The 139,466-nt window shown below is 38.9% G+C and overlaps 19 protein-coding genes across 27 annotated transcripts in view; 10 read left to right on the top strand and 9 right to left on the bottom strand.

The window, feature by feature from the left end:
* The window catches only part of LOC135666473 (mediator of RNA polymerase II transcription subunit 14-like), a 4,317-nt gene extending 1,988 nt beyond the window's left edge, over window positions 1-2,329 (bottom strand). Inside the window, exon 1 of the mRNA XM_065178044.1 lies at window positions 1,626-2,329. Within this exon, the coding sequence (XP_065034116.1) occupies window positions 1,626-2,174 (549 nt within the window). The 5' untranslated portion in view covers window positions 2,175-2,329. The remainder of the gene's footprint in view (window positions 1-1,625) is intronic.
* Window positions 2,330-9,842: 7,513 nt separating this feature from the next.
* LOC135666476 (probable nucleoredoxin 1-1) lies at window positions 9,843-11,310 on the bottom strand. Its single transcript, XM_065178046.1, has 3 exons — window positions 11,134-11,310; window positions 10,600-11,058; window positions 9,843-10,523 (listed from the first exon to the last, which is right to left on the bottom strand). The coding sequence occupies exons 1-3, from the start codon at window positions 11,308-11,310 to the stop codon at window positions 9,843-9,845; spliced, it is 1,317 nt and encodes a 438-aa protein (XP_065034118.1).
* Window positions 11,311-19,201: 7,891 nt separating this feature from the next.
* On the top strand, window positions 19,202-36,425 carry LOC103986729 (mediator of RNA polymerase II transcription subunit 14). Of its 2 annotated transcripts, none has more exons than XM_009404824.3 (8): window positions 19,202-19,619; window positions 22,114-23,190; window positions 25,847-25,944; window positions 29,143-29,317; window positions 30,870-31,836; window positions 31,940-32,949; window positions 33,599-34,665; window positions 34,974-36,425. In XM_009404824.3, the coding sequence occupies exons 1-8, from the start codon at window positions 19,401-19,403 to the stop codon at window positions 35,773-35,775; spliced, it is 5,415 nt and encodes a 1,804-aa protein (XP_009403099.2). In that variant the 5' UTR covers window positions 19,202-19,400; the 3' UTR covers window positions 35,776-36,425. The 2 variants fall into 2 exon arrangements, with proteins under 2 accessions (XP_009403099.2, XP_065034165.1); XM_065178093.1 differs by having other exon boundaries at window positions 19,256-19,619; window positions 22,114-22,425; window positions 34,974-35,924.
* Window positions 36,426-37,145: 720 nt separating this feature from the next.
* Window positions 37,146-40,627, bottom strand: LOC135666474 (probable sulfate transporter 3.3). Its single transcript, XM_065178045.1, has 13 exons — window positions 40,319-40,627; window positions 40,180-40,228; window positions 39,887-40,094; window positions 39,641-39,812; window positions 39,502-39,567; window positions 39,199-39,312; window positions 39,007-39,123; window positions 38,813-38,939; window positions 38,447-38,733; window positions 38,180-38,370; window positions 38,005-38,093; window positions 37,378-37,454; window positions 37,146-37,292 (listed from the first exon to the last, which is right to left on the bottom strand). The coding sequence occupies exons 1-13, from the start codon at window positions 40,625-40,627 to the stop codon at window positions 37,146-37,148; spliced, it is 1,953 nt and encodes a 650-aa protein (XP_065034117.1).
* Window positions 40,628-45,186: 4,559 nt separating this feature from the next.
* Window positions 45,187-46,672, bottom strand: LOC103986771 (probable WRKY transcription factor 9). Its single transcript, XM_065178089.1, has 3 exons — window positions 45,884-46,672; window positions 45,691-45,804; window positions 45,187-45,612 (listed from the first exon to the last, which is right to left on the bottom strand). Exons 1-3 carry the CDS (start codon window positions 46,115-46,117, stop codon window positions 45,268-45,270), a joined length of 693 nt encoding a protein of 230 aa, XP_065034161.1. The 5' UTR covers window positions 46,118-46,672; the 3' UTR covers window positions 45,187-45,267.
* Window positions 46,673-48,517: 1,845 nt separating this feature from the next.
* On the top strand, window positions 48,518-52,289 carry LOC135666505 (transmembrane emp24 domain-containing protein p24delta4-like). The gene is made up of 4 exons (XM_065178079.1): window positions 48,518-48,785; window positions 51,547-51,756; window positions 51,859-51,935; window positions 52,028-52,289. Exons 1-4 carry the CDS (start codon window positions 48,567-48,569, stop codon window positions 52,170-52,172), a joined length of 651 nt encoding a protein of 216 aa, XP_065034151.1. The 5' UTR covers window positions 48,518-48,566; the 3' UTR covers window positions 52,173-52,289.
* Window positions 52,290-53,294: 1,005 nt separating this feature from the next.
* LOC135666460 (ethylene-responsive transcription factor ERF071-like) lies at window positions 53,295-54,329 on the top strand. Its single transcript, XM_065178030.1, has one exon. It carries the CDS (start codon window positions 53,370-53,372, stop codon window positions 54,033-54,035), a length of 666 nt encoding a protein of 221 aa, XP_065034102.1. The 5' UTR covers window positions 53,295-53,369; the 3' UTR covers window positions 54,036-54,329.
* A 1,621-nt stretch (window positions 54,330-55,950) lies between these two features.
* LOC135584874 (uncharacterized) lies at window positions 55,951-60,789 on the bottom strand. 2 transcript variants are annotated; one of them, XM_065178077.1, is made up of 5 exons: window positions 60,630-60,789; window positions 60,415-60,512; window positions 59,307-59,406; window positions 56,762-56,944; window positions 55,951-56,270 (listed from the first exon to the last, which is right to left on the bottom strand). In XM_065178077.1, exons 1-5 carry the CDS (start codon window positions 60,684-60,686, stop codon window positions 56,148-56,150), a joined length of 561 nt encoding a protein of 186 aa, XP_065034149.1. In that variant the 5' UTR covers window positions 60,687-60,789; the 3' UTR covers window positions 55,951-56,147. The 2 variants fall into 2 exon arrangements, with proteins under 2 accessions (XP_065034149.1, XP_065034150.1); XM_065178078.1 differs by having other exon boundaries at window positions 60,625-60,759.
* Window positions 60,790-61,299: 510 nt separating this feature from the next.
* LOC103986725 (cell number regulator 1) lies at window positions 61,300-62,576 on the bottom strand. The gene is made up of 4 exons (XM_009404818.3): window positions 62,060-62,576; window positions 61,897-61,968; window positions 61,579-61,788; window positions 61,300-61,491 (listed from the first exon to the last, which is right to left on the bottom strand). The coding sequence occupies exons 1-4, from the start codon at window positions 62,235-62,237 to the stop codon at window positions 61,403-61,405; spliced, it is 549 nt and encodes a 182-aa protein (XP_009403093.2). The 5' UTR covers window positions 62,238-62,576; the 3' UTR covers window positions 61,300-61,402.
* Window positions 62,577-63,892: 1,316 nt separating this feature from the next.
* Window positions 63,893-70,194, top strand: LOC103986723 (uncharacterized). The gene is made up of 7 exons (XM_009404817.3): window positions 63,893-64,372; window positions 64,473-64,546; window positions 64,636-64,774; window positions 66,518-66,610; window positions 66,682-66,804; window positions 67,019-67,278; window positions 69,683-70,194. The coding sequence occupies exons 1-7, from the start codon at window positions 64,195-64,197 to the stop codon at window positions 69,791-69,793; spliced, it is 978 nt and encodes a 325-aa protein (XP_009403092.2). The 5' UTR covers window positions 63,893-64,194; the 3' UTR covers window positions 69,794-70,194.
* On the top strand, window positions 69,812-73,495 carry LOC103986720 (uncharacterized). The gene is made up of 3 exons (XM_065178082.1): window positions 69,812-69,950; window positions 70,546-71,254; window positions 72,413-73,495. Exon 3 carries the CDS (start codon window positions 72,467-72,469, stop codon window positions 73,367-73,369), a length of 903 nt encoding a protein of 300 aa, XP_065034154.1. The 5' UTR covers window positions 69,812-69,950; window positions 70,546-71,254; window positions 72,413-72,466; the 3' UTR covers window positions 73,370-73,495.
* Window positions 73,496-73,615: 120 nt separating this feature from the next.
* On the bottom strand, window positions 73,616-83,498 carry LOC103986722 (pentatricopeptide repeat-containing protein At1g52620). Of its 4 annotated transcripts, none has more exons than XM_009404814.3 (7): window positions 80,939-83,498; window positions 80,645-80,846; window positions 80,424-80,556; window positions 78,318-78,470; window positions 77,602-77,695; window positions 77,204-77,424; window positions 73,616-73,777 (listed from the first exon to the last, which is right to left on the bottom strand). In XM_009404814.3, the coding sequence occupies exons 1-2, from the start codon at window positions 83,398-83,400 to the stop codon at window positions 80,834-80,836; spliced, it is 2,475 nt and encodes an 824-aa protein (XP_009403089.2). In that variant the 5' UTR covers window positions 83,401-83,498; the 3' UTR covers window positions 73,616-73,777; window positions 77,204-77,424; window positions 77,602-77,695; window positions 78,318-78,470; window positions 80,424-80,556; window positions 80,645-80,833. The 4 variants fall into 4 exon arrangements, with proteins under 4 accessions (XP_009403089.2, XP_018683555.2, XP_065034152.1 ...); XM_018828010.2 differs by lacking the exon at window positions 73,616-73,777 and adding an exon at window positions 73,819-74,423; XM_065178080.1 differs by lacking the exon at window positions 73,616-73,777 and having other exon boundaries at window positions 77,160-77,424.
* A 1,775-nt stretch (window positions 83,499-85,273) lies between these two features.
* Window positions 85,274-87,218, bottom strand: LOC135666517 (patatin-like protein 2). The gene is made up of 6 exons (XM_065178102.1): window positions 86,906-87,218; window positions 86,650-86,828; window positions 86,371-86,560; window positions 86,127-86,288; window positions 85,730-86,032; window positions 85,274-85,648 (listed from the first exon to the last, which is right to left on the bottom strand). The coding sequence occupies exons 1-6, from the start codon at window positions 87,074-87,076 to the stop codon at window positions 85,412-85,414; spliced, it is 1,242 nt and encodes a 413-aa protein (XP_065034174.1). The 5' UTR covers window positions 87,077-87,218; the 3' UTR covers window positions 85,274-85,411.
* Window positions 87,219-91,943: 4,725 nt separating this feature from the next.
* On the top strand, window positions 91,944-95,670 carry LOC103986718 (universal stress protein PHOS34). Its single transcript, XM_009404808.3, has 4 exons — window positions 91,944-92,263; window positions 92,364-92,467; window positions 92,577-92,695; window positions 95,327-95,670. Exons 1-4 carry the CDS (start codon window positions 92,041-92,043, stop codon window positions 95,403-95,405), a joined length of 525 nt encoding a protein of 174 aa, XP_009403083.2. The 5' UTR covers window positions 91,944-92,040; the 3' UTR covers window positions 95,406-95,670.
* Window positions 95,671-100,089: 4,419 nt separating this feature from the next.
* LOC103986717 (cyclin-D4-1-like) lies at window positions 100,090-103,105 on the top strand. The gene is made up of 6 exons (XM_009404807.3): window positions 100,090-100,726; window positions 100,901-100,987; window positions 101,116-101,214; window positions 101,301-101,502; window positions 101,586-101,707; window positions 101,894-103,105. The coding sequence occupies exons 1-6, from the start codon at window positions 100,436-100,438 to the stop codon at window positions 102,092-102,094; spliced, it is 1,002 nt and encodes a 333-aa protein (XP_009403082.2). The 5' UTR covers window positions 100,090-100,435; the 3' UTR covers window positions 102,095-103,105.
* A 699-nt stretch (window positions 103,106-103,804) lies between these two features.
* Window positions 103,805-106,375, top strand: LOC103986716 (SNW/SKI-interacting protein A). Its single transcript, XM_009404806.3, has 2 exons — window positions 103,805-103,924; window positions 104,352-106,375. The coding sequence occupies exon 2, from the start codon at window positions 104,369-104,371 to the stop codon at window positions 106,151-106,153; it is 1,785 nt and encodes a 594-aa protein (XP_009403081.1). The 5' UTR covers window positions 103,805-103,924; window positions 104,352-104,368; the 3' UTR covers window positions 106,154-106,375.
* A 5,382-nt stretch (window positions 106,376-111,757) lies between these two features.
* Window positions 111,758-116,170, top strand: LOC135666509 (GEM-like protein 1). The gene is made up of 4 exons (XM_065178090.1): window positions 111,758-112,145; window positions 112,218-112,319; window positions 113,891-114,162; window positions 115,777-116,170. The coding sequence occupies exons 1-4, from the start codon at window positions 111,866-111,868 to the stop codon at window positions 115,963-115,965; spliced, it is 843 nt and encodes a 280-aa protein (XP_065034162.1). The 5' UTR covers window positions 111,758-111,865; the 3' UTR covers window positions 115,966-116,170.
* A 1,315-nt stretch (window positions 116,171-117,485) lies between these two features.
* Window positions 117,486-118,598, bottom strand: LOC135666510 (zinc-finger homeodomain protein 1-like). The gene has a single exon (XM_065178091.1). It carries the CDS (start codon window positions 118,467-118,469, stop codon window positions 117,660-117,662), a length of 810 nt encoding a protein of 269 aa, XP_065034163.1. The 5' UTR covers window positions 118,470-118,598; the 3' UTR covers window positions 117,486-117,659.
* A 4,326-nt stretch (window positions 118,599-122,924) lies between these two features.
* On the top strand, window positions 122,925-137,534 carry LOC135666518 (chaperone protein dnaJ 1, mitochondrial-like). Of its 4 annotated transcripts, none has more exons than XM_065178105.1 (19): window positions 122,925-123,306; window positions 123,389-123,500; window positions 127,224-127,313; window positions 127,420-127,511; window positions 129,299-129,382; window positions 129,473-129,511; window positions 130,835-130,978; window positions 131,053-131,094; window positions 131,183-131,270; window positions 132,323-132,387; window positions 132,473-132,535; window positions 132,617-132,689; window positions 132,880-132,971; window positions 133,883-133,954; window positions 134,177-134,233; window positions 134,591-134,639; window positions 134,714-134,753; window positions 136,106-136,195; window positions 137,052-137,534. In XM_065178105.1, the coding sequence occupies exons 1-19, from the start codon at window positions 123,244-123,246 to the stop codon at window positions 137,149-137,151; spliced, it is 1,455 nt and encodes a 484-aa protein (XP_065034177.1). In that variant the 5' UTR covers window positions 122,925-123,243; the 3' UTR covers window positions 137,152-137,534. The 4 variants fall into 4 exon arrangements, with proteins under 4 accessions (XP_065034177.1, XP_065034179.1, XP_065034176.1 ...); XM_065178107.1 differs by having other exon boundaries at window positions 137,016-137,534; XM_065178104.1 differs by having other exon boundaries at window positions 134,714-134,783.
* The last annotated feature ends 1,932 nt before the right edge of the window (window positions 137,535-139,466 follow it).

Genomic DNA, 139,466 nt, shown 5'->3' with positions numbered 1-139,466 from the left:
TTTGAGTATATCAACAATCATGTGCATAAGTTGACATTTCAGTAATATGAGAATGGAAACTAGGACACAGACCAAACTATAATTAGGAACACTATCTTGTATCAGACAAAACAAATGGCATTCATAAAGCTCATGAGTTGTAATGACTGTTACAGAACAATCATTTTGCTAATTCAAGACTCTTTATGCTTTCACTTGAATGTTTGTCCAGGCTTAAGATTATAGTTCTCTGGCAAGGTGTTATAAATGCCATACGTGAACTTCGCCTAAACCATGCCAGTTCAAGATCAAATCAGTCATCTAATGTGATACACAACGTGAGCCAACAATTTAATTATATAAATAAGGCATCTCAAAAGTTTACAAGACTACTTTGACATTGATCATCAAACAAATGAATAAATGCACAGACCACCATCCTCAAGTCAGATTCTGAGCTTAATTTAAAGAAAATGCTGGATGTAAAACAAGTGACAAAGTGAATAAAAAAGACTCCAAAAAATCAAGAAGCATAATGTCACAAAGGATTTTATAATAAGGTTACCAGCGAAGACTCCAAAAAAAATCATTCAAACATAAAAAGTTTGCAACCTTTCTGGAAAGTTGTACATTTAGATAATGACAATTAAAAGCACAACATGCTTTGTCAATCAACATTTACAAATTGAATGCAGTGGCCTACTTCTTTTTCTGACATAAATACCTTGAGAATCAATTTGATTCCACCTCGAATTAGGTACATGTTTATCATGCTAGTTCAGAAATTACATTGGGTTCATCATGCGGTGAGGGTGTTCACCTTTGGTCAATAAAGTTTTACCTCTAATAAACCCAAACTGCCCAACTTACATCCTTAATCTGTGCTTTATGGAATATTTCTCCTAACATGTCTAGACAACAAAGATTTAATATGTTGTGAATCATGATAAATATTTTCTGCACCATATAAAAACGACTCACTTGGTTCCTAAAGTTGTAGAGCATCTTACTAAATTAGGATACAATCAGTCTCAAATAAAAAATGTCAAAGATTGAGAATAGTATATAGAACACCAATGAGAAAATTCTCAAAATAATGGTTCCAATAAATTTCTCTAATTTTACAATTCACCTTCAAGGATTTAGCTACATCTTAAATTGCATCAAAACATAATCTGTTATTTTTTAACTATTAATACATACAAATAGACTAAAGATTTAATGATGTTTTAGCATTTGGGGTTAGTAGAAAAAAATTGTTAGAGCACAAAGCGTGTTGTACTGCATCACAAACTAATAAATTTCATATTGTCGCTCAAATGCATTAAAAGGGAGGGGGGGAAAACACTCCAGAAAACTGAAATAAGCTGCACTTATTGCAACCTAAAGCATATCCAAAACGCCAAATTCACCAAGACTGACTACCAGTTTGGAACTAGGTTTCCAGGATCATCCCCAGATAAACTACTAATCCCGACACTAGACTAAATCCGTACCATGGATTAAGAAATGAAGCGGCTTTCCATCTACCGGAGCCTAGAGGCACTCAAGAAGGAACACATTCAGAAACCCTAGGCAAAAAACCAGTTCACAGCGAGCAATAAAGAAGCCAAAAAAAAAAAAAAATAGACGAGGACGAGAATCACCTGTCGGCACCACTTGGCGAGCACATGGAGGCGGAGCATCCGCTGCCGAGTCTTGGCGATGAACTTGAGGAGGTCTATCTTCTTCTCGGAGTCGGATCGCTGGTCCTCCGGCGCCCGGGACCGCTCCACCAGCTCTTTGAGGGCGAGGTAGGAATCCTCCGCGGCTCGTCGCACAAGGGCGGAGAACTCCACCGTCTGCTGCCCCAGTTCCGCCGCCATCGCCCTCCGCTCCGGCGCCCAAAGTGTGGGGCGGAGGGGGGGCGCGCTAGGGTTTCGACGGCCGGGCTCGAATCCGGGCGCCGCGGATGCAAAGCGAAGGAAGGCGAGATCGAATTCGCAGCTCCAATTGATGTTTTCTGGCGTTCGAGGGCGGAGGAAGCGACCAAATACAGTGTGCAAAGACCGGAGAGAGAGAGAGAGAGGATCCGCGACCCGCACGGAGAGAAAGGCAGGGTATTTGGAGCGTGCGGGTTTGGGCTTACGACAAACAGGAATGGGGGAAAGGGTTGGTTGGTCCACATGTGATCTATGTGGCCGCAACTTCATCATAAAAATATTTTTCTTACATCTGATTTAATACTCGCAAATCATACCTGCTATGCAATTGGAGGAAAACAGTGGGTCCGTAAGAAGCTCAGTATAATCTCAAACGATAACGAGGGCAGACTTCTTGTCTCAAATTAACCGGTGGGGAAATCATTTCTTTTGTTTTGCCCCCAGATAAATATTTCTTGTCTACTACACGTCGCACTACGTGACTCACCTTCGCACCCCATCTCTCTCATGGGCTCCACGTGTCATCTCCAGTTACGTTCGGCCAAGCGGGGCTCCGAAAGAGCTGGGTGCGTGAAATATTTGGACTCTGCCTGGTTGATTTGTGGACACGTGTACGTGGATCTCACCATCGGGCATGAGGTGGTATCTTGTGGAGTACGTTTCACCCTTAAACATTTGAGGCGTAATTTATCGATTTGGAAATGAATATAAAAATACCCATTTTCAATATAAATTATCTAAAATAAAAGAAAAGAACGTGTCGTATTGTCACGGACTTAGCTGGTTTTGCTTAAGTCGTGTGGCACCCTTGCGTATCAATTCGCAAAGGTCAACCTCCTATAGTCTCTTAGGACTCATAAAAGAGAAACCGGGTTAGGGAAAACACCTCACTCGGGATCCACAAGCAAACATTTCCGAAAACACTTCATAGACAATGCAAATTACAAATAGACTTTACAAGCTCTGAACAGTTGCACAACAAAGGGGTAAAATGGTCCATTACAGACCGAAAATCTCTCACACGTGTCCACACGACACAACCTATATTTACAAGCCTAAAGAGGCTACCAAACCCAACTAAAATGGGACTATCAAGCCTTTGGCCGTCCCTCTATGCTATTCAAAGCATAAACAAATAGAAAGACACGGACATATACAAGTATTACATCAAACATCATGTTTAGAACTTTGTCTGTGACATTCTACCCCACTTATGCCTTTGACGTCCTCGTCGAAGCCTTTGCCGACACTGCAACTCCTCGCCTTTGATGAGTCTTCAATCTTCTGCTCCAGCTGCAATGCGCCTCTTGGCTCCCATCTACTCTCTGCTGTTGTTCTTTTTTTTTAGTAGTCGAACCTTTGATCTGCCATGCTGCTTCAACTCACCAATGACTCTAACTATAGTGTGGGGTTGGTTGAGTTGTGTTGATCTCTGTTGGTTCCTACTGATCCTCCAGATAAAGGAAAAGACCATCCTTACAATGCGCCAGTCTTTCAAATGCCTCATGCTACTTGAACTGGGTGGATGCTTGTTGGAGCTTTAATGAGCATCGCCCCGTAAACTTCTAAAGTTTTGGATCCTTCCTCCATGATATTTGCCCATTGACTCTTCCTTCACTTAGTTGTCACCTCCAAGTAGGTTCGCATCACTTCCGCTTTCGATTGACATTTTGTTGGGAAATTAAGCGGACAATCTACTCTCTAGGACAGAATGAAATTATAGAGAAAGTGAGAGCACTAATAGAGATAAATAAAAAAGGATAAAAAAAAACAAAGCCTAGGCTTTTCGTATAAATTTGTCCAAAATTCTGTCCTACTTGACTACTCTTTCTTACATGTCTACATGTAAAAAAGTTCAACTTTCAATGCATTTGTCGATATCCGTGATGAGTATTCACGAAAATTTTGAAGAGTGTATCTATAATTCGAGGGAAAAAAGAATCTAAGTCAAATCATGTCTTCTTTAATAGCCTTAGAGAAAAGAATGATAGATGAAGAAGAAGAAGACAATGAACTAATGAAGACTTTGTATATGTCATCGTTAAAAATATATCTACGTGAAATATTCGCTCGCTAATTTAAGAACGTCTAACATAATTACATGATAAATTTATACAACACAATAACACTTGCATATATATATATATATATATATATATATATATATATATATATATATATATATATATATATATATATATATATATATATATATCCATGCATGCATTCGGACGAGATGAAGTGTCCAATTATTACGGAACCGAGTCCACTCCTGCAGAGTCAATCGCAAACGATCATCAATTGTCCATGTCCACATTCCGATCGTGCGGACACTATGAGTGATCTGACACGTGAACTGTTTCTGATAACCATCTTCGTTTGACTAACCAAAACATCATTCCCATTACTTAATACTTCCACCCCACTTGATTTGCGTAGCATGTAGAGTCGGAATCACAAAACACGTCAACAAAATATTAACTCAACGGAATCATTACTTTATCGAACCCGACCATAAAGCACAAAAGACTGAGTCAACAAATCGTTATTTCGTTTCCCTAATTCAACATATATATATATATATATATATATATATCAGCCATACTATAAAGTTCGGATGATGTTACATATATCTCAAAGCGTTTCAACAGAAACAAAGATAGCTTAGCATGTCGTTGACGTTCGCCGCGACGTGGCTGACTTGCCGTTGGACCCGTGTCATCCTGTAGTAGTACTGAGCTGATGTCATGTTTGATGACGGTGAGGTACTCACTTAGCAGTTCGTCTTGTACGAAAGATGAAAGCTGTGACAGTCAGGCGATACGATGCTTTGGAACCTCTTGACAAATATAAAATTTAAAAAAAGATTGTCACTTGTAGTGAAATTAAGATACAAATAGGTTAACCGTTGCTAGTCATCCGGTCAATTATTATAAATCTAAGATAGGTACATCTCGATTATCGTGTGAATTTTTTTTGGTTTACATCTATTCGCCTGTGGTGTGGTGAATGGCAAATCCAAGGAATTTGTCTTGAATGGGTTGAGATACATATCGAATTTTTTCAAGACGTAAAACTTCTCGATTAGGTCATCAAGTATGTGCCAGTCATTCTATTTTTTATTATCATATCGTCTACATATACCTCGACATTCCTCCCAATCTAATACTTAAATATTTTTTAACCCGAAAGGTATGACTTTGTAACAGTATACGCCTCGATCGATAACGAATGAAGTATGTTTCTAATCCAAAAATGTCATTATGATCTAGCTATAGCCTGAAAATGCATCTATAAGGGTAAGAAATCATTTTTGATAAGTCAATATTTTATCGATATTGGTGTGAGGAATTATTCACTTTCGGTGAGCCCATAAGATTTTGCCTCTTTGGGGTGAACTCCAAAAGGCACCTCTAAAGGTAAGAGTTGTTGGGTCCAGCCCATATGTGGGCTTAGACAATTGGGTCTATTGAGCCCAAATCATTAATCAAAAGGAAATTAAAAGGTGAAATAGGGCAGCGTTTGTGCAGCGTGAGGGTAGCGATCGGCGACGCAAAAAGAGAGAGAAGGAGAGAGAAAGATTAGGATCTTGAGTTTTCTGCTTGACGATCAGTGGCCAAACATTATCAATTTTAACCCAAATTTTATGTGGAGAATCCTTGCAACAAACTCTACAATTCTAATAGCGTTGATCTATAGTTTTCCTCTCTAAGGTACTTTCCTGCTATACCTACTTTGTGAGACCTAGAATTCTCTTTTGAGGAGATCCATCCGTGATGATGATATGTTATTCTTGATGTTGTTGTGATCCTCTAGTTATTCTAGAGAAGATTTACTGTAAACCTGTTATCATTACTATTGATAGTGGAAGTTTGAGGTGGACTACGGTCCCGTGGTTTTTTCCACATTATAAGATTTGGTTTCACTGTATGATTGATCGACCAAGCATACCATGCCCTCAGGTCACCGGTGACATCTCTATGTCGTAAGCAAGATAGTGAATCGCGATATAGGTGAGTCTCAAGGGACTCGACCAACTCAACCTACACCGGGAATCGGTTCCTACTTATAACGATCGAAGGCCACGTGGGTCAATCTAATTGCCTCACGTTTACCGACTTAATATTATCGAGAGATGTTTATATGATTTGGTCTCCTAATATGACATGTCATACATATACATATTTAATATATATCTACATCGCATGCAAATATATATACATATCTAGTATGTGTATAACCAATCACACCAGATGATCATGGACCACAACCTAATATGATTAGGCCCGAGCTAGTAGGCCTAATCACTCACATCAGGATCTATGTGTGCAACGGTGCATCTCCATGCCCTGTGATCGTCCATCTCGTCCTCGTCGGTTCCGTCGACATCTTGATACATCTTAATGCATCATAGTCGTCCGTCTCGTGGGTCCCGCTATCACATCCACGCTCCCGCTGCGCCTCCTCATTTGATTACAACTTAATCATAGGCATGCAGGCCCGACAATAAACGAGAAATATAATGGAGGCTCGCAGACCTCAATAATAATAATCACAAGTACACACATCACACGGTCCATGATCATCCGTCCACACATCATACATCACATGTATAAATAATCATCATCATGTAGGACTACTAGATAATAATAAAAATAATAATTAACTAAACATTTTAATTAATTAATATTTTCTGAAATCAGGGACATGTAGGGAATTTCTCAATTCCTAAGGGTATTTTCGTAATTTGGACAAAAAGACATAAACTAGAAATTCTCAGATTCCAAGGGGGCAAAACTATCTTTTGCCCAGAAAACCCTAATGCCCTACTCCCCTTTGCTGCTGCCGCCGCCGCCATTGGCGGCGGCCTGTGCGGCGAGGCGGGGGCGCCGCCCTTGCAGGTGGGCGCCACCGTGGGTTGGCACCCCTGTGGGTGGCGCTGCCCCCGCAGCTGGGCGCCCCCGTGGGCGCTGCCGCCTCCGCGGGCGGTTCTGCCCGCGAGGCAGCGCCCGCAGGTCGTGCTGCCTCGCCGGGCGGCCGCCCACGCGGGAGCAGCGGCGGCATGCGCCGCTGCCCTACGGCGCCTCACCCCGCGGGCTGCCAGCCCCGCCGGACGCAAGCCCGCTGCAAGCAGGCCGCCGGCCGGCTGCTGCAGACGCAGCTCCTATGCTGCCTGCCTTCGGCTGCGTAGCACGCACGCAGATCGAGGGCAACAACTGTTGCTGCCCTTCCTTGTTTTTGCGTCAACGATTTTGACGTCAAAATTCTTCCTAAACACAACACACGCAGTTCAAAACCAATCATTCGCACGAACAACCTGGCTCTGATACCACTGTTGGGAAATCATGGGGGCGACATCATATGCGCAGCGGAAGAACAAGAAAACAAAATCCCCGATTCCCAAAGAGATGTTTGTCGTCGTGCGAAGATTGGTGCGCAAAATCTGCGAAACTTAAAACTGCGTATAGAGTAGATTGTGTTACCTAGGGAGATCATATATCTATGTTTCCTTGCAGATCCTTAGGAGAGGGTGAAGGAGGTCAAGCGTCCTCCTCTCTAGCGGTGATCCACACAGCAGGGTTGCGACGACGCTCCTCAAAACTCCAGGCCTACTCTGAGGTGAAGAGGGGGAGGAGAATAGGAGAGGCAAGCAAAGGCTCTAGCCTATGAGGCTCTGAATCCCTCCTATTTTTATATAGGTCCCCTATCAAACCCTAATGGGTCCTCCCCTAGTGGGTATTGGATCTGCATCCAATAAGACAAGGGCTCCGTCGGATATCTCATATCTGAACCTCTACTCATCGCAATACCTATCATATGTGTGTGACCCTCTAGGCCCAATATCGAGCTGGCCGTGAGTCATACATGTCAGAACTCCTTCTAACTCAGTGAATTATTATCTCTATAATAATTCAGTCGACTCATCGACTACGGACGTACTAGGCCACTACGCCATAGTCCCCAGACGATACAGGGGAATTCAATCCATTGGACCTGTCTATCCTCAGTTACCGTGTACCTATAGTCCCTCATCCATCTAATATCCCAAAGACCGTATATCGAGCATGGTGCTGTCAGACCCATACGGTTTCTACTCGAGTCTCGCTCTAATCGGATTCTCCCGGAGAACTCTTTCTCTCTCAACCCGAATGACCCTGGCCAGGGATTTGTTTGAGCAAGAACACATGGGATATTCCTCTCATGACGCCGAGAGTGGATGATCCTCTATCGACACTCAATAGCCCTCGTAAGGTCGACTACCACTCCCAATGACCAGCTGTACTAGATCTGGGACAGCCAAACCTATAAGTCTGGTATCAAAGAGTGGAGTACTCATACAGGACATCCTTGGTGTCTCAAGTCTAAGGACCAGATATACCACTAGGACTACGGAATCGCTGTCTGACAATAAGGCATCATCAACCATCCAGCATTCCGTAAGCGGATCAATCAGTGAACTCATTCTCTAATGAGCACTTGCACTGTATCCCTAGTGTCCCTACACGAGCAGCTATGAGACCAGCTGCATCCATCATATGGACGGGTATACAGCACACCAGTCTGTCCGGTTATCACGATGTCCCTCTCGAGTGGATTATTTAGGATATGTGTTTAAAGGTGAATCGATCTCATTATCGTGATCTCATCACGATCCGATTCTCATTGCACAAATCCAAGGACATCACAATATATATATGCATTTATGCAATAGTTATAAAGTGATATACGCCAAAATATAATAAGCAAAAAGATTTTGTATCAAGTCACACGTGCCATCACTCACGTGATTGGCTTGCTGGGCACCAATGACTAGCAGTTCCATAGTATCAGGTTTGAGAAAACAGTTCCTAAAACTCCTCAATAGAACGGTGTGGCAAAAAGGATGAACAAAACCATTGAAGAAAAAATTAGGTGTATGCTTTCCCACACCAAGTTGCTGAAGTCATTTTGGGGGGAGGCTATGAGAACTACAGTTGACCTAATAAATCTTTCTTCATCAGTTCCTCTGAAAAGTGATGTTCCAAAGAGAGTATGAAAAGTAAAAGATACATCTTATAATCACTTGAGAGTCTTTAGGTGTAAAGCATTTGTTCATATTCCCAAAGATGAGAGGTCCAAGCTTGATAATACGGTAAAAACATGTATCTTCTTTGGATATGGTCATGAAGTGTTTGGGTACAAATTATGAAATACAGTGAATAAGAAAATTATTAGAAGCAGAGATGCTGTATTTCTTGAAGACCAATTGTTTAATGACGGTGATAATATTGAGAAGCCAGAAACCTCTGTTTATATTCCTTGGAGTTTTGGTCCAGTTCCTTCACTTGTAGTTCATGATGATCATGGGGGAGATAAACAAGAAGATTGTGATGAGAATGCCAGTGATGATACTCCTACAGTTGATAATGTTGAACCAACTGAACAAGCACCTCCACCACCAGTTGAGATTCCATTGAGAAGATCCACTAGAGAGCGGCAATCATCTACCAGATATCCTCCACATGAGTATATTATGCTTACTGATGGGGGAGAGGCAGAAACTTACCAAGAAGCTATTATACATGAGCATAAGAATGAGTGAGTTAAAGCCATGCAAGAAGAGATGAGATCCTTGCTTGAGAAACACACACACGACTTAATAAAGTTGTCTAAAGAGAATAAAGCACTGAAGAATAAATAAGTTTACAAATTGAAGACCGAAAATAATAGCTCACAACAAAGATATATTTTTATTCTTTGGTCTTTGTGGCTCAAATATGTTTGTTGAATTGGTGTTGTTATTATGAAGCTTGATTGATCATATGGAGCAAATAAGAAAAGATTTTCGTCAACAAAAAATGTTGCGAGTTGCAGACGATCATAATGCGGCTACTTTCATTGCATCGATCTAAAGCTCTTCCCATCAAAACACAAACACCATTGCATTACATATTCTTATTCTTATTCAGAATCTTCGAAATCTTCAGAATCTTCGAAATCGTTGTAAACCTCTCCATCACACTCAGATCCTTCATCATGTTCTTCCTCCTCCTTCTTCTCCTCCTTCGGTGCACATTTGGGGTGGAGACCGAAACTGCACATGGAGCACAAGTAGCACCATCCACTTCCAATCTTGTGGCAGTCACGACACATATACAGGCCATGGAGGCAGCTCCACTCCAACTTCCCATGCTTGTGTTGCTCATGCTTCCTCTTCTCAGGCCATCCTTTTGCCATCTCGTCTATCTTCTGGTCCAACTCCTTGATCCTCTCTTCGCTGAACGGGTAGGCATCGGCTCCATGGGTCGCCAACGAATGCATGGCGTTCCTTGTGCTAGTTCGACCTGTAGGACCAATGGCAACCAGGGAGGGGTAGATGATATCGGCTTGGAAAGTACGTTTCAAAGATTTCTTCCTCTCATCGCCGAATGGCAGCGACAACCAAGGCATGCCGGAGAAGAACTCCTCAAAGGAATCCTGATCCTTGTCCATCGAGATGTTGACCACCTCGAAAGCACTATCCATGTGCTTGATCTTGTGATATTCCTCGATCAGATGGGTAAGAAATCCACGACATGTACCGGACCTGCGAATCGAGAAGAAGAGGAGGATGGTCTTGCCAACAAGGTCCTTCACCGGAACCTGTGAAGCACAATGATGAGAGATTAAGCCATCGACAATGCCCATCTGTGGATTCACTATATGATCAATTCATTACCTTCAACCCTTCTTTCCCAATTACATAATCAAGGTCCCCAGCAACAAGAAGAGATTCCAATGTTTGTGCCATCTCTACCTCCTTGATCCTCTCTTCACTGAACGGGTAGGCATCGGCTCCATACATCTTCAACGAAGTTGCGGCGTTCTTTGTGATCGTTTGACCTGTAGGACCAATGACAACCAGGGTGTTGACGTAATGAGCTTCTAAAGTGTTCTCCAAAGATCCTATTCTGTCATCATCCACCGGCACCGCCAACCAAGGCATGCGTAAGAAGAACTCAAAAGCACCCGAATCCATATAGCCCATAGGGACGAAGATCACCTCGAAAGCACTGTCCATGCGCTTGATCTTGTGATATGCCTCGATCAGCTTGGGAAGAAATTTCTGGCAATGAAACGAATCACTCATTGCAAAGAAGAAGAGGATGGTCTTGCCAACAAGCTCCTTCACTGGAACCTGTCAAACACAATGATGAGGGCTTAGCCATTGACAATACCAAGCTGTGGATTCACTATATGCTCAATTCATTACCTTCAAGCCTTCTTTCCCAATGACATAATCGAGGTCCCCAGCAACAAGAAGAGATTCCAGTGTTTGTGCGGCCTTTGCCTTCTCTGGCAATAAATCCAGTTGCTCCTTAGAGAACGGGAATGCTTCCCATGCTAAAACTCCATACTTGGAGATGAGCCTATCGTAATTTTTAAGCATAATCTTCCCATCGGCACCGATCACAAGCACAAACATATATATATATAATTTTATCTTGATAGCCATTGACAAACTCAGTGGAATAGGAGCCATTGACAAGCACAAACAGCTATAGGAGCTTTTCCATGAGAAGAGGAGCTTTGATAGCCATTGACAAACTCAGTGGTTACTGGATATATACAGATTTTATCTCTGGTTGCCACGTTCCATGCTACCATAACACGTGTGGCAATGTTGGTGTGTCTGCTAAGGTATATGTTAGGAGGTTACGATTCCATTCCATAAGTGAGTAAGCAATAAGGTTCGATTACGATATGACATATTAGTTGTCTATCCAATTCTTGTAGCTACAAGTCAAGCAGTGGAAAGTCTCGTCTAAAGTAGAAATTTTAGTATGGAATGGAGAGCGGGTGCTGTGCTTAGCAAGTTATTTAGCACTTACGTATGAGTGATTAACGAATCATTGAACATAGGTGAAGCAGAGCTAATGTCTATTCTATCATTGAATACCCGGTAACTCCTTTCACCATGGCCTTATAACTTAATAAACAATTAGACTACTAGTAAGGTATATGTTATTAGGCTAAAATTCATTTAAAGACACTTTCTAGAGCTTAATGGGGAATAATTTTCCATAATAAGAGTGAACCCTACCTTAAACGATGAGAAATAATGGTTTCAAGCCCTTTTCCCTTTGAGAACGTTGCTTGTTTAATAGTTATTTGTTCTGGTTATATAATAGTAAGACAATAATGGGTGGTAACCTTTCTGCAATCAAGCCTTATATACGAGCTCTATAACAATTACCTCACCCATTCTGATAGCAACCGTGGAGGAACGCCGATCTCTCTCTTCTCCTCCTTGTGCAATCTTCTGTCCTTTAGAGGTACGTTAATCTCTCTCTTCTCCTCCTCCTTGTAGTTTCCCTGTCAATTGAATTCTTTTCATTCTTTCTCGAGTTTGGTATATCAGATTTGCTTGTAAATTTTGATTCTTGATTAATGTTTTCAATGTCATCTAAATAATAGACTCCTCTTCTTCAGTCAACCATCAGATCTAAGTTAGAACCGAGGGGGTTTCCGACCTACCCAGCGCTTGGGTCGAGGAAGTCGCTCGTCCAACCCCATAGATCGGGTTTCTATTCATAATTAAAAAATATAAATCATAATTAGAAATAACAAATAATATATTGGTAATATTCATATATTATAAAAATAGAAAATAATATATATAATTTTTAAGTAATTAAAAATCTTCAAAAATATATTTAAAATGTATAGATGATCATTATTTTTGTTTTAAAGTTTCTAAAATATTTTTATTAATTTTGCATGTAAACTATGCCTAGATTGGGGGGTGGGGGGTTGGGGGTGTGTGCGTAGTGGGGTTGTTTTGGGGATGTAGCTGAGGAGGTGAGGAGGGAGGGAGTGAAGGAGGAAGAGGAGGGGAGTGGGAGAAGGGCGAGAGGTCAAAGGGGAGAGAGTTGGAGAGGCGGAGGAAGAAAGGGAGGGGAGGGAGAGGAGGCAGAGGGGCAGCGAAGGTTGAGGGGAGTGGAGGAGGAAAAGTAAGGGCACGGTGGAGGTAGTCGGAGAGGCGGAGGATGGGAAGGACGAGTAGGGTGAGGGATTTCGGGAATGGGGGTGAGGAGGTGAAGGAGGAAGAGTAGAGGAGAGGGAGGGGAAGAAGACGTCGTCACTTCCATCGGAGGAACTCCGTCGCCGTGCGGAAACGCAGTGGCAAAGAGGGATTTTTGCATTGGATTGTTGGTTTCTACGCTATTTCTCTCAGGAATTGGAAGATAAGCTTAGATTGATACTTGTGGTTATTAAAAATTATACTTTTAGTGTTTAGGCTCGAGAGAATATCAAATTTTTTCTTTAGGTCGAGGACTGCTGCTGTGAAGTAAAAAAGTTGATCGAACCTGAACAAAGAACACGTGTCGTGGTTATCCCATTCATATTTTAAAATTCTATTTTAACGAAATATTTGATGTTTTGATTCTGGTTATTATTTTTTATTTTGATTTTGACTAATATTATTTTCATATTAAATATTAGAAAGAAGTAATTTGATTGGTATGATCCACGGTTTAATCATTTTTTCATTCAAGGGGTCATCCCATTTTAATTAAAAAAGAAGATGTTTTTCTGGAACAAATCTAGTTTTCTTTTCTTATTTTTCTTGATTTGTTTTTTTACTTATTTTAATGTTTGATATGATGCAATCATTTCAGGATATCCTTTTTAGTTTTGTTTTTGTAGATCTGACACAAGATTTAATTAACCCTTTTTTTTTTGTTAGAATTTTAAAATTCTATTTTAACGGAATCTTTATGTTTTGATTTTGATTTATATTTTTTTATTTTGATTTTGACTAATATTTTTTTATTTTAATTTTGACTAATATTTTTATTTTAATTTTGACTAATATTATTTTTATTTTGATTTTGACTAATATTATTTTTATTTTGATTTTGACTAATATTATTTTTATTTTGATTTTGACTAATATTATTTTTATTTTAATTTTGACTAATATTATTTTCATATTAAATATTAGAAAGAAGTAAATTGATTGGTATGATATACGGTTTAATCATTTTTTCATTTAAGGGATCATCCAATCTTAATTGAAAAAGAAGATGTTTTTTGAGAAACAAATCTAGTTTTCTTTCCTTATTTTTCTTAGATTATTTTTTTTTACTTTCTTTAATATTTGATCCGATGCAATCATTTTCAAGATATCCCTTTTAGTTTTGTTTTTGCAGATCTGACACAAGATTTAATTAACCCTCTTTTTTTGTTGTTGGAATTTTAAAATTCTATTTTAACGGAATCTTTATGTTTTGATTTTGATTAATATTTTTTTATTTTTATTTTGATTACTATTTTTTATTTTGATTTTGATTAATAATTTTTATTTTAATTTTGACTAATATTTTTTATTTTAATTTTGACTAATATTTTTATTTTAATTTTGACTAATATTGTTTTTAATTTGATTTTGACTAATATTGTTTTTATTTTGATTTTAACTAATATTATTTTTATTTTTATTTTGACTAATATTATTTTCATATGAAATATTAGAAAGAAGTAATTTGATTGGTATTTTAATCATTTTTTCATTCAAAGAGTCATCCCATCTTAATTGGAAAAGAAGATATTTTTTCACGAACAAATCTAGTTTTAATTTCTTATTTTTCTTGGATTATTATTTTTTACTTTTTTTAATGTTTGAGCTGATGCAATCATCTTCAAGATATCCCTTTTAGTTTTGTTTTTGTAGATCTGACATAAGATTTGATTAACCCTTTTTTTATTGGAATTTTAAAATTATATTTTAACATAATCTTTGATGTTTTGATTTTGATTAATATTTCTTTATTTTGATTTTGACTAATATTTTTATTTTCATTTTGACAAATATTGTTTTTATTTTGATTTTGACTAATATTATTTTTATTTTAATTTTGACTAATATTAGTTTAATATTAAATATTAGAAAGAAATAATTTGATTGGTTTGATCCATGATTTAATCATTTTTTTCATTCAAGGGGTCATTCCATCTTAATTTAAAAGAAAATATTTTTTAAGGAATAAATCTAGTTTTCTTTCCTTATTTTTCTTGGATTAATTTTTTTGCTTTTTTTTTAATATTTGATCTAATGTAATCATCTTCAAGATATCCCTTTTAGTTTTGTTTTTGTATATCTAACACAAGATTTGATTAACCATTTTTTCTTGGTTGGAATTTTAAAATTCTATTTTAACGAAATCTTTGATTTTTTATTTTGACTAATATTTTTTATTTTTATTTAACTAATATTTTTTTATTTTGATTTTGACTAATATTATTTTTATTTTAATTTTTACTAATTATTTCCATATTAAATATTAGAAAAAAAATAATTTTATTAGTGTGATTCACTGTTTAATCTTATATGCATCAAAATGTAATACAAATTCTAAGAAGAACGAAAGTTATAGATTTGATATGATAGTATAATTTTGATTCATTCCCATGCAATCAAAATTTTTTTTTTGATAAGTCTTAATGTTTTTATTCGTTTTGATATTGGTATATATATTAGTCCAGTCCTTAATATCACTATTGTTTCTAAGGTAAAAATGAAGAATTCTATAATTCAAATATTTTCTATCTAGATTTTTATGGGTATCAATAAAATATTATTTTTTTTGGTAATCATCAATATTCATATTTAGCAATACATAAAACGATTCAAGTTTTAATATGTATGAGTCCTGACTATCCTCATAATTTATAAATTCATATGATAAAAGATCATATATAGTGTTTTTAAAATTTATCTATAGTTGTACTGGATTACTAGTTTATACGCTATTTCTTTTTTAAGGAATTCGAAGATAAACTTCGATTGATACTTGCGATTATTAGGAATAATACATTTAGTGTTGAGGCTTGAGTGAATATCAATTTTTTTCTTAAAGTCGAGAGCTATTGTAAAGTAAGGAAGTTGATCAAACCTAGACAAGGAACACATGTCGTGCTTATCTAATTCATGTTGCCAGAACGAGTGGCCATCACTGTTGAGACAACGAAAACTGTGCCAGTATTGAATTATCTTGCCTTTCATATGCAATCCAATACCAAGATAAAAATATGATAAATGACTCACTCTCATTTCGCAAAGTAGCTTTTTGATAGAGTAGTCTGTGTTAGAGCCGAACACGTATGACTTCGGTTGGAAGCTGACGACATATTCTTGTCACAAGATGGAAACGTTCCATTACTAAAAGCGAGTAAAATTTTTTTCCGAATACCCTGTACTCATAGGACAGCAACGGTTGACGTTGTAATATGATCCCGACCACTAGATGTTTTAAATCAGAGCGATCAATATAAAGAACAATAAGATAGAAAAAAATTAGACTTACCTAAAGAACCAAGTGGAAATAATCATAATTGAACGCAATAGTGGTGGAGAAAATTAGCAAGAAAGAAAGGACAAGAGGTGTCATGCTTTGGTGAGTTAAGCTTTTGGGCACATCGGAGGGCTTCTCCTTTTCTATATATAATCATCACAAGATCGCGTAAACATTACTGATAAGCATGCCTGAGGTGGGTTTAATTAATTATTTATAAAACAGATGCATAATTATTTATTTAGCTATGAATCATCAAAGATGGAACTCCTGCGGGAGCTACTCCATGAGAAGAGGAGCTTTGATAGTCATTGACAAACTCAATGGTTACTGGATATATACTTGACATGATATAATCGAATCAGCACACTTTCCATGCCTCTTGTTCTCCATCTGGGTGTGGCTGGTGCAGTGAAAGGTCTCCACATTGATATTGTTACTCGAGACATGTGGGGAGTTTCCTACTTGTATGTAACATCAACGACTAATGCATTTGTCAATGATGCTATGATAGATGAAGTTTAATTAATTATCAGCTAAAAACTAATGAAATTATTAGACATCAATAAGCATTTCAACATTTTCATGTTTTTAGGTTGTATCAATTACAACTTTCTATCATCTCATAACGACAATAATACCTTCATATAGTAATGCTTGGAGATAGTGAAGTTGTAATGATACTATTTCCGGTGGGATGAACTTACACCAAATTGACACATGATTTCAATTGTTTTGGATGTCAACAATGGATCATTACAGTTGATAATTTGGTTTCCTAATTTGTTGATGTAGATATAAACCTGAGACAACTATTGCTTCCCCTATTTTGTGTTGCACTGGATTGTTGGTTTATACATTATTTCTCTTACGAGGAATTGAAAGATAAGCTTCGATTGATACTTGAGGTTATTAGGAATAATATTTTTTACGTTTAGGCTCGAGAGAATATCAACTTTTTTTCTTGAGGTCGAGGGCTGCTGTGAAGTAAGAAAGTTGATCGAACCTGGACAAGGAACATGTGTCGTGATTATCCTATTTATGTTTTAAAATTCTATTTTAACGGAATCTTTAATGTTTTGATTTTGATTAATATTTTTTTATTTTGATTTTGACTAATATTTTTTATTTTGATTTTGACTAATATTTTTTTAATTTAATTTTGATTAATATTATTTTAATATTAAATATTAGAAAGAAGTAATTTGATTGGTATGATCCACCGTTTAATTATTTTTTCATTCACGGATCATCCCATCTTAATTGAAAAAGAAGATGGGATATATATATATATATATATATATATACATATATATATGTATATGTATACATATAAATAAATATATGTATATATATATGTGTATATATATATATATGTATATATATATATTTTCTTCAAAAAATATGGAACCAGGATATAGCTCTTTGTTCCTACTACTATTAGGCTTTATTTTTTGAGAAACAAATGAGATGAACTCAATAATATTTTATTTATTTATTTAGCTTTTGTTTTATTTAATGTATTGATAAAAGAAATATCATTCAACATGAAATGTTAAAAAATTTATTGACAAAAAAACATAATTATACTTAAATTAAAGGATTTGATAACATGTGGCTAATATGATACACAACAATACAATCACATTGGACGGTTTGGACAACCGTCTAATAATATATGAAACTACTCACATCAATTAAGGGTCACGGTAGAACTCTTTTAAGTACATTAGCTCATTGAGGGTTTCATGAAGTTACTGAACTCTACATTGCTATTCTCTAGACTTATTAGCTTAAAACATTCATGCACCCCCTTAGTTTTGTACGAACTCATGCTAAATCCGCTTTTATCTCTTTCATCATACGTACAATAGGCTTAAAATCAAACTGTGATTTGCTTCACTACCCATGTATCAAATAACTAAAATATGCTCCAACAAATGCTTTTACTTACATATCAATCAAAGAGTGGAAAACAAATAATATAGCCCTTACAAATCTTTATTTTATGTATGAAACTATGTAAAATCTCAAATTAACTATGTAGTTGTTAAAATAAGTGAAAACCTATCACTTGATTAACCTTCCTATTTTTTCTTAAATCAAATATTATTATATTAGTATTGATATGAGTAATAATAGTCATATAATTATCATATCAATAGTTTATGCCAAGCTGTCGGATATTGTTATTTGAATCATCAACCATGTCAATATAGAATCTCTAACAACTTTCTCTTGATCACATACATGTTATGTTGAGCCAACTTTCTATATATTTTTATTAAATATATATATTTTTCATCTTAGACGATTGATCATGGGGCCTTGATGATAAATTTCAAATTAAGTGAAATCAAAATTTATAAATTTATTTTTACCATGCGACACATTCTTTTCTTTTATTTTAGAGATTTTATATTGAAAATGAGTATTTTTGTATTCATTTCCAAATCGATAAATTACGCCTCAAATGTTTCAGGGTGAAATGTACTCTACAAAATATCACCTCATGCCCGTTGTCAACCAGGCAGAGTCAAAATATTTCACGCACCCAACTTTTTCGGAGCCACGCTTGGCCGAACATAACTGGAGATGAGACGTGGAGCCCATGGGAGAGATGGGGTGCGAGGGTGAGTCACGTAGTGCGACGTGTACTAGACAAGAAATATTTATCTGGAGGCAAAATAAAAGAAATGATTTCCCCACTGGTTAGTTTGAGACACGAAGTCTGCCCTCGTTATTGTTGGAGGTTATACTGAGCTTCTTACGGGCCCACCGATTTCCTCCAATTGCATAGCAGGTATGTTTTGCGAGTAGCTAATCAGATGTAAGAAAAAGATTTTTATGATGAAGTGGCGGCCACATAGATCACATGTGGACCAACCAACCCTTTCCCCCATTCCTGTTTGTCTTAAGCCCAAACCCGCACGCTCCAAAGAGCCTGCCTTTCTCTCTGTGCGGGTCGCGGATCCTCTCTCTCTCTCTCTCTCTCCGGTCTTTGCACACTGTATTTGGTCGCTTCCTCCGCCCTCGAACGCCAGAAAACATCAATTGGCGCTGCTAATTCGATCTCGCCTTCCTTCGCTTTGCACCCGCGGCGCCCGGATTCGAGCCGGGCCGTCGAAACCCTAGCGCGCCCCCCCTCCGCCCCACACTTTGGGCGCCGGAGCGGAGGGCGATGGCGGCGGAACTGGGGCAGCAGACGGTGGAGTTCTCCGCCCTTGTGCGACGAGCCGCGGAGGATTCCTACCTCGCCCTCAAAGAGATGGTGGAGCGGTCCCGGGCGCCGGAGGACCAGCGATCCGACTCCGAGAAGAAGATAGACCTCCTCAAGTTCATCGCCAAGACTCGGCAGCGGATGCTCCGCCTCCATGTGCTCGCCAAGTGGTGCCAACAGGTGATTCTCGTCGTCGTCTTTTTTTTTTTGGCTTCTTTATTGCTCGCTGTGAACTGGTTTTTTGCCTAGGGTTTCTGAATGTGTTCCTTCTTGAGTGCCTCTAGGCTCCGGTAGATGGAAAGCCGCTTCATTTCTTAATCCATGGTACGGATTTATTCTAGTGTCTGGATTAGTAGTTTATCTGGGGATGATCCTGGAAACCTAGTTCCAAACTGGTAGTCAGTCTTGGTGAATTTGGCGTTTTGGATATGCTTTAGGTTACAATAAGTGCAGCTTATTTCAGTTTTCTGGAGTGTTTTTCCCCCCTCCCTTTTAATGCATTTGAGCGACAATATGAAATTTGTTAGTTTGTGATGCAGTACAACACGCTTTGTGCTCTAACAATTTTTTTCTACTAACCCCAAATGCTAAAACATCATTAAATCCTTAGTCTATTTGTATGTATTAATAGTTAAAAAATAGCAGATTATGTTTTGATGCAATTTAAGATGTAGCTAAATCCTTGAAGGTGAATTGTAAAATTAGATAAATTTATTGGAACCATTATTTTGAGAATTTTCTCATTGGTGTTCTATATACTATTCTCAATCTTTGACAATTTTTTATTTGAGACTGATTGTATCCTAAATTAGTTAGATGCTCTACAACTTTAGGAACCAAGTGAGTCGTTTTTATATGGTGCAGAAAATATTTATCATGATTCACAACATATTAAATCTTTGTTGTCTAGACATGTTAGGAGAAATATTCCATAAAGCACAGATTAAGGCTGTAAGTTGGGCAGTTTGAGTTTATTAGAGGTAAAACTTTATTGACCAAAGGTGAACACCCTCACCGCATGATGAACCCAATTTAATTTCTGAATTAGCATGATAAACATGTACCTAATTCGAGGTGGAATCAAATTGATTCTCAAGGTATTTATGTCAGAAAAAGAAGTAAGCCACTGCATTCAATTTGTAAATGTTGATTGACAAAGCATGTTGTGCTTTTAATTGTCATTATCTAAATGTACAACTTTCCAGAAAGGTTGCACACTTTTTATGTTTGAATGATTTTTTTTGGAGTCTTCACTGGTAACCTTATTATAAAATCCTTTGTGACATTATGCTTCTTGATTTTTTGGAGTCTTTTTTATTCACTTTGTCACTTGTTTTACATCCAGCATTTTCTTTAAATTAAGCTCAGAATCTGACTTGAAGATGGTGGTCTGTGCATTTATTCATTTGTTTGATGATCAATGTCAAAGTAGTCTTGTAAACTTTTGAGATGCCTTATTATATAATTAAATTGTTGGCTCACGTTGTGTATCACATTAGATGACTGATTTGATCTTGAACTGGCATGGTTTAGGTGAAGTTCACATATGGCATTTATAACACCTTGCCAGAGAACTATAATCTTAAGCCTGGACAAACATTCAAGTGAAAGCATAAAGAGTCTTGAATTAGCAAAATGATTGTTCTGTAACAGTCATTACAACTCATGAGCTTTATGAATGCCATTTGTTTTGTCTGATACAAGATAGTGTTCCTAATTATAGTTTGGTCTGTGTCCTAGTTTCCATTCTCATATTACTGAAATGGCAACTTATGCACATGATTGTCGATATACTCAAATTGGGCTCCTTCATGGAGAGAACTTCAAAATTTTAATAACATGGAGATGGAGGGCTGGGAAAGAATTTACATAAAAGATTCTAATGTATTTGTCGATCTCATCTTTTTGCAATCTCCCAATTTGACTGTGTGACATAGCCTAATTTAGAGATAGCTTAACCTTGAAGATGATCTTCCAGGAAATCTTTAAGAATTTAGGTGAAGGGTAAAAGTATAATGGCAGTTCTCTTGGTAGAAGTTTTGGAGGACAATTAAGATATAGTTATCTAGTCTAGTGTTGAAAACTTTATCATGCACATGTTTACAACTTTTAGTGGTCGATTCCGAGGTTGCCTTTTACATTGTCCGATTTGCTCAAATGGAGCCTACGATTGATGCACTAGTTGGCATGTGTTGACGTGTTGCTTTCCATAAAGGTTCCCATGCATGCTAGGCTGAGTCACACTCAAGCAACTCTTCACATGTGGAGGTTGGCTTAGGTTCTTTTTCATTGCAAAGGCTTCGTGTGCTACAAAGGTTGTGACATGCTCTGCTGCTACAGACAACATCCTTCCATCGCACACACAAATGAACTTTTATTGGAGGCTTTTTTGCTACATGTTCTTTAGAAACACTTTTTGTCAAATTTAGTTGCCTGACTATGAGTACATACTAAACACTAAACATAACTTGCTCAGTTATTTACTTTGGTTTGGAGGGAAATATGATGAATAAGTTTTGTTGTTTAAATAGATTATTTGCATTGATATTCGAGTTTCAAAGTTTTACAAAAATTAGACTATTTTTGTCTCTTTGGAATTCTGGAATTTAAGCTCTTAAGCAGCCTATTGGTGGCCCATTCTTGTGATACATAACTTACATTTTGACTTGTGCAGGTACCATTGATTCAGTATTGCCAACAACTTGCAGCAACACTTTCCAGCCATGATACTTGTTTTACCCAAACAGCAGATTCATTATTTTACATGCATGAAGGACTGCAGCATGCACGTGCTCCTATATTTGATGTTCCATCTGCTATTGAAATACTCCTCTCAGGAGGATATAAACGGCTGCCAAAATGTATAGAAGATTTGGTTATTCAGAGTACACTATCTGAGGATGAACAAAAGCCCACTTTAAAGAAGTTGGATACAATCCTCCGATCCAAACTTTTGGAGGTTGTACTTCCTAAAGAAATTAGTGAGGTAACTATTTCTGATGGTATTGCTGTTCTTCGTGTGGATGGGGAGTTTAAGGTTTTCCTTACCTTGGGTTACCGTGGTCATCTGTCATTGTGGAGGGTACTTCACATAGAGTTGCTTGTTGGGGAGAAGAGTGGAACTATTAAACTTGAAGAGACACGAAGATATGCCCTTGGGGATGATCTCGAGCGCCGAATGGCTGCAACAGAAAATCCTTTTTTAATTTTATACACAGTTCTCCATGAACTGTGTGTTGCCCTTGTTATGGACACTGTACTAAGGCAAGTTCAGGTACTACGTCAATGTAGGTGGAAGGATGCAATACGCTTTGAGCTTATCTCTGATGGCACTGCAGCACAAGGAGCAAATACTAGTGCTTTGCAACTGGCCCAAGACGGTGAACTCGATTCAACTGGCCTAAAAACTCCTGGTTTGAAAATCATTTATTGGTTAGATGCTGACAAAAATGCCGGGGGATCTGATTTTAGTTCACGTCCATTTCTCAAACTTGAACCAGGGCAAGATACACAGATTAAGTGTCTACATAATTCCTTTGTATTAGACCCACTTACTGGCAAGGAAGCTATTTTTTCACTCGATCAAAGTTGCATTGATGTTGAGAAACTCCTGCTAAAAGCTATTGCATGCAATATACACACCCGTCTGCTTGAAATCCAGAGGGAGTTGAGTAAAAGTGTTAACATTTGTCGAGGTACAGGTGATGTTGTACTGAAGAATGATGGAAGTATGGTAGCAGATCTAAGAAAGGTTAGTAATGAATAAATTTATTCTTCATTTGTCATATGAGTTATCTGTTTCTAAGATACATGTGTAGATTTCATGATTGGGGTCTTTAGGATCAATAAATGTTTAAATGGTTCTAGTAAAAAGATTTTTAAGGTGCTGGCCTATATCACTGTTGATTACATGGTTTCATTCATATTGGCTAGATTTTCTTGGTTATACTTCTTCCATTTTGTTCATCTGTATTCAAATTCAATTACAAAGTCCCCACATGATTGACCCAAAACAATTAGCTCATCTATTTGTATTTCATTAATATTCATACAAACTCTAATTCCATAAAGAAATGCAATTAATATTTGCAAATACTCCCATAGCGTCACAAATCATGATGCAAGGAAATGTTCTTTGGCTTACAGAATATTGTAGAATGGATCCATAGGAGAAAATGGATTCTGAGGGTAAGGAAGTTAAGTTGAAGCGGGGAATGTTCATGTGGGTAGACTTTTGAGCTGCAGGCTGTGGCTAGATCTGGTCATCATGTATTTGCTTGGGAAAAATATTAGAAAAGCCTCCTTGGCAGTGTTCCAGGGGTTTTCAACATTAGATCAGTGCTAATGTAGACTTGAGTTGATCATGCTTATCTAAGGCATTTTGGTGGCGCGAGGTGGGAAGATGTTAATTCAAACTGTCCTGTTCTGTGAAGAGGTCTAACTATGTCTAGCGCCATTGAATTAATTTAATACAGTCATCTCATGCTCTTTGTTGTCCCATGCAAGGTTTGCAATACCGAATGATACCACTTGGTACGGGCGGTACATATCAGTCCATCAGCAGACCAGTACACAGACCGCCCGCTACCAAGCGGTATCGTTGATTGAGGTCGTTATTGTCGACGGTGATCGAGGGAGAAGAAAGAAGAGGGAGAAGAGGAAGAAAGAAATGAGAAAAAAAAAGAACCTGCAAATCGGTGCTGCTCTCCTCCTTGTTTGTCGGTGACTTCTCATCCGCGCACGGGGGGAAGAGTCATCGGCGTCGTGGGGCAAAGAGAGACAACGCCTCAGCGAAATTATATATATATATATATATATATATATATATATATATATATATATATATATATATATATATATATATATATAAAGGCGATGTCGCCGCATTGGGAGAAGGCAGATCTTTTTTTCTTCGGGCGACGTCGCAATTTTTATTTTTTATTTTTTGTGTGATGTCGCTCGAGAGGCGATGTGGCCCCGTGTGGGGAGAAGAGAGATATACTGAGCGGTTTACCTCTTATATATATATATATACCGAACGATATACCGAAATATGCCGCTCAGTACACAGTATCATACCGAGCAAATCTCAAAATTCGGTACGGTACGAAATTTCAATCCTTAGTCCCATGAACATAAAGGTTGGCTTTTTATTCATATTGTCAATTTTGAACTGGATGCCTGTGAGTTCTTTGATGTATCTAGCATGAATGACATCTTTTTTTTATCTTAATATGTGCATCCTGAATGATCCAGATTAGATGGTCTCTTTTGGTCATTAATTTTGATTTTCAGTGCTATAATGATCGTCTATCATAAATATCATTCTTTATTTGCTTGTGTATAAGCCTAGCTACTTTATCATGGATGTAACTTTTTGTTCAGAGTAGCATACTGTTAGCAACTAGCTTCATCAACTTGGACTCCTTTCAAGTCCTTGGATTCCCACGAGGAGGGTGTTGAAAATATTCATTGGTTTTGGTGGAAAAAAATCATTAGTTGATTGACTCAATGCCTTGACCATAAAATCACTTGTCAGTTTATATCTGCTCCTTTAAACTAGTTGATTAAGAATAAAACAAAGAAAGAGAAAAACCATTCTATATTGGATTCAGTGATAATCTTCTTTTTGTGTTGAAAGGCAAAATTAATGTAGTGATCTGAAGTAATTTTTAGTTTTTGTTCCAACCGATAAATGAAAAGTTATATGCCACTTATTGAAGCTTCTCTAATGGGATATTATGATTATCTTGCCTACTGGCTAAGGTTTCTGATTAGATACAGGTTATATTGAAGAAGTCTGGTAGGTGTCCTTTTTGCCTTAAAGATCTCAGTGGTTTACATAGGATCCTGGTCAACTACCTCTCTTTGCATGTTTGTGATATTATAATTTATATAGTTTTGCTTCGTGTTTTCTGTCCAAATTTGTGAGAGATGGCTTAGTTTTATTTGTGACTTTTAAAGGCAGACTAGTCTCTAAACTTATGCATCTTCCAGGGGTTTTTCCATACAATAATTTTAATTGCTGACTTGACAGTTCCACTGGTGATCATATTTGCTTGTAAATGATGATTCAAGTTTTACCAAGCTATCTTTTTTATAAGCACAAAAGGCTAATTAAGCTGAAATCTCTGAGAAATTAGTCAGTGAATTGGAAGTATTATGTCATAAATTTCTTGGTAGTTGTCTTTTAACTAATATATAATATGCTAGATTGAGATTCCATAATAAGTATCTAGGTGATGTTTGTTTGATTTGATGAACCCTAGCATTTTTAAAAGTTGAGTCAAATGACGTTGAACATTCTTTCTTAGTTTCTTGTTTTTGACTTGATAGTTCTATACTTGTTCTTTCATGACAACATGAATATTCTAAGTAGCTTTTTAACTTTTCTAAGTATTTTGCAGAAGGATGAAAACTCTAGTATTGAGGATTATTTTGGGGATGAAGTACTAAAAGTGCGAGCTTGTGGGATGTCATTTATTACACTTGGAATAAATATCCGGTTAGTTAATCTTTTTAACTTGTGACATCAGTAAATGTTGCTTTATTTTTTGTGGTGTTTAGTTTTAGAGCATAGCTTCTTAGTGTCAACCACAACAAGAATCATGTGATGTTATAGGAAATTCGGTTTTCATGGTTTCAACCTTCTACAAAAGTAGATATGTTCTAGAATAACCAAATATGGTAAATGACTCCCTTAAATTCTTAGCATCATAATTGATCCTAAATTTCTTCTGACAACGTGTTGGCTTCAATATTGTTGTATGTAAATTTCTTGGGACAGAAGATTGACATATTATGTATTGCATTTAGCTCACTTGTAAATCTAGCATTGTTCCTAATATAAAGCACAGTATGTAACAAGCAGGTAGGTAATTTCATAGTTTAAAGGAAGATCCCACAATTGAGGTGCTTTCTTGAGTGCACAATTTCACATCGGCATGCTTCTTGATAACTATGTTTAGTAAATTGTTTACAGATATCTAGGATCAGAGATCCTCATAGATTGATTTTGTTTTTATCAAGTAAAATATTTAATATATGAAGATTTAAAACAATCATTATGTACTTCAATAAAAGATTTATTAGTTGCATGGAGTGGGACATGCATGTAATAGGTTAACATGATATGATGCTTTACTATGGTGTCTTGTGCTAGTCCCCACATGCTGTTATCTTATAGTCCATGAACTGTCATGCAAGTTGCACAATTACTAAAAGTATCATATGTACAGGGAATCAATTGTGGTACATAAGTGCTCAAAATCATACTTTGCACTTATATAACTATTATGGTACAATGAGGGTGCATTTGACCCTTCGACCCTTGCATTTGGGAGAGCCTTATGCATCAGGCTTGTTCTTTTTTATGGTGCAGGTGCCCATGGTTCTTTTCCATAATCCATTACTTCAGTGTAAACAACTTCTTCGATGCTCAATAAAACGAAAGGGGACAGTGGCAATTCTATGTTAACTCTATGACATAGGCATGCCAAGAAAGTTCAGATATATAGTATAAGAAGCAAGGTTGAAGCCAGTTGTTCTGTACTGGTCGATATTTAGGTTTGATGGCCAATGGTATGTGGACCAGATGGTTTCATCCTGTCCAATTTGATACCGAGCATACTGCTCGGTACAGTAATCAGTACCGAACTGTACTACCACCTGGTACTGTTGTTTCCCTCTTTTTGTTTTAAACCCCATGATAGTTGTTTGCATCCTTCTCTCTCTCTCTCTCTCTCTCTCTCTCTTCTTTTCACTTGTTTCTTTTATGTGTATGGGTAGCTGTTTCTTTTTTATTTATGTTGACATCTCTTTGTTTTAACTCTTCTTCTTCCACTCCCCTCTCTCTCACTTTTTGTCTCTGTTTCCACGACTACTCCATCACCTCAGACCCCTTCTTATCTCTTCCTGCTCCTCTGCCTCCTCTCCCTCCTCCCAACCAGATGTTCTTATATTGAGTTGAGTGTTGAACCTAGCAAAGACTTCATTACATCATGATGATTTGACCTTATGACTATGGTCAACAGCTGTTTCTTTCTATTTCATTTTTTCTCTCTGCCTCTTATGTGAACTTCCTTTCTTGATTTTTCTCCTGCTGTTGGCACAAGCCTTCTTTCTTTGGATTTAGAAATCTTCAGAGCACCTAATCTTTCTTTATTGCTTTGTAATGTTGTTCCTGTTGTTCAAACCTTCAATCAATTTTTTTCTTAATCTACATTAAGTATTTTAGTTTATCACTATATCTTTCATTTTCATTTTTTTCTCTACCTTATATTTTGACTTTTCTCCGCTGTGACACAAGTCTTCTTTCTTCAAACTTTTTGGGGACGACTTCCTTTATTGCTTTGCACCTGTTGCCTTCATCTATCACTCAAACCTTGATTCAATTTTCTCTTGCATCTAACATTAAGGGAGATTTAGGCCAAAATGATGCTTTGTTTTCAATTTAATTGCCTTCGACATGAAATCTTCAGCTTTTGAATATTGTACTGGTACAAGTGCATAGACGAAGGACTTATTAAAGGACTAAGCTGCTTAATTATTGTGGTCATGTATCCCATGCTTTATGATGCCCCTTCCATAACTGACATTCATTTTTCCGGAATGCGAACATCAGTATGGCAAATGCTTTCCTCTTAATATGTTTCGCTTGGAGCTGAAGAGTTAATGCATTCAATTGAGTCATGTAAATCTTTCAACCTCAGTCAAAAGACCATTGATTTCTAAATTTTTTTGTGATAAATTCCTTCAGGAATTACCAAGTTGAGTTAGATAATTTTTTTCCTGGAATTAGCAAGTTTAGATAGAGCTTTGGCACTCTATTTCTGAAGTGGTACCAGGTAGGTTTGAGGAACTGGAAATCTGAAGACTAATTTTACATATATTAACTGAAAGTTTATGCTTGATCACATCCTTATGGGCATAATCTCTAACTGTCACAATATTAACCTTTCCAAATTTATCTCAGAATATTTTATGTTACACCTTTCCTTTTCAAGCCTCTTGACGAACCTTATCTTATTAGTTACAACTCCAACCTAGCATTTGTGATTTGACGTTTTTGCTTCTAAATTAAAAGCTGCCTTCAAAGCAGCACACTTTCTGTGAATTTATACTGGAGTGATATCGTTATAATCTGTAGTAAGAATGTGGTTTCAGTCAATATCAACAATTCGGAAGTTATATCAAGGAAACAATATGCTGTATGAGATCTATTGGAAGCTATGAATATAATGACAGGAATATCATATCTTTAGTAAATATGCTTCCAAAAGTTATTATATGGTTAGGTGTTATTATATTTCAAATAGGATTTGTATTTTAAAGAGTTTTAGTGAATTTCAGCAGTAGTTTATCATGCTAAGGGGGTATTGAAATGGTGATCTATGCTATGATGAGGTTATGTCGACTCATCCTTTGTATATCTTTGGCTTGATCCATGATGGATTTGTGTCAGACATCTTGTTCTTTTTGTATCATGTCCCAGCAAAGATTAAATCTTGATTTGAACTCATGGTGTTTTTGAAATGTATATTCTTTAAGCTGTTGAATGATATTTTACATTCAGCCAGAAATCATGTCTAATATTTTGGCCAAGCTTCTTCATTCTTCTGATTTAGATCTCTAGCAACTCTTACAGAATTCTGCAGTTTTCTTATGTATCCTCAATTGGTTAAATTATTTGTTCAAAGCACAGGAATGGACGATTCCTCCTTCAATCTTCCAAGAATATCCTTTTACCATCTACCCTAGTTGATTGTGAAGAGGCTTTAAACCAAGGAAGCTTTAGTGCGACGGAGGTATTTACAAGCTTAAGAAGCAAGAGTATTCTCAATATATTTGCATCAACTGGGAGATTTTTAGGCCTGGAGGTAATTTTTCCAGGGGTTTTCACATAAAATCATTTTCTTATTGCATTGACTGACAACATGGCTTATGTGATAGTTTGAGATTTTAAAGTTTGTTGGGATACTGGCGTGTCCACTTAGGGAAAGGAAATAAAAAAAAATGCAGTATAATCCAAGAGATCAATATTTGAAGTTCTAATTTAAAATTGAATGAACATCGCAGTCATCTCTGTGCTTGAAATCTGTGCTTCTTTCTCTTCATTAATTATTGTTGGGCTTGTCCTAGACCTAGTGGTTCATCTGCATAATCAAATCTAATTTATGTAAATATCTCCTACAGTGATGTCAGGAGACTTTTCAGGAATTATATTACTGCTATCTTTTAGATTGTCAGTATGCATAACCGTAAGGATTGACATGTTCTAGCCTGTTTGACAGTTTCACCTGTCAAGTTTCAGTCATCAGAAACATGTCTGGGGGAGAGCTGAAATAAGTTAGTGTGCATAGTGGATTGCAAAAGTTGGAGGATGTACCTAGGTCTCATCTTATGCAATTTCCATTTATGGGATTACATTTATAATCATTTAGCAACTGATGTAGGAATAAATTTATAGTGTTGCCTCCTTTAAAACTATAACATTTCCTGATTTCTGAACTATAAGGATGATTCTGTGTTGTGGTTTTGGTTTTTATGTGCTATCCCTGATTTTACAGCAAATAGCTGTATATGGAATTTTGAGTTTTTTTGGCTTTATGTCATTTTAGACAGAGGACATTTGGGTTTGAAGTAATTCAGCATCGTCACCTGGTCTCCAACATACTGGTTGGCTAGTTCAACCTTTTTTTGTTTGCCTGTTTGGTTACTTTAGAATATATATATTTTTCAAAGTATTTTGCATGAAATAAAGGACAGGCTCGGTAAAAGAAGGATAAATAGATGAAAGCTGGTACATGATTGCCTTGAGAAGAATGAAGACAAAATCTATTTCTTAGATGAGGATGTCTAGGATAATGCCCCATGTCCTACTCTTTCTAGATAAACATGTTCATATTTTCTTGAACCAAGTGAAACATATAGAATTTTTATATGTACTTGTGGAGTTTAGCTCTATAATTTCCTTCAACAAAGTTTGTGTTGGATGAGATCATAGCACTTCAGAGTCATGGACTAAACACTCGGACATTGAGTCTGGCTCATGGCAGCAAATATTGAGCTAAAGCACCTTAATGGATATTGACAAAGCAATCCAACCCGACTAACTAAGTTAAGGAGACATGCATACATGAAACAAGAACATCTGACTCTAACTTTTAGAAAACTCATCTGGAACCCTGTCCTTTCACTAGCAACTCCACAAGGGTAGATCCAGATCCTCTTCAAAGTCTATGTTACTGATTCTCTTTAGACTTGTAGGCATAGTATAGTCTGTTCTGTCAATATTTTTTGATTTTCATGAACTAACATTATGATTTCAGCAGCTGCACACACTTAGGTTGTTGGTTTGTTTATAGAGAGATGTTATTGACTTTTATGTCTAGTATTTTCTTCTAAATGATGTTTTTTTGTCATCTGCAGGTTTATGATCAGTCTTTGACTAGTCTGAAGATCCCCAATTCCATATTGCAAGTCTCTGATTTACTTGTAATGGGTTTTCCTCAGTGTGCAAATTGTTATTATTTACTGATGCAGGTCGACAAGAATTTTAAACTGGTGTTCAATTTGCTAGAATCACAATCTGACCAAGATGGAAAATCTAGTTCATTTGGTGATGCCAATCAAATCATACGTTTTAGTAGAATTGATATTGGTCAGATGAAAATAGTTGATGATGAATTGAATGTGAGCCTCTTTGATTGGGAGAAGCTACATTCTTTACCAAACATCGGCACTTTTAACCAGGTTGGAGAACATAATATTGGAGTAGATGCTGCTCTCCAGCGTCCTGGATTTTCACAATCAGCCTTCTCATCTGTTGTTGATGAAGTGTTTGAGTTTGGAAAAGGTCCTTTTCCCACGACAAACCATCTTGCCTCATCTTATAGGATGCCTCCTTTTTCTCATTTAGGTACTCCTTCTAGTGGTTATCAAGGATTAAATGCTGGAGTGAGCTCATCTAATTTTGAAGGGGAGTTACAACAATCTCAAGTTCATAAAGTTAAAAAGGTTTCTTCTAGTCTTACAAGTTCATCTCTGTTTGATGAAGCAAACAACTTAAAAGGCTTAATTCAGAATAGTGCTACTGGTTCCCTTTCCTCTTCAAGCCCAGTGAGGATATCACCAATTCATAAATTGTCAACCTTGAGGTCTGATCAAGACATTAGCTCTCTTAAGCCTCCATATTCGGCTGACGTTGGTCAACGCCCTCCTGTGGATGAACCTCCGAAAGAGTTTAATATGATTGAAGGGAGTGGGCTAGGTCAACTATTGCCTCCACTTCGGACATCTTGTTCACCAGTTTCTGCCCCTAGCATGACACCAAATATCATAGAAAGCTCATCATTGAATGTTCCTAGATCTAACTCATCGCCTTTGGCTAAACCATGTAAGACTTAATGCCTTATAAGTTCGAAGTTCTTTGATGATCATGATGTTTTTGCTCTCTTTAGTTTTAAAGCCTTTTTTCATTGTTAATGCATTTTTTATAGGCCAAACACCAGAAATTGGAGCTCCCACCTTAGATGATAATGTTGCTCATAAGCATGTAAGAAAAGGAAGGAAGCAGTCTCTATTGGATTTTGTTAAATTGCTTCCTTCATTTCAAGGATCAGAAGCAAGTTTTCCACAGCATAAAAGGCGAAAAATATTAAAATTAGCTGACTCTAGTTCTGCAGCTTCTCCATCCCTTCCTTCAATAGTGTCATGCAGAACTGGTGGATGTACATATGGGGATCTTCTTGCTGAAGCAAATCATGGCATTACACCTTCAAATTTGTATGTTTCTGTCCTACTACATGTTGTCAGGCATTGTTCACTCTGTATTAAGCATGCTCGGCTAACCAGCCAAATGGATTCACAAGACATTTCTTATGTTGAAGAAATTGGTCTGCAAATTCCATCCTCAAACTTGTGGTTGAAGTTGCCATTTGCCAGGGATGATTCTTGGCAGCGTATTTGCTTGCGCCTTGGTAAACCTGGAACCATGTGCTGGGATGTAAAAATCAATGACCCTTATTTCAGGGAATTATGGGAACTTCATAAAGGAAGTACCACTACATTGTGGGGCTCTGGTGTACGTATTGCCAATACATCCGAGATTGATTCACACATCTGTTTTGACCCAGAAGGTGTTGTCTTGAGTTATAAGAGTGTTGAAGATGATAGTATTCAGAGGCTTGTATCAGATTTACGTAGGCTTTCAAATGCACGATTATTTGCTCATGGGATGCGAAAACTAATTGGTTTGGGCACTGATGATAGTAGTGATCATATAACAAACTTGGACTTGAAGGTACAAACTAAAGGTACTGGTGACTTGGTAGATAAGTTATCCGAACAGATGAGAAAAGCCTTTAAAATTGAAGCAGTTGGTTTGATGAGTTTGTGGTTTAGCTATGGCTCAATGCCCGTGATAGTTCATTTTGTTGTTGAATGGGAAGCTGATAAGGATTGTTGTACGATGCATGTTTCCCTTGATCAACTTTGGCCACATACAAAGGTACATCCTTTTTCCTCTAAAAAACATTACTACTGCATTTTTTTTTCTTTGATAACATCTCACTCCAGACTGGCACAAGAGTACGAATGTATTATAGGAGTTATTGAAGTATACAATACTGCTTCAATTTTCTTTAGGTTTATATTAAATTTGCAGGTTGAAAGTGGTTGATGGTACCACGATACATTAATGATTAAACGATTTCATTTCTGCATTTTTATTAACCTGAGATGACCTTTGTTACCGTAAAATTTAGATGCAGCCTTTTTCAGGTTCTTCGATTATATTACAGGCAATGTGCAGAATTCAAGTAAATAAACAATATCTTGAAAAGTGTCCAGCATCAATGTGCTCCTTTTTCGTGGTCATGCAAAAATATTCTGTTTCATATTAAATCTGTTTGCTTTGTTGACAGTTTTATTCACATAACCTATACTGATTTTGATGCATTGCTCATGTATCAGTCTGATCTTGATGCAGAATTTTTAGGCAGCCATGAGATAAATTTGGTTTGCAGTTGAACTTTTCCTTTACATGTTAATTAGATGATTGCATATCACACTTGTTATGGTTATATATTTGATTGTTTATTGCATGACATTTGATGTTTGTTTTGAAAGTTTAATTTCATTTTAATTTATCTGTGCAGTTTTTGGAAGATTTCATTAATGGAGGTGAAGTTGCATCTTTCTTGGACTGTATCCGTCTTACTGCTGGTCCTTTACTTGCTCTTTGTGGCGCAATACGTCCTGCACGTATACCTGTTCCTGTTTCTGCTGGTCATTCTCTTGTACAAAAGCAGAACAATTTCATGTCATCTCACGGATTAATGGCAAATCCTTCTGCAACTGCAATCCAAGTTTCATCTAGTGCTGCTGCAACTACTACACTTATGACCCAGCTTGGCAGTAACAGTCTTCAAGCCGCCGCAGTTTTATCAGCCACTGGAAGAGGTGGGCCAGGACTTGTTCCTAGCTCTTTATTACCTTTTGATGTCTCAGTCGTCCTGAGAGGTCCATACTGGATACGCATAATATATCGTAAGAAGTTTGCCGTGGATATGCGCTGCTTTGCTGGTGATCAAGTTTGGCTACAGCCTGCAACACCTCCTAAACGAGGACCTGCAGCTGGTGGATCGTTGCCATGTCCACAATTTCGGCCATTTATTATGGAGCATGTTGCTCAGGGCTTGAATGCTTTAGAGCCTAATTTTTCTGGTGCATCACATGCTGGTGTGCAGCTTGGTTCAAGCAATGCCAATGTGAATTCAGTCTCTCAACCGCTAGCACCTAATACCAACCGTGTGAATTCTGCAACTGGTACTGGAACATCAAGATCAAATTCTGTTCTTGGAAATCCGGTGGGTGGTACCATAGGTCGAGCTGGCAGTGCCATGCTAGCCTCTTCAGGGCTGGCTTCTGGGATCTCTGGGTTACCATTACGTATATCTCCAGGTACTTGTTTTCCAGTTCATGTGAAAGGAGAGCTTAACACAGCTTTTATTGGGCTTGGAGATGATGGAGGATATGGTGGTGGTTGGGTTCCCCTTGCAGCCCTCAAGAAGGTGTTGCGTGGCATTCTCAAATATCTTGGTGTATTGTGGTTGTTTGCACAGTTGCCTGATCTTATAAAAGAAATTCTAGGAATTTTAAGGGATAATGAAGGGGGACTTCTGAATTTGGATCAGGAGCAACCTGCCTTGCGCTTTTTTGTCGGGTGAGAGATTTATTGCCCATGTATTTATATTGTATTTATATTGCAACCATTTGTGATGCTAAGGGATGAAACTTCTGTTTTATAATTATTCGTCTTTCACACTAGCTACATTGATTAGACTTTATAGTCAACTTCTATTCAAGTTTTCAAAGCCATTGCATAAGTTTTTGGGGCAACAAATACAACAAGAACAAGAAATCATACCATCATAGTTACGTTGATTTTTGTTTCGTCTTTTGCTACCTCAGTTGGGATTCCCTACAGTTGATATGACTGACTGAATGTATTTGCTTTGTTTTGTTCTGTAGAAGCTACGTGTTTGCTGTGAGCGTTCACAGAGTTCAACTTCTTCTGCAAGTTTTGAGTCTCAGACGGTTTCACCATCAGCAACAACAGCAGCAGCAGCAAAACCAAAGTGCCACTCAGGAAGAACTAGCCCCTGGAGAAATTAATGAGATATGTGACTACTTCAGCAGGCGTGTCGCATCTGAGCCCTATGATGCTTCTAGGGTTGCATCCTTTATTACACTTCTTACCCTACCCATTTCAGTCCTTCGAGAGTTTCTGAAGCTGATCTCTTGGAAGAAAGGATTGTCACTGGCACATGGTGGAGACATAGCAACTGCTCAAAGGTCCCGTATTGAATTATGCTTAGAGAATCACTCGGGCTCTGTTTTAGAGAACTCAGAGACCACGTCTTGTTCAAAAAGTAATATACATCATGATCGAGTCCATAATCTAGTAGATTTTGCTCTTACCTTTGTCCTTGACCCTGCCCATATCCCTCACATGAATGTTGCTGGTGGAGCTGCTTGGCTACCATACTGTGTGTCTGTAAGACTAAGATATTCATTTGGTGAGAATGCCCATGTTTCTTTTCTTGCAATGGAAGGAAGCCATGGAGGAAGAGCATGCTGGTCGCGACATGAAGACTGGGAGAAATGCAAGCAGAGGATGACCAGAGCAGCAGAATATGCCAATGGGAACTCGGCAGGTGATGCCAGTCAGGGGCGGTTGCGGTTGGTTGCTGATGCACTGCAGAGGACATTGCAAGTAGCACTACAGCAGCTGAGAGATTGCTCTCTTTCCTCAAGTTCCATTGGAACTTAACCACTTCCCTCCGGAAACTTCATCAATGGAAGTTTCTGCATTAGACCTGTGCATCATAGGCAGATTCAGTAGTGCCTCATCCAACGCTGACAACCAGGCATCCTGGATTCCTTTTATCCGGAACATGAACCAAGTGTTTGATGATGGTGGAGAAGTTTGAGGTGGAAGTGCTTCCTAGTTTGTCTGCATCAGACATGTAAATTTTGTGCGTGTATAGTTCATCTAGTGGAGTTAAAGTAAAGGAGACCTGATTTTTTGGTTCCATGATCAACCGGGCATGTGGAATGTGCACAAAGCGAGCAAGGATCTTTGGAAAATCCTCTGGGGTTTTGAATCTTATATAGCTTAACAAGGATGTAGCTGCATGACCTATGTTGGGAGTGTGTGTTAAACATTTCTAGATCCCTTTGTTAATCAGGGAAATCACCAGTATGTAACAAGTTATGTTGTCATTGACTTTTTCTTTAGCTCTGGTGTGGCATCAGTGGAATCAGAGGGTTTGTCAATGTGATAGGTTTGCTCATGTTTGTTAATGTTTTTTCTTATTTTCCTTGTTTTCAAGGATTCATTGTCTCCAGATCAAGTATTTGTAATTGAAGGTTTTGATTCAACAATTTTTGATAAAAATATATCAGATAGATACTTCACTATCTCCTATGAGGACTTCAAATTTTTTTTTTTTCTCTTTTTACATTAATGATTGCAGTGAAAAGATGATGGTGGTAATGCATGGCTGGTGGTGAGAAATATTTTGGTGCATACATTTTGAGCTAACATCTAAATGGCTGTTGCACTCCTCCTTGATGAATGGAGAAAGTGAGATCACATTACTCCTTGTTGTTTCATATATCTATATAGGACAATATACTGCTAGGTAAGAAATTATCTAAATGACCAACAATACTATGAAATACAAAATAAGATGTTAAGAAATAAATAGCAAAAAGAAAAATAATAAGCAGGTGTTAGATTAATACAAAAAGAATAAAATACAGATAACCACTACACCCATCACAACTAACCAATGTAATCATTGTGCCAAATACTGCAGCAATCATCAAGCAGACTGCGAATGGCTTATGACGTTGGGGATAGACTTGCACTGCACTCTCCAAAAACCTAATTTGGATACCAATAGCAAATTGGTGTTGTAGCAAAATGGCTTTATCTTATGGATGCTTGTAAAAAAGCAGAGCAGAGACTTCCGTTACTGAAAACATCAAGGCCACCCACATAAAGAAATGACAAGTTCTATGAAATATTTGACTGATGCAATATGTCAACATCACAAATTCATCAGCTCAAAGAAGCTCAAATTGTAATGCTCTTGGATGCATAGTGTTGGATAAAACTTCATGCTCCAGTTTGCCTTAAGCAGACTCCTTGATGAATGGAGAAAGTGAGATCACTGCCTCTCCTATTGTCAGGTAAAGGGAACCCACTCCAAGAAACTCATGTATTTTATTTGCTCTTTGAAGTTTCTCCATGACTTCTCCCATTGGATTCACAAAGATAACCTGCAATCAGATGATACTGGCTTCAGGAGTCAAGATTCAAGAATGTGATGCAGAACCAGCTCAAAAGACTTCCATTTGTGAGTACCTCAAGGCCATCTTTCTCTGTTGACTTCTTTAACTCATTTAGAAATGTGATTCCACTGGTATCCACTGTTGGCACAGCTGAAATTTATTCCTAATATGTTAATATAACATTGATAAATACTTTTTTTGTTTTAAGGCTACATTTTTCCAAGTATAAATAAAACACAGTTTTCTTTCTTTATCTCCATTACTTTGTGAATAAGCAACATGTACAACTTCATTACTTTGATAAGATTATGATGCATAGATTAGAAGTTCTTTTGTTAAAATTTTGGGTGTCCTACATTTTTCTAGAGATGGAAATATGCAAATTAACACTGTAGCATTGGTAGGTGTTATGGATACATGCTACATTTACTTTTAACAAGACTAACTTTTTTCATATATATATATATATATATATATATATATATATATATATATATATATATATATATATATATATATATATATATATATATATATATATATAAAATTGCCAATTTGGTGTGTGTGTGTGTGTGTGTATAATTGCCAATTTTTATAGAATTTCGAAAGCAAAATTACCTAATAAATTTATCAGCTTCACTAATTTGTGGTGGATGAAAAGAAGGTAGAGTAGATTTAGAATGTTGACATTGGATCATACCTGACAAATCTAGGATTAGAAACCGAAGACTAGCTTCTTTATCTTCCATGGTGGTTTCATTGGTTTCATTCTCTATCCACCTTGTTATCCTGCAAACAACAAGCAATTCACATTCGAGTTTAAGCCTAACTTTTATGTTCTTCGACACACAGAATTAGGAGTCACTGCAACATGCCTTTCGTTCAGATAAGTGGTGTTGGAGAAGTTAATGGGGGCTTCAATGGCAAGAATGAGGAACCCAGGGACTCCTTTAGCTTCCTTGTACTGATGCATGTCTCTGTAGATACTCGTCCCTGGAATGTTACCTACGGCAATCATCTTTGGTCTTGTGATCTGGAGAAGGATCCTAAATGTCGACAAACCAATCTACACTCACAACGATTCAAGAGAAATATCGGCAACAATGTTGGACGATGAGATGCAATTAACATGCCATTATTACCGCGATCGCAAGGCCCTGTTGCACCGAGACGAAGACGACGCCGAGGAACGAAGACAAGCAGACAAGGAAGTCGACCTTATCCAGCTTCCATATGTTGCATGCGGCGGGGACGTCGACCAGGCCGACGACTGCTGCGATTATGATGGCGGCGAGCACGACGTTTGGGGTGTAGGCGAACAGGGGCATGAGGAGGAGGAGCGTCACCATCACCGTCGTCGCCATCACCACGTTCGACATGGCCGTCTTGCACCCTGCGTTGTGGTTCACAGCCGAGCGGGAGAAGGCGCCTGAGATAGATCCATGTGTAGATCAGCCTCCTCTGGGTGATCTCGTACCGGACCGCATGCTAGTGGCGTGATCGATTACCCGTGGAGACGTAGCAGGAGGTGCAAGAACCCACGATGTTCATCAGTCCGATGGCCATCATCTCCTTGTTCCCGTCGACCTTGTAGCTCCTCAACGAAGCAAAGGTTCTTCCACTCGCGATTCCTTCCTGTGGCAGCACATGGATCAGCATGCTTGTTCCAACATGTTCTTTCTTGATGGCTAGAAGAACTCACAGCGAGGGAGATGATCCCTGTAACGAGCCCAGTTTTCATGGTGGCGCTCAAGTGGGTACCGTCGAACAGTAATTTGTCCCACGATGGACGATTCAGGCCACATCTCAGCTTCCCGATCTGTACAGTAATGAAAGGAAGATTGGAAGCAGGGCTCAAAATTGAGAGAGATGGGACATGGGATATGGGACTGACAGTGCTGACTCCATGATTCTGAGCTTTGATCAGGAAGACTACGAGTGTGGAGACGATGACGGATGCCAGTGGAGCTCCAACTGAGATCCAGTACAGCTTTGGCCTTCTCATGCCCTGCATCAGATCATCCACTGCACGTTGGTTAAGGAGGTTGACTATATCTATATCTCCCGCTGTGATCATCATTACTTCATCCATGGATTTATGGACATGGATGAGTGAGATTCAGATGATAAGGTACGGAACATGTTGTACATGTACGTGTGACAAAAGCAAGCAGGACAAGATCTAGAGAGATCATACCACGTGTCTCGCCAGTAGCAGGAAGGCCAGGAAGCAGATCCCCATCGCTGCCGTTTGCCATGACCACTGTACCCAAACAAAGCAACATCTAAGGACGAGGAGAAGGAGGGGGGGATGCTAATGGAAGCAAGAGATGGACCTCATTGGTGTTGTGGAAGACAGAGCTCATCACCGGAACCACGCCCATCTTCTTGGTGAAATGGACGATCCCCAGGAGGTTTCTGAGCTGCTGGAGAGAGACTATGATGGCAGATCCGGCCATGAACCCGACCAACGTAGCTTTGGACAGGAAGTCGATGATGAATCCCAACCTTACCGACACCACAGACATGAATCCAACATTCTCTGTTATGACCACAGAATTCGCCATGCAACGAACCCTGACCTTAATATCCCGAGAGACGCTTGGAAGAGGCCGGCGAAGAAGGTGGCGGTGAAGGCCAGCTGAAGGAAGAGGTAGGGGTCGGTGTTGGGGTTCGCCACCTGCCGCAGCATCGACCCCATTACGAGCGACGCGATGGACACCGGCCCGACCGCGAGATCCCTCGAGCTCCCCAGCACCGAGTACACCAGCGGCGGCACGAAGCTCGTATCTACCACCACCGTCGCAACATGTAACATACATACATGCATGCATGCATGGCACAAAACCCCAACCCTACTGCTCGAGAGACTTACAGAGGCCGACTACAGGAGGCAGACTCGCGAGCTTGGCATAGCTGATTCCCTATAGAGCGCGCAGCAACTCACGTCACCTCCTAACGCAGCAAGATCCATCAAGAACACAGCAAAAGAGAAGGAAAAGGTAGATGGTTGCCTGTGGGATGGCTAAGCTGGCGATGGTGAGCCCGGCGACGAGGTCGGACTTGAAGAGGGAGAAGCTGTAGCTTGGAGCCCAGTCAAGGACCGGAAAGAGGTACTGAGCCGCGAGCACCCACTTCCTCTTGAGTGGCTGCCCTTTGAACCGGCGGAACGGGTCGTCGGGGAAGAAGGTCTCCTTCATCCTCACCTTCATCTTGTCCACCGTGCTCTGTGGTGGCGGCTCCGCCACCCTGTGCACCGCCTCCGACGTCACCACCCCTATCTCCACCTGTCCCTCTCCTCTCCTCGTGCACTCCCCCTCCATCTCAATTTGCTCCGTCACAACCGGAAACAAGTCTTGGGACCTCTTCTCTTACGCAGTCCATTCGATCTCCTCTTGCATTTAAAAGCCTTGTTTCTCTATCTAACATCCGTAGAAAGAATGCTCGGGGACAAAAGGAGAAGGTGGTGGGGAGGAGGAAGGGAGAGATGCATGGGATGGGAGGAGATGCATGTAGAAGATCCATAGAATATGCTAAAAGGATGAGGAAATTCTTGTATGGATGTGTCAATGGTCGAGTCCTCTACTCATTCATTATCTAAGCATCTTCTTCTTATCTCTTCCCCATCTTATATCTACGATTTTAATTAACTTATCATGTTCTCATTACAACAATTCGACGGTGATATAAAGGACTCACTCAAGCTTCACTTTAACTCGTTCGTATACGTTCACGTGGCTGCTGCAGCGAGTTGGATGTAATGCATCGACAAGTGTGCCATGGAGTTTCTCTAACACAAGGATGAGGAAGCTGGTGTTCAATTTTAAAGAATATCTTTGGAAGATTCTAAATTATTATTATTATTATATTTTATTTTTTAAATAAGTTAATTAAATAATTTTTTTAAAAAAAATTTAAATTATTATTTTATACCTATAAATAAATGACATCTACATATGTAAAATCACTAAGTCTAAGCGTTGAAGATTATAGGATTGAAGTGAAAGAGTACTTCATTTATATATATATATATATATATTTTATTTGTCTTTATTTGGTTTCATCTTGGTTAATAGTACTTTGTTATTGTTATTTGATATAGTATTAGAGAAATAAGTATTTCAAAATCTAATAATCTTTTTCGATATATTAAACTTTTTAATCAATCTAAGTATAAAATTTGAAAGATTTGTTTGGAGTCCTATTTCATATTGAAATTCGACATCCTATCTATATGATGTGGTTGCTTGTAATGCAATAACAGCATCATATATTGTAGATGAAGATGTCATAAATAGATTGAGTATATGAAATGTAAAAACTAAATTTATATTAAAGAGACATATTTTTTATTATCTCTTTTAACATATTATTGATTACAAATCAACATAAGAGATTTGAATCAGATACATTGCTCAACAAAAAGAATATAACTCTATTTAGAGAATAATTTGACAAATACTATCTACGTGATCTCTCAAATTTTTAGCATTGTTGAAGATTAAAAATTTATGTTTAGAGATATCACTCTTAGATCCAAATAAATCTATTTCTGATGCACAAATAAAATGTTATATTATTTATGATCATCGAAAAGAATTTTTTTTTTATGATTAAAAAATCTTCTTATTTCTTATGAATCTGTAACTCATTAAATGGTGAGAGAATCTAATTCATCTACTTTAGGGGGAGATAAAGATATTTCTTTTACAAATAAGAAAAAAGTAATAATAAAGTTAAAGAGAAAGAAGGATATGTTAATAATAAGCCAAAGTCTTCTTCAAACAATAGGTCTACAAATATAGATCGTTAGAAGATAAGATTATGACTTGTTGCACAAAGGTTTTTCTTTAAAATATAGAAAAGATTATGAGAAAATCTTTAGTCATATGGGTGACATCTATCAAGATGATGAATCCTTAACAATGTGAGGAATGTCTTCCTATATAATAAAATTGACATTCATACAAAACAACACCGAGATATATATATATATATACATAATCATCCAAGTTTTAAGTGTTCAAACCTATAGGGATCAATTTCAAGAGTAATTTAAAATCTTATATATATATATATATAAATTAATATAATTTTTTTTTTTTACTTCCTACTATTCGAAAAACGATTATACTTGCAACTGATATTTTTCCTTTCTGAAAGCTGACGAAGTCAATCATGTGGCCAAGAATTCCAGACGCTGGCCAACGTCCATATCAGATTACATAAGAAGCACGTAAACATGTCATATGCTGGGAGAAGGAAGACGAAAGGAAGTGAGAGATAAGACAGATTCCGCTCTCTTTATACATTTCGTAGTGCAGTTTTGATGGAACGTCATGTCATGTTACATAGAACATGTAGACAGATCAAAGATCGAGCATAATGGAAGAGAGAGAGAGAGAGAGAGATGGGCAGTGCGCAGTGTGAAGATCTCTCGTTTGCTTTCCTGCAGCATAATATCCATGGAAGCAGTCACCTATAGGTCAGATACATTTTAGCTTCGTAGATTTGATTTATTATTGTTATTTTCTTCTTTTCACTTCTTTTCTAAAGGTTCCCTATGGATCATGTTTTGTATATTGCAGAAATCAAGCTGAGAACTCTTGTGATCTCACTTAAAAAATAATTTTGATGCAGAGTTATTTTCTACTTATTCAATGGAAACAATAGTTTATACTGTGTTTTTTTCGAAAGGCATACTATGTATTTTCATATTATATGATGTTATTAGTGGCATAACCTTAAGTATTACATATGCTTTCAGATGATCGTATCATATGTTTCAATTAAGCTCAATTGCAAGTGTGATTCTTCTGATGGAAACTGTCAATGGACTGCTATACATGCATCCATACAAAGATTAATTTAAATTCATTAGTGGAAATCAATGATGGGGCAATCATTTACAACAGGATGCATGAACATGTATATCAAATATGTGTATGTACACAAGTGCAGATACCATATACGGATTTTTTTATTATTACATATGATTAAGAGAGCCACTGTATATTGTTTCATTTGTGTCGGTTATTTTAATATCCTTGATCATTTTATTTATGTCTAAAGATTTAGAATTATACTATTGTTAACTTTGTTTTAAACATCTACACCTGTGATTTAGGATCAACGAAGTCATTATATCAACTATCCTATCGAATCATATTGTGATCATTGGTATCAAAACTAACGTAACATTGAGTATGATAAAAGGCTTATGTAGGAAAAAGAGATCCAATTATGACGATGTGTATAGGAGGCTTGAGAAGGTAAAGAAGATTATATTGTGTAAATTGATATCAGAGCGAACATAATAATGAATATCGACAAAAAACTGAATGGTATTGGAACGACTAGAGCTAATAATTTTTAAATTAATTAAACCCAAATGAAAAAGAGTATACCCATCACACCGTCGTAAATTAATCTATCCTTAATCCACTTCAGTAGTATTATAGTTCAAGACTATACTGCATCTCTCATGAATTTACTATTAACTTATGGAATGAATGTACTAACCTCTCTAGTATTTTCTATGTTAATCCTTACATATCTTTCACACATATTAATTCATTTTAAGTGTCTGCCTTTGACCTTCTCGCCCTTTTGATTATACAATTTGATATTAATCCATTTTAAATACACAACTCGGATCTTCACATTTCTTGTTCAAATTTTCTTTCGGTGCATAATCTATCCTTGTGATTTCATTTCGAATTTTCTTTCCATAATTCTTGGATAAAATGTACAATCTTAGCTGCATTTTTTGATGATTTCACAATACCTACTTTGAAACAACATAACGAAGACTTGGACCCCTAATTTGGAGAGTTCAAAGAGTCATCCAACTCCATGTGATGAGTCCACGAGACCGACCATAACATTAGGTCTAAGTCAATCGAGCCTTATAAGAACAAAACACAGTATGTGTTGACCAAAAACATCATTTCTTATTTGTTTGTATTATCAATCAATGACTAATTTTCTACGGATATCCCCCAAAGTCAAAATGATGCATGACATAAGGAAACCTTAATAGCTCGAATGAATATGAACACAAGAACCAAGTTACTCACGACACATCCTTAACAGTTGTCACACATAATTGAAGCATAATTGGATGGTCAGTGCAATAGACATGATTCGTTGACATGACCTAACATGTAGCTCAAAACATTCTTGTTGATCGTACATGATATATTGATATTTATGTTTCAACGATGGAGTTAATTGTAAGAAGAATACAAAGGAAATGAGGAAGTTATGTCAAAGGCTAAGGTTTGTGATGTGTATGGGGGTTTATTGTATCTGATTTTTTATCTTATATATGACATGATAATTTGGTATGAGAGTAATGAATCTTTCATATTGGGATCCATTATGCATTCCAAAACAAAAATGCAATTATTATATCACACATGATACATGATGTCATATGATTTATAGGATCAAACTGTGGTCATTGCTTTATAAATCCTAAAAATATTTTGATGTTGGGACTACTAATTATGAAACTTCAAATTGCATTAGAACAGGGAAACTAAGTTGATTAAACACTAGATTATACAAGCTAGTCCTGTAAACATGATTTTATATATGTTTAAGGTTTTGTCCAACATGCTAATACTGTATTTTCATTTCAAACTCAGTGGAGAAAACTGACTCAAACTTTTGAGCTGACAAATAGAAGCTTAAAAGTGTTTATCAACTAATATTTACAATCATTTTCTTAATCTAAACACCTACAGTTCTTCACTATCAACACTTTGCTGGCCTTTTCATGTGCTTCTCAAATCCAAAACTCCAATCTGCAGAAACTTCTTTATAGTGACAGATCTAATTACAGAATATTCATGAACTATGCCAAACATGATGACAAAGCAAAGAACTTGAATCAAGTAGCATGACACTGACATGGTCATGACATGTCTAATCTTAAACCCAGACCTTGTTGCTACTTCTACTGGTACTTCCCCCATTCTTTTGATCCAAAGTTGCTCCAGTGTGGGTAGCCATGGCTGATGCCTCCACCGAAGATGCTGGAGGAATAGCTGGGAGAAGTTGCCAAGCCGTCCATGGTTGGTAGATGTGGAGAAGAGTTCGCTAGGTAAGAGCTGAAGGAAGCTGATGGCACACGGTTAGGTATGCTGCCTACAATGGAAGATGAGGAATCTGCCAAGTTCATTGGCATATGATTTGCTGCTGCTGTGGAAGCCAGTGCAGTTGCACCAACAGGTAGGGGATGGTCGTGTGTTCCTTCGTAGGTGGTCACCAGTATCGACATGTCCTCCAGGCATCGCTGCACCTGCTCGATGGAAGATCATATAGTGTGATTGATTCACACCAATTCTGCAACTCCTTCGTGAAGAACAGTTCTGCTAACCTGCTTCCTGACCGGGCATCCTGGTGTGACCGTGCACCGATAGTAGGCTCTCGGACATGGATTCCCCTTGGCAACCTTTTGCCCATACTTTCTCCATTGGCATCCATCGTTCATCTGTAAGATCTCTCGGAGGAAGAGGATTAGCTCGGATCCATAAGATGAACTTGGGGTAGCATGTAAAAGAGGAGCTTACGGTAGGCCCTTGGCATCTTGCTCTCACTGAAACCCTAGTTCTTCTGGTGGCTGGATTGATGCTGTGACTCGTGATCATGGCCGCATCTTGGAGTGGTGCCGAGCTTTTCGAACCCTTACCTTTCTCCGCCCTCGCATTCACTCCTTCATGTGGATCTGCATGTGTTTGCAGACTCAAAGACAAGCTCAACTCCGTAGCGTCGTCTGAGTCAATGCCTCGATCAGCCCCCACCATCTTCGGATCTTGAGAACTCTCTGCTCCAAGCGAAAGAGAAACCTGGAATTCACAGGAGAGTTGAACTATGGATATTGGAGGAATGTGAAGGGGAGGGAATGATTACTTTTAGCTGTTCCTGTTGCAGGATGTCTCTAAATCTCATCCGTAGCTCGTAATAGCTCTTCCGGCTGCGATCGACCACCGCTCGCAGCATCTTGTTCTCTTCCTTGACGCGATCCAACTCAGATTGTAACATGCACAGCTGCATCAACTCCAAAAGCCAAATCATAACACGTAACAGAAGGGAAGAACACAAAACAAGAGAGATAACCTCATGTTTGATCATATCTACGGGCTTCTGGCTCTCCTCCCGATGGCTATCTTCCTCCTTGTCTTCTTCTTCTTCTTCCACCAGACGACCACCATCTTCACCCTCTTCTACTGCTCTTTCCTCATCTACTGCTGCCTCCAGGGACGGATCTATCTGCATCATCCTCTCCTCCCTCTTCCTCTTCACTGACATGCTCTTCTTCTAATCGATGCCCAGACTCTATTCCTCCCTGTCTTTCGGTCTCTCTGATGCCACCAAGACAATGAAGTCAATGACCATAGCCTAATTTTCCATCTATCAAAACAAAACCAATGGGGAGTTATAGGAGACAAACATCGATCCATCCAGCTGCCAAAGACTCAAGTATCCTCAGTCAACGCCATGGAATTCTGAGGCTGCTGTCCTTGTCACCACCACAACATGAGTATTCCTAAGGATACATCACGCTTAGTTGCTTTAACTCACCACAACATGAGAACTTCTTATCGTTGCAATGTTTAATGGCTCCATTTCAGGTCAACCAAGACATGAATGGTCTGTTGCATGGTTAACATCAAGTTGGGGGTTCAACAATCACCCAAAACATATTCCTCTTCATTGACTTGGGTACTCCTCGTGGTCCGTGCAAGACCTATGACCTGTCTCTACGTGCATGGTTTGGGCTTTGTAATGGAAAGTATCAACTTGCTCAATACATATTGCAGATGTTACACACCCTAAACTGTGGTCAATGCCTTGCAAGATTGAAGAACACATAGCTGATCTTTGTTTAGGAGGCATTGGAATGAAACTTATAGCAGAATATATAGCTTCCGAGATCAGCCTGGAAACTGTCAACAACAAGACCGCCAACCTCCATTCTCTTCCCACCATCAAACTCATGCAGAAGCATAGAATAAGAGCTGCCAAAGCAACCTCCAACATACATACATAAATGTATATGTAATGATTGGGAGCCTCTCCTTGGAGACATAAAACTATAATTAGGGATAACATTTAGAAGGCCAACAGTGTCTTCTATAGTAATACGAGTATAACTTCACATATCTTTGTTTGATAGTTTCTTCTTTAAGTTGTTCTTCCTAGGGAATGTTTAGCCAATAAATTATGTTTCAGATCTTTCTTACAGGAGGATATCCAGTTGTGTACTCTTTCTTGGATTATGACCACCTAAAAGATTGAGGCTCAGAATGAGTCATTCTTGCTCAAAATTCTCACTTAAACAAAATAATTAAATGGTTACAACTTGCAAGATGTCACTGTTGATTTATAGTTCTAAATTTTTGATGAGTGAGTTGGTGGCTTAAGTGTTAACTTGCAGAATTAAAATTCAAAATTTTAAGCTAAAATAAGTGAATCAGGTACACTACCATCAAATAAAGGTTTTATATATATTAGCGAAGAGAATATTGATTTATATACTATTTGAATCTTACATATATTTTATGTGAAAAATAATTAGATCTAGATATTTTTTTATTAATTAAAATAAGATTCTATAAAATAAAATTATTTTATCAAATTTTATAAAATAATTTTTATTTATTATCTCCAAAGTTAGTCATTAAACTAGACGTTAGGGGCGACACAATTAGGTCTATGCCCGAAATGAAAGTGTATTGATCCGACTTGTGGTGTCAATAAGTCGAATTGGAGTTAAATTATCGAAGTAGTATTTAAGTATCGAGGTGAAGCTCTTAAGGGATCAAAATAGAGCTCTTGATATATCGAAATAAAATTTTCACCAATTAAGATCTTTGAACTCTCGAAGTTTTGATATTGATCTCTTCGTTCAAGCATAACATAAGAGTCGGGATAAAAGAGAGAGAAAAAATTATACTAAGCAGAGGTTTCCTACCTGTTAAATAATTAGAGAAATATTTTTTAATTATCTGCATGCCAAGTTGAAGGGAAAAGTAAAATTTTGCCCTAATCACATTTTTTATCCGAACAAATTCCTCTTTTTTGGGGGTTAATTTCTTTAATTTTTACCATTTTTATTTATTACAATATTTATGTAGTGATTCGAACACTGGTGTTTTGGTCCGACAGCACTTGAATGAGTCGTCATATAATAATACTCTGCTTTTAAGACAAGAAAGGGGAGAAGCTGAGTTGGGGAGAAGGGAGGTCGAGATGAGGCGGCGCAGCGCGGTGCTCCTGCGGCTCGCCGTGCTGCTGCCGCTGCTACTGCTGACGGTGGCGCCGGGGGCGGCCGGGGTGTGGCTGAACCTGCCGGCTTCCGGCACTAAGTGCGTCTCGGAGGAGATACAACCCAACGTGGTGGTGCTCGCCGACTACGCCGTCGTCCATGAGGGCCACGCCGAGGGTGGCCTCCCCACCATCGCCGCCAAGGTCTGCTCCTCTAATACTTCAGATCTATTGTTCTGTTTGGTTCTTGATTGGGAATAAGAGCTTGGGATTCGACTTGAAACTTAGGTTTCTATCGAGGTCGATCTTTTTGATCTGTTAGATTGGAGTTTCTTTCTCATCAATAAGGAATGATATATGAGATGATTGAGGTCTTATTAGAATACCAGAGTGAAGGAGATGGAAATGGCTTTTAGATCGCTCGAAACAGATCCAGAAGATTTGACTTTTGAGCTCTTAAAGTTTGGATTTTGAGTTTCTAGGGTTTGGTTGAACTTGTTACAGTCGTGGAAACCGTGAGCATGTAATGTGTGAAGGAGAATAGCTGGAGTATGCTGAGCCCTTCTTTGCATCAACTTTTGGGTTCAGCTCAGGAGTACTGGAATAAAACATCAAATTATGGCTGCAACCTGTAAATTGTTCGATAGCAAGGTTGGTGCACATGCTGGGTTCATTAAATGTTTCATTGAGGAAAATTTCATAGGCTAACATGTATGCCAAATTAGTAGAATTTAACTTATAATGAATCATAAAATATTTCTTGTCTACTTTTTGGCAAATTACATGTTTAATTTGCTTGAAGGTATAAGAATGTGTGGTTAGGGTTCGAAGAAGATATATGCACTTGGTGCACCTGGGCATGGATGAAGCCGAGCCCAATGGACAAGGTTCCCAAAAATGAATATCTTAGGGCTGTTCATATATACAGAGAGTGACCTTTTCACTTTGCATTTAGAAAAAAAAGGAGGGTTAGATATATATATGTAGCCTTTATCGTGCATACAGGGTGGGAGAACTAGATGAAGGCAGTCTTAAACACTCACAGCAACTGACTTTTTTGCTTGATTCAAACATTCATGCATCGCCCCTAGTTGATTAACCTATAATACTACTCGATGTTATCATCCATTACAGAAGTACTTTGGTGTTGTCACCTTCCAAGCTTAAGCACAAAAATATAACTCCATAAATGATATGTATAGTTTTAGAAAGTGGTTAGAGTTTAGTTAGGAATCTTTTCATAGATATCTTCCAACTATGGCAAAAGATTTTGTTTCCAACTACTTGAGTTGGCTACATGATCTTTCCCTTAGTTTATCTTTATCAAGGCCTACATGCTTATTATATCTACCTTTGTTTTTTGGATTGTACTCTCTCTCTCTCTCTCTCTCTCTCTCTCTCTCTCTCTCTCTCTCTCTCTCTCTCTCTCTTCCCCCTGAAATCTTGAAGTTTCATCTGCTTACCTTTCCTTATTTGTGGACTACAAGGTTTCTGTGGCATGTCTTAGGTCCATAGATGATGTTCCCTTCTCTCATCCACTAACCTTTTCGAACTAGCGACTAAAATGTTTTTGTGGCATATGTCCCAGCCCCACAGATGGTCTTCGCTTCGCTCATATGCAATCGGAGCTATCTCTAACACACTGCATCTTATAACACTCCTATAATTCCATTCCTATTATGTGTTGCACACAGAATAATGAGTTTCTTCATTTGTTAAATAGATTGAACCTTAAGAAGTTTGCTAAGATATACTTCATTGAACCTAAGGTTCCTCTTTTTTGCATTATGAATAGCTAGCTTCATTCTATTACTGAGGCTATGCTAATGTGGTTAGACTCATTGGAGTCAATATGCTCACCTGCATGAAGATATTTTCTTTAGCCAGAAAATAATCTCCCTAGAGCACTTAATCTCCTTGTTGGTTGACAGTATATTTGTAGATATTATTGCCTTTTATCATTGTTGGCAAGCTGTAAATTTCAACTGAAGTTGAATATTGAACTTAGAGCAGTGTTATCTTCTGTTAGCAGTATCTTTACATTTGTTACCATTCTTTGTTTGCATTACATATCCTTTTCTGTAATAAAGATCCTTTAAAGATGCAGAAAAGTTACTTAAGAATACCTAAGTACCCAAAGGATAGATGCGATTGTGATTAGTTTAGTCACCATTCAAATATCTAGAGGGTATATATGGATCAGAATAATGGTCTTTTCTTTGGGGGGGCTGAGATATACCAATCTTAGTAGAACTATCCCATTTTCCCCTATGGTTATTTAATAGAAGTTGGTTGCAGCAAGGAATTATTCAACGTGTACCCAAGAAGTATCTTGCGTCATATTTGAGATGTAGCAGATATAGTCACTGCAAGCAGTCGAAGTATCCATACATCATTGCTATTCTCTTTTGATGAATATGCACTTATTCGGTGATCTATCTCACGGCATCCACCATCATGGCATGATAAGCTAACTTCACTGTCTGAGACTCAAAGTTCTGAATTGTAGATGAAATGTTTGTTCGAATGTTTGGAGCTATTAATCTTTTATGTGGAACCATGGGGCCCACATTAATTGTCATGGGGAGGCGATGACATGGGAATATGGGATGTTAAGAATTAGGAGGTAGGCTTCTGTCTTCTATTCAGATTCAAGCAACAAAGAAACACATTGAAAAGGATTCACATTCCAAGAATCCTTTGACTTCTGTCTTCTTCTCAGATTCAAGCAAAACTGAAACAATGGAAAAGGAGTTCATATCCAAGGACCAATATTATTCTCACATGATCCCACTTGCTGCTATTCCTTGTAGATCGGAGCTTATCAACCCTCCTTATTTTGTCCTTGATTAACACAACCAAGAAGTTGGGATCAAGGGAGGCCTCAGAAATTGTATATATTACTCGTAATACTGGTAGTCTGACGTATATTTGGACCGTTGTTGAGTGAGTTGCTCTTGTGCAGGTCACATCACCTTATGGAAATACGCTTCATCACAAAGAACATGTTACAGCAGGTCAGTTTGCGTTCACAACTACTGAGGCTGGCAACTACCTGGCTTGTTTCTGGGTAGATAGCGGTGACAAAGGAGTAGACACGAGTGTTAGCCTTGACTGGAAGATTGGAATTGCAGCAAAGGACTGGGATTCTGTTGCGAAAAAAGAAAAGATTGAGGTGAGCACTTGTAAATATAAATTACCTCGTCCACCTGATTCGATTATGTTCAATTCCAAGTCGAGATGCATTATCTTTGTGACAAAAATTTGCTAAATTTAGGGTGTCGAGCTAGAGCTGACAAAATTAGAAGCAGCTGTGCAGGCAATCCATGAGAATTTGCTTTATCTCAAGTCCAGGTACTTAAAAAAGCTGAGGTTCCATGCAAACTATGGATTACAATCTGCTCAGATAATTTGTGATTTTTTTCCTTTTTCTTTCTTTCTTTCAGGGAAGCTGAGATGAGGGAGGTGAGCGAGCGGACCAACTCAAGGGTTGCATGGTTTAGTATCATGTCCCTTGGGGTTTGCATTGTAGTCTCCATCTTGCAGTTGTGGCACCTGAAGAGTTACTTCCAGAAAAAGAAACTTATCTAGGTTATGTTTGTGTACTCTTACTCTGCAATTCTTATCAAGATATGGATGGACTTCAAACAATGCTGTCTAATATGGATTACAACTTAGTTTTGCAGCAAAGTGACAACATTTCGAGTAGTTCTTCTTTTTCCGACAGTATGAAATGTTAACATGAGGTTGTCTTCATGGAAAATGTGGCATCCAACATCTGGATTGAACTTAAGCTTTTCTTGCAATTTTATTACTTAGATTTGCAGGTTAGAACACAACATCTAATTTTGGATTTTACATGAATATATATAGGGAATCAGATCGACTGATATCGGTGCTCGCTTTTGAGACTGGATCGGATCCATGAATGATTCTGGCCAGATTCCATTTGGTCGGTCAATCCGCCCTTTCCAAAGCTGAGCTGGCAATAATAGATTTGTGGCTTTGACTCGTAGCCGACGACGAATCGGGTCGCTTCTAGTGGGGTATTAACACAGGCGTCGACTTTTGTCCTCGGAAAAGCGTGGAAACCGCAGGATTCTCCCGTGGCTGCCATGTCAACCGTAGTATACCAGTCAAAGTCCATGTCAGCCGTTACTAATTGGTCAATCTCGTACCCATTGATCAAAAATCACACAATTAGTGATAATTAAACTATAATTTAATGATAATTAATTTATCTAAATCTATAATGTAAACATGTCATCGTGGCATTCAATTGTCCCGCTTTTGTGTTCTTAGAGTAAGTAGTACATGTCCCAAGGAAAGGTATCGAATCCGAAACCCAATCTGGAATTTTGGGGCTTATTTAGATCTGTACGAGTCCGAAATCCGTAGATAACGGGTTATAGATTTGATATCAAAACCAAGTCCGACCCGAAACCGTGTCATCCTTGCTGTGTCTGACCGAGTCCAACCGTGAAGCCTCCCGAGTGGCTGTTTCCCGCATCCTAATGACGTCATCCATCCATTTTTCTGACGCTGGCACCTGCGTCTCCGTCGCGTCCTCCACGTGGTGAATGCCGCCAAACAAACGATTTACCCACGTGCATACCCGCCACCGTATCGACCCCGCGTGAGCCTGAGCTGGCGCCACCCCACGTTCCACAGATCCTTTATATATCGCCCACATCGCGCCTACCCAAGCCTCGTCTTCCTGCAACTCCTCAACAACTACATATTACACTCCCATAGCAGCTGCACCCCGATCTCCATCAACGCACTACGATGGTCGCAAACCTGCGGAGTCGTAATGAACGTAAGCCGTCCTTCCTTTCATCCTATTGCCCCGTCTCCCGCGAGCAGGAGCATTACACGATGGTCGCCGCATTGCTCCGCGTCGTTGGCGGCAACCCACCCGAGCTCCCGCAGGCAGGCGCCTGTGGGATGTGCGGCATCGGCGGATGCCTGGGCTGCGACTCCTCCGTCTTCGCTGCGGATGGAGATGCGGGTCCGCCGGCTCCGGTGGTGTCGGAGGGCAGCGGCGATGGCAAGAGGAAGGTGGTGAGGAGGAAGAGGAGGGGGGAGAAGAAGGAGAACAGGTACCGGGGCGTGCGGCAGCGACCGTGGGGAAAGTGGGCGGCGGAGATCCGGGACCCGAGGCGGGCGGTGCGTAAGTGGCTGGGGACGTTCGACACGGCGGAGGCGGCGGCGCGGGCCTACGATGCGGCCGCCATCGAGTTCCGCGGGCCGCGGGCGAAGCTCAATTTCCCCATCCAGGAGGAGCAACCTCTGGTGACTACCCAACCCATCTCGCTGTCTTCCACGATTCACCTACAGGAACAGCAGTTTGGAATGCAATGGGAAGAGGACGAAACGGACCAACATTTGGGGCAGGAGTTGATGGATTTGTGGGCCGAGCTACAGGATGATGGGCTCAGCTTTGGTTTTTAGTTATGAGCTGTGCAAATATGTTGTTCTGTTGTTCGAAGCAATTTCTTGTCTTTTCGTTACATGTAATAGAATCGTGGGATTGTTTTAGGCAGGGCGGATAAGGGGATGGCGGGTGAGTTTCATTCGCGTTGAGTCTGACTCGGAGTTTGGCCGCGTCGGTGAGCGGCGCCGAGCATCACTAATATATGGATGGCGATGACGAGGGCTAATTTGATACTATTGTAATTAGTATCTATACTTTTTCTTGACATTCTGTAGTTACGAAAATAAAATATTTAGTTTTATTTATTTTAACGATATCGATTTTATCGATGAAAATATGAAAATAGAATATAAAAATATAATTTTAATATTCGATGGCAGACGACATCGATGAAGGATGGTAGCACCGTTAGCGTCAACGCCGATGCAATTGCATGGTCACCTCTTGCCTCTACGAGGAGCATGCCACCGACCTAATTGCCACCCACCCCCGCACGCGCTTTGTATCTGCGTCGATGCTGATGCAGTTGCTGAGCGACAACTACGTTGGCATCAACGTAGATGGTGGTGATCGTCGTGGCATCTATAGTGAAGATGGTAGCTGCCTTGCTGCTGACCCATTGGGTGGATTCCAACCTCGACCCAATACTAGGTTGTTGGAGCTCTTGTTGCTCCTCTCGTTGCCACATTAGTTCTGGCACCACCTCTTGCCAAGTTGCCTCTTGGCATCTACATTTGTGTTAATGCAATTATCGAGCAATGAAAGGGCCTCTTGGTATTTGCATCAATGTCGATGCAAATAGAGTAGTGCCACTCGACATCAGCGTCAACACAAATGTAAAGTGACATCGCTTTGCATCTGCGTCGATGTTGCCTCTGTGTTGATGTCGACGCAAATGCAAAGCGATGAGAGAGTCGCTCAACAAGAGGTGATGTCGGAACTAATGCAACTGTGGGGGAGCAGTAGGAGCTCCAGCAACCTTATCTACGAGTCAAGGCTGGGATCCGCCCAAGTGGTTAGCGACGAGGCGATCACCATCTTCACCGTAGACGTCATAGTGACCACCACCATTTGCGTCAACGTCAACATAGCTGTCACTATAGCAACTTTAATGCAAATGCAGAGCAATGTGGGGCAAGTGTCAATGAGGTCGATGACGCACTCCTCATGGATGTGTGTGGCATTACGGTGAGAGTGGATCTTATGCGGTTAGGCAACTATATTGGCACTGATGCTAGCGATGTCATCCACCACCATCGATATCGTCTGTCATCAAATATTAAAATTATTTTTTTAGTATTTATTTTTATATTTCGATCGATAAAACTAATATTGTTAGAATAAATAAATCTAGATTTTTTTTTATAATTATAAATATATCAATATAAATTTTAAAATATAAGACTCTACGTTCTAAAGAACAATTAGTTGGTGCACATATCTTAGAGATCCACTCGGATGGAGTGGATGGATGATCGACTCCATGAGACCCACCTGCTGGCAACGGAAACTTGCTTCGCTCTTTACAAGAGTACCACCACCTCACTTTGAAACCCGCCGGGGCTGAACATATACTGGCAGCAGCAAAGAAGGATGAGAAACCTCTTCGTTTCTACACAGCTGTATAGGTATGATTCGATCTCTCACGGAATTAATACGCACGCCAGACACGATTACATCTTATATACGCCTATCACATTTACAAGCATACAACACATACAACACGTGATATATATATATATATATATATATATATATATATATATATATATATATATATATATATATATATATATATATATTACACACACACAGTACGTGACTATATTATGTTCCATTCGGTTCGGATACTTTAATTGACGACCTCATTCGCACATCCCTAAAATAGCATTTCTATTGGAGAGGCAATAAACGGATCAAAAGCCTGCAAAATATGTCAACCGTTCATCTTTCCAAATGGACGGTTAATTTTTAAGATGGAGGAAACTTAAAATAAGTCAAAGAGACTAAGCAATATGTTGGTATATAGAGTAACATGGCTCTTTCAGTAAAGCAAGATAATCTCACGAGAGCAAAACAAAACAGAAGGTCTTTCCTCGAATCATTGCCGTAGCATATCCATATCCATTTTACTCGTCATCTTTATAAGGGTACTCCTCAGGCACTTGCTTCAAAAGTTTCACCCTGAGCTCATATGCATCGTCCCCATGCAGCATATCCCGAACCCAAGTGACTTCAGTCTTCATCGACACCTGAAACAAGCAAAAACTCATTTTTACCATATAGCAAATTGTTTGCAGTTGATAGCTGATGGCGGAATACTACTTAGGAGTCAAAGATACTTTATGCCAAATGCAAAATCAGTTTTATGCGTGCAGCCCTGTAAAAGAATTTCCAGGATCATGTTAATGAGGAAGTTGCATGTGGGTCATGATCATATAATATCTAGTTAAATAAGTTTAAAACAAGAGAAGTAAATAAGAAGGAACAGGATGATAAAACTCATCTTAGCACATAGCAAAATTACTAGTGGCCAATACTTGATGGTGGAAAACTATTTATGTAGCATGGTGTATCTAGTAGAAAGATATTTTGTGCGGATGCAAAATCAGTTTTGTGTACATCCCTATGAAAGAATATCTAGGATCATGCTAATAAGGAAGTTTCCTGTGGGTCACGATCATGTAATATCTAATTAAAAGGAGTTGCAACAAGAGAAGTGAATAAGAAAGGGACAACCAACCATCTCCAGTGCTCCTCGTAAAACTCCACTCAAGATATTGCAGTAATGAAGACCTTGGCAAGTATCCGGAAGCTCAACAAAGTCTACTAAGGGATTATCCTCCAGAACAAGGCTGAAACTTGTTCCTTCAGCATCCCAACTGGTAACTGATGCAGTGATCCCTAAGAACATTTTGAAACCAACCTGGTTCAGGAAAATTTAAATCTAAATCAGATAACTCATGAAATGTTGCAGATCATATTAGTAAAGGTGGATATGCTGGAAAAGGAACAAACAACTAAACAAAGAAGAAACTGACTATGCAATGTGGCAAAATATAACCTCTCAAAAAATGTGCTCACAAAGCAAGCTGACCCGATAAAAAAAAAAAAGTGGGGCCAACAGGAGCACAGTTAAAGAAGTCTTTGTAAGAAACAAGAAAAAGGATTTGATAACTCTCGAATCAAAGAATGATATTACTTCTATCAGAAATAAAGGTGGAGAAGAATCCATGTAGCCGACTCAAGTACTCGGAAACAATGAATTGTTGACAATGGTTTTGCTTGTGGCAAAAGATGAACTTTACACAAACAAAAATGCACCTTAAGACTGCAAAAATGCAAATACTTACAAATAACTAAGTAAATCTTTTAACATAGTCATTATGTTTTATCTGCATATGTGTGTTGACCACATTGGGACTCGAGCTCAGTCACTCTAGGTTGCTTGTTAGGTAAGCCAAGTTATTATTTATTAACTATTTAGTAAAATAGCACCGAGTACAATGGATGGCATACAGTTTCATCTAAAGTTGATTACTAACAAGTACTCTCATTCTTGATGTAACTAATTGCTCAATGACATTTCTTCATGAAACAAAATAAGTTCATTTCTTTTGGAACCCAGTGCCATATTCATTACATACATATGGAACCCAACAAAAAATAAACTAAAAACAAATTTCAGCAATATATCTGAAGAAACAAACATATATTTTCACAATGCCCCTAAAAGAGGTATTTATGATAGATTAGAGGTTTTTGAGAGAGATGCTACATATAAGCACTTTAAGTAGCTAATAAATTCTTTACGAGAGTATGTACGAATCTTTACCCAACATCTGATGGTTTTTCTTTATGTATGATTGCAAATCGTAGTGCTCTCTCAACTTGGTTTTAGATTCAATTACATGTAACAGAAATGATCAATCAGTGATGGGGAAGTATGTGATCAAAATGGTCAAAATCATTTCAAAAATTTTCCTGGTTTGTGTGAGATCTCTCCTCCAATTGGGTGGTATGGATCTTTCACAAATGCTCCTGAAAACCAGTTAGCTGTCGTTGGCGTTGTTCCCTCCAAGTGGAAGTTTGTTACCTTTTTAGATACGCCATCATACGTCCAAGGGCAACTTTATTTTACCATTTTTAATTATCCCATTTGAGCTTAATTCAAGTCTCTTTAACCATGATTTGACAAGATGTGTACTAACAGAGCCAATTGTGTGGACATATTTGCTAATTTTCAATTTTCATGGTTTAGAGGGACATAGTAACCTATAACTCATTTCTTATGTGTTTCTCTACGGTTTCAGTGATTGTGTCAAGTTGGGTGTCGAAAAAGGTGTCACTAAACATTATTTTGTTCCAAATCCAAGAAATTGTTAGGCAAATGATCAAAACTTCAACAAAACAAAATCTAAGAAATTGTTGATTTTCTTCATCTGCAACAATAAGAGAAGTTGTAATAACATCCTATAGACCAATAAGAACTACATTTTCAGCTAAAGGGACAAGAGGTAAATGCAGATTCATGAAAGGCCCTATAAGCATAACTTTCACACAAGAGAAACAAGATACCCATGCTTGGCTATGCATATAGACCAACATCTATTACTCACTCTCACTCCTGTTTATATATGTTAACATGTACATACGGAATATTTACACAATCATGGGCTTATGTGGATGCATACATGCATGGACAGATTACTACTTTTTAGTATGAAATCATCACAACAGGTCATCTAATCCAAATAATTTTTGGAATAGTTAGACAGATATCGGATATTTCAAAAGGGCACTGACTTGAAGACAGGAAATTTATATAAAAATCCATCAACAGTGCTGGGAAAGATGAAAATACAGAAGGAGAAAGGATGTAAGTAAATATCCTTTGAGAACGTTAACAGTGTGTGCCTTGGACTGATCTTTTAATAACTTGACAACTTAGGTCATGTAAGCATTTAATGTACATCTAAAATGACTTTACAAGAATGATTTACCCTTGTCAAAAGAATTGGTGATAAATATATTCTGAAGCAGCCAGGGGTGGCAAAACTCTAGAGTGGAATTGAGGAAAGACTGATATATTACTTCAGCAATCAACTGTAGTTGCATCAAGTTGAAGCTCGGGTACATTAGATATTGAATATCTATTGATCATTAACAAAAAAAATCAGAATTTTAAGAGCTGACATAATCTGCATCATTGATTGATCTATGGGTTATAGCTGTCATTTAAATATTGAAGCATGTACAAAAAGTAAGAATAAAACTAAAAGAAGCACCTTTGCAATTACATCAGCTGTCTCCTTGAAGTCAACACATCTAGATACATTGGACTTGGCTAGGAATTCATCAATCAACCGAACTCCAATGTTGTATCCCCTGCACAACATGCAATAATTTGAGACATGAGAAATGCATCAAGTAAAATATTAACAAATAGGAGGTTAAGATAAATATGACTTGATTCCAATAAAGAAAAATATAAAGAGGATTTACTTTAGAACCAGAACTAGCATAAATTCATTTGGAAGTCAGAGAATATCAGGCTGGAAAATCACTGATAGATTATAGATCATATCTGTTAAGCAAATCAGTTGGTCTACCCACTAATGGGGCAGTATGACCAAGAACGGTTGTGTGCATGAGCTATCTTCTAAAATAGAAACAAATTACACGACAAAGTTTGGTCTTAGTACACAGCAAATTTTGGTTCTCTCTACCTCTTCTGATAGGTTAATTCCTTGTACCTCATAGGCTCAAACATCATTTCCCAAATTCTATTCAATTTTTCCCCTCCTCGTCTTTGGTATCTTAATCAGATGCTCTTTTCGGGTAATAACTTGTGCTTGTGTAACATATTATCTTTTTTGTGTGCCATTATGTTAAAGTTGACTTGGGTATTAAATTTTAGTTTTGCTACAAATGAGCATAGATCATCAAGATCGATGACCTCTAAGCGACTATTGCAGCTTCCAATTAAAATTATTTCATACCACTTATATGCCCTAAAGCTATTGGTTTCAGATAAGGCCACTGCATTAACAGAAGAGGGAGAAGAATAACGATTGAAGAGAGATGACGATGGTGGAGGACAGCAGAGAGACGAACGAAGAAGAGGGAGGAACCGACAGAAAAATTGACCCACCAAACTACACTGCACGTTAATGCAGCGAACAAGAATCAACAACCGACGCACGAGACATCGATTCTTGAGTCGAGCTTTCCACCTACCAACAAATACCTATAACAACCAAAGGTAGATCTTGTGATCGAAGATTAAAGTTCACAAGATCGCCAAGTTCATTCGCAGATTTCCCTCATGAAGACGGAAGGCAAAGCAAACAAGATCAAGACGAGGGTGGAAGGAAGGGGAAGACATTCTCATACATCTGATCGAGCTGCTTGTTGACCTCATCGACCTCCTCCAGATCCGTGAGGAGCTGCCGCACCATCGCCCCGTACGTCAGGGTGAACAGCTCCGCATTCTGCCAAGATCATCGTCGACACCACATCAACGGAACAGGCACAGAAGAATTAGGGCAACAATAATCGCCGGTTAGGGTTTTCTGACCGCAATTTCTTGAGGGTTGAATCGACCTTACCACGCGATCGACGCTGGCAAAGACTGCGTCCCCGGTCTTGGGTGCGAGAGGAGCCATTCTCCTCCTCTTCCTCCTCCTCCTCCTTGCTCTCGCTTGTGGATTTCGACTCACGCAACAATGGGCTTCGCCATTGGAGCAGAGTAATAGTAGTGCAAAAGAGGGCTCGAGCGGGTTTGGACTCGAAGTCTATTGTACTGAAGGATCCTCTCCAAAGGTACTTAGAAATAGTCACTCCGCTCCCGCATCTCAATCGTTCGTTAAGTCACACAAGCAACAGGAGCGGTGATGATTCGTCCGTCCTGGTCCGATCAAGAAATGTTCCCCTTAGACCAATCCACGTCGGGTCGGGTTTAAGAATTGGGGGAAATCGGATTGAATTCGAACAATTTCGGATCGGATTAGTTACTATTTTTATGTATCGTTCGCACATGCCAACCATGTCGATTGACGATCTCTATTTTTGGCTATGTTGTGATAAGTGACATACAAGCCACATTCAATCCCCAATAATTCATATTACGTATAGAGTGCAGCATCATCCTTTACATGTTCGATGACCCTATCTGCGTTAGGAAATAATTATGTGTGTATATTTCATCTGATGTAATATTCTGCTACTACGTCGATTGATTTATATTGTTGTATGATCAGAGAAGAACATCCATCACCATATTCGCCAATGTTCCGTGTACTTATTGCTTCGTAAACCTCATACATATCATAAGAAAAAGAGATACATAGCAATAAACTCAAAACGTTGACGAAGTTTGCATTCATCTTCTCATGCCACCAATTGCAGGAGCTCCCATGGCAGGAGCAAGCATGACTCCACGCCTCTGCCTCTCCATGTTCGCTCTCCATCCTTCACACACAGCACACAAACACGCGAGTTAGTCGATCGACGATGCTGCGGAGAAGACTGTGGTGCGAAGGGGCAGGCAACACTCACCGATACCCATGTCGAAGCCCCTGTTCCTGAGCTCGCGATACTCCTGGCACAGAGCACAGGGCTCACAGCAGCAATGGATGAGGCAGTCGGGAACAGGACCCTCCTCCAGGTCGTGTTGTCCTCTCATTCTGGAACGGTAGAAGCAGGAGTACAAGCACGCCATGCCGGTGAGGCAGAGCAGCCCGTACACCGTCCCACTAGCTACACAAGCTGTGCACGCAGAGAGCAGAGCAGGATCAACGTTTTCATTCTCTCTCGTTTCTTCTTCGTTTAGAGGCTCAAATTAGAGGGAGTAGTGTAGAAAGAATGAGATCTTACAGCAAGTGCCTTCATCAACAATATCAGCTATCTGTCCGAAAGTGATGCAAGGGCATAAGCATGTGACCAGACCTGGAGAAGACACAGAAGAAAGAGACCGCAGTGAGGAACTCGAAAGATGGAACCCGAAGCAAACAGATACAAGATGGATATGTATTCTTACAGTTGCCTGGATCATCCATGCAGTGGCAGAGACCGGTCGACCATGGAGTGATGCTGCCGCGGGCTCGGCCGGGCATGGCTGCAGGGGTGTAAGGGGAGCTGTGGCTTTCCGGTGGCACCGGCACGGGGATCGTCATGCCATATTTGTCATGGAGATGAGGGGAGTGCGAGGGATACATCTCGTAGCTCGATCCTGGAGAGGCTGAGAGAGCTGGGAACAGCTTCTAAGTACTCTTGCACCCAGAAGCAAGCACATGGGCGCTCTGATGGAAGCGCTCAAACCCCATTACCTTATTGGTTTCCGGTACCCATCACCTATTCTATGCACTTCTTTCCAAGCTTTCATTGACAGTAAACATTTATTCTGGAATCAGAATACGAACAGCTCATTACTGGCCAACCTCTACATGAAACTTCCTGTGGAAGTTCGACCCAGTTTGAAATGGCTTTCCTGTTCTTCTTTTCTCGATCTCGGAGATCTAAATCCCTTTGAATAAGGAGGTACAGCTTGGTGTGGAAGAAGGTGCGCTTTGGAAACAGCTCTGAGCTCTTCATATTATACGAAGGAACAACAACTAAGCAGTAGTTGGAATATATGGAAGTTCGAAAGCATGAGTAAGTTTCGGTGTTGCGTCTACATTTCTTTAGAAACAAGACTCGAATAGATTACTGCAACTAAGGAAGGCGTCATCTGCTCGTAAAAGTAAAGAGAGAGTTGGTGTTTAAGCTAAAACGTGGCTGTCGATGTGACGATGACACTGCAATTACTCTTTAGGAAATTGATTCATGAAGCAACCCCAAGTGGGAACAAAAGAAATGATAACATATCCAGCATATGTGAAATAAAATATGATGAAACCGTAGAAACATTGTGATAATTATATAGATCGAATTATTGTTATTTCACATAATTTCCTTTGGATTGTTTAGATCGATAAAAACAAAAATCATCCAAGAAAGAGAGGGCTTCCATCTACAGAGAAGGGCCCCACATGTGGGGCTGGCAGTGCCTCCAACTACGAGGCAGGTAGGTAAAGCGGAGTAATGAGAGACAGTCGTAAAGGTTCTTTTGCCATGTGACTGCAGGCAGTGAAAGGGCCCACATGGCCTAACACGTGAGGCCATCTCGGCGCCAATTACGAGGCAAGTAATAGTTTGGGTAACGCTGTAGAACGGCCCTTTTGAATGATCCACTTTCGGCGCCCGACTCGTGTCTCATGGAACGCAAAAGCTTTCACTACTTAGTTAAGACATGTTCGTAACTTGTTCCGCGTCGCACATGTCGACGACCACGAACCCTCTCCTGAACCGTCACACACCTTTTTATACCCATCAAGTACACGCTCTCCCGACCCCGCCTAGTTTCCTGCACCGCGATTGGGCTTGGGATTGAGATCACGGGGCCCAGGTAGCTGCGGGTCCCGCCGATCGTGGAACTCTGGGGTGAGAATACGGCTCACATGGGTGTTGATTTCCTGTACATCTTCTACAGAGAACACCTCTCCTATGGAGAAACGAGGAAGAAAACACTCCCTGTTCCACTTGCTCTTGTTCTTCCCCGTATAAATGGTGAACCCTGTGTTCGACCGTACATATGACCACGCAGATACCTTCGCTTTTATTTATTACATTATCCCACCTCGTCAGGAAGAATAAGATCTAATTCCGAAACACTTTCTTGGTTGCTTATTCCAAAAAACACTTTCTTTTTGTTTATTTTATTTTATTACCTGCCTATTTAATTCCGAAACACTTTCTTTTTTGCTTATTCTAAAAAAAACACTTTCTTTTTGTTTATTTTATCTTATACCTGCCTAATTAATTCGTCTCTGGCTCTCGTCGCAGCTTTTCTTATTTGGGGTTCCATTCACCGTTCTCGCTTTTTCTCTTCGCACCACTGGAAGCAAGGCGCGATCCCGTCGCTGGACGGCGAGATTCTTCGGCGGGGACGGATTAGTACCCACTTCGGTCCCGCCCCCATTGCCGCTCCACCGAGCGCCAATCTCCATCTCCCTCTCTTTGCGTGAACACTAAGCAAGAACCGAATCGCCTGACCCCCGAAGCCTGTCGAAGAGGGGGGAGCGACGATGTCATGAGGGCGGCGACGGCGGAAGCGGAGGAGGCGAAGGTGGAGGGATGGCCAGGGCCGCGGTGGAGTGGGGGAGGGGCGGCAGCAAACGCTTTTGCTCCTTCAAGCGGATTACCGTCATGGTTTGCTGCGTCAACATCGTCGCGGCGCTCCTCGTGCTTCGATCGTTCTACAGCTCTTTCTTCTTTGCTTCTTCCTCTAGGGTCATCAGTGATCCGTTCTCTGGTGCATAGATGGACCCTTTCTCGTTTAGATTCTAAATTCTGACCTATTTTTGGGGGTTCCTTTCGTTTTATTGCGGATTTTTGTTTTCTGGAATTTCTAGTGGATCAGACCAAGAGAATAGAAGAGTCGATTCAGATTCGAAGAGAAGCGGAGCCTGTGGAGCTCGTTAAAGCGGTAAGCTCGTAAGTTCAAGTTGTCTTCTATATGTTTTGGATTACGGCTTTGATGGATGAAACGTCTCTGTTCTTTCTGGATAAGAATAGGTGAGAAAACTGACGAAGGAGTTCTCCAGAGAAGCGAAGAGGGGATTGAAGTTGCCACGATCGCTGAAGCAAAAGCTGGTCTATGAGATTCTGCATAGCTTGCAAAGTGTTAATAATACCAACGTGACAGAACAACGAGGTGGTCATCCTTTTTGTTTGTTAAATGTTGTTGATCAACTCTTGATTGATGATTGTTGATTAATTCACTTGTTCACTGGAACAGAGAGCTTACTTGATCGTTCTGTCAGCTATGAAAAGAAAAAAATGAAAAGTAAATAAAGAGCTTAAAAAAACTGATTGTTTTTGCATCTTAAAGTATCTTAAGTTTCTGACAGAATTTTGTTCCAGTCCTCAGTTTGATTAGGGTTTAACATCACATGGTAAGGTGCCACATCACAGTTCTTAATCTAGTAACATCATTGGACCTTACCGAAGGGACAGTTGTTCCCTTTTCCATTCTATTTATGCAGAGGATGCTGGAATGAAGGTTTTGTTTTGGGAAGGCATTGATGACTTAATCAAAAGTACCTTATCTAATTGTCTGCTTTATTTGCTTGCAAATGCAACACTTGTCTTGTTGAATATATGCATTTCGATATACCTCTAGGAATCTATTTCTTTTTCTAAATGTTTTCTTACAATATTTCTATTTTGTTTAGAATAGCTAATTGTTTCCATTATATATTGTGGTAATGGTGATACCAGGATTTGGTTCCATTATTCTCTATTGTTCACTTGTGGTTACTCAGGACATGCACACTGTATTTGAAAGTTTAGACTTTAAACTACAACTATAATAACAAGTTGTAGATTGCAACTAATTGGGATTTGATTATATGAATCATTTTATCCCTTTGAGCTTGCTGATGGATACATTGCTGCTCAAAATGAGGGGCCATAAAATTTGTTTCTAATTGTTATAGTATAATCTTCTTGTGTCTTCATTTACCTTTCCTAGCACCACTAACTATTGTTAACTCATGTAGATGCCTGAACTAATTTTCCCTTTAACCACCAGTAATTGCATGTCATGTGTTTTTGTTATAAGTTTTCCTTGTGACTCTATTATACCTCGATGTTAACATCCTTATCTTGGTAACATATTGCTTTTTTGAGTATGTTGTTTCTTTACTATCTAGCATTGTCACATAATATATAGCTGGACATATATCCGTGTTTTATGATTTTTCTTTTGATCTTAAAGGTTACAAAATTTACACAATGCTTGGATGGCCCTTTCGATGTGCATTAGGTGTTTAAGTTACATCTCCTTTATTTTCCCCTTTCCTTGAATAATAAACCCAAGATCCCTAACCCGTTTGTAAATGAATACAAGATGTGTTATTTGAATGGAAATTACATGATTGCCCTTAGAAGACTACCAGAATTAAATGTGATATTGATCGTGTAGAAACACACAGTGATATGGGTCTGAAAATTTGAATTTTGTGAGAGATTTTCTTGTCTGTGTAGCATAGTAATGCAGATCTAATCATATTTGATTAGAATCAAATATGCACTTGTTTTCCTTCATTGTGCTCTCACTGGCATCTCCTCATTCAACTAATCATTGGGGAATTGTGGCTGTGCTACACTTAATCTGATTGTTTGCTTCTTCTAAATATTCTTAATTTCTTCCTACATGAGACATGAACTTTTCTATAAAGGAAACATATTCGACCATAGGACCTGAGAATGGAAGAATGTCAAAGATTATCCTAAATGTTAGTTTCTTGTACTGCCTAGGTTAGACTAGCTTGTTGAAGAGCTATGCATGACCACTAGTGATATATCCGAATATACAATTTAGCTCGGAGACTTTTAAATAATGCTAGTCTATGTTTCACACATGATTTTAGTTTAACACAGACGCTATAAGCAGATGCAGCAGAATTATGGCGTGTTGAGAAACTTGAAGAGGTTAAACGGGCAACACGTACAAATTCAAATTCAAGTATCCCTTATCAAGAAGCAAGTATGTTGTCTCTTTTGGATGCCAATGCACTTCATATAATTGTTTCTAAATTATATAATTGCTGTTTGTAGAGATGTTGAAACGAGCATTGGAGTCTAAATGGCCAATATTAATGGAAGAGATTGGACTCTGGACGCCAGCTGATGTTGTCAACAGTGAACACAATGATAAACCTGAAAATGAGCAGGATCCTGGTAATATTGATTGCTTTCTAAAATCATTTGTAATTTTGTTTCCCTTTGCAGTTATCTTCAGCTTTGTTGGCCATCTGCTTGTGCTATTCTGTAGTAAATTCTGCAAAATTTGATGAGCTGATAGTAGTCATACACTGCTTTCAAGTTTTGCTGTATAGACTATTGTTTCATATTGCATTTAAGTGCATCTAATTTGAGATGCTCCTTCCTGCAGAAGAGATTATCCCTGGTCGACCACTGCCTCCGGAATGCCATGCTGAGCCTCATACTGATTACGATGGGACTGCTGTTAGATGGGGTCTTACCCACCATAAAGAAAGTGCTGCTGATTGTTGTCAGGCTTGCTTAGACCAGGCCAATCGTGCAAAGCCAGGGCAAATGAAGTGCAACATATGGGTTTACTGTCCATCAGAGTATGGGTGCTATTCACCTGATATATACGAACACAAACATCAAGAGTGCTGGCTAAAGCAGGTAAAGCATGATTAGTTTCTACTGTATTAGCCACTGTAATTTGTTGAAGAACTTCATATTTTTCCTCCTCCACTGAAATGTAAACTTGTCTCACTTCTTGCTGTTTTGAGTTAGTTCAACAGTTGAATCCGAAGAGGAATCATTTCTTAAGGATATAAGATAAAATAAATACCAAAGTTATGCCATGGTATACACCAGATAGGAATGTAGTTCAACATTACAAAGCTTTTTAAGGTTTGGGAAATAAAAAAAATGGGAATTTTGTCTATATCTGAGATGTAAGATGTCATTGGCTATTTACTATTGCATGCTTATTGGATTTTTTTTACGCAACTTTTGTAAAACAACCCATGCCTATTGTTCATTGATGATTAGTGTTTTTCCATGCTTTAGACCCCCTAATGTCATGGAGAATTTATGCACCTGTATAACCTGTAAATTCATATTAGAATGTTATATATGCAGTACGTTACTGATGGTCATTTACTTATTACGCTTACACTGGACGTCACATGAAACATGATTGAGCCAAGTAGTATTCATTGAATATCCTTGCTACTCTAGTTACTTCCATAAAATAACTATGTTTAACCATGTATTCAAATGCTTAGTCCAAGTATATTGTAATAAGCCAATTGCTTACTCTCTGCCATTTTAATCATTCTTATCCTCTTGACGTGAGACTATTGTCATAATCCCCTCCAGTCAAAGATTAATATCTTTGTCAAGATTTGATATCTAAGAATCTACATTGGTTTCTACTTCTAACCAACCAATAAATTTCCATGACATGTGACTAACTAGTTTCTATCACAATCTCCTTCAGATCTGCACTCCTTGCACCATCTAGAGTTCTCTGTCATTTTTTTAGGTCCCAAATGTAGGCAATACATGAGGGGTTCTTAATGTTTTAATACCATATTTGTCAAGTTCTTGTGGGATGGGTAATGACTTGTACACTATACACATTATCACTGATATCCCTCACAAGACTAGTCAATGGTATCACAAAAATTTTCTTTCAACTTTTTTTCTCTCAGTAGAATATACAACCTATTACTAATTTGCATATTATCTTTGTGGAGATAAGTCTTCTATCATATGGTTTTGTAAAAACCTCAAGACCATAATCTTCTTTACTTCTGTTTTTCTTTAGTATACAGTAAATGTGCAACTGTGTAAATTAATACTTGAGCCACTTTTTATTCTAGTTTTCATCTTTTAACCAGACTTCTCATACGTTTTACATAAAATCTTTCGTTTTGCTTTGGAAGACCTGTCTTTTCACTAATATTGGACTCTTCACAACAACTTAAGCTGAACCAACCATACTGTCAAGGATGATTTTTTTTTTTTCCAAAAGAAAAAGGATAGAGAATAGATACACTCTGTGCTCTGAATATCAGCATGCAAGAAATAAGAGAAGGCTTGAGGCCGATCTCTTTTCCAAACACAAAACAAACGATTGGTTCTAGCCTGGTAAAAATTAGGTGTCATAGTTTGTAGTACAGGTCACCGCAGGTAAGAATAACCTACAATTTGATTGAAGATTTGAGATTGTTCTTATTTAGTTGACCTATTTTTTATTAATGTACATGGTGCATTTTCCAAACCGAAGCAGTCTTATATAATTCTATTTGAAACCAAATGTAGGAAAAAACTGAACTGAAAGTCAACCATATTTCACTGGTTTGTTTCTGTTTTAAATATTGTTAACTATTATGTTATAGTTTAGAACTTCAACTTTGTTTCATATTTTCAAATATTGGACAGTTAGAAAACATGTGCAAAAGCTAGCATCATGGAGATTAGGATGTTGAAATTGATATCATTGAACAATGTTTAAATTTGTCAAGTACTTTAATATGGTTGAACAATATCAATAAAAAATGGAAGGGTTGAGTCAAGTCAGGAGTGAGGTTCATCTATTCTATCATATGTGCATAAGATTCATAAGAATAAAGGGTATCGTGATATATTTATGAGAATAAAATATATTTTTCTATGAGCTCTATATATATAGGCTCCTGCACTACGCGTTCTAGGGAGAGACTGGTGTCTGTATTCTTATAGTGTGAATACAGAGGCTGTTATTCCATAACTTGAACTCTGATCCAAGACTCCCACTTTTCACTTTCTTTAAATTGTCATTTTAATTTGGTTTAGGATAATATATTTTAACTAAGAACCAAACTGAACTTGGAGTTGTTTGGGTCCTAATTTTCTGAACTTAATCAAACCAATCGATCCGGATAAGACCAAATCAAATATCTGAGTTTGTCTGGCTTTTTCATTTAACATGCCTATTTATGATGCATGTTTTGCGAAAGATCCTTCAGCTGACATTTGCACCTTCCTTTTACTTTTCTCCTAATGAACAAGCTACTTATTTTGTCAAATGCAGGCTGAAGAACCTCGGGTGAACTTTAAAGACAAGTATTCAGAGTCATACAGGACCGGTCATTCCAATGCCCCTGTGGTTGTGCCATGGATTTCAGGTGTTGTGGGTGCATAAACATTACGTTCTCCTAAATGCTGCAGCAGAACTTCCAGAAAAGGGTTCAGAGCCACATCACATGATAAACAGACTGCCTGCCTCCATCCATTTACAACGGCATTAAAATTATCTGGCTGTTGTTTCATCCTGTTGCCGGCAATTTTTCAATATGACAGTAAGGTTTTCTTTCATGCATTCTTTATGCCCTTGTAAATTGTCAGAGGCATCAAATTCCTTTCCAAGTTTAGGTTGCAAAACATTTGGATTCACTGTTGCCGTCATACATCGGTTGATTAACATTAGAAATTGGCATGTGATGATGACAAGTTTAAAAGCTTAGACGTATCCTTTGCTCATTATTTGTATATTGACAACTTGGCATGGGTTAAACTTGATTTATATTGCATCTTCCTGCTTGATAGATAGGCTCCATAAATATAGTTATGTTGCCCTGGTCAATGTGCTGATTCACTCCTTATCGAGGAGCTGTAGGTCTTCTGATATGTGAATCTTATTTAGATTTCTAGACCCGGGCTTGGTCTAGCTGTATTCCCCACCTAAACCGGCTCATGTTCCTTCCTTCCTTCCTTCAATGTATATGTCATATTTGAGTTATATCAATGTTAATTTCTCCTGTAAGATGTGTTATCCAACGATATTATGTGCTTTCATGAGGATTTAATTCCATTGTAGTAATGGATTATTATCGTTGTTAGTTAGAATCTGTTAATAAAATCATGTACTGTGTGCTCTCTCACTCTCACTCTCAGTTTGATAAGGGCCGAAGGCATGAGACGACGCCACGCCCTCGTTTTCCGAAGGGTACGGGCAACGGCTTCTCCCCTTTCCTCTACCTCAGCAAGGGTGGCCTGCGTCAAACGCCTGCCTCTTCGGCGTCACCTCCAAGGACGTCATCATCGACCTCGCCACCTGCCTCGTTGTCCCGAGCTTTGCTGGGACGTACATGAAAAAGGAGGAGGAGAAGCAGAAGCTGCCCATCCTCATTCATCTACATGCATGGCGGCGGCTTCGTCATCGGCTCGCCCTTCTCCTCCACCTACCACGACTTTGTCCACTCCCTCGTGGCCCGCGCCGGCGTGCTTGCCGTGACGGTGGACTACCGCCTCGCGCCCGAGCACCCGCTCCCCGCAGACTTCGACGACTCCATGGCGGCCCTCAGATGGGTGGCCGCGCACGCCGGCGGGAACCAGGAGGCGGATCTGCCTGGCGGGCGATAGCCCGGGGGCCAACATGGCCCACGACATCCTGTGTTGCAGGCGGGCGCGGACGGCATAGCCAGCGGCGCGAGCGTCGAGGGGCTGGTGCTCATCCATCCGTACTTCTGGGGCAAGGATGCAGTGGGCGGGGACGCGACGGAGCCATGGCTTAGGGAGAAGCTTGAGAGCTCGTGGGGGTTCATAAGCTGGTGGCCGATGGGGTTCGCGGAGGAGCCGCGAGTGATCCTCCATCAAAATCTTGGTATCATCTTTTATCAAAATTCAATTTTATAACCTCTTTTTTACTATTTATAATTTTATTTTAAATGTTCTTAAAGATACCTCTCAACGTAAATATTTTTAACTTTATTTAATTTCAACAGACTCTTCCAATCCATTCCATACATTTTTTTTTTCTTCTCTGAATCATCAGAAGATGACATAAAACGATGGGAAAAAAAGGCAAATAATCAAATGAGACTATCAAAAATAAAAAAAAAGAATGAGATGAGAAATAGTTTTTTTTATATTTATTATAACAACATCATCTTCTAAATTAATTTACATAAGATATAATATCTTGAGCCAATTAAAGAGTTATGAGAAATAAAGATATTATTGATAATTAAGGGGTTATATTTAGTAAAATTATTATTATTATTATTATTTATGATTGTGTTAAGTAAAGGATTGTCAATAAGAAAAAAAAAACAATATTTTATTTTCACTTGATTTCTCCGCACATCTTCTAATTACGATGTCTTTCAATAGAACTTCTTTGGTGGGTAGACTCCTTAGCCCTCGCCAACCTTACTTGACAAAGCATTCTTTGATAATGTTGTTGATATCATTTTCTTGGTATAATATTCTTCAATAATGTTTTTGATATTATTTTCAATCCAATATCAGCCACCAATTCTCCCTCCTCCATTGGACCATTCCCTCGCATGCAACTTGTATTCTAAAACGACAAGCATCCTCCATTTTTTTTAGTGTTCTTTGACCATTCTTGTCCCACCAAGCCTCATCATTTTCCACTATATATATATATATATATATATATATATATATATATATAATATTGATATTGATATGTGAGAATTTTATTTATGAATAAATAAAAAGACAGAGATTCAAACAAAAGAAAAAAAAGGTGTGTTTTGGATGCTTGGGAAAATATGGGTGGGAAGACCTTAAAAAATGGACAAAAGACACAAAATGTCAGTCAATTAATGGTGTCTAAATCATACCTGTGTGCGTAATAAAAGGCGGCTGTATTCTAAATCTACTATTAGATTCTTGCTTTGGTCTTCCCTCTTTGGTCGGTCAAAGGATGACACTCTCCGTCCTTTTCCTCTCACCTTCTCCACAACCATCTCCATTTAAGACTTCCATCGCACTGTTTCATATGTTCTCATAGGAGGAAGGAAGGAGGAGGAGAGAGAGAGAGAGAGAGAGAGAGAGAGGGAGAGCGATGGAGGTGGTGGCGCCGGTGAGAGACTTGCACTTCGCCAGCACATACACTAGCCCCTCCGTGAGCGCACCGTCGAGCCCGAAGCGCGTCGGCCACCACTTCGACTTCTTCCACCACTACACCAGCGCGCCCACCAGTCCTTCGCGCGCCTCCGCCATCTACTCCCACTTCAACGCCATGGATCCTCTCCCTCCCCCGCCCTCGGCTGGCGGCGTCCCCTTCGACTGGGAGGAGACGCCCGGCACGCCCAAGTCCCGCGGCAGCCCCGCCAAGGATGAGAAGGGCGACGTGTTCGACTTCGCCTTCGACTTCGGTGACAAAGAAGGCCTACCGATGCTCACCACCGCCGACGAGCTCTTCGAAGAAGGGAAGATTCGGCCACTTAAGCCACCTCCTCGCCTGCAGTATCCAGCTGCGGGTGACAGAAGCAGCGTGGCCTCCTCGCCGAGGGCGAGGGGGTTGTGGTCTCCCCGCCATCGCGGTAGGAGCGCCGGGGGAGAAGAGTTCGACCCCTTCACCGCGGCGATGGTGGAAGCGACGAAGGATAGACGGAGGGAGAGGACACCAACGCCTCCCCCTGTTTCTTCTTCCACAAGCCCCACCCTGAAGAGCGGCGGCGGTGGAAGCAAGAAGTGGCGGCTGAGGGACTTGCTTCTGTTCCGGAGCGCGTCAGAAGGACGCGCCACCGGCAACCGGAGCAAGGACCCTCTCCGCAAGTACACCTTGCTGTCATCAACATCGAGCAAGAAAGTCGTCGCCGAGGACGCCAAGCACTCAAGCTTCAGATCGACCGAGACACCCCTGCCGTATCGGCAGGGCCTCTTTGGCTGCCTGCGCTTCAACCCGGCTGTGCTCAGCATTTCCAAAGGATTCGGTAGCCACTCGTTCGGCCGCCGCCGGTGACGGCGACGAGAACCACTCTGGTTATTGTTGTCATTGTCGTCTTGCATTCAATCTGTATGCTTTGTGGTCAAGTTCTTTTCCTTTTTGCTTCATTCTGTAATGAAAGAATAGCCATGTTTGACATCATCTCTGGCTTCCATGCTTTATATTTGGCATGTTGTTTTCCCTGTCAGCTCTCACTGATCATAAGAGCTGAAGAAGGTGAAAGCCTTCTGTGTCTGCTGCACTGTGTGCTACTGTAAAGTCTCAGTGAACATTCCTTTACATCATCAGTAAATTCCATTGTCACAACAACTCTGCTCCAATTTGGTTCAGAGTCTTATAATAAAGTGGAACAGACCTCATAGTTTGCATGAAGAGATTGCCAAACCAAAGAGACAGCAAGGTGGCACAGTGGAACTTATGAAGCTGCAATTGGACAGCAAAAGTTAGACTGATGTTTTTATAGCCGCCAACAATGGTTATTGTAGAAACTTATGAAATATCATCTTTATATATCGACATCTTAAACCCTAAAAACGTTAAATTGATATAACAAACTTAAAAAATATTTCTCATCATCTATCTCTTTGATTGAAGATATCAGTTAGCTTAGCTGATAAAGACTTCAACAGGGACTGATACATTGGCATGTAGTGTTCACAACTCTAACAATGTAATAGGACTGTGCTCTGAGGATATGTTATGATGTTGATGGGAAAAGACTAGGGAACTGAAGGACCACAGTATTGTTTAGTAGTCTTGGTGTGGGCCATTTTGGTCTAAAGTTTGACTTAGAAAGTTGACTCTGTGACCCTTACCCTAGGAAAAAGAGGCTTATTAGGTTTCTCAGGCTTTCATGATCAAAATGAACTCTGCATCAAGGATCATCCTTCTATTAGGAGCTTTGACTGCTGCTACTACTACTTTTATCTACTGACTCCATGTAGCAGTGAGGTTGATGATGGTTTAATGGTTAAGTATCAGGAAGAGACATCTGAAAGAAAAGCTCTAGTTCTTTGTAACACAATGGATCCCATCACTGTCTTCATTCCTTTATCTTCATCACAATCACCTGAGAATATGCATGAAAAATCTACTTAAACTCTTGCATTTGAGGTGTCAGACACATAGCTCAAGGAAAAATTTAAGCTTAAATGGTTCACAAGGAATAAGAAAGAGAAAATAAACACTTGATGTTGTCCACAGTCTACTTTGTTGACCATTTTCTACAGTGGGTGGACATGTCAAAGCTTCATATTAGTGGGTGGTTGGGCATGATGGAAGACACTAAAGAACAGGAAGATTGATTTAAGAAGGAAGATTGAAGTAGATAAGTGTGCCCAAGTAAGTCTTTGAGGAAGAGAAAACAATTGAGACTCTCAGCTGATCTCTTTGACAGCCTTCTCCAGAGTCAGAGAAAACAGTTGGATCCACAACTGGTCAACTCAAAACAAAGACAAATAATTGCAGAGGAGGACACAGCAACAACATCATTCCAACTTTGAACATAGTCAAGAAAGTGAGACGAATCTGTAGCACACTTCATGAATGGCAAGAGAGCATATGGATTGATTGCTTGGTATGACTGACAGAAAAATATCAAGGATGCTTGTGATAAATGAATGAAAACCTTTAACTCATTGCTAAGAAGAGCATAGTCAAGCAACTAATGTTCTAAAAACTAGCAGGAATTGTTAGTAGATTCATGGAAGCACTTTAAGGGTTTTTTATGTCTTCTCATGGGCTTCAGACTAACAACTTGTTGCTATTTTAATCAATCAAGCAGAACATATTTGCTCATTGAATGAGACTCGAGTTATCACGATCCAACCTGATTGGCTCAAAATATTTAAACTGAAATTAACAATAATACATCCATCATATCCTTATAAATCAATCTTAGTCTTGATATATTTTGATGTGGAATTAAACCGGCATGTTATATGAGCAACTCAGTTATTTATATCAATCACATTGAGATGAAAAACTTTAACTCATGCATAATAAAGCAATTAAAGTTCTAAAAACTATGAGGAATTGTTGGTGGATTCACAGAAGCACTACAGGTTTTTTTTATTTCTTCTTATGGGCTTCAGACTAACAAAGTTGTTGCCATTATAATCAGTGAAACACAAAATACTCATTGAATGGGACTTGGGCTGTCACAATATGACCTGATAAGATAATTTATCAGATAATTTTATTGAGCATGAACCATTGACTTAAAATACTTGAACCGAAAGTTAATATTAATCATCAAACCCTTATAGCCAAATTAATATTTTAATCTGTGCATCAAGAATAAAGAAAATGTTATGCAACTTGATTAATGCTAAAAAGAGAGAAGGAATGTTCATCTCCGGAAGGGAAAAAAAAAAATCCTCGTTTACTTCTATTTTATTATTCTAAAACCAGCAAAATAAACAACAGAATTCATATAAACCCTCATTTGATGCCGGTCCTAAAAAAGGCACAAGACCAAACACTATTCCTGGGTTTGCTACGTCACAAGAGTACTCAACCGGGTCGGCCGTGCGGCCCACCTCCCGAGGCCACCGCAACCTCTAACCGAGAGAGAGAGAGAGAGTGAGGGTAAGGTATGTTCCAGCGGGGTAACGAAAGTTATTTTTCCAGCCGGAAACGGATCGGGTCGAGTTGGATCCGTCACCGACACATCTTGACATCTGACCCGACCCATTCACAAGCCGTACTTCGATCCCAACGCCACTTGACGAGGACATCAGCCACCCGCAAAAGGCGTGGGAGTTTGCAATAGGAGAGAGAGAGAGAGAAGCAACAAAGCATCATGGAGATTCCACCTCGAGGTGCAAAGACACTGAATACCGATCGACGACACAGCCATGCAAGGTAACGTGACCCCACTCACAGCTGGAAAACCCCGAGGTGGTCCATTTAACGTCCACATCCTTTGACGCAATATTGAGGTGCCGTGAGCACAAAGCCTGCGTCTGATCCTAACCATCAATCCGTAGATCTCGCCCCAGATGGATACGATCAACGGTTAGGATCTCCCGGTGGGTCTGCCACATTTGCGAAGGTAATATGATGCATCAACATGACTGCGTAGGCCCACGTGACAAGGAGGATGAACGCTACAGGACAACCTCATCATACGTGGATGGCATGATGAAGGCCGTACAAGTGCAAGCATGCGGCCATCGACTGGAATCCAGCTCACAGCTCCTGGAGCTCTCACCAACCATCTCCCACCCCATCACTACTTTGCTATAAATATCAACACACACACCCAACACTCACTCATCACTCGGACTGAGTAGTGTGTCACGATGAAGCTCCTACATCCCTCGTTAGTAATTCTACTCATCCTCTTCACCTCCTCCTGTGCCCAACTCGCCATGGCAAGGTCAGGTAAACACTCGGAACTTGGCAAAATACATGCCTGCAATGACGTGTTAGCAGTAATATCTTCGGTTGGTTTCAGCGTTCTGTGACTCCAAGTGCAAGGTGAGGTGCTCCAAGGCTAGCTTACAGGACCGGTGCTTGAAGTTTTGTGGCTTGTGCTGTGAGACGTGCCGATGTGTGCCGTCCGGCACCTACGGGAACAAGGATGAGTGCCCTTGTTATAGGGACAAATACACAGGGGTTGGCAAGAGGAGGAGGCCCAAGTGCCCCTAAGAGAGAAAGAGTGAGTGAGAGAGAGCTCTGTGCTTTCTTGCTTCTTCCATGCGTGTATATGTGGTTATATGCAGTGATGGTGTGTCTGCATCAGTTGATATATTACCAGTGCTGAAAATAAATCCTGCTCTCTAGCATGTTTAATGTAGAGAGAGAGAGAGAGAGAGAGAGAGAGAGAGAGAGAGAGTTATTTACCTGTTCACTATGAATATAATGTCTTGCATATGTTGAGGCATTGCTTTTGTTTTCAGAATCACCTTCTGGCATCTCTTGTGCAGTGCCACTCACCAACATTGTTTTTGCTACTTTGGTTGGTTGTCTGAATCCCTGCAGCATCACTAATCATTGAATGGCTGAACGGGTTCCACTGTTATATGCTAGTCTTTTAAACAGGTGGGTCTACTGAGCAGAAGCTACTGCATGCATGCATGTCTGGGTCAGCTTCATTATTGCTTAGATCGTACTCACAGGTGGAAGTTTATGTTCATCAGTACAGAAATCCCGCACAGATTAAAGGGAAAATAAAATAAATATAAAAGATGAGGAGGAGATTGTTTAAATTGATATTTTGTTAATCACAAAAGAAATGTTACCTTTTTTTTTATACTTCATGGGAAGGGAGGGTTCTCTTGCATCGCCACTGGGATCATAGGGACTTGAGGGGGTTTAGAGTCTTCAACATCAAATCTGAGACTCCACACACCATGTCAATAAATCTAAGCTCAAACCAAACAAGTAATCAAATTATCATGGCCTTATCGATGTTATAGATAGATGCAAATCAATCAACATCATCATCTATTTGTTGGTACTATAAGAGAAAATAAAGCTACGCTACAAGAATTCCAAGATGCCAGCTAGTGCAGACAGAGAAGGAGGAGATGACATTGCTTATGTGGTTGAGGACAAGATCAGCAGTGGACATCAAGATAGACAGATGTGACAGATCCGTATTGGTGGTGGCATATATTTGGGAGGAGGAATGACAAAAAGTGTTCTACTTGAGAGAGAGAATTTGGGAAAGAGGTGAGAATTCAACTAATCAGAGTTATCGTAGTGACTTTAGACTTAGCCATGGTTTTCACCCTGTTTGACACAGGATTAGCAGAGTCCTGAGAAATCATTGTTGTAGAAGCCATTGGCATGGGTCATCATAAAATTATGAATATTAAAGCATAAAAAATGGCTATAGCTATTACTTGAGCAAAGTCACATCTATTGCACCAAACGGAACATGCATCCATGATTGAAGATACAAAATTCAACTAAATACAAATATAAAGATACGTTGCTAATGTCTAGGAAGTACCTTTCAGAATGCTTGAAGGCCTCCAATATAATCAACTAGAGCATCGAGTAATTCCACTTCTTTAGAAAAATTGCAGGCTCACCTTGTCGGCTCAATCCAACACAACACACTTGCAACTTGGTCATGGCTTGGAGAGAATGTAATAGAATGTTCCTGTAATACAGTGTGCCAGAATTATCAATGCCAAAAGACTTACATTTTTTTTCCTTTCCTTTGTATCTTTGTAAATTATCAAGTTACACATGCTATTTCGTATCAACTGCTAGATAAAAGCATAACTATTGTGTACTGATGTACTGATCAAACTTTCCTGTAGTCATCAGCAACTCTTGGTGATTTAACTGAGACTTAGGATGTTAGAACCCTCTTTCAATCAACATAAATGAATTTGAAGTTCTACAGTTTGGTAAATGACTTGAATGAAGCTGACGTGTGATTATCCCAAGAATCCGTTTAATAGTCAGGAGGGGAGCTTCAGAGTATACAGGTCATGAGTTGCAACTATTAGACTGTGTGATCAAGGAAACAACAGCTCTTTGGTCATGGGTTCCTGAATCAAACATATACACCAAATAAAAAGAAAAAGAAAATGAGAAAACCATAGGTTTTAACAAGTGTTTCATTCAATGGGAATACCTCAAACACCTACATGACCATATATTGCTACACTTTACATTTCCAACCAACATCTTCCCTTCAGTAATATTTCTCTATATCCCAATTATTCTGAGTGCTATAATATTCACAACAATCCTTCCTCTTCTGTTTCACCATAGATTGGATGAGCAAAATCATGTCTGCTTTATCAATAATTACTGCTGACAGTTGCTTCTAGAAGTATCAAAGACAAAAGTAAGCTTATTGCCATTTGCTTTTGAACCACAATCAGAGTATCAGTAACAAGATTGCTTGAGGTTCCATTAGGGGTTCATTCATCATTCCTTGTCATTTGGAGCTGAGTTCAATCTGACAAAGATTCGGTGATGACTGGAGCACTTTTTTCCTGTAAACTATACCATTTTTATACCTCTCCTTCCACCTTTTCCCTTCTCCAAATGAACTATAACTCAGAAATGGTTCCTTCACTATGGTTCAGAGACTGTCTAGGACACTGGACATTTTGTGTGATTACCCAGTTATTCATGCATGGTTTATGAGATGTTTTATGGATATTACAAATCCTCGAAAAGAACCTTTTTGGTACTCTTGCTGGGGCAAGACCCATATGGTTCTTCTGAACCTGGGTTACAAAAGTAGTCTGAAGTGGCCAAATAATAATGGGCAACAGAAAGGGACTCATTTGAAGATCACAACAATCCGTACAATTGGGATATAGTAAAAGATTGAATGAATGATGTTAGTTGGCAACGTCAGGTATAGCAATATATGGTCTTAATTCTTAAGCAGGGACTGTTTTTCCCTCTTTTCACTGAAGTACTATAAATCACCTAAGCAACAAAAGCAAATAACAATAATAATAGAGGTAATAGTATGTGAGATTCTTAAGAAGCAACACCTGAGTACAGCAGTAACTTAACTTCCTAGTATGTGTTTGTTGCCAAACAGGCCCTAAATTCCAAACAATGAATCTGTAGGAGTGAGTTCCACAACTAACTTTTTCCGTCAATAGCAATGAAAATTTTTTCGCACCTTCCTATGCTCAGATATATGACATATGGAAACAATACTCTGATCAAGGAGTTAATGTAATTTATTTACAGTCGAAAGAAAATTTTGAGCACTCAAAGTAGATAATTGTATTTGACTTTCATACTGTTGATTAATGTCACCACAAAGTCATCTTCCTTGAAAGTCTCAATGCACACTAACACAATATAAAGCATATAGAGTTCCAAATTAAGATTCTCATACTAGATATACCAGACTGGATTCTTAATATATACACACACACACACACAAAAGAAGATGAACTGGTAGCCACCACTATTCAAAAACGGACTATGCATACATTTTCCATCTAAAAGCTGAATGCCAACTGACTGAAAGAATAAAAAGCTAAGTGAATTCACATGATAAATAGCATCTTTGTGTAACAGCAGACTCCAATATAGTGACAACAATGTTGACAATAAATAAGTTCTTTACCATGATATGAACTTCCACCAAATTCCACTAAGGAACCTAGTGCTATCCAGATTCCAGCCATTCACATGCAGCTTCTTTTTCTTTGGATCAGCAAACTGATATCTCTCTCTTCTATACAAGGCAGAAATCCAACCTGAAAATCAGAAATTAGCCATAGAATATCAACATAAGCTTGGCACCAAAAGTAACATGTATTATGCACTGAAGCAAAACTATGTTACCTCATCTCCAACTGGTTGACTAGTGACCTTGGTAAGTAGTGTAAAGCCATGGTAGTCTTTTTTTTTCTACTTTGAGATGATTTTCAATAACGATTACCCATTTTCGTTCACATTCTTTTCATCATTTGAAATATACCTCGAAACTCTTAATGGCAAAAAGTTCACTGTGACCACCCTATTTGACCAAGGTCAAGGATATCTTCTGCACAATGTCAAATAAGTCTTTAATTGGCAACAACTCCACTTCAATTATCACCTCATAAGCACTGGTAGATCTCAGTAGTAACTACTCACTGATATGAAAGAGCCACACAGTGGCCCAATTCAGGTGATTGTGCCCTGTCTTCAAGTAATGTCTCCAAGATCAAGGAGGCTTCAGATCTTTCTCCTTGATACAAGTACTCGTCTACAAGTCTTGCATACTTAAGAGCCACCTCAAATTCATTCTGCTGAAAATGACAAGAAAGAGTGCTCTTCAAATCTTCTAGCTTCCCTTCTGCACAGGCCCCATGGAGAAGGAAAACAACTGTGATATGATCAGGCAAACAACCTTTTTCAATCATTTTATCTCTCAGCTCCAATGCACTTCTAAGCATTCGATGTTTGCAAAGGCAAAATATGATAGCATTATATGCTGCAGTCTTGTGATCCCAACCTTCAAGAACCATAATTTTGTAGATATTTAAAGTTGCATACTCGTGTCGATGTTGAAGATCATTGCTATTAATTATCTCGCAATTGGAAATACTATCTGTTAGCCCTTTAATTAAGTAACGGTATGTGAAGTCATTAGGTAGGCACTTATATTGCAGCATTTCTTCAAAGTATATAATAGCTCTAGCCATTCTATGATTTTTACAACAGCCTCCTATAAGAATGCTATATGTAACAACATTAGGGGTGATCTCATTACGCTGCATATATTTGAAAAGGACCTCTGCTGTATCTGTGTCTCCGATCTGACAATATCCATTGATTAGAGCAGAATACGTGACAACGTTGGGCTTGCATCTATGCTTCATCATATCAATGAATACTCTCATAGCCCCATCTAAGTCACCTTGTCTCGCATAACCATTAATAACTGTTGTGTATGTGAATTCATCAGGGGGGTAACCATCCTTCCTCATTCTACTGATGCATAAAATTGCATCATGAATCATACCAAATTTGCAGTAACCTTTGATCATGGCATTATAACCAACAATCCCACGCTTAATGCCTTTCTGATCCATGAATTCAAAAACCTTCTTTGCCTCATTGAGATCCTCATTTCTGATAAATCCATCAACAAGCGTGGCATAAACAAATTCATCCAGGATGACATTTTGATCAAGCATCTCAGCAACTAGCTTCTTTGCAGAGGGAAGCATCCCTTTCTTGCAAAGGCCACTGATTAGGACATTATATATTGCTGCATCTGGGAGCACTCCCTTCTCCATCATTTTCTTTCTAATTTCTAAGGCATCATTTACCTCGCCCAAGACAACAAGCCCATGAATCAGAGCTCCATAAGTTACCAAGTCAGGACTATGACCTCTCTCTATCATCTCGACAAGCAAATTTGATGCAGTAACAACATCTCCTATTTGGCAATATCCATGTATGATGGGCGTGTAGCTAAATTTATTTGGACTCAACCGCCTGCTAATAGCCTCCCTCAGTAGCTGCTGAGCTCCTGGCACTTTCCCATCTCGACAAAAACCAGCTATCAAAATGTTATATGTAATGATATCAGGTTCACATCCACTTCCAATCATTTGCCTCAGCACCGCTTTTGCTTCAACAATAGAACCATGCTTACACCGAGAATCAATCACATCATTGTAAATTTGCACATTTGGTTGCAATCCACGGGCTTTCATTTCCGAAATCAACCTATTTATCTCAGCAATGTTCCCTTTCATGCATAATCCATGAATAACAATGCCGTATGACACTACTGTGGGCAAGAATCCTCTCAACTTCATCTCTTCAAATAGTGCATATCCTCTCCTGATGTCGCCTTTCCTGCAATATCCATCAACAAGCATGTTGTAGAATACAACATTCGGAATGCACCCTGCGCCCCATCTATCCTCGATCGACCTCTTGGCCTCATCCATCCTCCCTTCCGAGCACAAACCCCTCACCACTATACCAGTGCTGTAGTTATCAGCCCCGCCCTCTCTTTCAACCATTTCGTCGTACACTTTACGAGCCAATTCATAATGCCGCTGTCTCACGAGCAACTCCAACAAACTGTTGCAACCAGAAACATCAGGAAAACATCCGTCTCGATCCCTCATACTCGCGTAGACATCCAAAGCCTTCTCCTCTGCGCCGGAATCGGCATAAGCGACGAGGAGAGCGCTGGAGGCTTCGCGGGTCGGTGTGCGCCCGTCGCTCCTCATCGCGTCGAGCACGAGACCGGCCTCGGGAAGGCGACCGGGCCAGGCGAGGAGGCGCAGGAGCTCCGAGTAAGAGAGGGAGTCTGGGGGGTCGGCCCAGCTGGGGCGGCGGCGGCGAGCCCAGTCGAAGAAGTCGAGGGCGGCGTCGGGGTCGCGGATGCGAGCGATGATCGGGGCCATGTATTCCTCCTCGGCGTGGCTGGACAACATCTCTTCGAGGGTTTGCTCCCATCGGAGGTCGGCCTTGCGGGTGAGCAGAACCCGGACGACGGAGTCGGCGAGCTTGCGGACCCAGGGGTGGGGGGAACAGCGTCCCGAGGGGGTTCGGGGCGGCTTCTTGAGGTGGGTGAGGAGTAGTTTGCACATGAACGAAGAGGTAAAAGGGCAACGCGCGGCAGCGATGGAGAGCAACCTGCGACCTCGCGCGAGAACGAAGAATGAGCGAATGGCCGCTTCCGTGCGCAGCCCGCTCTAGCACGAGTTTGGACACGAAGACTAGGGCAATCGGCCCGTTTAATAGCAGGCCATAGGAGCCAATACTTTCGGACCCGGTCCATTATAATCCTCTCGTCAATGGGCCGGACGAAGACCGGTTCACTCGAGTGGGCTGCTGGCGACCGCTTCTGGACCAGCTGTGGTTCAGTCAACCGATAGACACATACACTACAAGCCATGAGAGATTGAAGGCTGCTTAAATTTAAATTACAGAAAAATAAGAGATATCAACTGTAGTAGTATACATTATTATTATTATTATTATTACTACTCTATGATAGCTTGCTGTCCTTTGGAATCCCGATGGCGACAGCTTCGTCCTACTCCAATCAAGACAGAAGACCACAACCACCGACGCCTTCTTCAGCTGCCCATGTGGAGGACACAACGCACTGTGAGTAGCAGAAGAGTCTGTCGACCTGCAGTCCCACCATTGCCCTGGTTGACAGATCAACACAGTGATCGAATTCAATGGCGAAGACACATGAGTTTATTGTTCTTTGGACATGCATAGGTTCCTCTCCATGTGAAGAGCCACATGAGCTCATGTGTGTATGCTTTTAGCAGTAGCTGGTGAACGAAGGAACCTGCATAGCATGAGGGCTGTTTTCAGGATCACTGTTGCGTAGTGTAATTGGGACTCTTTGAATGCATTTATTCTTTTCTGAATGCAACTGATGAACAAAAGCTTCTTCTTTTTTGTACTTTTATCTTTTATTTGTTCTGAATCAAATAATTTTAGTCAAACAATTGGGCATTTCTACCTTCTTGAGGTGTCTTTCTTCGTCCTCGTTGAGGGGTATCTCTCATTTGCTGTATCTTATACTGCAGATGAGGTAGGAAACACTGGCATTCAGCGATAGCGGATACTCTCTTTCTCAACATTTGGGGTTATCATTTACGCTGCAAGCTGCCAATCCAAATCAATGTGAGGCAACCCACAACACGCTTCACATAGTAATCAATCTCATTCAATGGCTCATCGATTGACTTCAGCCTTGAGCTTATCCATTCGACACTCTTGCGCTTTGAGCAGAAAACAAAGCGCCTCGCCTTCCTCGTGCATGGGAAGAAATAGTATTATAAGCTTTCTCTCTCTCTCTCTTCACGTTATGTTCTCTCTGATTGCAACGCAACAATCATAATGGTTTCTATCATTCTAATCTTTATTGGCTGTAGTGACAGAACCTTGAGGTGGTCATGCATCATGAATTAATATAAGAAAACAAATGCTGGTACATATCAGGGAATATAGAAAATTTTGCATAGGGAGATCAAATCTCATATGTCGACAGAAGAACCTAAATAATTAAGCCAAGGGTATAGAGTATTTATTATAAGCATGTCAACATCAAAGTGGTCACTGATTCTTCTCCATTATTGCTGGACTGGCCCTCCTCTGTTGATTTGAGAGACTTTTCCTTGATTTTTTGTGTAATGTTTGATCACAGGCAAACTTTAATTGGGGTAAAACTTTGATGTTTACACAAAAATATATAATCATCTTTAATTATCATCACTAAATTGAATTGAATCTGTATGTCTTACCCTTTGCAGGAATGGCTTCGACATCTTATGATGTTATTTCTGTATGAGATGTTTGGTGAACAATTTGCTAATCTTTGAGTGCTTCCAGTTCTATGGAATTCCATTGTATCAATGACAATGGTGGTTGAATATTTTCTTGTAGATTTAGAGTGAGGATTTTGTCTCAGAACTTGCAAGTGATTGATCCATGGAGGTATTAAAGACCAAAAGAGAAGCTTTTATTGAGGAGAGGGTACAACAGAAGCCCGTTTAGACTCATAATAACACACTCGAACAGTAGAGATAGAGATCGATGTAGAGAAAGAGAGACGGAAGTATTCCAGCCATTATTCGCTCAGTTTAAGGCCATTACGCCTTTCCGACGGTGCCTCTCCTCGGAGAGTATCTTAGCCAAGCGAGTGAGTGCTTCGGCGTTGGTTCCTTCTCCCTTGACCTCCTCGAAGTCTCCTGTCTCAAGGTTGACCCTGGAGACTGGTTTCTTCAGAAGACTTTCACCGATCTTCACCAGCTCAAGCAGGTTCTCCTTTGTCGAGACATCAACAGATGATGCATGGCCCATCAAGGTCTCATCCTGCAATCCGGTTGGATCAGTCCTTCGATCATCCAAGAACTTAGAACAAGATGGATCTGAGGAACCTCAGCATGACTTTACCTGTATGCGCAGATAATTCTGCTCACAGTGCAGTGACTGGAAAACAGAGGACATGTGGACGTCGACTATGTCGGCGCTAGCATGGCTGAAGCTATCGATCAGAGGGGTGGAACCACCATGGTACAGCCACTGAAGAATGCCCCACTTGGACGCGAGATGTGCACTAAACTTCTTCTCCACCTTGGCGGCGCCGGTGCCGATGGAGATGATTATGAAGTTGTGGTAGTCGATCGGCTTGTAGGAGTGGAAGTCCTGGTTCATCAGGAACATCTCCTTCTTGATCTGGCTCATCGCCACCAAGGTCTGGATCGCAAGAAACGGTGGCAAGTCAGTCACCGGCAAGCAGATCAAGCGAAAGAAGGAAGCAATCGGAGGCTACTCATAGATTCTTGCTTACTGGATTGTTCGCTGCAACACCTCCATCGATGAGATTGTAGCTACGAGTGTTTCCATTGGAATCTTGGGTCTCGAAGTAGTGCGCCGGAAGGAAGGTCGGCGCCGCCGATGTACTGATGCAAATGTCAGCTACATGCGCGTCCTTCAGAGGCTCCAATCTCGCCTGAGAGTAACAAGGCATGAATATGACCAGATCTACAGACATCAGATCTCCATTGTTGAAGATTAAGAGTACTCAGAGGCACCTCAAAGGACGAAAAGATGATGGGCTGGAGAAGCTTGATGTCAAAGGCTGGGATTATGACGTTCGTTAAGGTCTGACTGAGCTTGATGTCTTTGAGCAGGTCCTTGACTTTGGAGTGCAGGTACTTGCCGTCGTATTTAGGCCCCATAATTGCACCTGCCAACTTCCTTATCGAGCTGAGAAATCCAGATCTGCAAGGAGATAGAGAGTTTGATGTGTTAGCAGAGGTAGAATCGGAACTGTGCGTCAGAACAAGGGCACGCATGAGCCGTGGACCGACCCTTGAGGAAAGATCTTCGGGCAATTCTGGAGGTAGAAGTCAATGATGTCCTTGGCTGAGAAGAGCGGGCGCTGCTTCTCATCAGGAGCGGTGATCATGGCCGTGAGCAGTCCTCCTGTGCTCGTCCCTGTAACCACGTCGAAGTAATCTGCCACCCTGGCATCCGGTCCGTCGAGTTCCTGCACTCACAGAACAGTTCGCCGTTGACGACACTTGACTGGTTCATCCCTAAGGCTACGATGGATTGGTTTCCCACCTGAAGCTTCGTCTCGAGAAAGTTGATGATGGTTCCCGGGATGATGCCTCTCACACCTCCTCCATCTATGCTCAGCACCGTGATCAGCTTCCCCTTGCAGGGCGGCGGCCTGTGCAGGTGATGCGCGTTGTGCCTGTGATGATGGCGGCCGCTTGTTTGGGTCTCGGCCATTGGTGTTTGGATCTCTGAAAGGTGTGGGAGAAGAAAGAGGAGCGGGCAAGCAGGGAGCTGAGAACAAAGAACCGGATCGAAGAAAGGCTGTGTTTGTTACCCTACACATTCATCAGTTCTCTCGCATGGGTGTCATTAAATAGAGGAGGAGGAGGAGGAGGAAGAAGAAAAGAAGAAGAAGACTGGCAGCCCAACAGTAATGAATGCATGCATGCAAAACAGCAAAAACACGTGCGTCAGCCGCAAAATAATGTAGCTGTTCAGTTCTTTACACAAAAGAATCCAAAAGTAAAGATGATAAGTTTGGGTCGGATGAATCGAAGAGGATAAGAAAGTTCTTGGAATGTGTCCAAGGACAATACCATTTCCTCTCCTTTTCCTTTTGCATGTGGAAAACGCATGTAATTTGACTTTGTTAATGTTCTTTATCAAACTCTCTAATATATATCTCTGTATATATAGCCTCGTTTCCTGCGTGCATGTAAACTGACTTTGTTAATGCTTCATCTCTCTCTCTCTCTCTCTCTCTCTCTCTCTTTCTCTAGATATATATAGTGAAAAATATGTACCATTTATCGAGAAAAGGCAGTAAGAAGATGAGCATGGAGCTGACATTTGCAACGACTGTGGTGTAAGTGCTGAATTGACTTCATGACTCGTTGCTCTCAGAGAAAAAAGAACGTGCGAATTAAGCTCTTTCCAGCACGCACAGAAGAAGGCAAAGGCAGTGGTGATATGACAAATGACCAAACTCAAATCCCATCCCATTACTCGCCCAAATATCTATCTGTCATATACTCTCAGTGAGAGAACGATGCATTATCGCATGAACTCGAATTATGTGATCAAAAGTTGGTGTGGGGCCCATTTAGGTGATGAATGATAGGGGTCCGTAAATGCAGAAGGTTGTGTTGGAATTGACTTCCCCTACTGCTGTATATGCTTCGAGTTAATCGAATTCAAGAATGGATGTCTTTAGATGACAATATATATAGTTGTTTTTTTTCTTTTCTGATACCCTCTGTTGATTTAGCTGATTATAATTATAATTAAATATATAAGAGAAGATTTTTATGTTTATTAGGATCGAACTAATCAGTGTCGAGCTTTAATTCATATATTGAATTGTATTTTCAAAAAATATATTAACTAAATAATAGATAGATCATTTTTTGGGGTTTTTCTCTCATTTTCCTATACTTTTCTTTCTCGTATGCACATAAATTTTTTCTTCCTTTTTTCTCCTCTTCTCCGCCTCGTCACGATTAGTTCTATCTACATCGAAACCACATTGTTAAGCCTCATTCTCCCTTAACTATTGTGAATGTATTCTCTTTTGTGTTTCATTCGGAGCGCTTTATTTTACATTCTTCTATATTCTATCATCATATTATAGACAATAATTATTTGATATAAAAAATTAAGGAAGAAAAATTAAGCTTAGAATCTTATCCACTTTACTTAGACCAATAATAATAATAATATATATTTATTGATGTAGATGATCTTAAATAGTTAAAGATCTCATCTTATAACAGATGATATATGATAACTAGAAAGGAATAAGCTACAAGGACATGTGATCTCACAAATCTTACTCCTAAGAGGGTATTTATTCTTGCAAAGCAGAAAAATATTATTATAGCAGATATATATCTGCTATAATAGCTAACAGCTGAGGCATGAGTTGTACATGTTCATATAAGGACAAGGTCTTCATTGATGGTTGGTAATGGCCACTATCTATCTGTGAATTAGACAGCCCATTATTGCAACACCAGTGATGTACTACTTATCTTTACTCTCATTTTTGTTGACATCAAAGGCAGGCAAATGCACATGCCCCATTTGTACCACCATGAAATGGGATAAGTTCTTATAGGTGTTTGGTTATCATCCAACACCATTATCTTTGTGACAGCAACCATAGAAACATAAATAAAATATTATGATTCCCTTTTTAAATACATTCAATCATTGTTTCATTTCTAAATTAGAGCGTTCAAATTAAGTTCTAATATGATGCACATGAAGTTCAACCCAATAATAATTTTAAAATCTTAACCTTATCTCTAGTCTTATGAGAGTAATCTTTTTTTACTCGGATCATTCATCGTAATCAATATTAGGTTAGATCCGATGAAATAACTAGCTTATTCATATTATGGTATCATCATAGACAAATCTGAGATATAAAATGAGACATATATTTGTGTTTTTTTTTTCCCACCCTTTGAAGAAAGAGAACCAGTCTGATCCTTTCCATGCCATCAGGAATTTAGTGGTCAGACTTATGCATCAAAAAGCATATTTCCTGAGGTAAAATACTGTCAAATGATTGAGATTTGTTGGTTTGGTTCACAATCAATCATTCAATGGTTGATGCATGACAGATTAAAGATGACAAGATATTCTTTTCATCCTTGATGCCTTATAATTTCCAATTTGAAAAAGACAACTTGCTTATGATCATCATGTTCATAGTGAATTGAAAATTTCATTAGGAATTTCAGAATTTTATATGGTACTATAAGCTAAAACATAGACAATCTCTGAAATATCTGTGAAGGAATAAGCTTCTGAATCAATGTTGTATCTCCACAAAGAAAAAAAGAAGCAAAATTTATGACAAACTAGATTAAAATTGATGACACTGAGCAACACAAAAAACAATACAAAATAGTGTTTTGAATTAATCAATCATCAAGACTACCTTGCCAACATTTCTCTCAGCAACAAACTACACTTCCAATTAGAACAAACAAGTTCATGTGGTTTTTGTTTTTTTTGTTGTTGTTTTTAGCTCAACCACATCACATTTCTGAAAGGACAATTGACATTATCAAAGTGAGTTGGTGTGGTGGGTGCGCTGGCATGATCCTGAAGACTAAGGCCCTCTTGAGGATTGCAACTCAATGAGTGGGTTTTCTGTGACACAATGTTCTTTGTTGTGGGTCTTCTGATGATGTTGTTTGAATATATTTGAAATAATTCTAAAGCTTAGTAAGATCAGAAGGAGGACATGTAAATTTCATCATGCCCCAACTGATTCAAAGATTACAAAGAAAATTTCATGATATCTGATCATTATTTTTTATCGAGTATGTCACAATAATTATCAAAGATGATAAAAAAATTATTAGGCAATATACATCAGCATATAAAAGACATTTTTTTTTATATTATTTGGAAAAGCGAATAACTACATCTTTCGCTTTCAAATTGAAATATAACAAGAGACATAACACACAAGTTATATCCTCCAAAAAAATATTCATGGATAAGAACGAATCAATTTTATCAAATCAAATTAATCATCAAAATTTGATATTATTAGAATCATAATCTGATTTAAGCATATAAAAAAGATAAATCTAATATCCCAAACTACTACCGATATAAGATTTAGAAAAGATCGACTTATACTATCCTATTTTTATATTCTTAGTGAAAAAAAAAAGAGAAAGTTATAGTAAACTTACACTCTACATTTAAGCAGATCAAACAAATATAATATAGTCAACTTGTTGAATCTTGAACCATTTTGATCATCTAAAGAAAGCTTATTTAGATTCATCCTAAATTAATTCCCCTTATCTTATTCGAAGTGGAAGCAAATTCCAAAACCCAAATACAATTTTCCAACCTCCCTACCCAAATCCTAATGGATCTAAACTCTAATTGAGGGTTCAAGCCCAAATCCAATGTCAAATAAACACAGGTCCAACCCAAATGTATTAATAATCAATGCCTATTTGTATGTGGCACATTCCCCTTATCTTTATATTAATAATATGATATCAATAACACAATTGTATTAAGAATTAGTTCGTAGTGTGTAAACCGAAAGCCCATGTGATTAAACTCTCTCCATATTATTAAGATCAAGAGCGACACTAAAAGGGGTGAATTAGTGCAGCAGAAAAAATTATCGATTTTGTAAAATATTCGTTCGTTGAAAATCAATCTCAAAAAGTACTTATTATTTAATTTGAATTCTTATATATATATTTTAGACATATCATTTTAATGACTTGGTGTAAGCCCTTATAAATAATAATATCCTATTGTATTCTTTGGATATTTTTTTTTAAAAAAAAATACTCATGTTTTTGGGTATTTTTCAATCGATATTCTTTATTTTATTTTTTTTTCTCCAATTGTACCCTTAATTTTTTTAAAAAAAATCCAAATTACTCTTTAAAAATTTTATCGCTTGTTACAGTATTTTTTTAATCTATTATAGTATTTTTACTACTACATTAAAAATACTATAGAATATACTTAAAAATATCATAAATAATCTAAATAGATTTCTAGCCTTAACCAAATTAATTAGAAGTGTAAAAATATAATAGTATAATAATCTATAAATAATGATAATCAAAATGACATGATATGATATCACTTATAGTTCTTTTCAATAATATTTATAGTATTTTTAATACATAAAAATATTATAAATGCTATTTAAAAACAACGAGCTAAATGAAAATATGTAACAGCTGAAAATAGATTTTAAAAACGAATAATTTTTTTAAAAAAATAAAGGATATTTTAAATATTTTCACATTAGAGAGTATTATTTGAAAAAAAAATGATACTTTTGGAAAATACTCAAAATATGAGTATTTACAAACTAAATCGCCTTATTATTTTCAGATCCATAATGGATGTTTTATATATTTTATATTTTATTTTTTTCATTTAAAAATTTCAAACTATTAGTTGATTTTAATGATAATTATTGATTAATCTTAATTTTATGTGTGAAGAATTTTAGAAGGAAGTTATAAACCTTGATCATATGGTGGCATGGGTTCTTCGGATCAAGTGTCTGCACGCATCTTGAGGTGGAATGGACGTCCAGAACAATTCGAATTATTAATGCCTTAAAAGAAGATACAATGTGATCGCCGTCACGGCTCTTCTCTCTTCTCTCCATCCGCTCTTTCGCGTCGGAGATGGCGACCGGCAACCTCGGCTGCGTGGTGGTGGCGGTCGACGGCAGCGAGGAGAGTATGAATGGCCTCCGCTGGGCCATCGATAACCTCCGCCTCCGTCCCGCCGGCGAGGGCGGCGACGGAGCCGCGGAGGAGGCCGGTGCGCTCGTCGTCCTCCACGTCCAGTCTCCGCCCTCCATCGCCGCTGGCCTGAACCCCGGATCCGTCCCCTTCGGCGGCCCCGGTCTGTTGCCAAAGCCCGACTCCTCCTCATCCTCTTCGATCCCGAACCTTCCGCTCGTGTCCTCCGATTCTTGTTCTCTGATTGGAGTTTCCATCTTCAGATTACATCGAGGTGCCAGCCTTCACGGCGGCAATCGAGGCGCACCAGAGACGGATCACGGAGGCGATCATGACGCACGCCCTCCAGATTTGCGCTGGGAAAGATGTGAGATCGCTTTGTTTTTACTGTCCCGCATGATCTTGTTTGCTGCTCAGGGCAGTTATCTTGAGGATTGCCGTCAATTTGATTGGAAAATGCTGCTGCAAATATGAAGGTGAATGTCAAGACGCAAGTGGTGGTGGGTGATCCGAAGGAGATGATATGTGAGGTGGCCACCAACTTGCACGCGGATCTACTTGTGATGGGTTCCCGTGCTTTTGGGCCCATCAAGAGGTAATTCTCTCTTTACATTTTGTTTCCCCCTTCAGTATGGGAATGACTTTGTTTGGTACCGTAAAACTTGCAGATCTTAAGTTGCTTTATTATATTATTCCTTTCCAGCTTTACAAACTTTGATCTCTGCAAAACAAAAAAAGAACAAAAGTCAAGAGCTTAACTTTTTTCAGCATTAAACTTCAGTTAAAGCATGATTACTGCAAGAAGAGGAAACAGATAAACCATATAGTAAATTATTGTATGACCATCAAACATCGGTATCAGTTCTGGTCAAACAGCAGAGAGTTCTTAAATGACTGAAAAAAGTAACATGCCAGTGAACCGAACAACAGGGCATCTGAAACTTTTAAAGGGAAATTGAAGTCGATGGTCCCAACATTTGTTGCAAGATGATGTTCTGAATTTGATGTTACAATTATTTGTCTGTTACATATTGTCTAATTGCGGATGATATCAGTTTGTAGCATCTCTAGAGAGTTTCTTTGCTTTGGTAGGTTACTTAGTTCCGCCCAGAAAAGTGGTTATATCTCTTAACTCATGCTGGGAAGAGTTCACAAAGTTTTTAATTGGGATAAGCTTTGGAATTCTTCTTTTGGCACCATACACAGGTTGAGTCAATTGTGTTGTTGTGGTCCCATGTTGCAATGGATTCACATAAAAAGAATGATCATATTGGATTCAAGCTTCCTTAGCATCTGGACTTGGGGAATGGTTTCGGAAATATTTGCTTGTGTTTGATAAGCTGTCTTCTTGCTTTATTTTCTTGAAGGCCAAGAGAAGTCTTATGGAAACCTAAGGGGTTTGTGTTTTTTTTTTGAGGTGGTGGAAGAAGGAAGCTGTTAGAAAACATTTCTTGTCCCTCTTGGAAAGGAGTTTCATATTCTTGATACATACAACTTTAAAAGGAGTTTGATACGTATAACTGTGTTAGGATGTTGTGAAGGCTCTATATATGTATTTGTAGATTCTTAAAAGCTATTTGATATTCTTGTTGAAATTAACTGAAACAGAAATCTGAGGAAACATCCATGAGATTATTGAAAGATGTTCTTGGAGGCAAGGATGCTCTCGAAGGTGTTGCAGAAAAAAAAAATACTAACACTGTTTTGTTACAGACAAATTTTGAAGTATAATTTCAATATGTTGAGGATGTCCTCCAATAATCTGAAATCTCTAGGTTAACTTAATTTCCTTTTTTTTATAAATAACTAGAAGTAAATAATGATCGATATGGAATATGCTTATTGCAAACTATATACCATATATGAGTCTCAACCAAGATCTAGAGTTAGGCCTGTCAGACACGTCTATGAACTCTGGTATGAGGGGTGGTGTGTCGGATTACTGTAAATTTTTTGAGTTCCTTTGTTGTTGCTTCACGGTTGGGTGATATACCAGTTCCAGTGTCCTACATATAAACATAGGTGCTAGTAGTTCTAGCAAAGGATAAAGGTCTGCCTTCTGTTGTAGTGGTCTCTCCGCAATAATTTGTCGTCCAAGCATCGTGAAGTTTCTGCCAAATCTGAATCTTGTTTTAACTTCTTTTTATACATAGGCACAAGTAACATAGGCAGTTTAATCTAGTGGGAGTTCTAACGTCACAAGGATGATGATCTGGAAAGTGACAGTTATTTTGTTGCTTTTCTACCTTGATTTCTGCATCCTAAAGTCTCTAATAGTCTGACTTACCAACAAATTTGGGGTATTGCAATTTTTCAACTGTTATTCAAAAGGTCAAATGCTGATGTGGTACTGAGACTTGAACTGGGGGTCTTGAGATTAAAGGGTAAACTTAGTACACGAGGCTCCAGCTAATGCGGAATGTGGGTCTGCAGAGGGTCAATGTACATAGTCCTACTTTAATTTTAGAAAGACTATTTCGAAAATTTGTCTCCTGATCTCAGTTGCAAGGGATCACCTCGTCTCATCATCGTACCAAGGCTCGCCCTCAAACTGGATATCTTGAGATTGTTGAACCTAATGGATCAAATTAATTATCTGATAGTGAACCAGACTGGAATGGTTATTATAAATTGGCTGCAACAGTTTTGAGATAAGAGATATAAAGGGTTGCAGCTTCGCTGCCGCTTCTCACTATAGATCATCAACAAGGAGGTCAGGGAAGAGGAAGGGATGTAAGAGAATTTGGAGTCAAGGCCAGACGAGGAAAGTATTTTGGCTATTATCAGTTTTCTTATTTCCTTTTGCCGCTGTTGGCACAAGGCATCACCTTGTTCACACTGCAGTTCACAGTTGCATGCCACTGGCGCATATTATGCTAAACCCTGTGTGCTGCCGGTGCTTAAAACCGTGAAAATACAATAAATTAATAATATTGATAAATAAAACCCAAATCAAGTTCCACTTGTAAGTTATCATTTAAAGAGAGTTTTTCTTAGCAATTTGAATACACGTAGACCATGTTCTTTTGTTTGTTTATTTGCTTGCTTCAAATTAGCATGCGGTGATTCTTATTATGCAATTCTTTTGTATGGGGGATGGTACATGATGTTTATCTTCAGTTGATGCATATTTGCCTATGTGATTACACTGCCATGAGCTACAACTAAAAATTAGTTTCTCTTTTGAGTCCGACTTGCATCAATTTATCATAACCTTTTATTGCAGGATGTTCTTGGGAAGTGTAAGCAACTACTGCATCAACCATGCCAACTGCCCAGTTGTTGTAATAAAAGGTTCATCCTGAAGTGAATATATTTCCCTGTGTGTGCTTGTTTGTTGTATCTTATTCCGTTTGATGGTTCCTTTGTTTGCTTCCATGGTACTAAAATTTGTGGGGTCTCTTTCTGAAAGACTGGAATTTGTCTCCCTTCAGTGTGTTTCACAGGATTGTGTTGTTGTTATGGGACGAAATTTCTATTTGGTATTCTAAGGATCTTCATGTAAAGGGCGTATTTGATGAACATTTGTGTATCATTTGCTATTAATTATACTAGAAGTTATTTAGTTCAGTGTCTTTCCTTTGATTCATTTTGTTGGAATTCAGCATTATGTGGTTGCATGTGTGTAAAAGGGTGAGCTGCTTAGCCAAATGTCAAACATGACCCCATTTGTTTTGCTCTTCATCATACTAGTTGTACTTAAACAGACATCATTTTAGAACACCATGATACAATCAACTTGCCAAACCCAATGCAATTAAGTGTTTAGAAAACATGGGTCAAATGCTTGTAACAAGTGACTAGAGGATACCTCCACAATCAACCACCTTAGAACTGCAACAACTAATAACTGAAGGAAATGATACAAATGCTAAATAAGAAGGGGCGAGAAGATTGTAAGCATGATAGTTTCCATATGATTCACAATACAAATTCTCATAACTGTTGACATGGGAATGTCCTCAGGGCATTTTGTTTCTTGCAAAAAGCTCTTATTGGTTTTCTTGCTCAATCAAGGTCTAGAATTGGTCCGGTGATTACCCATATATACCTCATTTTTTGTGAAATTGTATGTCGTAGTGATCAAAACCATATCCTCAATACAATATGCAATTATTCAGGGCATTGTCATTGAGTTATACTGCAATGAAAACCTTGCACATGTTAACCCCTGGTTTGGTGTGCTTAAATAGAATCCATAGGCTTGCTATTTCACCAAGTTACCTACAAGAAAACAACCAAAACATACCCTGAAACCAGTCCTAGATTCAGCTCACCCAATTAGAAACAATCAATCTCCAGCTTGTCAATTTTTTTAGTACATTCCCAGAAACTACACTTGGACTGCACTCCTTGATCCCACATGACTGGAAATATAAAATTTCTGCCTCTCATGGAAGTTTGGCCATCTGCAATGCCATAAACTGAGTAGCTTTGCCTTCCAGTGTGCTGATGCAGAAAGCTGCATACAGCTACTGAAGAGAAAGCATGAAAGCAACCTCTCAAAAGTCCTTGATATGTGCTGCAACTAAACTACTCCTTTACCCTGCTCCTGAGAACCATAAAAGCACATGAGCACCAAGGATTCCTCTGCAGGAGCTCCTATAGTCCTATTATTTAAACACCTTGTTAGCCTCCATTTTGACCACCCAGTTACTTCTGCCTCATTGGAGCTCTGGGTGATGTATGCTATTCCACTGAGGCTAGGATAATCTAAATAAGTAGATTGATGGGGGACAATTCAACATATATGGTGCAAAATAAGTTTGCTTTACAAGTCATCACATTGATGAAGTGAGCTTGTGCTTTAGGAAGAGTCTTAGTATCTTATTATCTGCTACATCTTTCTGTAAAATAACATGTTAGGGCCTTAATTGTGCTTTAAATAAGTATTTGATGCTGTGGATACAAAAGGAGATAATAGGTGAATGGAAATCTGTCCTTGACTTGCAATTTTGAGTCTGTCAACAGTTCAGAGCCATACTAAGTTATTTTAATGAATTCAGGTCTATTTTGATGAAAATGATAAGATGAGAAATGAGAATTATTATGTGGTTATGACTTTTCCACATTTGTGTTCAATAATTCATAAATTTAAAACCAGCATCAGATATCTAATTTAAAAGGTTTACTACCTCATGCATAGGATCTCTACTCAAAAGTAGAAGAGCCCCACCTTATGCAGCTTTTGTGAGGTCTCTCACTTGTTTACCTTTTGATAATGTACTCAACAGACCAGTTACTTATAAAGTAGTGTATACGGTATGTAGATAAGGAGGGATTATTTAGTTCAGTAGGATGATTGCCAGCTGATGGGCTAATATATGCAGATGATTAAGAAGGAAGAAAAAGTTTGTTCATGTGAGATCAGCCTGATTCTGATTTGCTATTGGTGTTCTGCAATGACATGTCAAATATGGGTTCACCTCTATGTCATTTCTTTTTTCATTCATTTTTTTTTGGAAGGATTGAGCAATAGGGGAATTATTGATGACAAAGTAGGATGCATTGAAGAGTAGCGCATTGTACTGGGCACCTAAAAGCTTTTGTAAAGAATTTTCCAGGTGTATTATATGTTTAGACTATTTCTATTAGGATAGTGATCTAACCTATGCTCTTCAAATGCCATAGCATGCCTTCTCTGTACTTGCACAAATGTTGCACCTGTACATTTCAGGCCATTACTTAATAGGTTTCAGGTATTGACAAGGTAAGGAGATCCCCAAGGGGTGGGTCACTGCTGAACAAGCACTCTCGAATCAAGTTGGTATGTTTGCTAAGTGACGTTGACCTAGAGATATACATAATAAAGTCTTTTCCATGTAATAAATTCTTTTTTTCCATGTATTAGATTCTCATAATTAAGAGATTTTCATGAGAGATCTAAATGTTCACAGTGCCAGTTGCAGATGAACATACAAATGGATACCAAAATCTTTCTATCAGAAGTTGCTCAGCAGATCAACCTTAAAATGAGGAACAACTTGTTTTGCATGACTTGGATGACAGTCTAAGAATCAGTAGTATGGAGTCTATGGACAACTTGCAACTCCATATGCCATTTGATCTGTTTATATAAACTTTACTAGCCAATGGAGATGTATATCGCATCTGGAGATGGTAAATATTTGATTAGAGACACCTTGAAGGTTGTATAATTGATCAGCAACTAAAAATGAAACCTGACATGAAGCAGTTGAGAGTAAATTAAAATATCTGTTTCTGACCTCAAATTTAGAAGATTACTTCTTTTTTGAAGTTTGTATCTGCAGGTTGCAAAACACATGAGCTGTTAATTGATGGCTCAATTAAGTTTGTATCTATCTGCAGGTTGCCAGTCTCCTGCCAAGCAGCTTCCTAAAGTGTCCTTGCCACTGATTGCTTTCACTTCCTGTTCATGGGTTGTTCAAAGAAAACAAATTCCTTCAATGTTGTCTTGTTGTTAGAAGTTGCACTGCACTTGTTCAAACATGTCCCAAGCTCTTATCAATTGTCATAAAATCTCTAAAGATCTTATAGCAATATCTTTCTTCTGTGGGGTATCAGATATGTAGATTTCAGCATTTTTATTTATAGTGAAACAATATTTTTCTCCTCTGCAATTTCCTTATAGTTGCTCATTTTTCAGATTATAATCTAGAGTAAGTCTTCTTATTGATGCATTAGAAAGCTTGTATGTGGTTAAATAACATTCCTCTTGGTCAATGAGAAAAATATCTCAAGTTGATCTAAGGCCAGGACATCAAAGGCCAGGACTGCAGCCGAAAGAAAGGATGGATTGCTCACAGTATGGTTAAAGCTTCTTCATCTGACCCAGCATGGAAAGAGTCATGGAAACAGAGAGAGATTTAGTAGGGAATGTGAGAAACAAAAGAGCATCTCAAAGTGGTGAAGCAGAGAAGCTCATTTCTTTGGAACTCTAAAAAGTAGTGCTTGCAAGCATCTTAGTAAAGCTTTGAGTACCTTCCATGTTGTTTCTGCATGACATCCGAATAGTAAAGTCCACAGATTCCAAAAGAGAAGATCAAGCTAATGTACTGTTTTAACTTCTGCCATATTCCTTTTGGTGATGTGGTTCCTCAATTGCCTACATTCATTTTCTCTAGCCACACCTTTTCACTCTCATGGCATATATGTTAGGATTTCATCTTATAAATTCTCTCTGAAAGAAATGATAATTATGTGCTAGTCTTTGTGCAGGACAACCACCACTCTAATCAATATCAATATTTGATATATCAAGCTGATGTTTGGAGTCAGTTGATCAATATATAGTAGATTCTGTCATGGTACAAAGTGTCCTTAACCTTTTGTTGTTGTAATGAAACAGAACACAGACAGTATGGATTTGTAGTTTATGAAGTTAACTCTGATATTATTATATTAATTTATTTTGGAATTAAATTTCCATTGTCAGGTGGGAGAAAAGGCCAGAGGAAACAAAGGACAGTGAGAATTCTGAAGGATCTTGAAATGGGAGCACTGTCATGGAGAGTGGTAGAAGCTGTGAGGTATGAGAGAGAGAGAGAGAGAGAGATTCTTGTATACTTTGTTACTTGTTTATGCTGCACATTTTTTAGGAACTTACTTAACAATGCTTTCAACTTTTGGATTCATGCCATTTCTAAGTACTTCATATTAAGTCCATGAATAACTCAACAAGGGTGAGTAGAATATTAATCTTATAAGTGTCATTTTAGCAATTGCCATTGGCTAAGTGGAGCTTTACTTTTTGTTCCTACTACTTAGGTAAACTAATTCACACAGAATGGCATTTTATAGAGAGAATATATAGAAAAAATAACAATCATCTAACATAAATTTAGTATATACTAATTTCATAGGAGTGCATCTCCAAGCTTTTACAGTCCCATGAAACCTCCTCTTTAATCCTTGTCTTCAGAGATTTTGTTAGACCATATCATGCCAATCCAGTCACCAAGCAATCAATTATCGCATCATCATTGTACTTAGGTGCTCATCATCATCATCGTCGTCGTCTTCGTCACCTTAAAACCCACCACAAATCCCACACCCTCAAAGGAGCTTTTAATTATTTCCGCTTATCTTTCCCTTTCAGATTCTCTTCCTCCCGCTACAAAATCTTCGCCTTGTTCTCTATACAACAGTGAGCCTTCCTCCTCTTCCTCTCCGCTTTCTCTGATCTCGCATTGGAATTGTATCAACATAAAACTCACTTTCGGTATGAGAAGGAGTCATCTTTGAAGGAGGAGAGGAGGCGAGGAAGAACAGGGACCCTTTCTATAGAATAAAGCTCTCACAGTTCCCTTATCTGCATCTCTTTCTCCTCTCTCTCTCTCTCTCTTAGTGAGCAATGAGTCCAAGCTATGACTGTGCTTCCTCCGGCCTCCTCTGCGCCGAGGACAACGACAGCATTCTGGGCTTCGGTGATGAGGAGCAGCAGCGTGGGGATAGGCCTAGTCGTGTTTCTGAACCAGAAAGGTGTGATTTTTATGTGGATTTCCCCCTGCAGTCGGATGACTGCTTGAGTTTGTTGGTCGAGAGAGAACAGAAGCATCTGCCGAGGGAGGACTATGGCGAGAGGCTGCGTTCGGGGGATTTAGACCTGTCCTTCAGGCGGGACGCCATTGATTGGATGTGGCAGGCGGGTTTTTCATATTATTTTTCCTTTTGTTGTTCTTAGTCTCTTTTGCTGGATTTGCTGAATAGTATCTTTTGAGTTTATGTTGATTTTCTCGAAACGTGTCGATAGTTATAAGACTTCTTCTTCTTCTTCTTCTTCTGTGTTTGAGATTAACATTTGTGGTTCACTGAACAGGTTCATGCCCATTACAATTTTGGACCATTAACTGCCTATGTATCTGTCAATTACTTGGATCGGTTCCTCGCTGCCTATGAGCTTCCAGTAAGAACATACACTGCTCATATTCGTTTCTGTCGATCATAATCTTCATTACAAGCTCATTCCTGTAATGTCATGTCGACCTAATATAATTCACTGATTCAAATCTTTACTATCATCTATAATTGTAGCAAGGCAAGGCTTGGATGACGCAGCTACTGGCTGTGGCCTGTCTCTCTTTGGCGGCCAAGATGGAGGAAACTGATGTTCCTCTGTCCATGGATTTACAGGTGAGCAGACATCAAGAATGCGCAGTTATCTGACATGATCTTCACAAATATTTCTATTGAGATTCTCTGTGAATTGTTTTGGATAGGTTGGTGAGGCAAAGTATGTCTTTGAAGCTAAGACTATTCAGAGGATGGAGCTTCTGGTGCTGAGCACCCTCAGATGGAAGATGCAAGCTGTGACTCCTTTCTCTTACATAGATTTCTTCCTTCACAAGTTCAGTGATGGCAATTCACCAACCAAGCTATCGGTCTCTCGATCTGCAGAACTCATCTCGAGCACGGTTAAAGGTAGATTTCTCCATGAAAGCAATAATTTCATGCATATCAGGACAATCGAGTTGTGTGACTAAGAATGATGCAATTGGGTGCAGATACTGATTTCCTAGCATTCAGACCTTCTGTAATTGCTGCAGCCATTGCATTGTTGGTTTTGAGAGAAACCCAAATGGTGGATGTTGAAAGGAAGCTGTCTTGTTGCACTCATGTAATGAAGGTAAAAATGGTTCTGGCACCACTAGTTCTTCATTGTATCAATTTTTTTCTGCATGATTACTACCAATTGGTAATCATCTTCAAGTCGAAGGCTATTGCCAAGTGTGTGCTTCACTTGAGATTTACCTTTGAGGTGGTTTTCATGATTTGATGGTTTTTCATTTTGTCATAACTTCGGTGGTTGCAGGAGGATGTCTTAGGATGTCATGAAGTGCTTCAAAACAAAGTTTTAATTAGGCAGCAGTCAATTGAAGATGTCAGCTCATCAGTGTCCTCTGTGCCACAAAGCCCACTAGGGGTGTTGGATGTTGCTTGCCTGAGCTACAAGAGTGATGATGCAAGTCTTCAGACCTCTCCAGCTTGCAAGAAGAGGAAAGTAAGCAGATGACATTGCCATGAAGGAGTTCTTGTGTGTGCTCCTTTCTCCCAGTGAGGTTTAGGCTTTCTCTCAAGCAACCATTTTGGTTTGGTCAAGGAGGATTTTTTGTGTGTTGTGGAGTTCTTCCAAAAAAACAAAAAATGACCTGAGAAAAAGGAATAAATACAAGCAAGCAATCAGTTGCTCTTGCAATAGATGTGATGGAGCAGTCACCATCTTCTAAATCATGAAAATTCTAAGAGAGAAACGAGGGGAGATGGACAATCTCTTTGGAGAAAGATGCTGCTGGAGAGAATAAAGTGCAGAAACCAGGAAACAAGCTCCTTTAAGGATCAAAAGTGACCACTCAGACAAAAGGAAAAGAAGAAAAAGAATAGAAAGTTAGAGAAAAGGAGAAGTGAATTTTCTCAAAAAAGGTTCAATACCTCCTCACAAAATTGTTTGTTGTGTCTGTAATGTCTGCCATCATACTACCATATCACTGACTGGTGTATGCTTAGATCCTGGAATTAGCCTACTCCATGGCATAAAAGAAGAGCTTCTGTCAGTAGAAATCTTGGGAAGACAACATATAAAACCCCCAAAAGAACACAAGAATCCAGTCCTTTTGAGATGGGTGTGGGGGAACCTTATTTAAGACCATTGCTGTGTTTCCAAAAGGATAAAGGAAGAATTATTCTCTGCAGTCTTGTTTGCCTCCTCTTGTCTCTCCCTTTGTGAAGAAACCTTTTCCTAGTGCTGATCAAGTACACCCTGAGATCCAATCTATCAATGGCCATCAAACATCAAATTGTGCATATGGTGTTGCAAGCCATTTTGGATTTGATATGTGCATACATGTGGATTGGTTTTCTCTAATCCAAGTTCATATTAAAATAAAGGATGAGCACTCAGTGGAGATCCACTTCACCTCAAGGGTTATGTTCTTATATGTGCACTTACATGAGAGGCATGGAAGCTCATACAGTATGTTATGTTCACTGTCAATCTCTTTATTTGTGTCCATGTATGTTGAATACATTACAAGCAATACAAATTAGCCTCTCTTCTTTGGCAGAAGCCTAATTTATGCATAATTCACCATATCTTAATAAACTTCTTTTATTAGTTATTTATAGCAGAATCTGAAAAACTTTAAAATGTAAAAGAATAAATTAATTCATTTTTATTTCTATTTTACTCCTTTATTCTTTTGTAACATCACCATTTCTCATCAATGTTGTCATTGCCTCACCTCATTCTCTTCATTGCTTATCTCCATCACTTTCCTTCATCATCCCACCAAAATATAACACAACTAGAAGGAAGATTTTTATTTTTATTTTTTTGGCTTGCACAAAAAAAAAATACTATTAGAATATACATTGGACATAAATTATTTTTATATTAAGATCTTTACGCTTGTTGACATATTCAATTAATATTATCTTTTCATAGATATCCGATAAAATTGGAAGGATATTTAATTAAGTTAATATCTTTAATACTTAATTAATTAATTAAAAATAAATATGATTTATTATATCCAGATGAAATACAATGATTAACTAAAAAAATACAATTATTTTAACCTATCAAACAGTGTTGTTCTCATGATAATTGCTTACTATCTCTATAGGACTCAAGACCTGACTAATTTGGGCCGGCCCAAATGTGAACCGAACCGGCCCGAACCGATTGTGTTCACTTCCTCTATAGGAGGAAGTCGTGTTTCCGATCAGTTCGAATCGCCAACCCTAAGCCCCCAAAATCCTCTCCGCCTCTTCTTCTCCTCCATCTTGTCGTGGGATTCGTTGCGCTCGGACTTGATCTGATCTCAAGTTCTTGGTACAAACTACGGTTCGTTACTTCTCGTCTTTCTTCTTTCATACCTTTTCTATGTTGTTTTTGTTCATCTGATCGGGTCTTCTCCGCGGGTTCTTCGACTTTCTTTTGGGTGAAAGCTGGTCTTTCTATCGTTATTTTTGTGGTTTATTTGATTTCGATTGTTTTCGTTGATGGATTTGAAGGAAAAAGGTTTTTCTTTTGTGTCATATTATCCTAATCTTAGGGTTTCTGATTTGCTTTTTAAAGATCTTTCGATTGGAAAAGATCGTTCGTTAGTCTGACCTAAGGTTGAGTTACGTTGTTGATGATTGTGGTATAGATTTGCACAACGGAGTCATAAAGAAGGGCGTCTTTTGTTGATTGTTCTTCTTATTGGAATTAGGGTTTCTATGTAACTCTTAGAAATTGATCGATTTTGTTGTCTGTTGAGTCATACCAGGTGATTGATCTTCTGTCATGGCGACCCTGAAGGACCTTCTGCCGCCGTCAAAGTCGAGCACCACTTCGCACTACGACCACTCAAACGACCCGTGGTTCAAGGAGCGGTACAGCGCCTCCTCAGAATCCACCAGATCTGTAGCAATTAAACCGAATCCAGTCCCGCCCTATGGTAAGCGCTCGGGGTTCGTTCCCAGGAAGCCTGAGGACTTTGGTGATGGCGGTGCCTTCCCTGAGATACACGTCGCCCAGTATCCCCTTGGCATGGGGAGGAAGGATCAGAAGCCTGGTTCCAAGATCCTCGCCCTCACTGTTGATTCCCAGGGGAAAGTTGCCTTTGATGCAGTCGTGAAGCAGAATGAGAATGCTTCAAAAATTGTCTACTCCCAGCACAAGGACCTTGTCCCAAAGGTGGGTTTGGAAGATGAGATTGAGAGTGAGGAGGAAAAGGAGATTGAGGAGAGCACCCAGCGGACAAAGGAAGCTCTGGAGAAGATTGTTAATGTAAGATTGAGTGCTGCCCAGCCAAAGAATGTCCCTACGCAATCCACAGAGTCGAAGTTCATCAAGTACAAGCCCTCACAGCAGTCTGCAGCCTTCAATTCTGGTGCAAAAGAGAGGATCATTCGGATGGTTGAGATGCCTGTCGATCCACTTGAGCCGCCAAAGTTCAAGCACAAGAGGGTCCCAAAGGCATCAGGGTCGCCACCGGTGCCGGTGATGCACTCCCCACCACGACCCGTCACAGTGAAGGACCAACAGGACTGGAAGATCCCTCCTTGCATCTCAAATTGGAAAAATCCAAAAGGTTATACGATTCCTTTGGACAAGCGGCTGGCTGCGGATGGTAGGGGTCTTCAAGATGTGCAAATTAATGACAACTTCGCTAAGCTTTCTGAGGCTTTGTATGTGGCTGAGCAGAAGGCAAGAGAAGCTGTTGATATGAGATCAAAGGTGCAGAAGGAGCTCATGCTTAAGGAAAAAGCAAGAAAGGAGCAGGAGCTACGTGCATTGGCTCAAAAGGCACGTTCTGAGAGGACTGGCATTGCTCCGGCCCCTGCTGCTCCTCTGCCTTCCGATAAGACCATGATTGATGATGCAGAACTAGGAGAGCCACAAGAACAGAGGAAGGAAACAAGAGATGAACGAGAAGAGCGGCTGCAGCGTGATAAGATCCGTGAAGAGCGGAGACGTGAGAGGGAGAGGGAGAGAAGGCTGGAAAATAAGGATGCTGCCATGGGGAAAAAGAGTAAGACAACTAGGGACAGGGACCGGGATATTAGTGAGAAGGTTGCTCTTGGTATGGCAAATGTTGGCGCTGGGCGTGCTGGGGAAGTTATGTATGACCAGAGGCTCTTTAATCAGGACAAGGGTATGGACTCTGGGTTTGTGACTGATGATCAATACAACATATATGATAAGGGCCTGTTCACGGCACAGCCCACGCTTTCCACGCTCTACAGGCCCAAGAAAGATACTGACGCAGATATGTATGGAGGTGCAGATGAACAGCTGGAGAAGGTTCTGAAAACTGATAGGTTCAAGCCCGATAAGGCGTTTACTGGTGCTTCTGACAGGCCATCTGGTAGTAAGAGAGAGAGGCCAGTGGAGTTTGATAAGCAGGAAGAGAATGATCCTTTCGGTCTGGATCAGTTCTTGACTGAGGTGAAGAAGGGTAAAAAGCCCCTTGATAAAATTGGTGGTGGAGGAACCATGAAGGCGAGTGCTGGGTCTTCAATGAGAGATGACTATGAGGGAGGAGGATCTGGAAGGTCCCGCATTGCCTTTGAAAGAGGACGTTGACGGATGTGTTGGTTCTCCTATGTTATTAGGTCAGCGTACCATCAAATGTTGGATCCTTAATGTTGTAGAACCTGGTATGAAGCTAAGCTTCAACTGCTTAAGCATGTGGTTGTATTTGGAACTTTATCGTCTCTTATCTTGCATTCTGAGATATGAACCTTCTGTAAAAGCTAATATCAGAATTATAAGTTCAGACATATAAGAGTGAAATATTTCTGCAAAGTTGGGAAGAGTGCTTCCTTTTTTAGCGTATGATAAAGAGTTTAGCTTCTTTTATTTTGTTTGATGTTTTTGTTTTTTACCCGCTAGGGGAGTTCATATGTTGAGGCAACTTCTCTTATACCTTATTTTTAGGGTCTTTGAATTGTCTGTTATGGTTGAGCAGTTTCTTTATTTCTTCCATTTTGTGCTTCTGAAGTCATTCTTTTCAAAATTTGTGATTTGTTGCCATTTTGAAATTCTGATTGTTATCATCATTTCAAGCTTCTTTCTCATCTTCCCATCACCGTGTCCATCTCACTAGTGGTTGACATGTCATTTGATTTAATTGCAGCAGTTGGCCATTGACTTATCATCTCACTAGTGGTTGACATATGTCATTTGATTTAATTGCTGCAGTTGGCCATGTTAAGTCAATGTATCAAGCCTTTTATGAAAGGTTGCAGCTTACTTATTTCATAATGCTTTTCTTATCTAAAATTTATATTTTGTGCACTCTGATGATATGGAAAGTGCAAATGGTAATTTTAATTCTCTGTTGTAGCATAACTTTTTGATAGTATGTTTGTGTACAGATCACACTTATCCTGTGAAGCAACTATATTAATCTTGGAGATATTCAACAATCTTGTGCTCTTGATTTTTAATGGATAGTGATGCTTTGCTGGAGACTTTCTGCAATGGTGTAAGTAACTCCATTGGGTAAACAAGTGGTCCAGTATTGAGGATTCTGGATTATCATTGAACATATGCCAGTTATTTTGTGCTATTGTAATTGTTGCTTAAGAACCCTTGTAAGCTACGGGGTTGTTTTCACAACGTTAATAGGAAAGTCTCTGCAACTGAACTGTTTTTAGTGTCAGAAAGTAAGTTTATCTCTGATTAAAATTTTTTTATAGAGTTTAAAATGAGATTATGCTGAGATGATACAATATCTTTAGATGATTCTTACCAAGGTTCGTTGTACCATGACATGCCACTCAGTACAGCCAGTATATATTGGCCTGATAAGGGACTGGTCATGAGCGATACATCAATATGTTCTTATATATCATGTGTCAGTATACTCAGTATGACTCGGTACATTTAGATATATACCATACCGACAATTGACCGATATGGACCGACAAGATGAACTATGAACCTTACCTAATGTTCTAAATTATATATATATATATATATATATATATATATATATATATATATATATATATTCTTTCCTAAATTAAATTAGGAAAGTCTCTGCAACTTAACTGTTTTTAGTGAAGTTTATCTCTGATTAAAGTTTTTGTATAGAGTTTAAAATGAGATTATGTTGAGATGATACATATCCTTACCAAGGTTCGTTGTATCATGACAAACCACTCAGTTTGGCCAGTATGTACTGGTCTGATAAGGGATTGGTTAAATCGGTACGAGCGATACATCGGTATGTTCTTATGTATCATGTGTCAATATACTTGGTATAACTCGGTACAGTTTGGTATGAACCATACCGACAATTGACCGATACGGACCGACAAGACAAACTATGATCCTTACCTAAAGTTCTAAATTACTACTCTTCAATCATTTTATCTTTTTATTTATCTTTTCTGCTTTCCATTAAATATATATATGCTGCAATCTTCTTGCGCCACCAATACTGAGATTAATCATCCAACATCAATGTTGGAAAAGTTTGAGATTAGTTATCAGACAGATATTTCAGTGGTTATCAATATTTTATGGGATTGCTGAAGAATGGTGTTACAAAATTTAGCAGTTGACACCCTCAGAGTTTTCATTTGGTGGCTTACACCAGGAATGTTGCCCATCACATGAAAATATTTACTGAGTAAGTGTGGCTGGTGTTGTCCCCTAAATTTGCAGTTGGATGAGATGAATGGAAAGTCTACTCGAAGACCAGTTTGGGAATTGGCTTGCCAAGAGATAGCATATATTGGAATAAATGTATATATGAGATTAGCATTCCTTGTAAGGTGTGTTCCGTAATTTGCTACTTATTCTTGCTGACTGGTGGACTATGTTCTTTTGTATTTGATTATGCTTTTTGTGGTGACCAAGACTAAGATGTTTCACTTGACATTATGATCTGTTTCTTTTGTTTGATTGTTTAGATATTTAATTTTTTGGTTACTGATGTTTTACTGCCTTGTGCTATTCAACTTCTACAACTATACAGCCTTCTGAATTTTCTTTTATGTCCAGTTCTGCAACCTTTAGCTATTTCCTTGATTGAAAGTAGATGCATCTACATGGTTCCTTGATCAGCCCTCAAGATGGGGCAAAGAGTTTGTGGTGGCTAGACTTGTATTATTGAAGTGATAACTAATGAATTATTACTACTACATCATGATGGTTCTTTCTTCAACTGTCCAGTGCATTATTTCTTGTTTTGATACTCCAGGTACTCATACATGTGATAATGCCAGCTAGTTGTACCTTCAAGAAATCCTTGATCTATTGTACAATACTGCAACATCAACAAACCATGGATAGGAGTTAGTATATTATGTCTTTGCGGCATATGGTATATTAATAAAAGTTTCATGGTACTATGAAGGTTGAACATGCCATAATTTTGTTTGAAGTTATGTTTAAATTCAGTATGAGATGATAATATGACATGCTATTACTGAATGCAAATGCAGTAGTCCGACTTGAAAGAATGACCAGAAAGCACAATGGTCTGAGGGGATTTATTGGTTCACTATGTTGATTGTTGATCAAGAAAATTAGGAATGATATGTTAGGCCAAAGACACATAGCAGTGGCAAGAATATATGTGTCATGTGTTGGATATCATTTTGCAATGCTTGACAGATTTGTTTAAGGTAGTGTCTCTGCCAGCTTGAAGCTAGATAAACTGACTACTCCCTCCTGCATGCAGCTCTGTTGGCTGCCTGCTGCCCATGTGTAACCTTTGGAAAGGCTGCAGAGATTTGGGTTGAAGGGGTTAACCAGTAAGAAAAGTATCTAATTCCTTTCTCTTTCTCCTTTATCCTTTTCTCCTTGTCTATGTTTCTCACTCTCTTCTTAGCTCTTGTCAAGTTTTCTTCTATGGAGGATACAGTTTAATATAAAACAGGATGATGATCATTTTGGACTGTGAATTGTAAAGTATTTTTTAGATTGTTTGTTTTTTGAAAGGTCTAAGGAAATCATATTTAGTTCCTTGATGATATGAATGTGGTCTGACTGCACTTTGGGCAGTTTTATTTACTCTGCCCCTGCAGACAAACAGCTGAGGTAGAAATATAAGTTGGTGCAGGCACCAGCTGAGGATTACATTCATCATCTCTGTTCATGTCCTGAAATGAAACCAGCTTGTAGATCTTCACCTGATTCCTATTCATGAACAAGAGACATTGCAAAATTGTTCCATGGGGGTGTAGTTTTATTCCTTTCATTATTGTTTGGAAATGGGGATCATGGTTCCTTCATTTCAATTTATATGCTTCTCTGGATATGCAAAATGGAGTTCTTGGCTTGTCTAAGCTTGTAGACAATGAACTAGTTGGAGACTTATATGCTTTAAGAGTCACTTATGTATATCCATATCACACAAATAGAGAGATGTGAAGGATCCCTTTTTATTTTCCAAATTAAATATCTAACAGTTATCTTTTTTTTCACATAGGATAAATGATGAATCTCAAAAAACTGTTATCAATAATCATAGATTATTATTAATTAGTCTACCTGATATCTTTAAGATTTTGCTATAAATTGTAATGTAAGCATAAGAAAAATATAGCTATAAATTGAGGAAAATAAAATAAAATGCATCATAAAGTTATGGGCTAATTATATATTGTTACTGTAGTTAACTGTATTTAAAAAGTTATATTGACATCTTTATAGTTACGAAAGTGAAACATCTATATCTATTTATCTTAACAATGCTACTTTTATCGATATAAACATAAAAATAAAAGATAAAAAAATAATTTTAACATTCGGTGATGGACGAAAATGTCGATGTAATTGCTTGGCTGCCTTTCACAACGATAAGGTCCGCTCTTACCATGATGACACCCGCCTCTGTGAGGAGTGTGTCATCGACCTCATCATCGTTCGTCCTACACCGCTTTGCATCTGCACTGATGCGACAATTGCATCGGCGTTAACGCAAATGGCGATGGTTGCCACGGTGTTAACGGCGAAGATGGTGGTCACCTTACCACTAACCCATTAGGTGGATCCCATGGCTACTTCTGACAGACAATAAGGTCCGCTCTTACCGTGATGCCACCCACCTCTATGAGGAGTGTGCCATCGACCTCATCGTCCTCCGCCTTACATCGCTTTGCATCTACACTGACGCAACAATTGTGTCAGTGTTGACACAAATGGTGGTGGTCGCCACAGTGTTAACGGCGAAAATGGTGGTCTCCTTGCAGCTAACTCGTTAGGCGGATCTCACCCTTGACCCTTCCACCTTTACATTTGTGTCGGTGTCAACATAGTTGTCGAGCAACAAAAGTGCCACTTGGCGAGAGGTGGTGTCGAAACTGATATAGGGAGTGGTAGGAGCTCCAATGACCCCAACTTTGTGTTGAGGTTGGGATTCGCCCAATGGGTTAGCAATACCACTCGCCTCCATGAGGAATGCGTTGCCGACCTCATCGCCACCCACCTCACGTCGCTTTACATCTACGTTGACGCTGATGGTGGTGGTCATCACAACATCTACATCAAAGATGGTGGTTATCTCATCGTTGACCCATTGAGTAAATCCCAACCTTGACCCCTCCTCCTTTGTGTCGGCGTCGATGTAGTTGTTGAGCGACAAAATGGTCGCTCAGCAACTGCATCAACACCGAGTCAGTTGCTAAGCGGTCCTTTTGTCGCTTAGCAATTGTGTTAATGTCGACATAGATGCAAAGGGGGAGGGGTCGAGGTGGCCACCGTCTTCGCCATAGATCACCATATGCATCGACGTTGTTGTAATTATTGCTCGTCAACTGTATCAACATCGACGCAGATGTAGAGCGACGCAGGCGATGATGAGATTAACAGCACACTCCTTGTGAAGGTGGGTGATGTCACGATAAGAGTGGACCTTATCGTTGTTGGAAGCTGTCAGACAACTACATCGATATCGATGCCAACGACTCCACCGTCAGTCACCACCAACGTCGTCCGCTACAGAACGTTGAATTATTATTTTATCATTTATTTTTATATTTTTATCAGTAAAACTGATGTTATTATAGTAAATGAACCTATATGTTTTACTTTTTCATAATTATGAATACTATTAAAAAAAAAGAAGAGGCCGAAACGTAGTTTACATATAATTACATGAACCGTTGTACTGTTTATATCGGCCGAGATCTCAGATCTCGCTGTCTATATAACTTCTCCTTCTCCCGGACGTTTCGGCGCTGCTACCTTCCTTGAAACAAACGCATCCGATCTATAGCGAAGATTTAAACGTCGGCCCTCCGATCTCGGGAGAGGCGGAAGAATTGCGATCCTTGAGGGATGGATCCGGCCGTCGAACATGCCGGCAAGGCGGTGTCCGACGGCGAACGCTCCCCCGAAGCTGCCCCGCACACCAATCTCCGAGCCGGGGACCCCGCTCCCCCTTCGCCGCCGCGGCCGCCTCTTCCGAACCCCGACGTCCCTCAGCCCCATCAGCAACCCACCGAGTCCCAGACGCCTCATCTGGCCAGGGAGGCGCCTCCCGCGGCTTCCGCAACGCCGCCGGCGTCGAACACTTATGCGGTTCCCCCTCCCGCTGCGAACTCGTCTTCCTCCCGAAGTACCAAAATTTCCCCTTTGTCTTATTAATTAACTGGAGTTTTGATTGATTGAGGGGGTTGTGGATGATCAGGTACGATGGAGACAGTGAAGAACGTGCTTAAGATATGGGGGAGCAAGGTCGGTGAGACAGCGAAGAAAGCTGAGGACTTGACTAGAAACGCATGGCAGCACCGTAAGTAACAATATCGTAGATTAACTGATACTGAGTAGACAATGGAATTCTTGAATGCGTGGATATGAGTTAGCATTCATAGTTAACCAAGTTATCAAACATGCATTTGCACCCGAAATTTTGGTTAGTCATAAAGATATGACTTTCTCAGGCGATCTTGATAGTTGCAACGAAATAATCTCTTTGCAGTTGTTAATAACAGGCTATTATGTTTATTAATTAGATCCTATCAAGGATATATCCGTCTAAAACATCCCCTAAAACTGTGCAATTAATTCATTGCTTCTTTGTGTAATACTATCGAATGTCAATTGCAGGAGTAATGGCAGGATGGTGTGTTAGCTTGTGAGAACGTTGATTTTCCAGATTGACTTTAATCTAGTCTGGTTACATATTTATCTAAATCATAGTCATTGGATGAAATATAAAAACAAATTCATAAATGGAAAGAAAATTTGGATCTGTGAGCTATATTTATAAATCATTGCTTTGCAGGCTATACACAAAGAGTATCACAGCCAGAGTCATGCTATTTTAAATCATATTTCAATTATGGTTTACATTGTTTGAGAAAAATAAGGGGATGGCAGTATAAAACTTGTGTTGATAAATGAATAAATAAGTTAAGACTGGATCTTGATGGTGAAATTAGCCATTGGAAGGGGTTGTGGGATAAATTGACTAAGATATTGTAATGACTGATGACGTAGCAGTTAAGACTAACAAAGTCATTTAAGTCTTAAAGAAAAGGATGGTCCCCTGCAAATGCCGACTTTCCCTGACTTGAATTTCTCATCGCTTAGATCATAAAGAAGCAACTTTATCATATCACTAGGTCCCAACATTTAAAGTCATACAAATCTTCTCCCTTTTTTTTTTAAATTCATGTACTATGCCTACATCTTATGTACATAATAACTAGAATGTTATTAATTGTTGTTGTAAGATGATATAAGTTGGCAAGATATCTTCAACAATTTAATTGCAGTCATTCTTTGTGAATTTTAATTTTGAGATCATACTGGAAAGTTTTTAGAATTGTGCTATTTTGGATAGCTAGCGAAACCATGGAGGAGGATGACCATGGCTAATGTCACTGACTACCAACTGTTACTTCCATCATGTTTAACAATATGATGAAGGACAGTAATGGTGCATACCTATATGTCTTGACTAATAATAACAATGTGGTTTTGGATTTCCTAGGACTCTGTATGCTGTACGCTTCCAGTGATATAGTTTTTCTATTGCCATATATATCTTGACACAGAGATAATACATGTTCCATGTTTTAAGGTGATGCAAGAAAATGAAGTTGCACCCAAAACTCTGGACAGACTGACGAGTTCATGTATGCTATGTAGAATTTATTTGTAAAGAGCTATAATTGAAGTGGCAAAAAAACTCTTGCTTAATATGGTAACTTATATTTGTCAAAATTACTTGAAAGTTGTTTTTGTTCCTTGACTTCAACTCAATATTTTATTTTCTGCAAACATTAATTTTTATTCTTATTTTTTCGAAGCTTGGTTTCATGCTCTATCAATATCTTGCTCTCTTATTCTATACAGTGAACACTGGACCTAGTTTTGTTGAAGCTACCATGGGAAGAATTGCTCAAGGAACCAAAGTGATTGCAGAAGGTGGTTATGATAAGATATTTCAACAAACTTTTGACACACTTTCTGAAGAGCAACTTAGGAAATACCATGCATGCTATCTATCAACATCTGCTGGTCCTGTTATGGGAGTTCTCTATCTTTCCACCACAAAACTTGCATTCTGCAGTGACAATCCTCTTCCCTATAAAATTGGAGATCAAACTGAATGGAGTTATTATAAGGTATGTATCACTTAGCATGTACAACTTGGGTTCTTCTTTTACTCGGATCGACCAAGTATCAGAGATAGTGTTGTTAACTGTGATTTAAAAAATATATTGGTACATGACTATGTGTATCAATGTACAGATGGTGATGCAAAGAAACAGATTCATCACTGTCTATACATTGACATCCAATCATTCATATGTATAGGAAGCTAGATTTCTTATAGGGAGCTAGGTTTCTTAACAAAGGAATGGTACTAATACTATAGAATTTTCCTACATCCAACTTCTGAATACTTTTTCAGTTTGAACTGATTTCCTTCATGCACTTCATTTCTAGAAAAGATACACAACTTACCATTAACCATATGAGGAATAGTAATTTGTTGTAATATGGAGAAAGTTTCTAGGGCTCATTTGATTCAAAATTCTTGGGTGTGTCTATTACCTAAAAAAATGTTGTGCTCCAATAAGAGGTCAAAGACTCACAAGAGAATTATCTACTAGGATTAATACTAGTTATTACTACTTTAGTTATGCAAAAATACAAAGCAATAGTGAAAGCATGAATGTTAGAGGCTTATATCCATGTCTATTTACAGGGCTACTAGTGCCCAAATCTTCTTCCTAACAAAAATTCTAAACTGGTAATATAAGTCTCCAATTGTTATATTATAAAGACATGAAGCTACCATATGAATTTTGTGCTGCGATACCTCTATGGTACCAGACTACATAACCGTGCCACATTTTTTATTACAGTGAGACACCAGTCTCTTTCCTCTCCTGTTTGTATGAGAACCCTTTCCCATTAAGTCGAAAAAAGGGTGACATAGTTTTAACCAATTTTGATGGCAGTCCTTCAAACATGGTAAATTGATATCCTCTTCTCCTTTTGCCATTCGGGGCTCCTTTCTTAGATCTCCTCCTATCCTCAGTCTCCATCATTTATTGTCTGACTCATCCAGATCCTGTAAGCACACATCATGGAAAGCCTTGTCATCAATCACGGCCCAACATTGGGCCAACGAATCTAGTAAAAAGAGCTGAGCCGCTGTAGCAGCCCAAATTATGGCACTCAATTTAGGATCAAACATGGCTGATTTCTGAGCAAATGATCTTTGTCATTCTTGATTGAGTCTTGTCAGGATATAAACTTTATTTCAGAGATCTGCCTGGAACAAACAAGATTAATTTCTTATTGTAACATTTAAATTTGTAAGTTAAATTGCACTTGATAATGAACGATCATGGACTTCCTCACCTAGTAGAAAAGAATTTGCAGACATGAGCTACACTCTGAAAGTATGAACGAGAGTATACTAATTGCTCACTAAAATGAAAATTCATGTGCCCATCTATTTTTTGATGTGATGTTGTGAAGTTCAATTTTTGGAATTTGTTTCAACTATTCTTCATTTCTATCATATAACTTCTATCACCGAGCCATTTCTTTGTTTATCATGTTGATTGATTCTTCTTCCTGACTCTTAAACCTTTAAAATGATGGTATTCTCCAGTGTTAAAGCTTTTTAATTCACTCTTCTTGTCACACATTGAAATGGCTGTCTTTGTTTTAAGCATACGATGATCCATAACTTACATATGTTTTTGTTGGATTATGAGCAGGTAGTTGTTCCTTTGAATCAGCTCAGAGCAGTTAACCCTTCAGTAAACAGAATGAAGTCTGCAGAAAAATACATTCAAGTTGTTTCCACAGACAACCATGAATTTTGGTTTATGGGATTCTTAAACTACGATAGTGCTGTAAAGATTCTCCAGGAAGCTTTGCGTGATGTAGAGGTGGCACGACCATAACAATAATGGCTATGATGTCCAGGTTTCAATCAAATGCTCTAGCAAGGGAACACCAGGAATCCCCGTGGGATTCTGTTGTGACCATTGGTGTATCCACGATCTGGATCAGCATATTTTCCTCCATCTCTTGAGACAATTGATTAAAGTTCATATAGCTTAAAACGATTAAGTAGTTTTTCAAATTCCTTCTAAATTCTCGTCTACTACTGTCCAACATGTCAAAAGGCTTCTAAAATAGATTGAAATTTTCATGTAATCCCGATGTTTGATTATTATTGAGGACGGGTTTTGATACAATGGTAAGATTATTTCTTTACCGATCAGAGTTCAAGTTAGGAAAATAGTCTCTTTAAATATTTAAAAATAAGGTTACGTACATTGATGCTCCTCGGACCCCGCAGAAGCCTCGGAGTATATCCTCTATGTTTAATTATTGTGCTGTTTCTATTTATCGAGTACAGCTTTGATGAAGTTCTATGAGTTTTGCCATCAACAATTATTTAGCAATTGTTATTGCCTGCGGACTGCCTCTCTTGCCTGCTAAGGTCAGTGTTTGTTTAGGCATTGAGACATCTACTTTTAGCATCACCATTGTTTATCTTGTGCTGTATCCAGACAGATAAAAGCATCGATGAATGACGTCTTTAACTTCGTTCACTATTTGTGCTTTAAACGAACCATTAACTCATCTGTATTTGGACGCAGGTCTTACCATCTGAAGCTTTCTCGAAGTGGGTGCTGATAAGAAAGTCGTGTTCAACGCTTATCTCAGAAATCCAAAGAGCTGCACTCATCCTTGTCTCCTCCCATTCATAACTGGCAGAAACTTATCGGTAAGTATATTTCTGCCACCAATAATTCGTTTATAACATGACATTTCTTCCCTATATCTAATGGGCCAGATTGTGATACAGCAGTGGCTTAATTAATAATATTCGCAATAAACGATGATCGAGATTCACACCTTCGTGCTTTAAGATTCGGAGACACAAAGATCCGATGTATAAGATTGGTGTCAGTAAGCTTTTACTTTTGGGTGCAATGATACTCTGCTCTCATTATTATATGATATATGTGATTTTGGACTTTAATTGCGACAGATCTATAGATGACAAAAAAGCAAACGTCCATCACAGGGAAGAAGCCATGCACGGCCCATCACAGCCTCGGTCGTACTCTCCGAATCTCCCCGATATCGCACCCAACCTCCTCTGTCTCCTTTGGTCCTTCGAGACTTGGATGGCATTGTTAGAGAGAGAGAGAGAGAGAGAGAGAGAGAGAGAGGAAATAATCTTATTCGTTCCACACGATAACACTTGGACTGCAGCAGCTCGTGACATCCTCAACTCCTAATGTTTAATCTTTTAATAGAAGATACATCTACTGCGTTGCATGGCGGACACGTTTCACGGGTTCGTGAAGCGACTCTCTGGTCGTTCTTAACAGGTGAGTACCGAGATTACAAGAAAAGCTCGAAAGAACAGAAACAAACGAAACAGGAAACCAGCAACAGTGAGGAGTTTGAATCCGAAAGTTGCTTGTTTATTTCTAATTCTTCTATGTTGTCACCTCCACTCTTCCAAGCGTTTCATTTGGGAGCCAACAGTGAAATGGGAAGACAATTGTTAGCGGGCTACAAGAGGAGACGAAGACGATGGAACAAACTTCCCCTGACTCGATCCTCTTGTGTCTCTTTAATGTTTCTTACCGAGGGTGTGCTTGTTGTTGTGCATCCACACCTTGAGGACGTGCCGCTTGACGCACGTCTCCTCGCAGAACTTCTGCACCGCCGCCTCGTCGTGCCTCTGAATCCGCCACCCCAGCCATTCTGCGAAAGCCAGCATCTTCTCCTTCTGCTCCTGCGTGAACTTGGTCCGGAACCTCTTCCTCGCCACCACGCCTCCTCGTCTTCCGACTCCGCCGCCGACGCCCACCATCGGGTTCGGCGTCTCCTCCTGCTCGTCCCTGCTGTGCCCTCCGCCGCCCCGCGCCGACGGCAGCGGCAGCGGTGCCGGCCTGTGCTGCTGCGGCGACGCGAGTGCCGCGGCAGTGGAGTGGTGGGGGTGGAAGTACCCTCCCGGCGCGCGGTTGTAGGGAGAGAACTGGGGGTGGTACCCGATGACCTCCGTCGCGCCTCCTCCACCACCAGCTCCTCCTCCCTCCTCCTCCCTCCGGTGGAAGTTCCGGTGGCAGCCGCATGCAGCGCAACGGAGCGCGTCGAGTGTCCCCTCCTCCCCCGCCGCCATAAACTCCCCGCACCCGTCCACCGCGTGCCCCCCGATTCCCACGGCGTGGTTCTTCAGGCACTCCCGGTACTTCCCTCGCCCGCCTCTGCCACCGTACGTCTTGCGGTGCCCCGACCCTCTCACCGCCATCCCGGCCGTCGCCGACGCCGATTCCCCTCCTCCTCCTCCTAGATCAGAATTCCCCGTGACGGTGTGGTCACTCGATCCCACCGGCAAGGCCGTCTCCTCTATTCCTTCATCATGTTCCTCGAAATCCATATCCCTGTATCTCCCTCTCTCGCTCTTACTATCGTTCTCTTCAGCTCAGGCTCAAAACTGGCAGAGGGTAAGAGAAAAGATCGTGGACACCATCGACCCTAAACATGGCCACTTTGTGATGACACACACACACACACACAGTCCCTCTCTCTCTCTCTCTCTCTCTCTCTCTCTCCCCGACAAGCCCGATGAATTCTCGCCGGAGATTGAACCAGCTTCCGGTGCGTGAGGGGAGTCCACGGTAGCCAATTAAACCCTCCATAAATACCTCCGCCACCTCTACTTAAGCCCAGCCATCCTCGCTCTTCCCGGTGACGTCCTCCGTATTATTTTACTGTTTCGCTCCCACCTCGCTTGAACTGCTCATGCGTCATGTCGACATGAAATGACGCCCATGATCAAAATTACCATCACAAACACTGCTAAGTAACCCAACATTATATATATATATATATATATATATATATATATATATATATATATATATATATATATATATATATATGCTCTACAGCTCATGTTATCGTCATTGTTTTGACAGCCCACATTAGAGAGAATATAAGGTTTCAATCCTTCGATCGAAGAGACCAGTTTACTTGTGCGACAAGGTTGCCCTGCATGCCCATTACTGTTTGTTCTCTGCTACAGTGGATTAGGGTTTTGATGACCACCGCAGAGAAATCATCAGCTTCATGACAGTTGCTGTCATGTTGACCAGACGCGCTTTGGTTGACTGGAGTTATGAGGTTGACCTGCCACATATTTAATTGGAACACCAGATAATATTATATCATTTGATAATTTTGGATATCACTTTCATTGATAATTTTAATTTTTTTATTATTTTCTGAAGCTAACATAGTCTTTATTTTGGATATAACATTTTAGAAAAATAATAAAAAAAAAATTAATCTATTATTAAAATAATTTATATTGACAGAAAGTGAATACCATAATAAACTTCTAGTATAAAATATTTAAAATCGCCGTTGTATATGTTTCAACTAGTTGGTTTTGTCGATCGAAAATATCAATATATGATTAAAATTGGTTTCACCCTCCTACACTAAGCCTTCGTACCACTAACTTTTTAATTAATTATTTTTTAAATTATAATTTACTTCATTAACTACATGCTCATTCCAATAATACAATAATCATTTTTTGAAAGGTTGTCTTACATAATCTCAAATATTCAAAGACTCAAAATATTTGATTGTTTATGTTAGCTCTTATTACGCTCCTAAGTTTAACACAACTCCAATCCTTGTATCCGTATAAGGTATTTCTTTGAACATAATATTTTTCGATGCTATGAGCATGAAGCTTAAAAGGTTTTTGTATAATGTCATGTTATTCTTGTTGAATCCATGTTTCATTTTCCAAAATCTTACTCCTTTAGCGATATGAACCACTATAACAATCATTCATTAACTAGGTCATTAGCCAAGTCATTAACTAGGTTTAGGAGTATATCTCAAACCCCCTTAAGTGCATTTCTCTTCATATCAACTAATAATTCTCCTCTCTTATTATTTTAGTTTAGTAATATCTCATTTCCTTTGCAACCTTTTTATCTACCTCTTCACTAACTTACTTTGTAATGCTTGACATCACAAATGATGTCTTTATTCTCTTCTCGACTTAAGTGATACCAAATTATATTAATATGATCATATACGTATCACTAACTCTTCACCGATTCTGATTCCTTCAATATAACCAAATAATATATCCAAGCCTGAATATCATATGATAATATATTCCAAATATAATAATTTCAAACTATGTCAAATCCTTGATATTCACATTATCATAAATCCTACTGAATCCACGAGTATCACCCAAACTTAAAGATCTTTGCAAAGCTATAAATTTGAGGAATATGATGCAATAGTCTACAATATCACATTGACCTTTGTATCATCACATATCATACAAAATATCATTAGATATAAGTAAATTTTTTTAATCAAACAAAATTCAAATAAACCCATTGATAGATATGGCCAAATACAGCGAATACATGCATGTACGTACAAACAAAGCACACCATATACAGTGTACACATCAACGTGATGCAGTATACTCCTCATCAAACACGCATCCACCCTCATGTAAGGTGTCAAAGGTTGACGAGGAGATAAACTTATAGGATCAACTACCTGTTATCTTTTATTATTGACATCACATTACATCACTATTGTAATGTTGATTGAGAACAAACTAGATGTATATATTGAGAGTAGCTGATGATGTAGTTGGTCGGCATGGGAAAAGACTGGTTAATGCGTTAATGGGTGCAATGGAGGGAAGAATGAGGCGTGGGAAGAGGTGGGTTCATGTCATGTGAGCTGAGCCAGGCCAGCACCGACGCCATGCTCCTGTCGGCCATGGCTGGGAACTCCCGCAGAGTGTCCATGCATGAGAGAGAGAGAGAGAGAGAGAGACGAGAACATATAATTCAAGAGAAAGAATGGGTTAACCATGCAAATGGGGAACACGACTGTAGTGCTTCAGCGTTGCAGAGATGCACTGTAGCAGCAGCAGCAGCTTGACGAATCCCGTTTTGGTTATTGTTATTGTTTAGAGAGAGAGAGAGAGAGGATGATGGATGTGGACAAGACGATAAAAGGTTGCCTGACTTCCATTTCCATTCCTCGCAGGCTTGTCCCATATTTTGTGCCTCGCTTTCGCCCATCCCTAAACTCCTCTCTCTTAAGAGGCTCTCGTGTATTTCTCAGTCTTCCAGACTATCTATATATATATGCATCTCCGGCCACCATTCAACGTGAACTACTGTTGCATTATATTGGAACAATGAGGTGAATTCTGCACATTTTTCCATATTATACATATGTTGAAAGCATGGGCATAGTTAAAGGAACATGGAAATGCTAGCTATCTGATCTCTGTGGACCATGTACACATATGTACAGTAGTTGGAGGGGCATTTAGTCTGTTGAATGTGTTGTAAATGAGAGAGAGAGAGAGAGAGAGAGAGAGAGAGAGGAATGATAAGATATGGGAGGTCTCTTCAGCTTTTGTCACCCAACACATTTCATTGCCTTTCTTCACCTACGAGCCGAGAGGTCTCTTCAGCTCACGTCTCCCAACACAGCTCATGCCATATCATTGCCTTTCTTCCTCATCTTATTTCCTTCCTCTTTCACCATCACCACGATGTTTCATTTCTCCACACACCCACCCGTACAAGACGTCTGTCCTCCATTAGTCCCGACGCCTCCATAAGAAACACAGAGAATTCAGAGAGCATGGACGACAAAAGTGGATCACTCGCAGCTCTGTTGGAAGGAAGAATGGACTATGCCCACTTCATTGCTAGAGAAAGTGAGGGCTGTGTTTTCTTTGGTCTCATGATTAGTCACTTCCAAGTTTGGCTTGGCATGTCTTCCCTCCCTTTTTCCCATCCCACCAACAGATCCGATCACAGAACACTGCTGCAGATAGGATAAAGAACACAATGAATTGCAGACATGAGGAGCTTTGGCACTCGATGATGCCATTTGATAGCTGGCGATAACCCCAAGCTGTTTCGGAAATGGTCGTTTCTTTGAGGCCACACCAACAACGCACAACGAGACAACCACAATAATCCATGATTAGGACAGTACGTGGTAGAAGCTCCAAGGAACGCTTGCCATGCTGCTGAATCCCCATAGCTCTTAACCTTTTTACTGTATCTCATGTGAGTGCAAACCGTACTGCCAGCCATGGCAGTAGCTCGCGAGCTCGATCTTCGCAGAGCTGCGTCGGGGCATGCATGCACGCAACAGGATCGAGTACAGGGCTGGATCTACTGCACTGGGTTTGTGAGAACCTTAACACTCGACACGTCCTGCAGCAGTTCGCCCCCCGGGGAGGGAGTGGTGGACGGGAGACGAGAGCTCGCTACTGCTGTCTCAGAGTACCGTCTTCTTCTTTGGGACTGCTGTGAGCTGGGGATGGATGATGGATGTAGGGAATCACGTGCCAACGGGGGCCTCGTATTGCATGGTCGCACGTGTGACTGTTGCATGACCTCTACCATCGAATGGTGTTGGCTGTTTTGCACAGAGCACTGTCCTTTGTGGACTCAATGACAGTGATATATATGGAGGATCTTTAAATCTGGAGGAATATATTGATATTATATTAAGATTTATTGATGATAAAAATTAAGCGTAAAGGTAAGAAAAAAATAGAGAAGACATAAATGATATTTTTCCTGATCGATTGATTTTTGAGAAGAATAAGTTTGGTCAAAATTGGTCAAACATTCGTATTATCCATGCTGAAATCGACATCCATTGCAAATTGGGCTGATCCTAAATAGGGCCCAATCCGACTATACTGAACCGGACCGGTCTAGCCGCTAAGTGTCTCGAGTGTTTCGGCCCGGCCCGATTTAATGAATCAGACCGGCATAGCTGCAGTACTAATCTTGAGCGGAGAGGTCTACAAGGCGTCGAGTCGAGGTTGTTGGAGTCTGTCACCATATCGTCGTCGATCTCCAACCCACAACAGCAGCAGCCCTCCGCCGCTACCGCCGACGCTTTCCCTCCTCCCTCACCTTCCTCTCTTCGACCCTTCGTTTCTCCTTTTCGAAGGCTGATTGATATTGGGGTTTACCGTAGAAGGAGGCAGAGCGGCAGAGTGTTCCGGCGGAGATGGGGTTTTATGAAGGTCTAGGGTTCCATTTCCTCCTCTGCTGAGTTCTGCTACCCATTGTTGCGTTACGGTGGTGATCGAGATCGGGGCCTGAGAACCACGGATGGGTAGACTCTGGCTGGGTATACCGAAAAGATCGTTACCGTCCCTTTTCCTATCGAGAAAGGTTGGCATCGGTATGAAATTGATCTTCTTGCGGGTTAACGTGTGCTTTTGGTTCTTTACAGTTCTTTCTTGATTTGCTGCAGGCTTTTGGCCGTCCTTGGTCCTCGCCGATCATGGGTTCACCATTGGGTCTTGTCCAAGGGAGGAAGGAGGCTTTCTCACCATTTATGAGAGCAATTTCTCACCTGTCAACAAGTAATTATTTCACGAAATAAATTTTGTACGTTTCGTCAAATTTGATGTAGTTCTTGATTCTGTTTAATTCTTCTGTGCACTGTGATTGCAGAAGAAATGATCTCAAAGCTGAACGAATGAGATACTTAATGTAGTAAAATGATGCATTTTTATATGTTCTCGGTGATAAACTTATATTGAAGTATACAGACTATTCCTACATTCAAAAATGCTGGTGGAGTTGTACTTCCGTGGAAAATGATGATCTGTAGCTGTACTATATATATTTCTTATAAATTATATATATATATATATATATATATATATATATATATTAGAAAAGCTCTTTATGTATTATATATAATATATTTATTTTAAAAATATTTTATATTGAACTTGTAGACCAACTACTAGATCCGCTGGTCTAACCAGTGAACTAGTGACCTGAGGCTTCATCAGATCGATGTGTGCTTCAGCTTTGATAATATGCTTAGCTGATACTAATTGGCTGGACTTGGCCAATCTAATGGGAATTAGTGAGGAGGGGATGGGGGTGGTGAGGGAGAGGGAGATGATTCGTTGAGTGGTTGAGTGATAGTTGTAGGAGGAGAGAAAGTATAAGAAGACTATTAAAGTCATGAGGGAGAGAAGGCATAGAGAGCTTTTGTGTAAAACTGTGATTTTGAAGCATAGGATGAAATGATACTACTATCACATTTGCCAACCACTATTTTTGTTGCATCTTCAACCTATCATTGCGAGATAAGAGGAGAGTTTCAAGGACAAGGGAAGGCAAGGAAAAAGAGTAGCTTTTAGCCTCTTTAAGGAAGAGTAATATCATGGCAAAGGAGATATGTTGTAATTTGATATCAATCGTGAATTCCTCAAGCATCCTTCTTAGAGAAGTCCTTTTCATAACTTTGCATTACCATTTGCAACTGTCTCCTGCCCATATGTGAGAAGGACTAAAAAATTGGTAACAAAAGCATGATACTTAGAGCCGAGGGGTTGACTGATGTGCCAGCACTACTACTTGATTGAGTGCTAGCATGTAGGTGTGTCTTCAGAAAGAACTTCACCGCTGCGAACTGGTGCCCACCATTATAGTGATCAGAGAAGCACTGATCCCCTGTGTGGGCCACTGTTTTTTTTTTTTTTTTAAGTTGTAGGTGGGTCAGTTTTAAACTATTTTTGGATTTCATTTACACATTATTATTTTACTACAATAATATATAATCATAGTTATTTCCTTGATTTTTCATCTTTTTATTTTTTTTCCATATTTATAATTTAGTCATTATTTCAAATAGATAAAATATATTTTTACAAACACCTTTGATATTTTTGTATGTTTTATTTTTATTTTTAGAATTTTAAGTTTATGTTCTCAATAGCTCCTAATGTCACTAGTCCAGTCTTGCTGACATCATGGATTCCAATTGTATCATTCTTGTCAGATCCGGATCACATGAATCTTGCTATGAGCCATTTCAAAAATGATAACTCAGATTTGTTCAATTAGAACTGGCTAAGCAGTTGTGCAAGTATCAGGTTGTATTAATGAAATATCAGTTTAGATGACTCTTGCATTTGGTTAAAGGTTGAAGTTGCTTAGTGTGAAGGGCGTTCAGTTTCTACCAAAGAGCTACAAGGTCCTATTTTGGCAAGATGGAAAGAGATAGTGAGAAGATACTATTTGGAAGGTTTTTGTGATTGGTATTATAATACAAGTACAAATAGTAGAGTTATTATTTCTTTTAGTAGGATATAGAAGATTGTTAGTTTTATGTTGCAACCTGCCTTTTTCTTTGGTATGATTCTAGCAGAAAGAATCAATACAATCTTTGAAGCACTTCAAATGCATGACACAACTTATGGTGGTTACTCTTAAATTCAAGGTTTGCCTTACTGGTCCAAATCGACGTGCTGACCAGTATGTGCCACCTCGTACTAGTGTGTTGAGTGTCGGCATAGCGGGGCATGCCAATGGCACAAAAAAAAGCCAAAAATTACTTCGAAATTACCAAAAAATAAAAATTTTGGTCATGCCGACGACACATAAAAAAGGCCAAAAATTCCTCTAAAATTACCTAAAAAATAGAAGAAACTTAAATTAGGATTTTTAAGTTGGAAGTAAATGTAAATTTAGTATAATATCAGTAAAAATATTCTAAATTAGGAAAGAACGATGGAACATATCTTTTTTGGGCTTTGAAGAGCAGCTTTGCGGTACGTTCTGGATCGTCCTTTCATTGATATTGAATTATCTAGAAAGAAATGATTTGAATTGTTAGATTTCAAGTTAAACTTTATTATTTAAGTGAATGAAATAATAAATGGATCAATCGATGGATATATCTAGTTCTACCACCAAGAAGAGTGACGGGACTCCTTGGGCGGTGGATCGGGATCCTTGATCTTATGTATCTGTATATCAATATGATAATGATATGTTTTCAGGATCCAATCCTGAAATTGATCTCACGACGTAGTATACTGATACACCATATATCATTGGTGCATCAATGTAGTGATGATTTTAATCTGATCATCGTAAACCACACTTGTCCTACGCGGCTCCTGTGGTAAGTATGATTGTGACATGTGTTAGTGCAGAGGTTGGAGAATGCCAGATTTTTTACATTCGCTATTGATTTGTTACTCCGTATCATAAGATTGATCACCATACCGCTGCTTGAAAAATAATAACCAACTATTACCATATTGCTTTTGACCGTAAGATTTTCCATAATACGATTATCCTCCCAAACTTGGTTTAATCCACAAATCACAGTTTTGCTAAGTTTAAGAGAATGCAAATGTGAGAATAAGAGAAATGTGAGTGAGAAAGATATTGAGAGAGTAGAAAAGCTTGAGAAAGTGAAAGAAGAGTGAATGATGGGGTATAAAGGGTTTAAAAACCCTTAGATTTGATTCAAATGGTCAAATGGATCGTTTGAATTCAACAAATCCTGGCCCTTCATCGATAACAGTCGAAATCCGACCATTACCATACCAAGTGGCAACAGTCAGATTTTTATTGTTACCAATGAAGGGTTGGGATTTGTTGAATTCAAACAATCCATTTGATTGTTCCACCCGGTACAGACCGCGTATCACCTGATACAGGGTCCCCTGTTATGGACCGCCCAAGACAGGGTGGTCCACATATGGGTCCCTTGTCGGACCGGTATGTACTTCCTTAAATTAACTTTCTAATTCACCATTTGCCTTCAAATATAATGTGCAGGTAATTCTAGATGTGATTGTGACAAAATAACAAAAAGCTCTCATTGAAACTGTAATGAACCACCTTTTGTTATTTGTTCCTGGTCCATTCTTGTGATACAAGGAAAGAAGCGTATCAATTTAGGGTTTTTTAATTCTGTTGAAGGATTAGGTTATTGGTCTTGGCATATGTAAAACGCTCCTTTTCAATCACCAATGTTTTTTGTAAAATCATTATGTTTTATGGATGTTCTTTAAAGCCTGTTACTATAAATCTCTCATGGTTTCTTTTGCTTTTTTTTTAGTATTCAGTGGTGAATGAAAAATTTTAAGGCTAAAGTAACTTTTTTTTCTTATATTGTTGGTTCCACCTTGCAAATCTTCCATAGTTTTTCATCTTAACTAGTAGAGACTGTGCCTTCGTCTATGATTTGTAATCAGTGGTATATCTGAATTTTTTGTTCTTCATAGGTCCATTTAATATCCGTGCATGTGTCTAACACCTCTTCTTTTTAGGATACGAAACCAATGGTGGTATTGTTGAAGGAACCCATGACTTTATGAGATTGAGGACATTTTTGTTAAGCCGATTCTTTCATGCAACAGGTAATTGATTAATGCAGATGTTGCAATTTCCAATCTTAAAGAGGTACTTCACTCTTGGCTGTTGAAATGCTCACAATTTTTTTTTTTTGTGTGTGTGTGTGTGAAGGACCTTGTTATGCTATTGAACGGGACTATTATGAAATTCTTGGTATCCCACAAGATGCTTCATTAGATGATATCAAGAAAGCTTTTCATGCGGTTGGTATCTTGCTGTCAGTTGGTCTACATTGACTATTGGGCACTTGTTTTTAAGTTCTTTTGCAGAAATATATGTGAACTGTTTGAAATTGTGGCTAGCACATGCCATGTTAGGCGGTTAAGAAAACTGTCACTGTAATATGGTTGTTCAGATTTCAAGTGGAAGCAAGTTGCTAACAGTGAAAATTGGCCTACCCATGGATGATGCTGAAAAGATTTTGAACTGCATGTACAGTAGACTTGCATCACAGGGTAGAATCCCTGTTTGTATGTGAAAAAGCAAGCCAGTGGGAGAAATACATCTTTGTTGTTAGCCTAGACAATCTACTTCTCTTTTGGGCCTTCTAGACCTTTACAATAGCTTTTCTTCCCTCTCTGGCTGCGGCCATTTTGAAGAGCAAGAGAGACCTGATAATGCTCACTCTAGTATAATAGAGGATCATATCTCTTCTAATTAAGTAAAGGAGGCAAGTTGTTGGTTCATATGAACATATTGAATAGATAGTTACCATTTTTTATTGGAGTGAATCTTTCCATAAAAGAATTTTGTAGCTTCCTCTACTGGCTGCCTACCTGAGTCATCCTTCTAGAAAATGATTTTGCCAAAATTCTAAGACAAGACAAATTAGGCTTTGGAACAGCTTTTGTGGATAAATGAAAACATTTTGCAAAGTAGGATTCCTATCTTCTTGTGTGGCTTGAACATGCAGCATATGTAGCTGCATATGCAGCTACATACATCTTCGATGATGCTTGTGTGTTCCACATAAGAAAGAAAATGCGATTGTATACATGGTTTATGTTACCTCCTTATTGCTATTAGTTCTATTATTATATTATTTTAATACTATAAGACATTATTGATGATAGTATAACTTTAATAAAGTACATCTTAATATAATTCTGTATAATTTCACTTGTATCAAGATGTATAAAATTATTCCAGAAGTTTCTGACTTAGTCAAGGCATTTGCTTGTCCATTTATCTATCTGAATCATTTTTTCCTCATGATGTGTTCAATTGTATTTTTCAGAAAATTCATTTAATAACATATGCCCTCATACTTTAATGTCACATATGAACTAGCAGAAGGTTTTTCATTGCATACTGCCTCCTAAAATACAAGGTACTAGTCATGCAGGGAATACAACTGCTTTTCAACACTTTAGCTTTTACAGTTATGAACTTTCCTTCTTCAAACAATGAGTCTCTGGCATAAAATTGAAGGAAAATTCAAGAAGCAGCAGTAGAGCAGTTGATAAGAGATTTTTTTATCAAGCCTGTGTTAATGCATATATCTGATTATTTCCTTTCTTGTTAAATTTGATGCTCTAATCTGTTCCTTATTAATTGTGCTTTATATTTTCTCCCTCTTCACACTTCTTTTACCTTTAACAAGTGTTTATCCAATCTCACAAGAAGGCCTTTTGACTCTCTAGACCATCACTTCAGAGTCCTATATGACAATTTAGGTGCCACATTCTATGCTTGTGTTGGTTTTCTGTTGGTATTGTCACATACTGTTATGGCATTTGCATTGCAGTACCATGTACTGACATGATTTGTATTACCCATAATTTAATGTACATTATTGGCATGATGTTGTAGCATAATCCACTATGTTTCTTTCTGTAAATAATAAAATATGAGTTAAGAAGCTTAATTATATTGCTTTTTCTGGAGCTTCAGCACAATTTTTAGCTATTCATCTGTATTTTCTTTGCAGCTGTTTTTAATTTATTCTTAAGGATTTTTTGTTGTATGTTCTTTCTGTTTAATTTTTAAGCTGGCTAAGAAGTACCACCCAGATGCCAACAAAAACAATCCTACATCAAAGAGAAAGTTTCAAGAGATAAGAGATGCATACGAGGTAAGGTATTCAGAAAGTTAGTTTGGAATTTTAGATTGTGTTTGATTTGGATGTACTTTGTATTTTACTCACTTGGACTTGTTATTGCAGACTTTGCGAGATCCCAAAAAGAGAGCAAAATATGACAAGGTAACCCTTGTTTGTTAGATATATTACTAATACTCCTCTATGTTATATTTTTAATGACCCTGCAACTTATTATGGTGCCTTGTTTCTGATGTTGTCTAAAGTAGTGTTACGAAAAAAGTTTGTGACTCACCCATATATTTGGGTTCCATGCTGGTTGGTATAATATGGTACGGGTACCATGCTGACTTGTACAAATCGATCAAATTGCCAAGGCTGTGTTGTGATGTAGTGTGACATCTTGTTCTATTACCGGATTGGCATAGTATGATATTGTACCTTGGCATGTCTCAACATGGTCAGCATGGAAATGCTTGATCAGGAGTATCCATGTACCTTGGCATCAAAATGCATGATATTGTACCTTGGCATCTCTTTTCGTTTTGTTATCTTTATGCATCTCTATTTGGTACATGGCACTATTCAGATTTTATATGTCTAACTTTTGCTACATAACAAGTTGATAAAAGCTATCTAGTTTATTGATTAAGGATTATAGTGGTGTGTGCGAAGCATCTTCATGTGACATATGCTAGTACAACATGAACAACATTTTTCTGTACCATTCATCATGCCTTGCTGGCACATGGTTGCAACATTACAAGATATCATGGCTCAATATGCATGGCCAAATTATTGACAGAGATTCAAATACGATATATTCATCCTCTTTGTGTGGTGATATTAATGTGTTAGTACTATACCAATTTTAATCCTTGATATGAACTAGAAATAGCTCGGCATAGAGTAAATGCTCATATGATGATGATCTAAGATGTACATTAGGACTCACATAACAAAAAAAATTAATTATCTGTGAAAAAAATATATCTTTTTTTTCTGCTGATCCTTTTAGGTACAGATTGAAGTGTACATGTAAAGCTAATCATAGTGTTAACCAAAATTGTTAGGAATAACCTTGGTCCCTTCCCAAGCTTCTTAGACTAGCTAAATGTCTTTAAAACAAAAGAAGACCTTTAGCACTAAGGCGATGACCAGGCTCAGTCAGGCACATGGCTGGTTATCTGGCCTAAGACCCTGAAAAGTGTTGGATGCTTTAGCGGTGGGGGATATCAAACTGCTGTGAGATCTATGTGACTATGTCAATTACGTGCGCCATATATTGTCACCCATTTGGTTACCTTTATGGTATTGTCTTGGTATCGTATTTGCCCATCAGATGTCTTAATATCCTGCTGACATGATCCATGTCTGTCAGAATGTAGTAGACTTTTCATCCTTACTCTATTACTAATGTCTTGCTCCTATTAATGGATTAAGCATATCACTTTATGTACTTATCGTTACTCATTATGTTGATTGAAGAAATCCTTCCAAGGGTCAGAGAAAGTAGGCTATGCTGCAGATGACACGGAAGGGTTCCATGAAGCCTATCATGATCCTTTCTCAGAATTCCACAAAACCAATCATGGTCCTTTCTCTAATTCATTCTTTAAAATATTTACTGAGGTAAGTGAGATGTTTTTTACCTTATTCCACTAATTTTCTATAGGTAAGTGCTATGCTTATTCTTCTTGCTTCAGGTCTTTGAACATGAGAGAGAAACATATGCAGCTGACACACAGGTTTAGTCTTGCTTGGACCTTTGCTACTCAGCTGTTTCTTGATCTGCATCCACATTTGCTTTATGAACTTACATCTATTGGCACACAGGTGGAGCTAAATCTATCATTTTCTGAAGCAGCTAAAGGTTGTATTAAGCAGGTGTCCTTTACCTCACAAGTTCTCTGCAGCTCTTGCCGTGAGTAGATACTCTAGATATGGGCTTTTAACACTAATTCCTTCTCTAATTTCTTATGAACCCTCTACTCAATGGGTATGTTGAATATGTTATTAGATTCATTCATTTTGTAGTCTATATTCTTGAAATCCTTACAAACTTCCTCTTTGTTCTTAAATTGTACACATGCTGTCTTTAATTTTCTATATTTAGAGTATGTCAACAAGTCAATATTAGTTTAATTATGTATATTTGAGTATTTTTTTATCATAACTAATTGCTTATAATCCATTTGTGGATTCTTATGCGGTAGCTTCTCATGGCTCGAATCTTAAACCAGATTCATGCTTTGAGTATCATAGGAACTGTTTGTTTGTTGAGACTTACATATGCATGTCAAGTTTTGCTCAATAATTTAGCTTGATCCATGGATTAACATCTACACACAGAAGTTTGTAATTTTCTGGAAGTGAACACTAGATGATATCTTTATAAAGATGTAGTTTCTTCAAGATTAATGTAGCACAAGCTTTTTATTAGGTTGGGAAGAGAGATTGTGACTTTGCAATGACCACTGGTAAGTATGGATCACTGAACGATCAATCTATCATTTGTTGTCTGATCCCATGTTCTACCTTTGATTTGCTCCTAAGGTCAATTTGCCAGTGCATCTGACTTCTTAGTGTAATATTCTACGTCTCCTTGTTTCTTAATTTGCTATGGTATTTTAAATATTCTACATCTCCTTGTTTCTTAATTTTGCTAAGGTAACTTTATTATTCGCAAAGTTCATCTTCTGGGATAAGAACATTGGAGAAGGCTGCATGTAGTCATAGGCATGGGAGTAGTTGAAATAAGTGTGTGAGAGGATTTCACAATTGGTTGAAAAGATGATTTTTTTATAAGCACATTGGTTGAGTAATGAACTAGGAAGTTACAAATATGATTTTTTTTTTTTAATTTGGCCTAATCAACTGGTATACTCACTTTTGTGTTAAAAAAAGGAACAGTTTTGTTGTTTATATTTTTTTGTTTGTGCATTGTATGATAACTTGTGGCTTGAAATGATGCAGATGGAAGGGGCCATCCTGTTAATGCAAAGCCTTCAAGATGTCCTACTTGTAATGGTGTTGGAACAGTGAGTTTCTTTTGTATTTAGAAGTGTAGAGTAACTATCAATACTTGAAAATGTGACTTTTCGTAATTCTTGTGTCTTGATCTAGGTCACAGTGTTTCCTTTTACATCTACTTGTAGCTCTTGCAGAGGGTTGGGGAAGATAATCAAGGTTGATAATAGTTCTGAAAAGAAAATTCTGATGTCACTTTATTAAGTTCTACATACATAATCACCAATTATGTCCTTGCAGGATCATTGCTCAGCATGCAGAGGGTTGGGGGTGGTTGATGGTGTGAAGAATGTTAATGTAACCATTCCAGCAGGTTATGCTATTTTCTTTTTCTATCTGAAATTGCACCAAAGAGTGAATTATCTCCAAGTATTTGTTCCCTCTTTCATATTCAATCCTGTTTAAGACTTGGCCCCTCATCTTCCTTCCTGCTTTGTGGATATAATGATGATATAATGCTACGACCATTCTGATATAATGATGATATAATAATGATGACATAGGAGTTGATTCTGGTGATACAATTAGTGTGCCAAATGCTGGAAATCAAGGTGGAAATGGTGTCCATCCCGGAAATCTGTACATTAAGTTGCAGGTTTTCTCTTTTTTTTCCTGTTATCTTTCTTTTATTGGCATATACCTCCTTGCTTGAGACTTATGGAACTTCAAAGTCTACTCCCTTGCATGCTTCCATTGTTTTTTAGTTGGTGACTGACTTGCAATTTTTATTTTTCAGAGCTTTCTAATTACTTTAGAGAATCTAATAAAAGTCACAAAGTAGTTCCATACGGAGTGATAAAGCTTATTAAGTGAAACTGTTGTTGTGTATTTTTATTGAACACTTCTGTTGATTTATAAGATCCACTTGATTTTATTTTAAGTAAATTTAAATTGAAAGTACTGATTTATTGGAAGTGTTTCAAAATTTTAAGGCATACTTTGTACCTTGCAAGAATAGTGAATTTATTTTTTGCAAGGGTACTCTTTGTTGTTGGACTTATGGATTTTAATAGCGTCGTCTAAGATTTAAACTCTTATTAGGACTTAGACAACTTCAAACTATGGAGCTTTCTGGTTATCTATTTTCTGTTGTCGAAAATAGAGGAATTGTTTTGTATATTCTTTTGCTATGAATTCACGTCATTTGTTTTTAAAGAGAAAATCATTGCTCCTAGTACTATTGTTATGTTTTAGTTGTTTTTAGTGATTTTATTGTCAGTTATTTCACTAAACTTAGTTTGGAGTGTGGTGCTATGCCAGCAAAAATAGTGATCAATTATTCTCATTACTTCTTCTTAAACTGATTGTCTTCATTGAATTTGTAGCCTTTTACAACCTTTCGATTTCTTTTACTTTGTCATTCTCTTTTTGTACATGTATTTACTTTAATGGACCAATAATTTGTATTATTGTATTACATGATTTATCATCATATTTGTGGCATTTATTCTTCTGAATGTGCTGTTTTCCTTTTAATTCTTATTCATCTTTATTTTGGTGATTTAGGTAGACAAGGACCCTATCTTCCTACGAGATGGTTCTGATGTATATGTTGACACCCACATAAGCTTCACTCAGGCAATGATAGTCATCTGACTTTTCTCCAGTTCTCCTAAAAATTTGTTTATTTATAAAACAGTACATTCACTTTTTTTACTAACTGTTACTGGTGAACTCTATATCACATTGGAAAGCAGTACATTCAGTTTCTTTTTGTTGTTTTGTATGTTTTCGTACTATATGCTTCTACTGAAACTTTTGACATAGTCAAGTAATTTGTAAATTATTCTTCTTGAACAGGCTATTCTTGGTGGTAATGTTGAAGTTCCCACCTTGTCTGGGAAGACAAAAGTGAAGGTAGGAGTTCCGACTTTGCATCTAAAGTGTATTCATGATTCACCTTGTTCTTTCTTTGTTCTGTGAAGATCTCTGTGAGTTCTCCATCTCATACTCCTCCATGGTCCTGCTTCCCTGGATTTATATCTTTTAGGCTTAATGGTCCTTTGATAGGACACATTTTTTCTTTGGTCAGTAGATCATGTGAATTTTCCTACTGGAAACACAATTGTTCAAATGCCTCTTGCAGATAGTTTTTCCCACTTCGATGTCTCAACAAATAACACACTTGTTAGTCTTTAGTATTCTGATTGACAAGAAGCATGACATTGATATGAACAACTTCAGGTAACTTGATTTTGTTTACATTTTGTCCAGATACCAAAAGGAGTCCAACCTGGGCAACTGTTAATTCTGAGGGGTAGAGGTACAAAACATAATGCCTTTCGTGCTACTGTGCTGTGCTTGCCATAGGTGCTAATTATGTGGTGAAAATATCAGGTTTACCGAAGCAAATTGGCCTAGTTGATCATGGTGACCAGTATGTGCGATTCCGCGTGCATTTTCCTTCGTAAGCTCTTTTTCACAGAATAATTGTTGAATTGTGCTTATGGTGACAACACTTGATGCATTAATTGATTCATTGGAGCCCTGTCAGTCAACTGACTTCTATAGTTGTGAAAAAAAATTTAAGAAACTGACAACTCATTGTCTTATTATGTACCATATCCATGAAATTCTACATGTAAATCGGCATTGTCACAAATAGAATTGAGTTCATCTGGATATAACCGCACAAACTAGAGAATAATGATTGATAAGTCATCATCATAATGCAGCACCAAGTTGTCCCTGTCTCATATATTGATACATAACAAATCTTATTGTATGACATATAGATATTATATAAATAGTGCATCACGTTTGAAAATATCATCGTGTTTAGGACTGTGTCCTTGAATTTTGGTTTCCTTGGAAATTTTGTTCAAAATATGGAAAATTTTTCATAATAAAATCTATCCACAAAAATTTATTTATTTACCTATGCGTCTGGTCGGTGAGGTTTTTCTTTAGTCTCACCATATGTTTGAGTAACCACAGTATGCTAGTTGACATAGCTTGATTTGGCTGTATTTGGTATAACAGATGCTTGATTTGGCTGTATTTGGTATAACAGATGCTTGATTTTGTCTTACATTATTAAGAGGTAAAAAAATTGAGGGTGTGCCACAGCAAATGGAAGTTTCTGTCTCCTAGTATCAGCTCAATGATAGGATTAGTTTCTTTTCCAGAAGTGCAATGCTTGTTTATCTACAACCAACTTTATGCTAATTTTTTTTTTCTCTTGCATGGCATCTTTGTTTGGATATTCTCTTAAATTTTACATATCAAATTGACTAATTGAGTACTTAATTTGTGCTGAAATTTGACTGATGCACTTCATTTCAACAACTCCCTAATGCACAACGGAACTATGCTTGTTCCATTGCTTGTTCTCTTGCGCATATATAATAGGAACTGAATCATTTCTTTCTTACTAATGCGCTTATAAGATAGGAATTTAGATCTCACAAACATTAATTTCATCTATTGCAGTCGACTCGCATTAGCAAACAAAACAGTAAGCGTTAGCGAGCAGCTCACTGATACACTTAGTCTTGTTTGCTTGTTTCATCTCTTACTGATGCGCATATAAGATAGGAATTGAAGAATTGAATCAGATGAAAGACACATCTTGTGCAAAATTCAGTTGTTTATATTGTTTTTTCTTTGATTTCGAAATATTGTTTCCATGATAATTGTTTTATTAGACTTTCAAAAGGATGGTAGTAGCATATTGAACTAGCATCTGCTGTGAATTTGTTATTATTGTATTTTGGGATTCTTCATTAGGTCAGTAAATGACCGGCAGCGGGAATTGTTAGAAGAATTTGCTAAGGAGGAAGCAAACCAGGAAAGTTATGGATTTGCTGATGGAAACTGGTATGTCTGTAACATCTTTACCTTCATATGCTAGAACCAAAAATTATGACTATAATAAATACTTGTCCTGGAGTTCTGAAATAGTTTTCACTATTTTACTCATACATATCAGATGCAATGGTCAGTTAGCTAATTGCTAGAACTTTAATCTTCTTTATTTCTTGTTGTTTTGTGGTCTCTATTTTCTCCGATGGCCATTTTTATCTTGAACATAATTATTTTTTATCAAAGTATTTGTGATTGATCTGATCAAAATAACCTGTGCATGAGACACGCTGTTCTTGTCTTGCTTTTGTAACCTGTTTGTCTTTACTTTTGACTACACGCTTAAAAACAATAGCATATTTGGCTTACATATATATACCATTTAAGTACTTTATAGAATGCCATGTATGACAGGAAACAATCTGAATTTTATGGGTCGAACAGAGTAGGATACATCACCTGATGATGTACATAAGTCTTAGATTGGATACAATCACAAGTTCTCACGTCCTCTCCATGCCTTGAATAACACAAGTTCTAAGATAGGTTACACGATAAAAATAGACAGTAGCTTGCTGTAAGTGAACACAATACTGATTTTAGGATACCTGATCTGGTCTGACTTGACTAGTGCTGTACAAATTGATAGTAGGTTCTTTTGTTTGCTCATCTTCTGTTTTACAAGGATATGAAGACTGATCTTCAAACTGCAAGTTTGTGTCATTACAAAGATTTCTCTCTGTAGCGTTGGTCTTGATTGATTCCTGAAGTTCACAATTCGTTAACATGCAATGGTTTATCTGAGTGTAATTGAGATTTTGGACATGAATAACAGGCTTTACCAGCAGCTCTCTACTGGTTGAACTTACAGGTGGCAGCAAATCATCGATCATCTGATCAGTCCTAGGTTCATGCTGGGTATCGGCTTTCTGTTGTTGCTTAATTTGCTGGTGAGCAAAAGCTTGAGCTAAGGGGCGACATGTGCATGACAGACCACAAGATACTGTATCCATTTTGGAGAGAGATCCTTATGTGGATAAGTCATGAGATGAAGTTTAAGCATGACAAATTTTAGCTTTATGGGCCGACCGAGCCGTGGCTGCAATCATCATTTGAAGTCTGGAACTCCTTGAGAGAAGGCTTCTCTTTCTGGGATCCAAGTGCCTGATTGATATCAGAACCTCTGCTTCTTGTAACCGTTCATAATTTGTCATCATCTTTTAGTCATAGCAAAGTGATTTTTTTTTCCCTCAATTACTCGTCCATGTTGGGGAAGAAAATTGTAGAGTTACACACATAAGAATTCTATTTAATCATGAGGCTGTTTGGAATAAAAGGAACGTGAGATATGCAATTCCTCGTCTGCTATTTAATCATGGCTTCTTTTGTTATTGAGATCCATCCAATCTCCTTGTGATTGGCTTTTGAATCATTCATGTATGCCCTTTGTGAAGTGTTGTCGAGGCCATCTCTGCTGCTACTAGTAGTGTTCATTAAAATAACCCCAGCTTATTCTTTATTTAAAACATTTAACAGCAATTCTGTGAGTTCACAAACACATGTTCCCATTGGTGTTGAGTTCACAAACACCATCATATTGGCCATATGCAAATAGGCCTCCTTTGTGTTCTTGACAGCTCTTGAGATCACTTTCATTACTACCCTGTGGTCAATCGCATCGTCGGTGCTCGACTGTGTTAATTGTTCCTTCGATCGCTTGTTTGTTTTCGAATCCTCTCTATCGTAGTAGTTCATGTTTTTCTTCCTCGCAACAACCATCATCAAGCTCCTGCGAGGTGTTAGTCGAAGGCTCAGTAGTGGTGTTTTCCGGGTTGTCCCAGAGCAGCTCCTGAATCTCTCATTGGATGGCAGGATAGAGATTGGCAAGGAGGTAGTCGGTAGCATCGGGGCCATTGAAGCCATAGTAGTTGCTGACCAAAACCCAACCATGCTCCTCCGATATAGCGACATGCATTCTGTCCTCACCAGCCTATACCTAATAGAGTTTGTCATTCATGGCATCTAACAAATCCAATTCATTCTCAATGCAGTCGAAGCTTATCTGATCGTTGTCGTTGTTGTTGGTGGTGGTGGAGTTACTACTGGGAACAACAACTGAGTCGAAGTTGACGATGAGGTTGGAAACTTTACTGTCCCCCCCGATTTCTTAGAGGTCCTATGCAGCTGAACTTGGTGGCGGTTCTGGATAGGTACTTAGTAAAGCAGCGGATGAGAGCAGGAGTCGTGTGACTATGATAAGCAATCTGATGATAGATTATGAGATATTAGGACAGGCTACAACAAAAGTAGTCGAAGAAAGACGACGAGGAAGGGAGCCGATTGAGCGGATCAAACAAGATACTGTCAATTGAATGCAATGGGGCCAGAGAGTGAATCAGAGTGTCGGGGTTGCAGAGGGCTCTCAAAGGAGGCAACGGAGGAACAAGCCATCTTGTTTCCAAGGATGAGCAGCACCGTGGAGAGAGGACCGAAGCTATCGGCCTGCTCCAGAATCCAGTCACCGCGACTGATCGCAAGATTATGGTCTTTGGACAGTCTTAAAACGATTTAATTATTTATGAGGCCGTTCATCCCGAGGCTGTCACGCGGTAAGTCAACCGAAAGCTCTGCTTACCTCCATTACTTCGAGAGTCGCGTCAAAATCCAGTCACCGTTTTGACGGTAAGATGGCGGTCTTTGGATTGTTTCGTAATGATTTAACATCGTCTAGATCATCACGCGATGCGGTAAGCGCACCGAGAATTCTACTTACCAATTTCCCATTTTTGATGCGACTTCTTCATCCTTGGATGCGTCGGGCGATAAGATCACCGGAAGACATCAAATCCTCCATCCTTCACTGAAAGACCAATGAATAAGGACGGCGGCGCCTCTTACCGCCTCCGGTCTCGTTCCCCTCACTGAAAGACCTAGAGTCGTCTGTGTACAGAGAACTGAAGACGAGGGAGTCTGGTGGCCTAACCTAACCCAACCCAACCCAAGGCTTCGCTGTAAAGATGCCTGGCAAAAGGTCAGAATGTGATGGGACAAAACCATTAGGTACGACGCAAAGGGAATATTACTATACAGTCTTCCATGCTTCCACTTCTGTTCTTTGTGACCTTCCTCTTTATTGGAAGCCTATAGATTCTTAGAATTCATTTCTGGGATTTCAATGTACTTCGCTCGCCATCTCTTTGATAGCATCATCTGCGATTAAAATATGTGCTGCTGCCTCGCCTCAACCCCTAGTGACGATTTATGGATTTGGGCTACGAATGCTAAT

The sequence above is a fragment of the Musa acuminata genome, unplaced genomic scaffold, assembly GCF_036884655.1.
Source record: "Musa acuminata AAA Group cultivar baxijiao unplaced genomic scaffold, Cavendish_Baxijiao_AAA HiC_scaffold_1104, whole genome shotgun sequence".
Classification (NCBI taxonomy): domain Eukaryota; kingdom Viridiplantae; phylum Streptophyta; class Magnoliopsida; order Zingiberales; family Musaceae; genus Musa; species Musa acuminata.
The sequence above is the reverse complement of the archived record's forward strand: the minus strand, read 5'-3'. Positions and strand labels throughout refer to the sequence as shown.

Bases quoted from the DNA above. Each gene is read 5' to 3' on its own strand.
- LOC135666517 (XM_065178102.1), bottom strand. From the start codon at position 87,076: ATGGCCGAGACCCAAACAAGCGGCCGCCATCATCACAGGCACAACGCG. The intron at 86,561-86,649 runs GTCGGTCCACGG...ATCTCCTTGCAG, and splicing joins CCGAAGATCTTTCCTCAAGG to ATCTGGATTTCTCAGCTCGA. The intron at 86,033-86,126 runs GTAAGCAAGAAT...CTTGCGATCCAG, and splicing joins GTGTTGCAGCGAACAATCCA to ACCTTGGTGGCGATGAGCCA.
- LOC103986723 (XM_009404817.3), top strand. From the start codon at position 64,195: ATGGCCAGGGCCGCGGTGGAGTGGGGGAGGGGCGGCAGCAAACGCTTT. The intron at 64,373-64,472 runs GTGCATAGATGG...TGGAATTTCTAG, and splicing joins CATCAGTGATCCGTTCTCTG to TGGATCAGACCAAGAGAATA. The intron at 67,279-69,682 runs GTAAAGCATGAT...TGTCAAATGCAG, and splicing joins AAGAGTGCTGGCTAAAGCAG to GCTGAAGAACCTCGGGTGAA.
- LOC103986722 (XM_009404814.3), bottom strand. From the start codon at position 83,400: ATGTGCAAACTACTCCTCACCCACCTCAAGAAGCCGCCCCGAACCCCC.
- LOC135584874 (XM_065178077.1), bottom strand. From the start codon at position 60,686: ATGGCTCCTCTCGCACCCAAGACCGGGGACGCAGTCTTTGCCAGCGTC. The intron at 56,945-59,306 runs GTGCTTCTTTTA...TTCCTGAACCAG, and splicing joins CAGCTGATGTAATTGCAAAG to GTTGGTTTCAAAATGTTCTT. The intron at 56,271-56,761 runs GTTGGTTGTCCC...TGCTTGTTTCAG, and splicing joins TACGAGGAGCACTGGAGATG to GTGTCGATGAAGACTGAAGT.
- LOC135666476 (XM_065178046.1), bottom strand. From the start codon at position 11,310: ATGCTTAAAAATTACGATAGGCTCATCTCCAAGTATGGAGTTTTAGCA. The intron at 11,059-11,133 runs GTAATGAATTGA...TGTGTTTGACAG, and splicing joins TTGGGAAAGAAGGCTTGAAG to GTTCCAGTGAAGGAGCTTGT. The intron at 10,524-10,599 runs GTAATGAATTGA...TGTGCTTCACAG, and splicing joins TTGGGAAAGAAGGGTTGAAG to GTTCCGGTGAAGGACCTTGT.
- LOC103986716 (XM_009404806.3), top strand. From the start codon at position 104,369: ATGGCGACCCTGAAGGACCTTCTGCCGCCGTCAAAGTCGAGCACCACT.
- LOC135666510 (XM_065178091.1), bottom strand. From the start codon at position 118,469: ATGGATTTCGAGGAACATGATGAAGGAATAGAGGAGACGGCCTTGCCG.
- LOC103986717 (XM_009404807.3), top strand. From the start codon at position 100,436: ATGAGTCCAAGCTATGACTGTGCTTCCTCCGGCCTCCTCTGCGCCGAG. The intron at 100,988-101,115 runs GTAAGAACATAC...CTATAATTGTAG, and splicing joins TCGCTGCCTATGAGCTTCCA to CAAGGCAAGGCTTGGATGAC. The intron at 101,215-101,300 runs GTGAGCAGACAT...TGTTTTGGATAG, and splicing joins CTCTGTCCATGGATTTACAG to GTTGGTGAGGCAAAGTATGT.
- LOC135666474 (XM_065178045.1), bottom strand. From the start codon at position 40,627: ATGGAGGGGGAGTGCACGAGGAGAGGAGAGGGACAGGTGGAGATAGGG. The intron at 38,734-38,812 runs GTAATCGATCAC...GATCTATCTCAG, and splicing joins CTCCTGCTACGTCTCCACGG to GCGCCTTCTCCCGCTCGGCT. The intron at 37,293-37,377 runs GTACTCACAAAT...ATCTGATTGCAG, and splicing joins CAGAGAAAGATGGCCTTGAG to GTTATCTTTGTGAATCCAAT.
- LOC103986718 (XM_009404808.3), top strand. From the start codon at position 92,041: ATGGCGACCGGCAACCTCGGCTGCGTGGTGGTGGCGGTCGACGGCAGC. The intron at 92,264-92,363 runs GTCTGTTGCCAA...TTCCATCTTCAG, and splicing joins CGTCCCCTTCGGCGGCCCCG to ATTACATCGAGGTGCCAGCC. The intron at 92,468-92,576 runs GTGAGATCGCTT...GCAAATATGAAG, and splicing joins AGATTTGCGCTGGGAAAGAT to GTGAATGTCAAGACGCAAGT.
- LOC135666518 (XM_065178104.1), top strand. From the start codon at position 123,244: ATGGGTAGACTCTGGCTGGGTATACCGAAAAGATCGTTACCGTCCCTT. The intron at 132,690-132,879 runs GTTATGCTATTT...ATGATGACATAG, and splicing joins TAATGTAACCATTCCAGCAG to GAGTTGATTCTGGTGATACA. The intron at 132,972-133,882 runs GTTTTCTCTTTT...TTGGTGATTTAG, and splicing joins ATCTGTACATTAAGTTGCAG to GTAGACAAGGACCCTATCTT.
- LOC103986729 (XM_009404824.3), top strand. From the start codon at position 19,401: ATGGCGGCGGAACTGGGGCAGCAGACGGTGGAGTTCTCCGCCCTTGTG. The intron at 29,318-30,869 runs GTAATTTTTCCA...TGTCATCTGCAG, and splicing joins GGAGATTTTTAGGCCTGGAG to GTTTATGATCAGTCTTTGAC. The intron at 31,837-31,939 runs GTAAGACTTAAT...CATTTTTTATAG, and splicing joins ATCGCCTTTGGCTAAACCAT to GCCAAACACCAGAAATTGGA.
- LOC103986725 (XM_009404818.3), bottom strand. From the start codon at position 62,237: ATGTATCCCTCGCACTCCCCTCATCTCCATGACAAATATGGCATGACG. The intron at 61,969-62,059 runs GTAAGAATACAT...TGTCTTCTCCAG, and splicing joins CATGGATGATCCAGGCAACT to GTCTGGTCACATGCTTATGC. The intron at 61,789-61,896 runs GTAAGATCTCAT...CTGCGTGCACAG, and splicing joins TGTTGATGAAGGCACTTGCT to CTTGTGTAGCTAGTGGGACG.
- LOC135666505 (XM_065178079.1), top strand. From the start codon at position 48,567: ATGAGGCGGCGCAGCGCGGTGCTCCTGCGGCTCGCCGTGCTGCTGCCG. The intron at 51,757-51,858 runs GTGAGCACTTGT...TGCTAAATTTAG, and splicing joins CGAAAAAAGAAAAGATTGAG to GGTGTCGAGCTAGAGCTGAC. The intron at 51,936-52,027 runs GTACTTAAAAAA...TCTTTCTTTCAG, and splicing joins TTGCTTTATCTCAAGTCCAG to GGAAGCTGAGATGAGGGAGG.
- LOC135666460 (XM_065178030.1), top strand. From the start codon at position 53,370: ATGGTCGCAAACCTGCGGAGTCGTAATGAACGTAAGCCGTCCTTCCTT.
- LOC135666509 (XM_065178090.1), top strand. From the start codon at position 111,866: ATGGATCCGGCCGTCGAACATGCCGGCAAGGCGGTGTCCGACGGCGAA. The intron at 112,320-113,890 runs GTAAGTAACAAT...TATTCTATACAG, and splicing joins TAGAAACGCATGGCAGCACC to TGAACACTGGACCTAGTTTT. The intron at 114,163-115,776 runs GTATGTATCACT...GATTATGAGCAG, and splicing joins CTGAATGGAGTTATTATAAG to GTAGTTGTTCCTTTGAATCA.
- LOC103986720 (XM_065178082.1), top strand. From the start codon at position 72,467: ATGGAGGTGGTGGCGCCGGTGAGAGACTTGCACTTCGCCAGCACATAC.
- LOC103986771 (XM_065178089.1), bottom strand. From the start codon at position 46,117: ATGGTGGGGGCTGATCGAGGCATTGACTCAGACGACGCTACGGAGTTG. The intron at 45,805-45,883 runs GTAAGCTCCTCT...GAGATCTTACAG, and splicing joins CAAGATGCCAAGGGCCTACC to ATGAACGATGGATGCCAATG. The intron at 45,613-45,690 runs GTTAGCAGAACT...TCCATCGAGCAG, and splicing joins GATGCCCGGTCAGGAAGCAG to GTGCAGCGATGCCTGGAGGA.